Below are 132,102 nucleotides of genomic sequence, written 5' to 3' on the forward strand. Positions count from 1 at the left end.
GTCACAGGGACGTGGAGCATCTTTCCACGGTGCTGGGGAGGCCAAGCCTGGGCATCGCTGGGGCTCCTTCCCCCGAGGGACACACCTGTGCTCTGAGCGCTCTGCTACGCGCCCTGACAGCGCGGCTCACGGGGCACCCAGGCCAGTCCCCAGCCCTGGGCGGAGGGGGCAGACGGAACGGCAGGGCACTAGAGCAACGAGGGCTAAGGAACAGCGGTGCCTGGGTGCTTAGATGCTTACAAGGAAAAGGCCGAGAGTGGGACAGTGCTGCAGAGGTCCCAGCAGGGTGGAGAGGACACACGGACACGCGGACACACACACGCACCAGCAGCACCACAGCGCCCACTCTGATGCACGCCATTGCCTTGTAAAACATGGATCACTTGGCTTGGCACGCAGTGACAAACGCGGCGGGAGGGCAGGGGATTGCCCCCAGCGGTCAGACCTCAGCCCGGTAGGAAAGAAATCGTGTCTTTGGGAGCCACGGGGATTGGGGTGGGGAGGCTGTTCTTGCCACAGAGCGCTGAAACTCCAGGCCGGGCGTCACAGCATCTGTCTCAGCTGACTCTTCACTCTCGTCCTCCACTTTAAAGAACACCACCACCACAAAGATAACCCGTTCAGACGTGTTTTAGGTTTGCCCTTCGTAGATGAGGTCTTCCTTCCGCTCTGCCGGTGGGGGCCGTGGGCAGCTCTGCGCGTGCACGCCCCCTCTGCGTTAGTAAGACAAACCAGTGCCTCTCCTGGAGGGGACGAGTAACCTTTGCAACCCCCTTCCAGAGCCTGGGTGCACGGAAGGGAACGCTGGGGGGACGCGACTCTAGCCTCACTGAATGCTATTTCTGGTCTGTGACCAACACATACGGGCTCGGGCCCCCACCTGGGGGTGGGGGGAACGGCGCAGTCAAAATGTCAAGGCGATAACTTCCACAAGACCTTTCGTGCACCCGCTCTGGGGCCGGCCGGCAGCAGAGTCACGAGGACTCAGCCTCAGAGAGACATCCGGAGCAGCGCGGGGTGCGCATGTGCGCCCTGGCTCCCCCGAGGCCCGGCTGCATCCCCAGATCTGACTCCCTGTTGACTTCCCCTTCCAGCCTGCCACAGTGCCTTGGAGTCTGCCATAACAGCCTTCTGGCCCACACAAGGCCCCCAGGTGGCGCTTTGCCCAGAGGGGTTTGGGAGGGGCGCACAGAGAGAGCACGCAGCCACTGGAGAACCCAGATGGTGGCATTCTGGGATGTGAGCTGGGAAGTCACCTAGGTTCAGGGACAAGGGGACAAGCCGGCTGCCACAGGCCTGGGCAGGGCTGTGTGACCTGCATTTGCCGTTGCTACGGGTGGTCCCCCCTTCCTGCCCCCAGACCCGTGCTGCTCGGACTCCTTCCTGCTGAGTAGTGAGGACGGAAGCCTCCAGGGGACACACAGCAGGGTCGTGGGAGTTGGAGTACTTAGCTTCCTAAGTACTCAGGGTGAAATGTCTGAATGCAAGGTGGGAGCCTTCAGAAAGGGCCTCAGTATTGAGGGTCATCGTATATAAAGAGCTTCTGCACATCAGTAAGGAGAGAGACAGCCTCATGGGTAAAACTTCAATCAGGTGCTCTGCACAGAGAATGTCCAAATGGCCACTGCTCTGCCCAGGGAAACTCAACCTCATCACAGACGGGGAAAAGGCGAATGAAAGCTGTTGCATGCCACGGAAGGGCTCACTCATGTGCTCGGGGTGACCTTCGGATTGTCACCCTGGGAAGGGCAGAGCAGCAGGATGGAAATTCAAGCTGGAGGCTCAGGAGGCTGAGATGTGAAGGCTGCAGTTTGAAGCCAGCCTGGCTGCAAAAGCTCACATGACTCATCTCTAATGAACCACCAAAAATGGTAAAGTGCTAGTGAGCAAAAAAAAAAAAGCTCAGAGACTGTGCCCAGGCCCTGAGTTCAAGCCCCAGGACTGGCACACACAACAAGCTTTGTTTTCACATTGGCATAACTGCGCTCCTCCATGGGGTGCAACACGCTGCTCTGATGTGTGCGTACATTCACGGGTGATGATGCGCACGCACACCACACATAATGATGAAACCCCGGTGCTTAGCGTGTCCGCCATCGTGCGTGGCTACCACTCTCTGTGGCCGCAGTTCCTCATGTCACGTTTTCTATTTCGCAGTTGCTACAAGGGGAGGATTCTGAACGGCCATGAGCCTTTTCAGGCTCCTCTGGAGTGTGAGAAGCACAGGCCTCCCATTGAGGCCCTTTTGTGCTCACCTGTGCCCCCCCTCTTGGGGATCCTGTCTTCCTCCCTTACTGGCCTCAGTTTCCTTACTCTACACTGACAGGCGGACGCCCAGCAGGGCCCCCGAGTCTGGACCCTGCTTGGGAGGTCTAGAGGCTCCCTGGCTCCAGGACGAGGAAGGGCTGGGTGGAGGGAGGCCAGCCCGGCCCCACCCCATCAATCACGGGCCAGGAAGCGCAGGCCCGCGTCCCTCCTCCACGTATAGCCGCATTAGCTGCTTCACTGGTGCTCCACAAGCGGGCTTTGTGCCCCAGGCTCGGGGAGGAGGGTGGGCGGCCACCGAAGGCCACCTCGGGCCAGCCCACACTCGGGGTCTCCAGCTCCAGTCTCCTCACACAGGGGCCTCAAACAGCTTTTGAGGGTTTTTTTCTTTTTTCAAGGTGGGGGGGGGACATTTGGCTGTGAGTTTGCCGGCACACAAAAGGTCCTCCAAAGGGAGGCAGAAGTCCATTACCGGGCCGGCCAGGCGCGGCCCCAGGGGAAGCTGGGCCGCGGCCAGGGGGCGGTAAGACGGCGTCCCGGGGGACCCCAGGGGGCCTCTGCGAGGGGAGTGGGGCCTCTGCCCGGGACATCGCTTGGCAGGGAAGGAAGGTCAGCAGGGGCTTCCAGCAGCGAAGGACCCAGCTGGGGAGGGGGGGAGTCCCAGAGGAGTAGGCGTCCGTCACGGCTGCCTTCCTGGCGTGCATGGGCAGAGGAGGCTCAGGTGAGCTGTGCCCACCGCAGATGGCCCAGGAGCAGCTGAGGGATGGGCGGAGCCGAGCACGGTGGCTGAGGGGTGTCTGGCAGGCACCTGCTCAGTGCCCACGGTACATCGTCCGGGGCTCAGAGCCGTGGAGAGGCCATGGGTGCTGGTGGGCTGAGAAATGGGGTGAACTGGTGGGCAGATGTGCAGGAAGCAAAGGACCATGATGATGGGGGGGAGGGTTGTCCTGAGATGAGGGACACAGGCAGGGAGGGTGCCCAGGAGCCACGGCAGGGAGCCACGGCAGGGCTCTCCTCATGCATGCATGCATGCATGCATTCATTCTCTCCACAGCCATAGAACTCATTCATTCATTCTCTCTCTGTCCACATCCTGCACAGCTCAATTGTCCATCCAGACCCCTCCCTCCCGGCCTGCCCATCCATCCCTGTGCAGTCATCGGTGGTGAAGCAGGTGGCCCCGGTGTGGGGCAGCCTGGTGGCCTGGCAGGCTCTCCATAAGGCTTGCTGGTCCCCCATGCGGCCGGCCCAGCCCCAGAGAGACAGCCTTCACAGCCACACCGCAGAGGTCTTTTCTCTGCTACCGCAAAAGCTTCTGTAATAAACGCTCCATTACATGCATTTAAAGATAATGAAGTGAGGGGCTGGGAAGGTGGCTCAGTGGTAGAGCGCTTGCTTTGCATGCATGAGGCCCTGGGTTCGATTCCTCAGCACCACATAAGCAAAAAGAAAAAAGACGGAAGTGGTGCTGTGGCTCAAGTGGTAGAGTGCTAGCCTTGAGCTGAAGAGCTGAGGGACAGCGCCCAGGCCCAGAGTTCAGGCCCCACAACCAGACCCCCCCCCAAAAAAAAGATAATGAAGTATATATAACTTCACTGCCAGAAACGCAAAGGCAGCTGGGGGAAGTGGCAGCATCTCCAGACACCTCTTGGGGGTCACAGACTTGTGGAGAGTTTAGGGGAGTGGGAAAGGCTGCTGGGCATGGCGCATAGCTGTGCTAGCAGAACAGCACAAAGATCTCCAGGGAGCCCCTAAGGAGAGTGGGAAGATTCTCTGCCCCCCAAAAGCACAAGCAGACATCTTGCCCCTTCACTGGTCTACAGAGGCTGAGCTGGGGAAGGCGCTGGGGCTAGATAGTTGGCTTGGCGAACACGCTCTTGGGAAGTGCACGAGAGTCTGGAGTGAAATCACCACTCATCTGACCTGGACCTTGTGAACCTCCACGTCCTGATCTGAAAGTAGGCAGGCCTGGGAGTTTGTCCCCAACTTCTAGCGCGGCCTCTCGGCTCTCACCGATGGGACAGACGGCTGCCATGCAGTGTGGGGGTACCGGCTACGTGCACCCAAGGGTCCACAAGCGTTAGCTCTGTTACTTGGGCACGCAGTGGTGAGACTAGACTAGCTTAGCAGTAGGGAAGCCTCCACAGAGGCCCAGAGGGCGACACTGAGCTCACCCAACTGGGGTGCCAGAAAGGCACCTGCCTTGGGGTGAACCAGAACAAAGAAGAGTCAACAAAGAAGAGAAGGAAGGAAGCAAACAAGCAAGGAAGCAAGCAAGCAAGCAAGCAAACAAGCAAACAAGGGAGGGAGGGAGGGAGGGAGGATCTCAGACAGGAAATCTGTCCCTGAGGTTGTTTTATGGGGTCAGCTTCCCTTTATGTCTAAAAGTTTCTTTTTCAAAGCTTGCTTTCAGTCCTCTACGGACTCTCCTTCCTTCCTTCCTTCCTTCCTTCCTTCCTTCCTTCCTTCCCTCCTTCCCTCCTTCCCTCCTGCCTGCCTGCCCTCCCCAGCATAGAATGGCGTCTGCCCCTGGAGCGCGCAGGCAGCTGCGGTGCGCGTGCAGGGCCCTGCCAGCAGGGGGAGGAGGTGGCTGCAGGCTGCTGCCCGGGCAGCCAAGCGGGAGGGAAGGTCCCGGCAGGAACCAAGCCGTGGGTGCAGAGGTGGGGGAAAGCTAATGGTTGGGAAAGCGAGAGCAGGCTGGCAGGGACGACTCAGAGTCTGAAAGCAGAGTTGCCAAGGCCAAAGCCCTGCTGCGGCCTCCTGGCAGCGCAGCCCCGCAGCCCCGCAGCCCCGCGGCCCCGCAGCCCCAGGCAGGGAGGAGGAACACACTGGCAGGACAAGTCACCTGTACCGCCTGTCACTTGGCCATCTTGGGCATGTCTCGAGCTAAACTATAAGGTAGAGTCAGGGGTGCAGGGTCCGCCTGAAGGTCCCCAGAGGGCACAGAGGGGGTGAAAGCTGGCTGACCGTGTCTGCACACCAGCTCTGCCCCTTAGGGCTGAATCTCTGGGGTGAGTCACCAAGCCTCAGCACCCAGGGCTCGCCAGCTGCTGCGGTCCACTCCTCCTCATTGGCCAAGGGATCTTCTGATCGCTTTTCTCCCATGAAAACTTTCTTTGCAAATGTCGGGGCACAGAGACAAGAGCTGTTCCCTGCCCCGCCCCCTGCCCCCCAGCAACTTCCAAACTTCGTATACAATCTGAGGAGGAGCAGGAAGGGCTGGGGTGGGGAGAGCCGTAGGGAGCTGCCCCCTTCCACACTACCAGGGCAAGGCTGGGAATAAACTCGGCCCCCACCAACCCCAGCACAGCCTCTGCCTTCTCCCCTCTGGTCTGACCTGGACCATTCCAACGGTTTCCCAAGGAAGTGCACACAGCCAGGCAGTACCATGGGCCAGCCCGAGTTGGGAGACGGCTGGCAGCTTCTTCCCCAGCTCTGAACCCGCCCACCTCCATCCCCCAGTCCATAGTCCCGCAACCCTCCCTCCCTCTCCCCACAGCTAGAATGTCCAGTGCAGCCCACAGCGCAGCGATATCGGCTCGAAGCCAACCCCCCCGCCCCGTGTGGCTCTTGTTTGCACCTTGCTCTCAACCATCTTCTCATAGTCATCTGCTCCTTGTAGACGAGGCCTGGCATTTCAAGTCCTCGTGGATCTCACCCCAACCCCATTTTCATGTGCCTTACACCGCAGGTACAACTCAAATGCTACCTCCTCTTGTCTTATTGACTTCACGTACTCCTTGGCTTTGTTACCAAAGGCACTGCTTTCTATTCAGATTTCATTACAAGTCTCTCTCTGCAAATACCAGGAGTACCATCAGAGTTATCTCAGTATTTCCAACATCTGGTGCATATCAGGTGCTTAGTAAAACCTGATTGGGAAGTTAGCTAAAAATGACAGGATAAGCCAGGAGCTGGTGGCTCACGCCTGTCATCCTAGCTACTTACGAGGCTGAGATCTGAGGATCATAGTTCAAAGGAAGCCTAAGCACCAGAAAACCAGGAGTAGTGCTGTGGCTCCAAGTGGTAGCGTGCTAGCCTTGAGCAAAAAAGCTCAGGGACAGTACTCAGGCCGTGAGTTCCAGCCCCATGATTGACCAAAAAAAAAAGAAAAAGAAAATCTAACTTGCATGCACATAGGAAAGGATGTGTTTGAGAGTGTTGATCTGGGGATTTGTTTGAGCCACAAGTGGTATGACTAATATTTTGGAACCCCAGGATTCCAGAAGAAGACAGACCTGTCACAAGGAGAAAATTCAATATCCCCAACAAACAAGCCAGGTCAGAAGAAAAGCCAATTTGCGCTTTCCCTGGTCTTCAGAGCAATTCCGTTCCTATGAATCTGCAATCCTGGGAGAGACCCACTGTGGAAGCAGTGGTTACAAACTCATTTATTCAAATGGTTTTAAAATGGGATTTTAAATATTCAGAAGGAGGAAGAAAAAAAAATACCAAATCTTAGGCCTGCAGGAGGAGCGCTTGCTAATGGAGTTTTAACAAGGGATTCATTTGGCATTTAATGTGGTGAATAACACCACAGTGAGCCTGAACTTTAAAAGGGGTAAAAAGGGTCACTCTCCTAATACAAAGGAAAAATGCCATGAAAAACTAATGGGAGGAAATTAGGTTATAATTCCAAGTTTTAGAATTTTTCTTGGAGAATGGCATACAATAATTCAGCTTACCTTTAAGCGCACACACACACACACACACACACACACACACACACACACACACAGAGGCAATTTTCCTGTCTCAGACTCCTGAGGTTCTGGGATCGCAGGCATATACTACTACACTCAGCTCAGGTTGTTATACTTCAATGGGGAAGAAATGAAGAAAGAAAGGTTGCTAGCATGGGACGTTCTCAAGTTGAAGTTGGCTGAAGTGGGGAGTTACCTCTGAAAGCTACAGGCTTTCAAAATGGCCAGTTTAGAGTCCCCAGACCGGCAAGCTATTGAGCTAGGGCTCCAGGAAATACAGAAAGTGCTGTCTTTTTCTAACCCTACCCCATCAGAATTTGCCACACCAGAAGCCACTTGAAGCCGGTATTGGTGGCTCACACCTGTAATCCCAGCTTCTCAGGAGGCTGGGATCTGAGGAGTGGAGTTTGAAGCCAGCCTGGGCAGGAAAGTCCATGAGATTCTCGTTTCCAATTAAGCTCCAAAAAGCTGGAAGTGGCTGAAGTGGTAAAGCATCAACTTTGATAGAAAAAAAATAAAAAACCCGCTAAGGGACAATGCTCAGACTCTGAGTTCAAGTCCCAGCATTGAGCTTCACAAAAACAGAAGCTGCATATTGGATTCGTAATTTTCCTTGCTTTATTCTGAATCTGGCAGCAAGAGATTCTAGAGTGGACGAAGGATAGTTGTCTTTCCTTTGATTAGGAGTCAGACTTTCCTTAAAAGAACATCATAGACATGTGTTAGTATCGACATAGCTATGAACACGGAGTCTGTTGCCCCCATTCTGCCCGTATTGTTGCTGACTCTACTGGGCCAGTCCATAACTGAAGGCCGTGCTTTAAAAAGAAGAAAACCGGGACATCATCAAGCTAAGTGAAACAAGCCAAACGCGAAAAGGTAAATACTGCAGATGTGTGGGGTGTGGGTCTGAGAACAAAGGGAGCTGTTGATCAGCGAACACAGAGTTTCAGGTAGAAAGGAAAGAAAGGCTCAAATCCTGTTGCATAGCAGTGATAATAATAAATATGTATTTCAAAAGAACTAAGTATGTCTCAGGCCGCATCCCACACAATGACAGGAAAATGAAGTGATGGGTATGTTTATTAGCTTGCTTAATAATTCCACATTGTGTACTTATCACATCTTCACCCATCAGTGCATACAGCTACGCCTTGTCAATGAAAGGCAATGTTAACTTTAAAAAACACCAACCAATTCCTCATGTCTCATCCAGGAAATAGAGAGGAAACATTTTGTTTTCTTTTATTGTGAGACCAACACCACCTGATCCTAAAACACAACAAGGATTTCACAATCCATGAGCGAGCGCCATCGGCATTGCTTGTGACAATGATGCCAACATCCCCAGCAGATCTTTGGCAGACCAACAAGCTCTCCTGCCTGCCCTAACCCTCTGGTCCTGGATACCATGGTGTGTGTGTGTGGGGGGGGGACTCAACAACTGTGAGATCACTCAATGCTGAAATAAACAATTCAACAGAATAACAGAAAAAATCATATCTTAACTATATTTAGGGGGGAAAAAAGCCTTTGATAAAACCCATACCCAGTCATGACTCTAAAAGTGTCCTGGCATTAGGACTGGAAGGGGCGTGCTTCCTACGCAGACAACTGAGGACATACAGAGCACCACCATGGGTAGTGGTCAAATTCTATACTCTGTGCCCCGGATTTGGGGCAAAGGCAAAGGTAATTACAACCTGGCTTCCAGTCAGAGGAACAAGGCACACAATTAGAATAAAGAAATAAAAGTCAAAGTCACTAGATACACACACACATACACACACACACACACACACACACACACACACACACACACACACACACACACACAGCAGAAAACAAAAGGGCATTCACTTGTTTTGCCTGCGGTCAAAGAAGAAACCACAAAGAAGATGGCAGCTCATTTGGGCTGGGTGAGAATTAATACAATAGAATAAAACGTATCAATTTTCTGGGCAATGGCTAAGCTGGTGACTTAAAAACGTACTAAAAAAGTGGATATTCGAAAGGTAATTTCTATGAGGAGACTTAACTTCAGAACCTAGAATACAAAACAGGAAGTTCAATCTAAAATAAATAGGAAACCAACAAAAAAAAAAGAAGAAAAATCACAAGCCAGTTCTTTACAGATGGCCACTAATACTAATTGACGAGGTTTGCTTTGTTCTCAGCACTCCATATTGCCCCCATGACCACCCTCCCGGGGGGGGGGGTCCCTTCTGGCTCTCAGGAAAATTCCACCTGCCTTATCTGAAAGTGTGGGACTGCCTGTCAGTGGAGTCAGGTGGACTCAGGATACCACACCATAAAACCCCGAACAGGACTGTCTGCACCATAAATTCCCAACAGGACAGCTCAGAAATAAATTCCAACAGGAGAGGACAAAGAAATTCCACAGAAGAGTCTCACCCTAGAATGTATACAAACCTACCCGCCCCCTCCGTTTCTCCCACCCTGCTAGATGTTTCATGGAGTCCCTCTGCACCCATGAGCAAGCCTGTTCTGCTCTGCTGGGGTCTCTGCCTTCTTTCTCTCCTTCCATCCTCTCGATCCTCCCTGACACTCAGGATGCAGTTTCCTAATATTAATAAGCCTCAAGCCACACCTGTCAGGAAAATACCAAGAGAGCAGATATAATACCAGTACAGAGCGGAGGCACAGAATGTCTCAGGATATTACAAGACAAATCAACAAGACAACAAACACCTACCGTCACTCAACAGCGAAGCAAACTATACAGTCTTAGCAACTCACAACCACAACAATTGTAAGATCGTAACCATGTGACTTTTGTTTCAGGAATGCAAGGTTGTTTTAACCCTTGGAAAACTCGCTGTAGTTATAGATTCTATATTGAAAGCCTATGGCTGGCTCAACACAAAAAGAGAAAATGAGGGGCTGGAAATGTGGCTCAGTGGCAGAGTGTTTGCCTTGCATGCATGAGGCCCTGGGTTTGATTCCTCAGCACCACATAAGCAGACAAAGCCGGAAGTGGTGCTATGGCTCAAGTGGTAGAGCGCTAGCCTTGAGCTGAAGAGCTGAGGGACAGCGCCCAGGCCCAGAGTTCAGGCCACACAATTGACAAGAAAAAAAAAGAGAGAGAAAAAAATGAAAGTGGTGCAGGCTGGGTGGGATTCAACAGTCATGTATGATAGACACTGGAGACAAACCAAGAACAGGGAATGTGCTCAATTTAACACAAATGACCTAAGCACTAGAGCTACCATCATGCCCAATGAAAATTAGCAAAAGCCCCCTGTCTCCACCCATATACCCCAAGGTCAGAAGACAGGCAGAATAACCTCTCACTGCTTGCATTCAACATTACATTACAGGCTGCGGCCAGTGCAATAAGACAAGAAAAAGAAAGAAGTGACCAGGCACCACTGATTTGTGTCCATAATCCTAACTACTCAGGAGGCTGAGATCTAAAGATGATGGTTCAAAGCTAGCCAGGACAGACAAATCCACGAAGACTCTTATCATCTCCAATTAATGGGCAACTCTTAGAACTGGAGGGGTGTCTCAGATGGTAGAGCACCAGCCCTGAGCAGAAAGGTGAGGTGAAGCCCTGAATTTAAGTCTCAGCACTGGCACAGAAATAAAAACAATGTTAAGCTATTGCTTTGCCACAGTGAATGAAGTCTAGACATAGTGGGAAAGGGTCTTTGGTTGGGGCAGTGGAGGGGAAGGGGGGTGTCAGGAGATCCTTCACCTCGGGTCCTGGGTGGCCCAGGCGTGAAGTTAGTGAAGCTTGCATGTGTCTCTGGGTTCCGTACAGCGGCAGAAGCCATCTTAGAAAAATGAAGGCCATCAGAAGATGGCTGGCAGAGTTTCTCAAGTTGGCTTTGATATAAAATTTGAGGTCAGGGTGCGGATGGGAGCTCTGATCCCCACTCTTGCTTGGACCTCACCAGGTCTCTGGTGACTCAGTGTGGCCTTCCTTGCTGCCCGGTCCAGCACCAGCCCTCACCATGGTGGCTCAGACACCCTGGATGGCAGCTGGCACTGAGGTTAGGGAGGTGCCACGTGTCCAAGTTCACCGGCTCATAGTTCCCTGCTGCCACTTGGAGCTAGAATCCATGTCTCCTGACCTTCCTGCTGTTTTTGTTTCTAGAAACTCTTTCTGGCTCTTTTGCCCAGTGGGATACTGCAGATTTCTCATCAGTCATTGGTTGACTGACGTTCACCATTCAAGGGGTGGTGTAAGGTGGCGGTGGTGGTGGTGGCGGCGGTGGTGGTAGCAGCAGCAGGAGCCATGGGGATCTTGTTAGAACCAAAGCTCTATCCGAGGCCCAGATTCTGCCAAGGTGGTTCTAATGCACGGAAATTCCAGAAACCCAGACAAAAAATATTGTGACTGTTTGTTCCTCCAAAACCCTGATTTGGGTCACTGCTCTGCCTTAGGCTCTTCTTGTACATGCAAACGATGCAGAATTGAATAACACGTCGCTGCTTCTGCCATGAACAAGGTTCCTTTCTGCTGGGTGCTGCTGACTCATATCTGCTATCCCAAGCTTCTTGGAGGCCGACACCAGAAGGATCACTGTCTGAGGCCAGCTTAGGCAAAAAAGAAAAAAGCGTTTTGAGATTCCTTTTGGATCAATAGCTGGGCTGTGGGGGGTATGAATCTGTTATCCCAAGCACAGGAGGACTGCAGTCCAGGCTGGCTGTGGCAGAAAATCCATGAGACTTCATCTTGAGGGACGAAGCTGGCCTTGGTGGTGCATGCTGATCATCCTAACTATGATGGAAGTGGAAACTAGGTGGATCGTGGTCCAGATGTATGCCCAAGCAGGAAGCAAAAGCCTACTTAAAAAAAAAAATAGCCAGTACAAAAAAAAAAAAGTCTGTGGCTTAGTAATAGAAATCCTTATGTTGAAAACCCAGTACTAAAAAAGTACAAAAGAACCAAAACAAAGACACGTCTCAGAGGACGCGGAAGGGGGGCTGTCTTTTCAAGGTCCTGGTTTGACTTCCTTTGGCTGTGGCCCACAAGCAGGTTTGCTGGGTCACATGGAACGTGAGTATTGTTTTCTGTGTTTAACTCTCCATTCTCCTTTCTCCACATCCGTGACACATATTTATCTTATTATTTCAGACAAAGCTCCCTGAGTAGCTCAGGCTGGTCTTGAACTCATGATTCTCCTGCTTCAACACCCTGTGGGCTGGGATTTATAGGTGGGAAGTACCATCCCAGGCAATACTTACCTTTTGTTTATTGGCAGCAGGGATCTTGACTGGTGTGGACTGCTGTCTCACTGTGGTTCTGATTTGCATTTCCTTAATGAGTAGTGGGGTGAGTGCCTTTGCTCACATACCGTTTGGCCATCTCCATGTCTTTCCAGAAATGTCTGTTCTGTTCTTTTGCTCACATTTAAATTGGGGTTTTATTGTTTGTTTGGGGGGAGGGGTTGGGGTTGGTTTGTCGCGGTTTACTGTGTGTGTTGAACAAGCCCTTTTATTAGATGCCTGGATCACAAGGGCTTTCTCCGTCCTCCATGGGTGTTTTCATCTACCCTACAGTCCCGAGCATTTGACTTGTTTTAGTTTGGGCTACGAGGAGCAGTGTTGCAATGATCATTGTGTCTACATATGTGGGCGAAGACACACTGCTGCTGGGTGTAGGTCCCAGGGAGGAAGCTGGTCCAGGAAGAGGTAGATGCCCAGATGAACAGGCCTGCAGAAGAGTTTTCACTGGCGGTTCCTCCACCAGCCCCACCATCATGATGCACGCAATCCATCTGCTGGCTCTGCATTCCTGCCAACGCTTGGAATTGTCTGCCGTTTCCATTTAGCCATTCCTCCAGGTGTGTGGTAGTATTGCATTTGGTTTGTAACTTACCTTTCTGCCCATCTCTGCTGAGTAAAAAGGTTTAGTGCTTCCTACGGTCTGCTCACCACACAGCCAGCCTCTGCATAAGGGTCATTCAGGTCATTTGCACATTTTCCCACTGGGCTGGGAAATGGAATTCTCATTAGATCCTAGGCACAAGTTCCATCATGCGTGTGTGTGTTATCCAGCCCCTTCTCCCATGGGGAGGCTTTCTTTTTTCAACTTTTCAACTAATTTTAATAGCTCATTTTTCTTTTTCCCTCAAGACTTATGTTTTAGCTTCAGTTTAAGAAATGTTTGCATTCTCAAAAGTGTTTGTGTATGTCTGTCTACCTATCTATTTATCTATCCATCCTACCAGCTATATTGTATGGAGTTTTTGCATTTTAATCTCTAGCATCTGGAATTTTCTCTGATATGATCTATGGGACAGAATGGCAAGATCTATACATTTTTTCCTAGATGAATATCTAATTGATCTAGACATTTGGTGGGGGTAGGAATCACCCTTTCTTTGCTGAACTGTAGAAAATCCTGCTTGGCCACATATGTGTGTCATTTCTTCCCTCCTGTGCTGCTCCATGCTGGGCTCACTTGCCCATTTTTCTGCCCAAACCACACTGTTCTAACTACCATGACTTATTACCAAGTGCTGGCATCTGGCAAACTGAGTCCTCCAACTTCACCTTGCTCTCTAGGCTGCCTTGATGATCCTGAGTCTTTCACATTTCCATATGTTAAAAAAAATTCTCAGTTTTTCCAAGAAGAACCACCAGGGTGTTTGCCAAGGCTCACTGGATCCGAGGACCCCTGGGATTTTCACAGGGGTGAGCCCTGCCCCCCAGTCCCCTTGGGTCCAGATCCTTCTCCCAGTCAGATTCCTGAACTTTCAAACTGATGCTTTCAGTACTCTTACAAATACTATTTCTAAAATGTAAGCTTTCCCTTTCTTAATATGTAAAATATAGTTGAATACAATTGATTTTTACAGCTTTATTGAGGAACACTTAATGTAACTGAATTGCCTGAATGCAAAAACATTTTTCGCAAACTCTGTGCCTCCTTTCCAAACTGTCTTCCTCTCTTTCTCCTTTCCCTCCCTGTCTCCCTCTTTTTCTTTTCATTTTCTTCCTTCCTTTCACATGCCAGGACTGAGACTTGAACTCAGAGCTGACCATTTTCATCTGGCTTTCCTACTCAGGGCTGGTGTTCTACCACCTGAGTGGTAGAACCTCCAGTCTTATGGGTTTGTCTGTCCTGGCTGGCTTTGAACCAGGATCCTCAGATTGTGGAATGAGTCAGGGGTGCCTGCTGTGACCTTGCACCTGAGCAGAGTCACCAAGCTGTAGTCTTCACCATACTTGGGCTGGGGTGTTCAAAGGGGAATGACAGCGAGGTTGTAGTTCTCTCAGAAAGGGCCAAAGTAAAAAGACTAAGGCTTTCCAAGAGCCGCACAACAACTGAGGAGATAGATGGACTTTAAATATTTACTAAATTTACACAACAGGAAATGGACCTGGCCAACGTTCACAAAGAGAAATAGTAACACTTGATATGTGAAGTCTTTCCAGTTCCCCGCTAAGATCACTCGGACCTGTGTGGATACTCAAGCTCATCTGAATAAATGAGGGCACCACAGCTCAGAGAAAGACCGGGGGTGACCCATCAACCCGAGGCCCCCGAACCAGCCGGGGGCAGAGCAAAGCCTGGCCCCTCCCTGCACTGTGCTCGTCTCCAGACCTCACCCAGCCCCAGCCGACCCCACAGAGGCACAGCTAAAGAGGCTGAGCCTCTACAATGTGAAAAGCCGTGCGTGCTGAGACTCCCACAGATGCCGGAGTGATGGGCAGAGACTGCGAGAGGAAACTGCAGGGTGTCTCTCGGGTTCACTGAGCTATTTGTAGCCGCTGGACACAAGGCCTCCCCATGCGAGGATGGCCCATACTGACCTTGCCCAACAGAAAATGAAATGCCAGTAGTTTACACTGATTTAGAAGGCAATCACGGGGATCCAGGAGGTTGGAGCGTGAAGCCATGGCCAGCCGATTGGTTTTCTGCAACAAGGTTTTCAGCAGGGGAGGGGCACTGCCAGCGCCCTCCTCATTCCCTTCTCACAGTAAAGCGGCAGCTGCCAGGTGCTGGCGGGTCAAGCCTGTAATCCTAGCAACGCAGGAAGCTGAGATCTGAGGATCGCCGAGACAAATCCGAGAGTCTGTTATCTCAACCCACCAGCTGATCTGCGGCTCACATGGAGAAGCACCAGCCTTGCGTGAAAAAGCCATGTAAGAGTGGCAGGCCCCGAGTTCAAGGCTCAGTACCAGCACAAAACCAAAAAACAGCACAGCAGCGAGTGTTCACAGAACACCCTTCATCCCAGAACCCACCCCTTGAGATCAGACCCATTCTTAATTGCCTATGCCCCATGAGGAGTGAGGCGCAAAGAAGAAAGCGATCAGAAGGACCAGGCCTGGGTGCACAGGCACCTGTTGTCAGGGGCACCGTGCAGAGCGATGAGCATAAGCCGGCAGCGTCCTTGCTGAAGTAAAGGCGAGAGCACCAGTATTTGAGCTGGATGGACAAAGGGCCAGTCTAATGGCCAGGTTACTGCGAGGTGGATGGGCAGTGTGGACAACCCCAGGCCAACCTGTACTACCAGGACAGAAGGGAGTTACCACAGGAGGGCCTGGCAGTCAGGAGGACCAGGAAGAAACACAGGAACCACAGTGTGGACGCCAGGGGACTTCAAGGCTGCTGGGGTGACACCAGAGTGCGTGCATGTGCAGAAGTCGGAGACGAGGACAGCTCCACTCACTCCCCCAGAAAGGAGGGAGGGGGGACACAGGAGGAGAAGGTGGGGAGGCCAGAGCAGGAGGCCCAGGGGGACAAGGAAGCCCGGGTCCTGTGGCCTCTGTGTCCTGCCTCCACCCCACTCTGGCTCCCTCCTTCCCTTCCCTCTGCCTCTCAGACCACCAGTCCTCTTCCCTGTAACTCACCAGGAGGAGAGCTTAGAAAGGCTTCCCAGCTCGCAGGTTCCGGCCCATGACAAGCGGCCTCCTTGTCTTGGGCCTGGGCAGCACCACACACAAGGCAGCACTGCAGAGCTGGAAAGAGGCTGCTCACTTTAAGGGGACAGGAAGAGGAAAAGGAGGGGCTCAGCTCACTCAGCGCCCCTCAAAGATGGAAGACCTTTCTCTTAAATGTTCCACCACCTCCCATAATGCCACGGGCTGGGCGCTTCACCGGGGAAGAGTTATCGTAAGCAGAGCACTCTACCTTTTTATTTAGCCACGGTATGTGTGTGTGTGTTCACACGCGTGTGCACATGCACACGTGTGTGTGTGTTGTGTGTGTATGTGTGTGTGAGTCGGAGCCTTGTGCATGCCAGGCAATTGCTCACCCCTGACCTTCAACTCCAGCCCTCTACAAATATTGACTGAGCACCTACTATATACCTCGGGCATGGGCTGGGCTCTGTGGCTATTATGACAGGCCAGCGTGTGTCACCCTGACAGTCGAGGGGAACAGACAGATGCACAGGTGTGTGTGCACATACCGTGTGACATCGGTAATAACATTCACATGTGCGTACACACACACACACACACACACACACCAAGTGAGGAAACCACTCCTGAAATTACCTTTTGTGAATGAAGAAAATGAGCCGGGGATGGCTGAGGTGACGATGGGCCAGAGTCTGGGAGTTCAGCGCAGGTGCCTGGCGGAGTCCTGGTCCAGGTGTGGCAGGTGTGAGTCCAGGTGTGAGCCGAGCTGGGGGCAGGGAGGCGGGGCCGGCTGGCCTCACCCGGGCGCTTCTTGGAACGGGCCTCCGGCTCAGGAGACCCACAGGTGCTTGTGGTGCTACAAGTAAGAGAAGCCCGGCCCGCCTCTCGGTAGATGGGAAACTGAGGCCCAAGCGCGCGCGGGAGTGTGTGTGGGGCGCCTAGGCCTGCCGGGCCGGCGCGCGGCGGGCGGGCCGGACGCCCCCCGCCCCTCGGGCCGGGCCGGGCCGGGCCGAGTCTGGACCGGGCCGCCCCGCGCGCCGGGCCGCCGTCCCGGCCCCAGCTCCACCCCCTGCTCCCCCGCCCGCCCGCGCCGCCCGCGCTCCTGAAAAGCCTGCGGGCCGGGGCGGCGGCGCAGACCGGGCGGCGCACGCGGCAGGCAGCGGCCATGACTGCGGAGAAGGCGCTGGCCCCGGGCAAAGGGACGGCGGCCGAGGAGGCGCGGGGGTCCGAGGCGGCGGGTGGCGGGGGCGCGGGGCCCGCGCGCGAGAAGGCGGTGCACGAGCGCGGGCACTGGAACAACAAGGTGGAGTTCGTGCTCAGCGTGGCCGGGGAGATCATCGGGCTGGGCAACGTGTGGCGCTTCCCGTACCTGTGCTACAAGAACGGAGGAGGTGAGCCCGCCGCCGCCGCCGCCGCCGCCGTCAGTCAGCCCGCCCGCCGGCCCGCCGCGGGGCGCCCGACCCGGGCCGCGGGGTGCGCGCGCACGGACCCGGCCGCGCCTGCGGGGCGGGGGGCGGGGGGCGGCCCGTGCGCACGCGCGCACGGCCGGCCGCGCACCTGAGCGAGCCACCTGCCCGGGCGCGCGGCACGCGGCGAGGCCCCGCGGGGCGCACGAGACCTTGACGCCCCGGGCGTGTGGCGGGGACGGCTGAGCCCTGCCGGTGGAGAGCGGCTCCGGAGCGCCGCGAGGGGACCCCTCCGCAGGCAGGTTCCCCCCTGGTCCGCAGACTAAGGCCCGGGGCGGGGGTGCGCGGAGAGGCCCCGTCCCCACCCCGCCGGCAGAAGTTTTGCAGGTCGCCCGCCTGCCCAGTCTGACATCTGTCCCCAGAGCCCGCGTGTGTGCGTGTGTGTGTGCGTGTGTGCGTGTGTAAATAGGGTCTGGGGGAGGAATTCTCACCACTAGGGTCACCCCATAATCGTCCCTGAGCTGCTCGGACTGGGGCCGGGGGAGCACGGGACGGGGACTCGTTTCGGGTCACCTCTTAGAGGCCGGATTGCCAGGGAGGCCGGTTGGAGTCCCGTCACCCCCCCCACCCCGTGCCCCCCCCACAGGTCCCGGTCAGCCAGCAGGGCCGTGGGAGGGGGCCCGGCGGGGCTCCATGGCGCCGTGTCTTCCGGTGGGAGGTGGCCGGGCAGCTGGCTGGCAGCACCGGCCTGGGGCTTGCTGTGCGCGCGGTGGGGGGGCGCGGGGGGCGCAATGAAGCGGCCGCTGGTTTGGCCAGGGGAGCACAGGGGACTGGAAATGTGCCCTGGGCCGGAGGCCGGCCTCTCGGGGAGACAGGGCCTTTATGAGCTTCCAGATGCTCTTGGAAACTTGTGAACACCCTACAGGGTCGTCCTGGGGTGGGGGTAGGGGTGGGGAGGGTGTTTTAACATCTTTGTTTATCCAAGAAGTTGTTAGACCGAAGTCAAAAGCATTCCAAAGAAGCAGAAAGTAATTTGGGTTGGTTACAAATTCGGCCATAGATTGGGGTGTGTGTGGGGGGGAGGGTTGTAGTGTAAAGTTTAAAAGTGAGTCATTGTTGCACTCTGTCTCTGTCTCTCTGTCTCTCCCTCTCTTCTTTCTAGTTTGCCAAGTCTCCCTCAGCAAACACACAGCCTGATTTGGTTAGTTTAGGGATTCAAGGGCAGCCATGCCTGCCCCGGGCAGTCACATTAGAGTCTCCAGGGTTCATGGGTGCACTGCAGAGCCTCGCGGTCATCTGTTGCATTTAGATTCCACAAGCAGACACCTGCTTTCCCTTTCACCCCCTTTGCACCTTCTCATATGGTTTGGTGCTTTAGCCACTGTTGCCTTCACAGAACAGCGTGGCTCCCTGCATCCACCCCAACAAGAAAGAACTTTCCCCAGGTGAAATCTCACATCAGTCTGGATAAAACTAAGATTACCCTTTTGAAACCTCATCTGGAGGGCCTCTCCCCCCACTATCTCGATGGATCATCTTGGCACTACCAATTCTTGTAGGTAGAGGCTTCATTTAGCAAAAAGCCATCTCCGAAGCAGCCTTCATTTGTGCCATCAGCTGGAGGGAGGCAGTGTGCTCCCAGAAGTGGAGTTGTGACTCAAGTGGTAGAGCACCAGCCTTGAGCAGATAGCTAGAAGACAGGTCTTAGGTTTAAGCCCCAAGAAAGGCACAAAATAGAGAAAGAAAAAAGGGGGAAAAAAAACCCAAACCTCATTTACAGACGTTGAGGCTCAGAGATCTAAGGCCGACTTGGTTTTGGTCTTAGACAGGACAGAAAGGATGAGGGGTTGGGAGAAGTCCCCTTGGGGACAAGAGCTATGCTCCTGTTCACCTCGGCTATTTCATTTGATTTGTTTTGTAGAAGGCTCAGGTGGTGGGGATTTTGTTCCCAGTAGGAGCATTCAGACGGATGGATTCTTCTGCACACTTCTTACAGCTCAGCTCTGCATCTGGCCCTGTGTTTAAGCAGCACTCCATTGTCTAATTCCCTGAATGCTTTTCTTTAGGAAAAAGGTCTTTCTGCAGGTCACTCTCAAATAAGCAGAGGGGGCCCCTCTCACCTGGCCATGGCAGTGACTTTAAAATGGCAAGGAAGGGCAAGGAAGGGTATAGCGCTCAGCGCAGGCCTGGGGTGTACCTGTGCTAGAAGGCAGAATGCAACAAACAAAACCCATGTTTACATTATCATCTTACCTCCAGGTCATTCTGGGAGATGAACAGTTCCCAGCACTTAAGAAGGAAAGCCTCATTTACAAGCTGGATTCTGGTGGCTCACGCCTGTAATCCTAGCTACTCAGAAGGCTGAGATCTGAGGATCACAGTTTGAAGCCAGACCAAGTAGACAAATCCAAATGTAAGCTGCAGTTAACCAACAAAAAGCCAGAAATGGAGCCGTGTCTCAAGTGGTAGAGCTCCAGCCTCAGATAGCTACAGGACAGTGCCTAGATCCTGGGTTTAAGCCCCAGGAAAGGCACAAAATAGAAAAAGAAAAAAAAAGGGTGGGGTGGGAGAGGTTGAGGCTGAAGATCTGAAGCTGGCTTGCTTCAGGTGACAGATACCAAAGAACAGGACCTGTCTGACTCTCTCCTGGCTCAACTTGAACTCAAGCTCTGAGAACACATTTGGTCTTGCCTGACTTCCCTCACTGATCCTCGGGAGGTGGAGCATGCTGATCTCCTTCTTTCTGTCCTGGCAGGGGCCTTCCTGATTCCCTATGTGGTGTTTTTTATTTGCTGTGGAATTCCCGTGTTCTTCCTGGAAACGGCCCTGGGGCAGTTCACTAGCGAAGGTGGCATCACATGCTGGAGGAAGGTCTGCCCTTTATTTGAAGGTAAGCGTTGATTCACTGAGCAAATGACATCTGCACATTCTGCCGCAGAGAGGAGTAGTCCAGACTGTGTGGAAACATTCGGGACTCAGGCTCCCCTCCCTGTTGCGTTTTCAGGCATCGGCTATGCCACACAGGTGATCGAGGCCCACCTCAACGTATACTATATCATCATCCTGGCCTGGGCCATCTTCTACCTGAGCAAGTGCTTCACCACCGAGCTCCCCTGGGCCACCTGTGGGCACGAGTGGAACACAGGTATGGCTTCCAGGGAGTGTCTCTCTACTGGGTCTGCTGGGTGGCTTGGGGTTGGGGTGCAGCCTTGGCTTCTGGGCTCTTGTCCTGAGTCCAGTTTCCTAAGAGTGGCCCCCGGAAGCTGAGCAGTCACTTCTGTACCTGGGCTGGGCATATTCTGTGAATTCTAGCTGAAGCTGGGCACTGCCCAGAGACCAAGATCCAGGGAGAGCAATGCTGCCCGTCTGCTGTTTATGGAAAGACGAGGTGAGCCCTGGGGTATGATTAGGATGTGAGGAAGTGAAGAAGGCTGATATGCAGGGCATCATGGTTCCAATTCCAGCCCTGCCTCTCCAAACCCCACTTTTCCTCTGCGAAATGGAAGGCTTAAACTAGTCAGAGGTGAACTAATGAATTGAAGGCTTGTATTTGGTTGCCAGATACATTTAGCAGTCAGAAGACTTCAAGTGAAAAACCCAGATCTGTAGCTTCTCCTTAAACATTGAAGAGATCTGACAGCATCCCGCTTGGCAGTATTGCCTGTGGCTGAGCAGCAGCTGTTGCCTGGGTGACACATCTGTCCCCAAGTTGCCACTGTCCCATCCAACCAGACATTTACATTCAGTGCCTCCCTCCACAAATGGAATCATTTTGTGTTTTTTTAAAAATTTGATATATTTTTGCTTTTCAGTTGGTCATCCCATTGGGATTGAGCTTTTTAATCCGAGAAAGGTGAACATCTGACCAGCCTATTTTTGAGATGGCTGTGCTTATAGCAGACATTACTAATGGATTGTACTATTCCCTGGGGGCAGTTAGCCTCATATAGCAGACATTACTAATGGATTGTAGTATTCCTTGGGGCAGTTAACCTCTTATAGCAGATATTCCTGATGGATTGTAGAATTCCTTGGAGCAGTTAACCTCTTCTCTATCCATATTATGGACCTGTGGCTAGATAGTGTCTGGGGTGGTTGGTCACCCTGAGGGTTGAGATACAGTGAGACTGGGTACAGCACTGGCTATCAGAAGGAGAAGCAACAGACTTAGAACTAGAATGGCTCCAGGCTAGCTTCTAGCCCTGCTTACCTTCGCCCTGCTCTACCACTAGTCACATGTTATATGATCTGGTTCTCTCTTTTAAGGTTCCTGCTTGTTAGCTTTCATTTGGCAAGGGACCTCATAGAGATATTTATCAAACTAAAATTTAGAGTTCCATTTGTGTGTGTGTATGTATGTGTTTGTGTGTGTGTTTGTGGTGTGTGTGTGTGTGTTTGTGGTGTGTGTGTGTGTGTGTGAGTGTGTGTGTGTGTTGACCATGCTTTAGAAATGTGTACATGTTCTGGGCCTTTGGTATGCCACCATCTAACAGAATAGTTAGGAGATTCTGCTTCATGTGTGTTTATAATTTCAGATGGGTTCATGACAGATAGAATGGCAGGGCCCAATGGAGAGAGCAGAGAGATTTAAGTCTTTAATGGTGCCTATGAGTAGCTGAGGGTGTGGCTTAGTGGTAGAGTGCCTGCCTAGTATGCACAAGACCTGGGCTCAATCTCCAGCATTGGAAACAAAAAGGGAAAGAAATGGTGTGTCAGTACCAAGTGCAGTCCAGTTGAGAACATCACTAGCCACAGGGATGAGGGTCGTGAAGTGAGGCCAGCAGAGATGTGGTGGAGTCGAGTCTCGAAATGCACAGGAAGCACTAGCCAGCCAGCTGTGCTCCGCAGACCCGCTGCGCCCCTGCAAGGCCCGAGGTGCCTGTGAGGAAAGCCATGTCATGTCCCTACCCAGCCACGGGAGGCGAGCCCATGGCAGTCTTCTCATTTAGTTGGTGTTTCACTTGTCAGGTTAATTTTGCTTTTCGAGCTGTGGGGCTGCTCTAGTCACGAAGGCTGTGTGGCTACTGTTCATTTGTGAACGATTCAGTGTCACTGTGATAAAGATAACTGGTCAGCTGTGGATGTCTGAGAAATTGTTTTACTAGAAGCAGAGAACTTGAGGAATACTTACAGTTTCAAGTTATTAGATGCCACCTAAGATGAGCTCTTTCAGGGGTGCTCAGTCAGCCTTGGGGAGCGGAGGGGACGTGGACAGCGGGATTGCTGAGGTGGCTCTTGCCCTCTGAGGCCATTAGGTGGAGTCGAGGCTTTGTGCATATGGAGGAAGGAAGTGGCTGTCCCTCCTGTCCCTCCCCCCCTCCCCCCTGCCGGCTGCAGGGCTGGGGGTGTGGGTGAGTGAGTTGGGCAGAGGCCCTGCCTCTGGGCCCTCTGCAGGACCTTTCCCTCGGTGGCTGCCAGGAACAGCGCTGATCACAGCTAAGAAAATGGAGCTCAGCTCTGCTGTTAGCTGCTGCCTTTAGGGAAAGGGTGTGGACGGGCTCCCCTGGCTATTTCTGACCCTTGGAGTAAATTCTCTTTAGAATTGAGGGAGTTGGAGAAGGTGACTCGTTGAAGGGCCTTTGGATTCTAACTTGCTGGGATTCAGAGGCGGGAAATCCAGAGGCTCCCTGGAGGAGGCAGGCTTATGGTTTTGGACAGATGAACATTAAGATGCTTTTACTGGAGCTCGACTTGTGACTGGGCTTCTGAGAGGAGGCGCCAGCCACCTGACACCCAGCTCCTGTGAGGGAACAAGGAGGAGCCAGAGGATTCCCTGGTGCACTGGGCCTGCGCCATCCCCCATCATGCTGGCCCTTCCTATGTGGGGTCTCAAGCATGTCACTTCCCCTGTGGGCCACATTTGGCCGGTGCTGGGCAGAGCAAGCCTCGCTCTGGGGCCGGTTCAGGGGTGTCCAGGCCCGCACAGACCCCCTTGTTCCCCCACTAACCCCATTAGAGAGGCTAATGGCCTTGTGCCTTTGTTTTCTTCTCCCTGCAGAAAACTGTGTGGAGTTTCAGAAGCTGAATGCGAGCAACTTCAGCCAGGTGGCCCTGCAGAATGCCACCTCCCCGGTCATGGAGTTCTGGGAGTAAGTGGAGGAGCCCTGCCCCAGGGTCAACCCCTGTCCCTGGACCGAGCCCTGCCCTTCCTCCAAGCACCCCCCACCCCCCACGGCTTCCTGCTGCCTGCAGGCCTTCCTTCGTTTGTCTGCTCTGGAAAGCAAGTGTGGGATCCTCTGGCAGTCCCCAGAGGAAACACTTTCTGGTTGTTTGAAAACGCATTGGCCTGCCTCATTGGTTGCTTATTACGGCAGGAAGTGCTTGGTAAAAGGCGAGACAGGTTAAAAATTCATTTGGAATAAAAGGGAAGGTATAGTGTGCATGCACTAAGCGAAGTTGCTACTATATTTAGCCTGGAAAGCAGCAGCCCCTGGAGGGGATGAATTCGCTTGCTCTCGGTGGCTGTGGTGGCATGTGGAGGCAGGAGGTAGTTGTTTCTGGGTGCAGGCAGGGAGGCGAAGCCAGTCCCACTGCACGGTTGGCAGAAGGCTGTGAGTCCCTGTACCGCATAGGGTTTGTGTGGGTCAGACCTCTGGTCATCGTCAGATGTCCAGCTGAATCCCTGAAAAGTAGAAACAGCAATTGGGGGGGGGGGCTTTTCCCCAGAAATGGGCATCATTTTATCAGAGTTCTGAAGGATCTCGAGCCTGACAGAGCCGCTCTGTACAGTTGCTGCATAACCAGGGAGTGTCATCGTCATCGAGTGCCTCAGGAGCCCTGGAATCATACAGAACACAGCGCACATGACATCGGGGGCGGCCCTGACTCTGGAATTTCAGTCACTGTCAGACAGCCCCTTGCCGGGAGTAGCAGGGAGGCAGTCTCTTACCCACAGTCTGGAAAGTCCTGGCTCCATGGAAGAAGCAGATGGGTAATAAATTATAATGCCTTTGGGGCAGGCAGTGTTTTAATGGGAGATTTTTATGCTTTTCCTCCCCAGAAGTGGTACTGAGTTTAGATCTACCTTTCCTATGTCTGTCTTCATGTGTCTCTGCTTATATATTCACTCTAGACAGATCAGAAGTCTTCCTTCTCTATTTTTCAATCTTCTCCCAATTGTATCCATTACTTCTAATTTTTAACAGCTTTGTTTCTTTGTTCCATATTGGTTCCACCCAATCATATCCACAGCCAGGAGTCTACCTTGCAGGGAGATGTCAACATTGATACATGTAGCTTTGGTTCTTTCATTTTCCCGCCTCCTGCCTCCTACTATGGCTTCGCTCCTTTGTATCCCTGTTCTCTTGAAAGAGAACACATTGTACCTCTTTTCCTGTGTTAGACTGTTGCTGTTTCTGATTACACTCCATAAGTGCATGCCTCATCCACATTTTTTTTTTTGGTGGGTTGTGGGGCCTGAACTGTGGGCCTGGGCGCTGTCTCTCAGCTCTTCAGCTCAAGGCGAGCGCTCTACCACTTGAGCCACAGCGCCACTTCCAGCTTTTTCTGTTTATGGGCTTCATGCATGCCAGGCAAGCACTCTGCCACTGAGCCACCTTCCCAGCTCCCATTCACACTTTCTTAAGCCTAGGGAAGTTTTCTAGGCTGTGCTCCTATCTTTATGCTTTTTTGTTGTAACAAAGCACCTGAGCCTGGGTAACTTACAAAGAACAAAGGTTTATTTCCTGTTGCTCTACAGGTAGATGCATTGCAGATGGAGGCCCACCTTGGGTGAGGGTCTGCAGCTTCGGCATTCTATGCTGGAGGGCAAGGGGCAAGAGCACACCAAACCCAGCCTGCTGCTGGGGGCAGATCCTCCTGTGGCTCCCACGGAGGCAACATTGATCCGTTCATGGGAGCAGAGCACCCAGACACCCAGACTTCATCCTTCCCGTCAGACATGGGGCTTGAACTTTGGGCTTGGGTGTTGTCCCTCAGCTCTTCAGCTCAAGGTGAGAGCTCTACCACTTGAGCCACAGCACCACTTCCAGTTTTCTGGTGGTTTATTGGAGATAAGAGTCTCATAGGCTTTCCTGCCTGGGCTGGCTTTGAACTGCGATCCTCAGATCTCAGCCTCCTGAGTAGCTAAGATTACAGGTATGAGCTACCAGCACCTGGCTTCATCTCTTTTTATTGTGCTGCGTCTCATTATGCTATTTTCATATACCCAAGTATAAATACATCATCTACTTACGTAATACAAACACACCCCCTTTTGCACACATGTCATCTCACTCGTTTTCAAGTCTAGATCCTACATATAAGTGACAATAAGAGATATTTGTCTTTCCAAGCTTGGCTCCTCTCCCCTCCCCCCTGCCCCCGCCACAATGTGATGATCTCCAGTCCCCTCCATCTTCCTGCAAACAACGTAATTCGATTTTTTTAAAAGATCTGACTAATAACTTTATTGTACAGATGTTGTACATGTATACCTTTTCTTTAATCCTTAGTTGTTGGTTCCATATCTTGGCAACTGCAGGTATCTTCTTCTATGTTGATTTTTCATACGAGAGAGATTGTAGGAAAGATCTAGAAATAATCCTTCTCCTAGATGTCCTGAGAAGGACAAGGCAGAATCACAGGGTAGCTCCACTGTGAGTTTCCCCATGAGCCTCCATCCCGACTTCCATAGCAGTCCAGTAGCTCACATTTCCCCCGGCTGTGGCTCCTTCCCCACATTCTCACCAGCCTTTGTTATTGTTTGTTTACTTGGTGGCTGCCATTCTGAGGTTGACCTCTTAGAGTTGTTTTTATTTGCATTTTCTTTGTGATGACCACTGTTCTACTTTTCTTTATGCATCATTTGTATTTCTCTCGAGAACAGTATCATTTGCCTGGTATTGATTTGTTCTTTTAATATATATATTTTTTAAACCTATAGATTCTGGGGAGTTCATCCTTGGCATGATGAATGGCTTGCAAATATTTTCTTCCATTTTGTAGGTTTCCTTTGGTGTGTAGAGCTTTTGATTTGATGCAATCCCGTTTGTCCATTTTACCCTTATATTCTGGAGCAGTCGGTCTTAGGCTTTCCTGTGCCTGCATCTCCAGGTGTTTCCTGTAGTCATTTCAAATCTAGATCTTTAATCCATTTTAAATGGATCTGTTTAAATTTTGTACAGAGTGAGAGACAGGGCTCTCACCTAAATCTACAACCAGCTTTCCAAATACCATTTGTTAAAGAGGTTGTCTTTTCTCCAACATATGTCTTCAGCTCACTTGTCAAATATCAGATGATTGTAGCCTTTCAGGTTGATTTCTGGATCTTTGATGCTGTCCCCCTGGTCTGTTTCTATGGTTTGTGCTGGTACCATACTATTTTCATTACTCTGGCTCTGTGGAATAATTTGAAGTCAGGTATTGTGATAACCTCAATGTTGATCTTTTTCCTCCATGGAAATTTTGAGGTTGAGTTTCCTATTATTATGAAGAATGTCCTTGGGGTTTTAGTGGGGATTGCATGGAATCTGTAGATTGATTTCATTAGCATAATGGTTTTCACCACAATTTCACCTGGCTGTTGAGAATGGGATTAATTTCCTGATTTCCTTCTCTGCCTGTAGTTATGGGCATGTAGAAAAGCAGCTGATGTTTTCTGAGGCAGGAGTGTATTAGTGGAGTCTTTAGAGTCCTTGAAGATCACATCCTTTGCCAAGCTCAGGAGGCTTGCACCTATAATCCTAGCTGTTCAGGAGGCTGAGATCTGAAGATTGGAATTCAAAGCTAGCCTGGTCAGGAAAGTCTGTAAGACTCTTAATCTCCAATTAGCTACTGGAAAAGCAGAAGTAGAGCTGTGGCTCAAGTGTAGAGCATTAACCTTGAGCAGATAAAGCTCAAGGACAGAACCCAGGTCCTGACTTTGAGCCTCAGCACAAACACATAAACAGCAAAAGATCATATCTGCTGAAATAATTTGACCTTTTTGTTTACCATTTGCATCCCTTTTATTTCTTTCTCTGACTTTACTGCTCTGATAACATCACTTCTTAGAGGTTCCACCTTTCACTGCCATTGCATTGAGAACTCTGGTTTCCAGCCATGAAATGCAGGGGATACACCCAAAGCACAGCATAGCCAGCCCTGGAGCTGCTAGGGTGTAGGGTAGGTACATGTGGTCAGTTTTATCAGAGTGTAACGCGCATGCTCTAATTCTCACTCTAAGGGTGAGAATTTCAGCTACATTGCTTTCTGTGCAGCACCTGGGTGGGTCCATTCTGCCGTGCAGTGGTGGGAAGTGTGATTTCAGCATTTTAAACCTGCCCTTTGCTACTTTTGTGTGAGTTTGGACCCCTGCCCCGTTGGGCCACTATTTAGCATCTGCTTCTGTGATTTCACACTTGTGTCTGTCCTTTCCCATGTGGATCATTTGTCTTTTCTGGTATGAAGGAATTCTTGACACATTCTTAGTACTACCAGCCTGTGAATATCTTTTCCCAGCATGAGGCTTTTCTTTCTCATTTGCTTGTATGCACAGAATTTTCCATTTTACTGAAATAGGATTTTCTAGTCTCTTCTTTTTGGTGTGCACAGTTGGCATCTTAAGATGTGTTTTCCTGTCCTGAAGTTGTCAAAAATTTCCTGTGCTTTCTTTGGAGAGTTTTAAAGTGGTTTTTTTTTTCCTATATTGAATCTAATTTGGCATTTTGCTTTCTATATGATGTGAGGTTATATGAGATTAATTTTTATATAAACAACCAATTTCCCCAGTTTATGACTTTTTGCTCTTTCTCCACTAAAAAGCATAAGTCAGTCTGGGGTTCTCTCTTCTGTTTCCTTGTTGTCTCTCTCTCTCTCTCTCTCTCTCTCTCTCTCTCTCTCTCTCTGTCTCTCTCTCCTCTCTCTGTCTCTGTTTCTCTCTCTCTCTCTCTCTGTCTCTCTCTCCTCTCTCTCTGTCTCTGTTCTCTCTCTCTCTCTCTCTCTCTCTCTCTCTCTCTCTCTCTCACACACACACACACACACACACACATCATGATTATGCCACATAGTTTTATTCTAACACTTGAACTGTTGAGATAATACTCTTATTCTATTCCAAGATGGTCTTAGTATTCACTATGAATACTAAGAATTGAATTCATCATGAATGAATTCAAGAATCAACCTGTTGGGCTAAACAACTACTAGCATAAAGAATCAAACAAGTCCAAGGCAAGCCCAGGCATGTGAGATCTCTTCTTGGCCAATAGCTGGCACCAGGGGTGTGCACCTGTCACCCAGCTATGTAGGAAGTTGAGATCAGGTTGATCATAGTTCTAGGCCAGTCTAGGCAAAAAAGTGCATGAGACCCCATTTCAGTGGGGAAAGGTAGGTGTGGTTGCACAAACCTGTCATTCCAGCTATGACAGGAACCTAAAATAAATGGACTGTGGTTCAGGCATGAGCCCAGGTAAAAAGCAAGACCGTGTCTCACAGTAACCAGTGCATAAAAGGATGCGGGGTGTGGCCCAGTGGTGCAGAACATGGCTGGCAAGTGCAAGGCTCTGAGCTCCAACTTTAGTACTTTGATGAAAGAAAGTCAGGAGAGAAGGGAGGAAGGGAGGGAGGGAATAAGGAAGGAAAGAAGGAGAAAAGGAGAGAAGGAAGGAAGGAGGGAGAGGGGGGAATAAAAATAGAGATTTGGGCTAGAAATCTAGTAAACTTTTAAGTTAGTTTGAAACAAAGTGGCATTGTATGACTGGACGTCTCTGTCCATGGACATGGTATAGCTTGATCTCCACTCTTATTTATTTTTAAATCTCTTTTGCATGGTGGTTTGACCATGTGTTTTACATGGTTGTATGACGTACTGCTATGGAAATGAGGTCTGCAAAGTAGACAATATCACAGCGGCCACACGTGGCCACTTGGTGGTCACCAAGTGGCAGGAAGGGCCACTCTGTCTGCATCCTCATGTGTAAGGACCTCTTTGCCAGCTAACTGCTCATTCCACATGGCTGTGCCCAGGGGAGTGAACACGTGGTTCTGGTTTTCAGCTGGTGTTGCATGTGTCCTGCTTGTGCAGAGAATTCTGATCCTGGAATACTCAAATACTGGTGTGAACCCAAGCCTTCCTCTGATGCTTTAGTCAGCCAGCTCCAGGCCATCTTTCCCCAGAGGCCAGCCCAGAAAAACAGAGAGGGTAGGAGATGTTCAAAGCAGCCTGTGAAAATTTTGGGCCACTGAAGTTTAAGGAGACCCAGGAGCTCAGCACTTCCCTGAGATTACCCTCAGGCCCAAAGCTCCCAACTGACTTTCCCACTGAGTGAACTGGAATCTTCCCCCAGTGCTTCCTCGCTTTCCCAGTAGCACTCTGCTAAGTACTCTGAAATTCAAGCCGGAGCTGATTTCTGGGGCTCTGAGTAGAACTCACCTGGCTCTCGTCCCGTATGGCCGCCGTCCCGGCATTGGTGCATTTCTCGGTCCGTTTGCTGTGTGTGTGTGGTGGTTTGCTGGCTCATCTGTGGGTGTCCCGTTGCCCCATGCAGTCCCCATCTCCAGGGCCATCATACATGGTCACACACCTCCTTAGAGGCCGAAAGTGATGCTCCAATTTCTAGAAGCAGACGTGAGACATCAATAGCCACAAAACAGCAACGAGGTGCTACGCTCCTGCCTGTGACCTGCTGCCACGCCCTGGCTCTGGCGCTGGGCCCCTGATCTGATGCCCTGGCTTAGCCCGTGAGGCAGGCTTGGGCCCCGGTCAGGCTTGGGCTCTCTCTGGCCCCCGGGGCCTGTGGGGGTTCGGGCAGCCAATCTGTCTAATGCCACATTTGAAAATCAGATCATCCTGGTCTCCCTTACCAACTTGTTAGGAATCCGATCCATGTGTTCATCTGTCTACGTCTGCCATCCTACACTTGAGCCTGTGTCCGCTGTGAGATTCACACTGTTTGGGGCTGGATGATTTGGTGATATCTCATGGGGTTTTGACTTGTCTTCTCTTCCTTCCCTATCCCCTATGTCCAAGCAGGTTCAGGGTTCTGTGGACAACCCCGAATTCACTGCATTAGAGGCAAAGGCACACACAGCCTCCCACCCCAAGAACACGTGTGCAGCCAGTGTTGTGTGCCAGCCCGAGTTCAAATCGCGGGGTGTGTAGCTCCGTTACTTACTCAGAAGGATGAGGTCTCTGTCCAAATTATCTTGGTGGAAGGAGGTTTCTTTGTTTGGTTTTGTCTGTGTGTTCTTTAGTCACATGGACATTTTCTCTTTGGAAATGGAATTTGGGATCGGAGGGGCTGGTGGACCCTGGTTCTTTCTGAGGGGCATTGTCCCCCTCTTGAGAGCCTGTGTCCTCCCTGACTCCTAATTGACCTTAGCCAAGCAACCCAACCCTCGGATCCTGTTATCACTGAGGCATAACTCCAATCCCACCTGGGAAGCCCTCCTAGTGTGGGCAGCACCCCAGCACACACCACCTACCACCCACCACCCTGCTGGAATGTCTGCAGAGTTCTGATCTTACCCTACATCCTCTTGTCTGTTAACTTAATACTCCATCTTCCTGAGATGATACACACACACATACACACACACACACACACACACACACACACACACACACACACACACACACACACACACACACACACTGTGTGTCATGGGGCTTGAATTCAGGGCCTGGGCACCATCCCTGAGCATTTTTGGTCTAGGCTCATGCTCTACTACTTCCTATTTTCTGGTGGTTAACTGAAGATAAGAGTCTCGGAGATTTTTCTGCCCAGGCTGGCTTCAAACTTCAATCCTCAAACCTCAGCCTCCCGAGTAGCTAGGATTACAGGCATGAGCCACTGATGCCTGGCTGAGCTAAATTCAATTTGCGCACAGGCAGGAACTGTGGCTCTTCTGTTGAACACACATACTTACTTGTTGAATGACTGAATGGGAGAGTGAATGAATGAAGGGTTCCGGACCCCCATCTACAAACTGAAGACCCGGCTAAGTGAGGTCATCCCCTCAGCGGTGGTGGAAAGGATGGAATGCATGAGTCAGATGTTTGTGATTCCTTCTCCCAGTGTTTGAGACTTGGCTAGTGTTCACTTTCCATGGTGGTGACAACACATCTCAGCTGGAACAACACAAAGGAGGAAGGGTTTATTATGAATCGTGGTTCCACAGGTCTGCATGGCTTTGGTCCTGTGGTAGCACAACGCATCACGGAGGGAACATGGGGTACAGGCTGCCCACCTCACTTCATGGCCCCAGGAAGTGGAGACAAGGAGGAGCTATCCCCCCCCACACACACACATACACACACATACACACACATAGTTTCCCTGTCCTCTGCAAAGGTACGCCCCAGGACCCAACTTCCTCCCGCCAAGCCCCGCCTCCCTGAAGTTCCAATGTCTCCTAGGAATAACACAGGCCAAGCTTTTAGCCGTTGGCTTTTGGGGGATGTGTATGATCCAGATCACAATGGGGTTCACTCTGTTCCCTGCTTTGCCACCCCCTCTGGGTTACTCTGAGGATTAGATGCAATAACCAGCTGAGAAAGTGGGGGTTATGAATGGTGCCTGAGTTCTTCCGCCCAGGCCTGTGCAGAACTGGCCTTTGGAGTTGGATAGATTTTGCCTGCACTGCTGGGGCACCCGAGGGGCAGAAGGGGCTTTGCTGAGGAGGGAGGTGGGGCTGGAGCAGCTGTTCACTGGCAGGACCCCCTCCCTGCCTACTTATGCCCAACTGCACTCAAGTATTAGCTGGAAAATCCCCAAACTAAACAGTCCGTTAATCTCAAGTCACAAACCACTCTTAGCTACCCCGTGGCTCTGTCCATCCATCCTGCTTCAGATGGAAAGCATTCCTTTTTTATTCTTTTGTGGCACCGGAGATTTGAACTCGGAGCCTCATGCATCTCATGCTTGCTAGGCAGGCAAGTCTAGCCCTTTTGAGCTATATTCCCACCCCTTTTTGGATAAGGTCTCCTGGTTTTGCTCAGAGACAGTCTTGGTCTGTGATCTTCCCACCGAGTATCTGGGATGACAGACACAGGTCACCACACCCGGTGCCAAGGCCACACCAGAGGCTTGCATGTGTTGAGGGGTTGGTAATGATTCTGTTTGCCTTTGAAAGCGTCCTGTGGAACAGAGAGTCAGTTCTGGGGACAAGGTGGAGCCCCCAGGGTCCAGGTGGGGGCTCGCTGTGTGGTCCAGGTTTGGGAGGCTGGGGTGGGGTGCCCTGAGCTCTGGGCCGCCGGGGAGGGCAGCGCTGCATTTTCATTTACCTGCTGTGCTGCACTCTGAGGCCAGTAAAGAATCGTTCCCTGAGACGCACAGTTGGCCCCCATCACACCACCGCTGTCAGATGTCTTCCCATACTCTGGAATGTGTTCGTGGGACCCTCCGCCCCGACATTTGCCTGGACCTAGAAGCTGATTCCGAGGCCATCATCAATCCCTGGCCTGCACTTTTCTTTTCCTTTTTTTTTTGGTTGGTCGTGGGGCTTGTACTCTGGGCCTGGGCGCTGTCCCTCAGTTCTTCAGCTCAAGTGTACTACCACTTGAGCTACAGCACCACTTCTGGTTTTCCAGTGGTTTATTGGAGATAGGAGTCTTGGGGGTCTTTCCTGCCTGGGCTGGCTTTGAACCACAATCCTCAGATCTCAGCCTCCTGAGTAGCTAGGATTCCAGGCATGAGCCACCGGCGCCCGGCTGACCTGCACTTTTCTTTGTCTCCAAAATCCCACGGCAGGAAGTTTCTTCTGTGATGTGGCCATGCTAGTTATAGCCAGCCAGGCCTGCCCGAGAAGGCACCATTTGTGATGGTTAAAAAAAATACATCTTCAATATGGTAAATTATGCAAAGCTGTAAAATGAGCGAAGCAGGAAATGTGTTGATATGGGAACTCTTAGTTATCTGGAATTAAAATAAGGGGAAAGGCGAGGCGTAGAGGGCCGCTTGTGTGGGTTTAGTGTTCCTTATCTGAAATGCTGGGCACCAGAAGTATTTTGGATTGTTTTGGATTTGAAGGTATTTGCATGACATGGTGACACGCTTGGGCTTGGCCCTAGGACCCATGCCTAAGCACAGATTTTATGGTCCTCACACCCTTCTATATACAGCCTGGGGTTGTTTTAGTGTTTTCAGGGAGACAGAGTTTTGATTATGACCCATGAGGGTCAAGTATGAAATTATCCAATGTGTTAGGTTGATGCTCAAAAAACCTGGATTTTTGGAGCATTTCAGAGGTGAGATTTTCATATCAGGGATGTTCAGCCCACAGCAACATAGGCATAGAAATACATGTCCTGGCATCCTAAAACATGTCAACCCTAGAGTGCTTTGTTGTTGTTGTTGTTGTTTGTTTGTTTGTCTGTTGCTTTGGTGCTTCTCCTGACACTGAACTCTGGGTCTGCGAGCTGAGCCTTTTTGCTCAAGGCTGGTGCTGTACTACTTGAGCCACAGCTCTACTTCTGTTTTTTTGCTGGTTAACTAGAGATAAGCGTCTCATGGACTTTCCTGCCTGGGCTGGCTTTGAACCATGATTTTCAGATCTCAGTCTCTTTCGAATGCACACGTGAGCCATTGGTGCCACACTGTTTTGTCTCTTATGCGTGTCGGTACCAGAGCTTGGACAAAGGTCTCCTGGCCTTGCTGGGCTTTCTTGCTCACAGCTGGTGCCCTACCACTCAAGCCATCCCTCCAGTCTTACTTTTTGCTGACTAATCAGAGATGGGTGTGTTGGGGACTCTTCTTTCTGGGCTGGCTTTGAGCCATGATTCTCCAGATCTCAGCCTCCTGAGTATCTAGGATTACAAGCAGCCCAGCTAAGAGTGTGAGTTTGTTGTTGGTGTATTTGAATTCTATAACTTTACCCCTGGGAATGTAATCATATAATAATAATAAGAAGAATACATATAGGCCCTGTGGAATTACTGAATAAGCTTGCTCTGTGGTAATGATTGTTCTTATAATTGTGTGACAAATCCCACTTACAGCCTTGGTTTCACTTATCTTGGTTTATTTATCAAATGTTTGTTAGCAATTAGCTTCCCCTTAAGTCAACCCAGTGATCTGAGCAGAAGAAAACTCTCCGTCTTGTCTTCACTAGACATTATTATCCTAGAGATGCCGGAGAATCAGCCTGGCCCATGGACCCAGAGCCCAGAGCCAGACTGCCGGTGCTGCCACCGCCCAGCACTGCCCTGGGTCGCGCCGCTGCTGGCTACTTGTGCTGCCCAGGGCGAGAGCTCATGTCTCTGAGAAAAAAGGTCTTCTGCTCACCATCCACAGCCCTGAGGCCAGGCGGGCCCCACATGCAGATTGGGAGAGTCACCAGAGTAAACCCAGTGGGCATTTTGTTCTTGGAGGACTGTGACCTTTTTACTCTAATTGTTGACTATTTAACAGATTGCAAAAATAGCAAATGTTGTAAGCAATTAAAACTCAATAGGCATGTATTTGCACAACAGATTACATATCACTTATAAATACGTTTTTCTGTCCCCAGGAGGGTCCATAAACAATCCAGTCTCCTCCTGTGTGTTTCCAGGACTTTGGGTCGTGGTTTTCCTTTCCCTCCCATGCTGGCTGTGAGCGCCGACCGTGGCTCAGCTCAGCTCAGCTCCCGCTTCGGCTCTGGCTCCCGGTCACACACTTTGGTTCTTTTATTGCAAAATTAGCTGTGTCCTCTTTTAAATTAATTTGGCATGCATGTAGGAAGTATCTTTAAGTAAAAGAGAGAAGGCAAAAGCAACAAAGAAAAGGATTTCCATCTGAACCTGGAGGCTTCTCTCATCCCAGCCCTCCATGTTGGTGTCTTCCTCAGCCCTGGACCCTCATGGATGGCTGTGGAGAGGCTGATGCAACACAATCTCCTGCTCGCTCACCAGTGAGTGTGTAACACTTCTTCACCACCAGGGACGGTGAAGGGTTGGGGGTCCCAGGGTCTCTCTCCTACCCCATAGGAAGCCATGTACCCCAAGTCACCCCACCCCAGAAAGAACAAAGTAACATATGGCCGATGGGGCCAGAGGCCCACACTGAGAGTCCTGACTGAGCGGGGCGGGGGCTGCTTGTAGGCACGGAAACTCTGTGTAAGTACGTGGTGTGGTGAGGCCCGGGGGCCAGCAGCGAGGTTCCAACCTGCTGCCTCTGCTTGTTCACCCTGGCCCTTTGTCCTTGTCTGCAGCAGCAGCACTGAGTCCCCATGCCCACACTTCCGGTGCCCTCCTGGCCATTGGGTGTTTGTACCTGAGGCCAGCCAGGCGGGCATCCCTTGTCCTCCACTGCGTACGGGGAAGGAGCAACCTGTGAGCGCCTAGCATCCCACCTGTGCCCTGCTGAGCCCAGTGAGCCCAGCAAGCCCGACGGGGTCCCCCGCCCCAGCACGCAGTCCTCTGAGCATGTTCCTTCTTGGAATCCACCCACCTGGGAGACACACGGGGAAGGAATCTCTCCAGATTTGTATCTTAGATCGGCCGCTGGGGTGTTGGGAGTCTGAGGTTCCTGTCCAGGGGCCAGGCCCAGAGAGCCTGGGCCCAAGGCAGCCTTCAGCCTGGCCTCCGGTCCCTCCTGCATCGCTCTGCTATTCCACGCGCTTCCAGGCTGGCCTGAAATGTGGTCAGCGGTCTTAGTGCGGAATCCGGTTGATCTGAAACTGCTGCCCCCTGCCCCTAGTCCTGTGCGCCGAGGCCCTGGGGGCAGTTGCCTTCTAGCCCAGGGGCCTCTGCTTGCTCGTGGAAGGAAGGAGCCAAGGCTGGGGCTGGCTCACAGAGGCCGCAGGGGCCGGCGGGTTTGTCTCCCCTGGGTTTCAAGAGGCCCCTTAGGAAGTGACCCAGGCCTTGATTTGTACCATGCTGAGTAGAGAGTTGAGCAGAAGATGGGTCTCTGCTCTGTGGATGGAGGCAGGAGGCATCCGTGGATGATGGTTACTTCAGCGAGGAGCAGAACCATGGAAACGGCTGTCATCTAAGCAGTGTGTGTTGTCTGTGGTCCAGATGGTTTTAAATAGGACCACAAGAACGCATGTGCAAACCTCCAGATTGCCCCGTGTGTTCCTGCCTGTCGCTGTTCCCCTGGGGTAGCAGGTCCAGAGGTCCAGGATGGGGGGACCCCCAGGGATGGGGGACGTCTCCCATTTCCTTGCAGGGCCTTGAGGGGGTCCTTCTGATCGTGTGTGTGTGTGTGTGTGTGTGTGTGTGTGTGTGTTACTGGATTTAAACTCAGCCTCACACTTTCTAGGCAGATCCTCTACCCCTTGAGCCATACCTCCAGCCCCCCTTTTTACTTTTTCATCATTTTTCAGTAGGGTCTCATGTTTTTTGCCCCAGGCTCAGACCGTGAACCTCCTACCTAGCTGAGATCACAGGTTTGAGTCGCCGTACCTGGCTTGTGTACCTGGCTCCTGATTTCCACCTCTGAGCAGCTGGGATTATAGGCATGAATCACAGTGCCTGGCCTCAACTGACAGTTTTTAACTCTGTGACGGTGTGAATATGAGAAGTGTCCAGTAGCACTGTGCTTTGGGTTTCAAATTTGGATCTGGTGATAGCCCAGGCTAGCGTATGGTCCTTCCTGATGCTGGGCGGGGAGGATGGATGGGGCAGCCTGTGCTGTGGCCATGTTACGAGGGGAGGGTGAGCATGGCCTGTAGAGTAGATGAGGTTGGTGCATCCTTCACCTGGGGCGTTTTCAACTCAGGTGCGTGTATCAGATGCAGTCCCACTGCCAGCTGAGGGGAGTGTCCTTATAACATACTTGAAGGTGCACTGCTGTCTGGAAGGCTGTGATGTGTATGGTCAGCATAGGACCCTCTCGGCCATTCTGTCCCTCCATCCCAGAGCCCCTCCCCGACGCCCAGCTCCCGTAAAGCTCAGGTGGACTGTGCTGGGCACAGGGCACAGGGCATGGGGCATGGGGTCACCCTGCAGACTGTGGAACCTGGGAATACTTGGGTCGGGGACCCCGTGGATCTGCACGGGACTGCCCAGTCCAGCTGAGGAGGAGAGAGTAGGAATCCACGTGCCTGGGACCTGAGCCCACAGGTTGCTGGGACCTTCCATGCTGCGTGGAGTCTGTCCTGTGTGTGTGCTGAGGCTGCGTGGTGAACCTGTGGTCAGCCCCCAGAAGTGGGGTAGCCCCCCCCCTTGCCTTTCCCTGGTGCACTTTGCCCTTTGACCCACATGACCTCTATCCACTTTTCCAGGGAGGCACAATTTGGGGGCCCTTTCCCAGTGTTCCCATCCCCCAGCCTTGCTGCCCTCTGTGCCTGCTGAGATCCAGGCTTTTAAAGCCCCAGAGGAGCAGAGCTGGCAAGGAGCCTAACCGGGAGCCTGGGGTTCAAGGTCAGCTTTGTGAATGTGGACAAAGTAAATATCTATGTGGGTCGTGGTTCTGTTGAGTGCCGGTTGTGAAATAAAAAGTACACCTTGTGCACAGTGCTGGGAAGTTTAGCACCCCCACCCAACCCAGGGGACATTCTAGGACCCCTGGTGGCTGCCCCAAACCACAGATCACCACGCCCCATCTTTACTCTTTGTTCCTGTACATCACATCTGTGTGACCCTTAATTTATATATTCAGCACAGCACGAGTTTCACAGCAATAACTAGCAGTAAACTAGATGCTATGGCAATCGGCTGGAAAGGCTGCTCGGGTCCCTGCTCTCTCCCCACTATTTGGTGAAGTCAGAGCGACTGCACAGACGCGGAGTGTGGATTTGTGATGGGTGGGATGTGAAGAGAAAGGTGGGTGAAGGGGGGTGGGGGTAGGGGGCGGTGCCAGACTCCCTGTGCTACTCGGAATGGTATGCAGTGTAAAACAGTAGTTTTTATTTCTGGAATTTTCTCCTCTCCTCTCCTTTCCTTTCCTCTCCTCTCCCCTCATCTCCCCTCCTCTCCCCTCGTCTCCCCTCCCCTCCCCTCCCCTCTCCTCTCTCCTCTCCTCTCTCCTCCCTTCCCTTCTTCTCTCCTCTTCTCTCTCCTCCCCTCTCTTCCCCTCTCCTCCCCTCCCCTCTCCCCTCCTCTCCCTTCCTCTCCTCTCCTCTTCTTTCCGTTCTTTCTTTGTGCTGGTACTAGGGCTTTAACTCGGGGCCTGGGTGCTGTCCCTTAGCATTTTCACCCAAGGCTGGAGCTCTACGCTTAAGCCACAGCCCCACTTCTAGCTTTTTGCTGGTTAATTGGAGATTCATGGACATTTCTGCCCTAGCTGGCTTCAAACTGGGATCCTCAGATCTCAGCCTCCTAAGTAGCTAGGAATACAGGTATGAACCTCCAGTGCCTGGCATATTTCTGGAATTTTCTATGAGTATTTTTAGGTCATGGATGAATGCTGGTGTTGCTTTGGAGAAGCAGAAGTGTGCTTCTACCCAGACAACTTTAATAGGATTACTGAGGTGTCATTTACATGCCATAGAACGCACCCTTTGAAGTGTACACTTTAGTCTTTTTGAGCAGATTTACCCTGGGAGATGCCATCTCAGCTCAGGCTTAGAACATTTCCATCACCCGAATAAGAGCCTGTGTGCCCATTTGCAGTTCATCGCCGTTCTCCCGGGCAGCTGCTCTTTCTGTCTCTGCAGATCTGCCTCGTCTAGACAGAGTGCAGAAATGGAATCATACAATTTGGGTCTTTCATGGTTGGCTTCTCTCATATAGTCTGGCGGTTTCAAGGTTCACCGGTGAAATGCAAGCCTGAATGAGCACGCGTGACTGTCCTCACCTGTGACTCGAGATGGAAAGTGCTTTGCTTTTTTGTGTGTGGGGTCCCCCCCGTTTTTGAATTTTTGCATATATGTATAAAAAGGGGTGTCTTGAGAACAGAAGTCACTTGTGTTACACGTGAGTTCTTGGAGATAATTTTGTACCACCCTTGAGTGTGTCTGCGTGTTTTTTTTCTGTGACCTGTCACGTTGACTCACAAAGGGTTTCAGGTTTTCGCACCTTTGGGGTTTAAGATCAGGAACGGCCACCCTGAGACACCTTCCTTTGTGTAGCTGTACAAGAGTACATGCCTGGATGCATGGCGATGTTTGCTGTGCATCTGCTGACGGACACTTGGTTTCCATTTGGGGCTGTGAGGAGGAAAAATGCTGTTTGGGACATACATGGACAAGTTTTTGTTTCCTTTGTTTCTACTTTCTTGGGTATATACCCAGGAGGGGAATTTTCTAGGTTTTAGCTGGGTACCAGTTGCTTATGCCTGTAATCTTAGCTACTCAAGAGGTTGAGACTAGAAGGGACAAGGTTCAAAGCAAGCTAGCCCAGACAGAAAAGCCCACAAGAGACTCCATTTCCAATCAACCAGCCAAATACTGAACTGGAGGTGTGGCCCAGGTGGTAGAGCATCAAATATGAGCAATCAAGCCCAATGTGTATGGAGCCCTGAGTTCAATTCCCTGGTAGTATTGCCTTTAAAAAAAAAAAAAAAAAAAAAAAAGGAGCAATTCCTAGGCTCTCTGTCTTAAGTTTTTACAAAAGTGTCAAACGGGTTGCCAAAGTGTCTGAACTAGTTTCCATTTCTCCCAGCAATCTAGGCAGCTTTCATTTGTCCATACCCCTGGCAAAGTGTGTGGCTGTGTGTATCGCCGTCCTTGTGGGTAGGAAGCGGCTCTCGCTGTGGCTTGGCTTTGCCTTCCAGGGCAGGAGCGCTGGCAAATGAAGGTGCCAAGTAAGGGTTACACCAGGCTCCCAGGTGTCTGTTTCAGGGCTCCTCGGCCTTCAGCGTTCTAAGACTGCTTGAGAATTCTCTGGAAGTGTGTGGTGTTTTGTCAGAGGCGGTCCCAGTGTGGTGTCCCGTGGGTTCAGGGAGCCCGGCCATCTCACCTGCTGTGCCCTCATTGGAGGGAAGCCACGCCACTCATTGAGGGACGCTGTCAGGAGAGTGAGAGGAGCGGAGGGGTGTGGGGCCCATGGCATTTTCTCCTGGACCCTCCCCAAAGCTTGCAGAACTCCAAAGTGAGAGGGGCTGAGCAGGCCGGAGAGGCCATGGGGGCTGGGACTTGAGGCTGGCAGAGTGCAAACGGCTTGGGAGAGCTGGGGAGAGCATTTCCTAGGAGGGAACCACAGGGCAGGGAGGGGGTGGGCGGAGAGAGAAGCAATTGCAGACCCCTTGGGCCAATTTAGATCCTGGGGTCCTAACTCTGCTCGCAAGTCCATCAGACCCCAACACAAGGCCGAGGCGCGGGGTCTGAGCTCTGCTTCTGGGTATGAGTGCATGAGCCTTCCACTTCCACCCTGGTCCCGGGGCAGGTCACCTCTCACCCCGGTCACGGTTTCCCTCTCTGTCACAGGAAGTGGAAGCTTCCATGACATTCTGTGCCTGTCCCTGGTGCGCAGGTGGGACACGTAAGCTGTCCTTGTCCTTTTTTGTCCTTTGTCCTCTTTTTTTGTTTTGTTTTATTTTATTGATACTTTTGAGACAGCCTTTCAGTATAGTGGAGGCTGGCCTTCCACTCACCGTCCTCCTGTCTCAACCTCCTGAATGGTGTGACCACCACCGCTGCCTAGTCCTTGGTGTGTGTGTATGTGTGCACAAGTGCGTGCTGGTACTCAGGGCCTGGGCACTGTCCCTTAGCGTTTTCACTCAGGGCTGACAGTCTGTCACAGGAACCACAGCTCCACTTTTGATTTTTCGATGGTTCGTTAGAGATAAGAGTCCTGTAAACTTTCCTGCAGGGCTGGCTTCAAACTGTAGTTCTCAGATCTCCACCTCCTGAGTAGCTAGGATTACAGGCATGAGCCTCCCTGAGGGCTACGGCTGCCATCCTCAGGAGCCAGTGCCCCACGCGGGCACAGCAGGCTGGCTCACACGCCGAGGAGGGAACCCACCCTACATGCCAGCCTGGTTTCAAGGCCTCTGCCTCAGACCCTAGAGTTGGGGGCTGGAGCTCCTGTCTCCCCAGGACAGTGCGAGTGGGCTGTCTGGGCAGCAGGGCAGGGAGCGCACACCCCGTTTGGTGCTAGGCCTTTCTGTTGTTGTTGGATCTGGCTGCTCTGGAGATCAGCATGGCTATTTATAGCTCAGCCCCTCCATGCCAAGCTTTTAGGGCTCTCCGCGCCTCTGGCAGACCTTCTCCTCATGGCAGGTTAAAAGGAGGGATGTGTTTGTAGGTTCCATGTGGGGCATGAGGATGAAGTGGGTCTCCCAGGCCCGGCTGGGGGCTCTGCCCCACGGGGGGCCACGCAAGTTTGCTGTCTCTGGTGGGTGCTGGAAAGCCCTTTCCTTCTGTCCAGGGCCCAGCCTCTTTGTGTGGGGGAGACTGGTGAGGGCTAGGAGGGAGCTGGAGGATCTGATTCAGGGTCCTAACCGCTTGCCTTAGACCCTCAGAGATAGGAGATATCTGGGGTCCAAAGTTCTGGAAAGCTCCTGGGCCTGTGGCTAGGCACAGAGGGGTGTGGACATCACTTGTTTCCAGATTCCATATTAGGCAAGATCCTTGGATTCCCCCCTACCATCCCCCCCTCCCGCCAGGGCCTTGGTGCTGCCCCCTGAGACTCGGGGCATACCGTCCATCCGCCCTCCATGCCCACAGACTGCATCCTGGGAAAATGCTGGTGTACAGCCGTGTGGTTTGCTGGCGGTGCATACCCCATTTGTGTATAGACATTGTAAGTCGTGGGGGGGGTGTTTACCAGCGCTCCCCCTCTTCCTGCCCAGGGGGTCACCTTCTGTCTCCATCTTCTGTCTCTTTCTCTCCTCTCCGGTCCAGCCATCCTTGCTGCTGCCAGTCCCTGTGCTGCTCCTTGCCGGCCCTCACCCATCCATTCACCCTGCTGGGAATGAACAGTGCTTCCCAAGCCGCCTCCCCTGCAGCCTCCCGCCCATCCCCTGGGGATGCAGCCCCCCTTCCCCCAGCTCGGCTGCACAGCCCAGATGTGTCTGGTGTTCCCCAGCCTTCTCCCTGGGGGTGCTTTGTTCCCCACATGCCCCATCATCTTTGTGAACCTTCCTCCTGCATTTCAGGGCTCCCCCAGCTCCGTGCTCTGACCCTGACCAGACTCCCCCCTCACCCCCCCTCCGTGAGGCTCCCCTGCTGTGCCTCACGGGGGGGGCCACTCTCTCCCGTAAGGCCTGGGGTGCTCCAATGGTCATGTGGCCATTGAAGACTGCCGTCGATGCATGACTGACAGGTGGTGCATGATTGACAGGTGGTGCATGATTGACAGGTGCTCTCCATCCCGGCACCTTGTGCTTGCACTGCAGCGTCACTGCCGGAAGGAGGGGGAGGTGGTGGCTGTGCTCCCACCCCAAGCGCTGTGACCTTAGACTTACCCTTGACCCAGCTGCACCTGTTCCCCACCCTTGGCATGGTAATGGTTCCCAGCCCTCCATGCCTCAGTGGACCTCATGGAAGGAAAGAAAGGGGGGGCAGGGACCACCATTCCACTGATGGATGAGAAGCTGAGGCCCAGACAGGTGACTTCGCTTATCAAAGGTGGAGCAACTTTCCAGGAGCTGAGTCTGAATTTGAGCCCAAACCATGTTGGGGTGTGCCAAGGCCTGGAGCTGCCTGACATAGTATCTCCCTGCCGTCAGGTTTCAGCTTTGGGGTGGAAGTTGCCACAGATATGCGACGATGGCTCATGAAGCTTCTGCTTTAGTGCCTGGCACATAGTAGGTGTGCGGTGCACATTGCCCTAGTGTGTGCACCCCTCGCCCCGCCAGGGCACCAGCCAGTGTGCAACGTCCCCCATTCCCTGAGAAGCGTCGGGAGGTCCGGCGCTGGGCTCTGGCTGGCCAGCGTGTTGGCAGCAAGTTCTTCCTTATTCAGACTTTTCTTCTGTCCCGAGCTTCATGGGGGAGGGCCATTAAGAGAGCTTTTTCCCAGGAAGAGCTGTGCCCCCCCAGGTCTGCAGCGGGGATGGGGGGGGGTGACCCAGCCCCCAGGCTCCCAGAGACGCCATGGCCGGTCTGCTGAGCCCTGAGCCCCGGTGCTATTCCTAGACACCGCATGGCTAAACCTGCAAGAAAAGAGGGCGAGGATGTTTTCCAAAAGAGCGATTCACCCGCCCTGGCCGCGGGGAGTCCGCTCTCCCATTCTGGGAACGAGATTGTTCAATTGAGCGGAGCTGGCGCAGGCAGCCCCACTCAGAATGCACAGCATCCAAAATGTGGAGGTGGAGGAGCGGAGCCAGAGCCCTCCTGGCAGGCCCCCGCCCCATCACCTCCCTCCTTCCCTCCCTCCCACAGGCCCTGTGCACTTCCTGGCTTCCCACCCCCACTTCAGCAAGCAGTTCCACCAGCGGGAAGGAATGCTTGTGTTTGTACACACGCCTGTCATCCCTGCAGGCCGAGGGCCTCGTGAGCGCCTTCCAGGACGTGTTCAAGTCTGGCACACCAGGTTATTTCCATCTGCAGAGACCCAGGGTCTTCTCCCTCACCAGCTGATGAACTGTCTTCGTGGATATTATGGGTGGTGGCTAGAAGGCAGCAGGCATCTTCCAGCTCCCTAGGGACAAGAGAAATTTCCCAGAGAATTCTGGGAGCGGTCGTATTTGTGGGCATGAGACTCCTCCCTGTGGTCACTTCTCAGAGAACTCGTGCAGTAGGCCTCTGGGGGTGCTTGTTACCGCAGCAGAACCCAGCCTGTGCTGACTGCTCTGGGCCAGCCAGGAGAGCTGCCTGGAAGCTGTGCTGTATGTATGGGAATGGAGTTAAACCAGGAGACAGGTGGAGATCCCCTTCCCAAATTCCTGCCAACAAAAAGCCAAGGTTCCAAACCCCACACGCGGCTGCTGTACTTCATCCTGGACGACCAGAGCAACCTCTGTGGTGATTCAGCCTCACTGTGCATAAGAAACCCTCGGGGCCACCTGTCAGAATGTAGCGCCCAGACGCCCACCCTGCAAAGCTCAGGGCTCAGTGTGTCTATTCCTGGGAAGCCCTCCAGAGCCCCTGCTCTGCAACAGGCAATGTGTGTGGTGATGATGGTGGATTTTTCGTGAATAAAGCTTGAAGTTTCAAAAGGAACTAAAGCTGGAGAATGCTAAGCACTAGAAGCATTGTCGCCTTGGTTGCCTGCCTTTCTGTCCAGCTTGACCTAGTAGAAGATTTACCTTTTATCTGGCTTCTAACGCACTGGCTAGCACAGAGTAGGCACTTTGTGGCACAGAGTAGGCGCTTTGTGACTGAGTGTTGGCTGCCCCCACGTGTCCTGGCACTGAATCCCAGAGCCGGTTTCCTTTCCAGTGAGACTGTGGCTGCACACAGTCTGGTTTCGTTTCAGGGCCTGCCTGATGTCTGCAGGGGTGGGGACAGGACTGGAGGGAGCCTGCTGACCAGCGCTAATTGGTGTCATGGGCTATGGGTGCAGAAGCCGGCCTCTGCAGATGCCCAGGAGACACACTGAGGGTGCCTTTCATACTTGGTGGGCATTTTCAAGGCAACAAGGCGGCTGGCACTGTCTGATAGCAGTGGGGGGGGGTTGGCAGCCTGAATGGGGTTCGTAGAGAAAGTCTGGAGGAGATTGTCTCGGTGCCACAGTTCGACAAAATATGGATGGAGCATGGCAAGTTTGACTCGGGTAAGGGAATCTGGGAGCCAGGCCTGCACAGTCAAGTCTGAGGAACTGATGGGCCACGAGTGAGGGCCACGGTGGCCACGCCTGGGTGCTGTTCTCTGGGGCCTGTGTCCTCTGGGATGCCTTGGCCCTTGTCAGGCCACCCCAGGCTTCCTGCGCACCTCCTCTGCCCAGCCTTCCTGCCATTCCCGTCACCCAGCTGAGCCCCAGCATGCTGTGCCTCACATGCTCTCTCTGGGGTTGAGCTCTGACTGTTCCTCGATCCAGAGCCATTTCTTCCTTCTCTTAGCTCCTTCATCCTTCAAGCGCTCACCTAGCGCGTCCTCCAGGAAGCTGCCCCGGGGCCTCTGGAGCAGTCAGGTTCAGAAGCCTCACCCCAGGGAGCTCATCACTGACGCTGTGATGTTCAGTTCTTGCTCTGCTCCTGTGGGAGCAGACACTGGCGCCCTTGGGAGCTCTGACTTCGAGAGGCCCACCCTGACACGTGCTGCAGAAAGGGGACCTGGAAGTTTCTGTGTGAAGTGGTCCGTGTTCCACTATTGGTTCAGCAAAGTGAGGGTGTGTGGTCTCCGCCTGAGGACCCATAGTGTGTGTCTCCCAGCACCCCAGGATAAGTGGGGTGCTTCTGTCTTCCCTAAGCCCCTGTGTCTCATGTCTGTGCCTTACCTCCCTCCTTCTCGGTTTGACACGTGGGGAACGGCTGGATGAGGGGGTGAACAGTGGCTGGTCCCCGCTCCTCTGCTGCCCTTGCTATGCTGCAGGTGAGGCTGGTCAGACCCAGGTCCAGCCCAGTGACTGTGCACCCTCCCTCTGCAGGCGCCGGGTGCTGGCCATCTCCGCCGGGATCGAGCACATCGGGAGCCTCCGCTGGGAGCTGGCCCTGTGTCTCCTGGCGGCCTGGACCATCTGCTACTTTTGCATCTGGAAGGGGACCAAGTCCACGGGGAAGGTAAGAGGTCGATCTTTGAGCAAGAGGCTTGGCCTGTCCTTGAGCAAGCTCCCAGGGGTTCCTGTGGTGAAGGAAGCTCTTCAGTTGGCAAGTGGAAGAGCACTGGAAGGGAGCGTCCATACAGAGCCCACAATTACCTCCACCAGACATTGACCATACTTTAAGTCTGTTCCATTTTACCTCTGACCCTCAGTGAAAGAAGAAGGTCTTGCCCTGTCTGTCTTAGTGAGTCAAGAATCACATAAGGTAGCCAGGCACTAGTGGCTCACACCTGTAATCCCAGCTGAGATCTGAGGATCAAGGTTCAAACCCAGCCTGGATAGGTACATCCATGAGACTTATCTCCAATGAACCAGCAAAAAAGCCAGAAGTGGAGGTGTGACTCAAGTGACAGCACACTAGCCTTGAGTGACAAAGCCAAGCGAGAGCAGGAGGCCCTGAGCTCAAGCCCCAGTGTACGCGCACGCACACACACACACACACACACACACACACACACACACACACACACACTAATAATAATAATAAAATCATACCAGGCAAGGTGGCGCTGAAGTGCCTCACAAGCCGGTATGTGCTAAACGACTGTGATGATTCTGCTGTCTCGAAGTCAAGGCTCTGGTGGGGCCAGGTCAAGGGATGCTGGTGTCCCTACGGGGTCCCAGATCTCACAACATCGTTCTCGAGCACTGTGGGCTGCTTAGGGGGAGCAACAGCTCCCATCTTGCAGCCTGAGTGGACCAGGTGGCCTCCACAGTCCTCTGCCGGCTGAGCCCCCCTGGGCACAGGGGAGGCTGAGAAGCAGGGAGACACCCAGACTTTCTGGTCAGCAAGCATTTCGTGTTCACTCATGTTCCAGGGTGGAGCTCAGGGCTAAGTCCAGTGTGATGCCATATTTGACTAAAAATAGATACAAACGGGAAAGAATTAGCTGCAAATGTTGAGCAATCAGATTTGGTGTTGCTGATTCTAGCATCTTTTAGAGAGTAAGGTGTGGCCAGACTGGACTTGTATCCCATCAAATAGCCAGCACATGGCCGAGCCAAGCTGAGCAGCTGGACACCTCCTTCCAGTGGTGTCCTGGTTGGCCATGGTCCTACAGTTCCCCTCGGTCCCCTCAGGATCATCCTCCCCACTTAGTGTTTTTTCCTAAGCAAGGGTCACCCTGGCCCATCGTTCCTTGCCTGCCTGTCGAGGAGAGACAGCTACTGGGGTGGGCACTGGAAATGAAGTCTCCTAGAAAACAGGAACTTAGGGACTCTGGGCCTCCACTCTGGGGTGGGCAGAAGAGGAGACTGTGATATGACATTCCCCTCCTTTGGAGGGAAGAATGGGGACATGGTAGAAACGAGGTCCCTACTCCATCCTTGCTGCCTCTCTCGCTAACGAAGAGTATGATGGGAGAGCTCCAACCCAGATCCGGGCTTGAGGTCAGCCCTGCGTTAGTGTGGCGGGGCCGTGTCACTCGGTACCTCTGGATGTTAATGTCTCCTTCTATAAGTGGGGGTGGATGCTTGGGCTTGCCGTGGGAAGGGGTGGGAATGAGAGGCGGGTGGCCCACGCTCATGTCCCCGCTCCTCAGAGGATGGCGGTCACAGCAGCCATCTGGGTAGAGTTAATACTCATTTGTGAGGGTCAGTTCCTCCTTCGTACTCACACGCCCGCTCACCCAGCCCAGAAACAAGCGCCGAGACCAGAGTTCAGGGCCCCCAATTTACTGATGGGGGCTCAGGCCCGGCAGGATGGAGGATCCTATTCAAGGACCCTCCTCAGGGAGCAGGCGTGGGAGTGAGATGAGGTGCTGGTGGCCACACAGCCCTGGTTCTGGGTGGTGCACGCTCACTGAATCTGCAGCACAGGGGCATGGAGGTGGCTAGCAAGGAAGCAGAGCACGCGCAGGTGCTTTGTGATTGCCCTAGAGACGTCTGCTATTCTGCCAGGCAACCATCTCAAATTAATTTGAGGGGCTTCTATTTCTATTCCATTAAAAACAATCATACCATAGAATGGACAGCAATGCTGTGGTTTTCTGTGTTTTTGTGCTCTAGGCATATTTGTTAAGGCAGAAAAGTCTGTCTTCCTGTCCTTTTCTGTCCTTTTCCTTCCCTTCCTTCCCTCCCTCCTTCCTTCCCTCCTTCCCTCCCTCCTTCCCTCCCTCCTTACCTCCCTCCCTCTCTCCCTCCCTCCCTCCCTGCCTCCCTCCCTCCCTACCTCCCTACCTTCCTACCTTCCTTCCGTACCAGGACCTGAACTCAAGGCCTCACACTCCCTTGGCTGGCTTTCTTAAAGCTGGAAGTTCTACCTGTTGAACCATACCTTCAAGCCTGGATTTATTTTTCTGGTCAGGTTTTCTGAGGACTTTTCTGCCTAGGCTGGCGTTGAGCCGCAATCCTCTAGATCTCCTGAGTAGCTGCGATCCTAGGCTGAGCCATTGATGCCTGGCAGGAAGACCGTTTTTATGAGTGCGTGCCTCCTGTTGAGCTTTGCCAGGCCTCAGTCTATCCCAGAGGTTAGCTTTAGGGCTGGACCTGGCGCACAGCCTGGGTTTGTGGGTAAAGATTTTTTGGAACGCAGCCATGTACATTCGCTCATGTGTTAATCTTTGGTTCCTTTCTTCGTCTTTTGTGGAATCATTGAGTGATTATGGTAGAGACTGCATGGCCTCAAAACCTAATACACAGGTCGAACATCCCTAATCCAAAACTCTGAGACCCCCAAATAATCCAAAATCTAAAGCTTTTTGAGGCTGGCACAATGCCACACATGGAAATTTTTGTGCACAGAATTCTGTTTCAAACACAACATCATTTAAAAATCATTGTATACGATTACCTAGAAGGCCATACATGTAAGATATAGCTGAAATGTAAGTGAAGTTTGTGCTTAGACTTAATTCCTCCCCAAAATCAGAGAGAGAAAAAAAAATACCTGAAACCGGAAACGTTTCTGGTCCAGGCACGCTGGATAGCGTTAGCTACACCACCTGTGTTCACCATCTGGCCATTCACATTCGTTTGTGGACCAGAAACAGATAATCTGATCCGTTCAGATAATTTGAATACTTCCCATTTAACAAGAAGGGAATATGGCGGTGGCTGTCTCCCCCAGCATAGGCCCCTTCCAGCACGGAGAAATGAGCGGCGGCTTACATGGGGTCCTCAGCCCGTCTCCGCGTGTCCCCCCAAAGTAACATCTCCGTCCAGATCCTCAGGATCCAGGACGTCTGCTCATTCTCTGCTCTGTTCATTCACTCATCCAGTAGATTTATTGTGTACCTACTGTATGCAAGGCCCTGGGCTGGAGCCTCTTTTGGGTGGATGACTGAGGGATATCGAGGCTGGAGACCAGACAAGACCTGGCAGTACCTGGGCCTCATGGGCTTTCTGCTGAACGCCTTGAGGCAGGGCAGTGTGGTCTGGTGTCCTGCTTGTTGTGGGCGGGTCGGTGGCCCTGAGAAGCCAGGGCGTCTCTGTGGCAGGGTGGGCAGGAGGAGCCTTCTGGGTGGGGAATGCGCCACGCGGCTGTCCTGCACCCTGGACCCCCGGTGACGGCCAGCCCTGCCCAGCAGATGGGTGTCTCCCCACGCCGCCCCTGCTGGCGCTCGCCCTGCGCTCTCCCTCCTGGCCAGTTCCGTCTTCTGGCCTCTCCTCCGTGGATGATTTATGGATTTTTCCCCTCGTTTCCTGGTCTCCAGGAGCAGGAGCACTGCAAAAACAATTCTGGTTCCTTCTCCGCCTCCCCGCACTGCCCCTGCAAAGGAAGCTGCAGGATTAGCTGGGTTTGGAGAAGAATCGTGCCTTTTCACTCCCTCGGGGCTCTGTGTTTACTCCTTTCAAAGCTGCGGGACACCACGGCCAGGGAAAAGCCCCACACACAGACAGACACACTCCCCCAGAAACAGCTGCAAAGGGCCTTGAATTGACTTTTCTTCTTCCCCTCGCCTCATTCGCCCACAGGGAGAGGCTTGGAGGTGACCAGAGGACTCTTAAACAGAGCTTGTGGGCTGTGGGATGAGGGAGCAGAGCACGAGGGCCGCTGCCTCCCCTCCCCCTCCCCGTCTCCCCCCTCCCCCCTCTCCCCCCTCCCCCCTCTCCCCCCCTCCCCCCTCTTCCCCCTCCATCCTCGCGCATCCCAGGGAGGCACCATGTCTGCCCTGTTGCTCTGAGGATGGAGGGTGGAAGGTGGAGGAAGGAGGATGGAGGATGGAGGGTGGAGGGTAGAGAGGGTGGAGGGTGGAGGGTGGAGGGTGGAGGGTGGAGGGTGGAGGATGGAGGGTGGAGGATGGAGGGTGGAGGGTGGAGGATGGAGGATGGAGGTCCTCGGGGGGCTGAGCCGTCAGTCATGGGATGCTGTCAGCAGGAGCTGGGGTGAGGCTCGCGGACGCAGTGTTTCTCGGGGGCTCAGACCCACAAGCACCACGTACCTCGAGTCCTGCGTGACTGCAGGCGCGTGGCAGTTCCCAGGTCTGCTGGGTTGAGGGTGCGCGCTGTGTGGCAGGCTGAGGTGGGTCACAGGTGAAGCTGGCCCCGAGACACAGCCCACGGTGGCCAAAGCATCCTTCCCGCCACCACGTTCACTACCACCTCTACCACGCTGGCCAAATCTACTCTTCAGGCGCACCCTGTGTCATGGCTTCAAGGAGATAGAGTACGGGGTGGGGGGGGAGTGTGGAAGGGAGAGGAGTGGAAGGGAAGCGGGCAGCCCCAGCCTTGGCAGTGGCAGGGACTGCCCACCTCTCTCAGCACCAGACCTGATGTCTGTATTCTGTCAGGGGCAGAGTCCTGCCCCAGAGCCCCAGAACCTGAGCCCCCCCACACACAAGGGTTTTGTGCAGGGCTGGGAAGAGTGGTAGATGGAGACCTCACAGCCCTCCCCTGGCCTTGAGCGGCAGGTGGAGACCGCACAGCCCTCCCCTGGCCTTGAGCGGCAGGGCCTCACCTTCAGCAGGAACCCTGGCAGCAAAGGGGCTTGGAAGGAAGGGGAGCTTTGCAGCTAAGTCGTGCCGTCTTTATTAGAGCACAAAGGCCCCCCAAAGTCCCAGTGGGCTGCTGGGGGAAGCTGTTCTGCCCGGCCAGAGCCTGGCAGCTCTAGAGAAATCTGGCAGGATCCTGAGTCGGCCTGAGGGCGGTGGAGGCCATTAACCCCTGCCAGACATCCCCTCGGCCGGCACAGGGCACGTCCAGACGAGTCCGGTCGGGTGAGCGTGGGTCTCTTGTGTATGGGCTGCCACCCCTGGCCGTGGCAGGAAGGGACAGAGCAAAGAGGCCTTGCTCTCTGAACGAGGAAGCATTGCCCGAAAAGCTGAGCCACAGACAAGGGGAGCTGGGCTTGCTTCTGCCACCTGAGCCACAGCTCCCGGCCTGGGCTGTAACCCTCCTACGTGTGTTTCCTGTACAGCTAGGATAACAGGCACACGCCACCAAGCTCAGCTGATGATTGAGATGGAGGCGCCTTGCTAACTTTTTGTAGGAGGGGCCTTCGATCACAGTCCTCCCAATCTCGGCCGGGACTACCGGCATGAGCTGCCACACCCAGATTTCCAGTGGCTATTTTAAGAATGCACCCAAGTTAAATGTGAAACAGCAGCGTCCTCATCTCCGGTCCTCTGGTCTCGATGGCATCAGGAGGCCGTAGTGACTGAACCATCAGGGAGGCAGCTTCAGAGTGTGTCTATCGGGAAGTTGCCTAATGGGGAAGCGAGGAGCAGCTGCCGTAGGTACTGGAGGTGTGGGGAGGGCGGCTGTGCCTGGGGAAGGAGGCCCAGCTCTCCCCCACAGCAGCGGCTGTGTGTACACAGCAGCCTCGCTCTGCCCGGCAGCTCTGGACATGGCTGACCTAGGCTTTCTACTGCTGTCTGGAGCCATCTTCTTGCAGTAGCTGATATGCACTTAAGTCAGGTTCTCAAATGTAGCTATTCATCTATATCTGGTCTGCCCACTTAGCAATGGGCCCTGAAAGGCAGAGTGCCTGTACTTGGTACTTAAATGAGAAATTAAGGGTGAATGGATGAGTGCACAATAGATGGGTGGGTGGAGGTGTGGGTAAGTGGATGGGTGGTGGATGGGTGGATGGATGGGGAGGAGGATGGGTAGTAGGTGGAGGTGTGGGTAGGTGGAGGTGTGGGTAGGAAGATGGGTCAATGTTTGGGTAGATGTATGGTCTGCAGATGGCAACTCTACAAGTTTGTCCACAGAATGGAATCAAACACACCACAGATAGTTCCAATCCCTTCCTGGGGTGATGACCACCATTGTCCCAGAAGGCCATGGTGCCCAGGAAAGTGGGGTGTGAACAATTACTGGTATTCAGAAGCATGAGAGAAAGAGGGGGGGGGAGAGAGGGAGAGAGAGAGAGAGAGAGAGAGGGAGAGAGAGAGAGAGAGAGAGAGAGAGAGAGAGAGAGAGAGAGAGAGGATCCAGCAAAAGATAATGTGGACAGTAGTCAGGTAGCACATCCTCCTGTCTGCCTTCCTTTTTTCTTTCTTCCCTCCTTCCCTCCCTTCCTCCCTCCCTCCCTCCTTCCTTCCCTCCCTCCCTCCCTCTCTTCCTACCTTCCTTCCTTCCTTCCTTCTGTCCTCCCTTCCCTGTCATTCCAGCCATACAGGAGGCTGAAATAGGGAGAGTAACAGGTTCAAAAGTAGGATCCTAGCTCAAAAATAACCAGAGTAAAAGGGGTGGAGGTGTGGCTCAATTGGTAGAGCACCTGCCTAGGAAGCATGAACTCCTGAGTTCAAACCTCATGACTACCATGAAAGAAGGAAGGATGGAAGGAGGGAAGGAGGGAGGAAGGAAGGAAGGGGATGATGGAGGGAAGGAGGAGAGGGAGAGGAGGTGGGGTTGGGGTGTGGGGCTGTCCAGCACATGTCCCAGTGCTGGCTGGGTCCCCAGGCTGGTGCTTAGAGGCTGGGCCTCTGCCTCCATGGAACACCAGATTGCATCAAGCCACCAAACCCATATGTGACCATCTCTTCACACAGAGGTGTGCACTGAGGCCCAGAGAGGCCCAGACACCTGGCCGAGTCCCACAGCCAGCCCAGCTGTTTCTGCCCCACTTCAGTGTGTAATATCACCTTAGTTTATGGAGCCACGGGCCTCCCAATGAGTCCAACCTCATTTATTAAACACCTGTGGGGTTCTGGGCATGTCCTGGAGACGCCGTCATTAATAAGGCTTGGTTGCTGGGCAGCCTGTGGGGTAGGGGAGTCATGGAGGCAGGAAGAAGATGGCTGAGGTCAGAAATGAAAGGCGTTGCGTGTACCCAGAGCAGGGTCATGGTCCTGACACTTCCCGCAGACCTGGGGTGACAGTACATACCACCATGCTCGGCTTTTTCTGTGGAGATGAAGTCTCATGAAATCTTGCCTGGAGCTCTGATCCTCCAGATCTCTGCCTCCTGCGTAGCTGGAAAGCCAGCTGCATGCTGCTGTGCCCCGCCTTGTTTTTCATGCTAGGGCTTGAACACAGCGATGTATGCATCCATGTATTTTTAAACCTCATTTTAATGTCAGCTAAAATTCAGAGAAAAGCCACGATCCCGTGAAGCACGGTGGAGCCTCACTGTTTCACTGAGTACTTCATGCGCTGGTGAAAAGCGGGTCGCTAACAGGGCCACCTGTGGAGTCCAGCCAGCTGTGGCCATAAGAGAGCCAGGCTCGGGGGGCCGGTAAGAACTGGGGAGATGGCAGGGCTGAGCGCTGTGCTGCAGTGAGAGCCAGCCCGGCCCTGCAGGCACAGAGGGGAGGAGGGGAAGGGGCCCCGAGGAAGCCGGGCTGCCCCGCCGGGGCACTGGGGATGTGGGGTGATAAGGAAGGAGATGGGGTTTTGTCTTGGGTGGAGGGACGTCACCCATGTCTTCAGGGACTCATCCAGTTTGAAATGCCTGGAAAACTAACAGGGTGGGTGTTTGGGGAGCAGATTGGGTCATCTGAGCTCAGGAGAGGGGCGGGTGGTATGGTCCCTGTGTGCGTGTTATCGGCCCTTTCCTGGGTAGCTGCATCAGGGTGCCATAAGCCCCTTGGTATTGTGTAAAAATCAGGGCACCGTGCAGATAGTTCCAGGGTGGGGGAGGGGTCCGGACATATCATGTGACTTTCACTGTGTCTACCCCCAAGCGAGGAGCTCAATTCATCTGATGCAAATTATGTCATAATTTTATGAACCCGAAGGTGCACAAGCTTTTAGTTAGGAAGAACGTTTGCCAGAAATGGGAGCAGTTCTAAGTAGTCTGCCAAAGAAGCAGCACCATTCATTTGCCTTGGTGCCATTGTTCTTGTGCGACAGAAGCAGTCACATTCGACTCTTCTTCTTCTTATTATTATTACTTTGGTAGTTCCAGGGTTTGAACTTACTTGCAGAACTGGCATGCTACCATGTGAGCCGCACTCCCAGCCCTTCCTTCGCTTCAGTCATGTTTTGAACAGGGTCACAGTTCTTGTATCTGCAGTCTGCTGCATACTTCGGTGTGCACGCTGAGGTGCATACCACCATGTGTGGTTTATTAGTAGAGATGGGCAATCTTTTTTTTTTTTTTTGCCCAAGCTGGTGTGGAACCACATAGTCTTCTCAGTCTCGGCCTCTTGGGTAGCTGTGTTCACAAGCAAGAGCCATTGCACTTGACTCAGAAGGAACTCTGAGTTGCTTTGAAGAAATTCTCTTACTGTCTCAGGTGTGTTGTTCAAGGTGTTACCTGGTCCACTTTCAGGTATTGTAGTAACATAATGTGGTGCAGTGCGGTCTCAAGTTCTTTGTTTCCTTTGAAGGAATCCATAATCTTGTCTCTAATGATTTCAGTTTGCTCCATACTATCAAACCTCATGCCATCTATTTATATGCCTTCCCATAGTGTGATCTTTTCAAAACATCCTGGGTATTGAAAAAAACTACTGATATAAGCTTAATTTACAGTTTTACCAATGAAGCCCCGAGCTGAGCTGTAGAGATGGCAGTGGAGAGCTGTGACCCTTGTCCCTTGCCTTCTGGCACGGTCCCCTGCAGGACTTCCTGATTGCAGAGGTGAGCAGCTGAGCCACCGCTGTGGTTTACACGGAGTCTGGGGTGAGGTGTTTAGACCACTGGGGAAGGGACTGAGTGAGATCAAGCCTCCCCAGCTTCCTGTTTTGTCATGTGACCTCTCACTCTGGCGACAAAGCTATGATGCCATGAGGCTCTCCCCAGAACTGAGCTGGTGCAGGTGTCATGCCCTGCTCTCCCGAACTGCGAGTTAAATAAGCCTCTTCTCTTCATCAAGTAAGCCTGCCTCCAATATGTTGTTATAGTAACAAAAAAGTGTCATAAGTTTATTTTTTGCCAATCCTGGGGCTTGAACTCAGGGCCTGGGCACTGCTCCTGAGCTTCTTTGACTCACTACTTGCGCCTCAGTGCTGCTTCTCACTTTTTCTGTGTATGTGGTGCCGAGGAATTGAACCCATGCATGCGAGGCAAGCACTGTACCACTGAGTCACCTTCCCAGCCCAAGTGTCGTAATTTTTAAATCAGAGAAATGATGGAAGCGACGCTCTGGGAGCAGGTGGAGCACCCAGGCAGAGAATGCAGGAGAGAAGGGTGGAGGGGTGAGGATTAGGCTTGGGGCGTTCCAGCATTTAAGGGGTGCAAAGGAGGAATCTGCCAAGTGGAAGCTGAAGGGTCCTCTGAGAAGCAGAGAGAAAAAGGTGGGAGGGAGGCCTGAGGAAGACAAGGTGGGAGGTGGAGGACGGCGGGACTGGGAGTGGCCATCCTAGCGAGGGCGCCCCATCTTCCGGGCGGAGAACCTGACTGTGCCTTTCTCCCTTCCAAAGCTTCAATTCATGCAAAGAGAAGAGGGGGAAGCCTGAGTCAAAGGGGACAGGTGGGGTTGTAGCTTGGGGATGCTCCCTGAGAAGGAAGTCAGGGTGTAGGGAGAAAGTAATGGCCGTGGGCCTGGGCATGTGGAATTGTTGTTCTCTGGGTGTGGCTTGAAATGCTAGAGCCTGGTGAGGGCATGAGGAACATGGGCATATTGGTGGCTCCTAAGACCCAGGAGGAAGAGGAGATCCCAGGAAAGGGTGAGGAGAGGGGATAAAGTGCCTGAGAGGGGTCACAGATAAGGAATAGAGGTTCACAGGGGCCTCCATTGAAACCTGATTTGCTATCTTTGAGATGCATGCCCAGGAATGGGCTCGCTAGATTGTAGGGTGGTTCCATTTTTAGTTTTAAGGGAATTTCCATTCTGACTTCCGGAATGGTTGCAGGAGTTTGCATCCCCTTCGATAGTGGAACAGGGCGGGTTGCTTCTCCCCGCGCGCCCCCCCCATCCCCACACCTCTGCCAGCATTGGTTGTTTGTATTCTTCATGATGGCCAATCTTACTGCAGTAAGAAGGAATCTCAGTGTTGTTTTGATTTGCAGTTCCTTTATGGCCAGAGATATTGAATATTTCTTCATGTGTTTACTGCCCACTTTTACTTTTTCTGAGATGCATCTGTATAAACTCCCTTGACCATTTATTAATTGGGTTTTTGATTCTTTGAGGGTAGTTATATACATGTATGTGTGTATTTAATATATATATATGTGTGTGTGTATATATATATATATGATATGTGTAATGGAATTTTATCTATCAGGAAGAAAAACGTTACATCATTGGCAGGGAAATGAATGGACCTGGGAAAAAAATCCTAATGAGTGAAGTGAGTCAGGCTCAGAGACACAAAAGGCAGATGTTTCCTCTCATATGTGGAATTTAAATCTAAAATATAAACGCACGAAAGTACAAGGCCATACAGGTAAACTAACAAAAGCATGGTACATGTGGGGAGGGTTTCCATGGTGAATAATGAACAGTTTCACACAATGAATCCCAGGAAGCTGGCTGAGCCTGTGGGCTCAGAGAGGGAGGTGGATGACCGAAGTGGACAGATACAGTCACCAGACTCAGTAAGTGAAAATGAATCAAGGGAACTCGGGGCGATGAGTAGGGATGGGACGGGCATGGAGGGAGGAGGATGGAAGGGCTAACTATGATCAAGATGCTTTGTACACACGAATGGACGTGCGAAGGTGAAGCCCCTTCCTGCAACTATGTGAAGACCATGGCTCATGATTCCGGAGGCCGGGAGGTTTAAGAACGTGGTGCCTGGTCTCTGGTGAGGATCTCCTTGCTGTGTCCTGACATGCTGGAGGGCACAGTGTGCAGAGGCCTGGCGGCCTGCCAGCCTGGCTGTCTTCATCCTACACAGCCATGACTGCATTGCAGGGCCCAACCTCAAGACGCCCACTGGTCCTGGTCACCTCCAAAGCGCCTACCTTGAAGCACTATTCACCTGTGATTCAGGGGATTGCGTTTCCAGATCATGAACTTTCAGGGGACACGTGGAAGCCATAGGATGGTACAAGTTCTGCCTTCTAGGAAACAGTGTGGCAGTCTGTTCACGGCAGCTGCGTCTGGGAGATCTAGAGGGCGGGGCTGGTTCTGGTGTGAACACAATCTGGTGCACGACAAATGGCAGTTCATGTTGGATACGCGATTGATTGATTAATTGATTAAAAAGAATGCATGAAGAAATGAACCCTTGAAAGAGACTAAAAAGAAGAAAATAAGAAAAGCCTAATGAAGGAATGTTTCTATCTGCAGAGAGGTAGGCTACAGGTCGACACGGCGTCCATTAGGCTGGACTGGGAAGGGCCTTGTGTCCTCTGGGATCATGGCTGGGTCGACAGATTGGAGCAGAAGGCAGATTGCAAGAACAGCAGGTGAACATGGCTTCCTCCTGCCACAGACACAGAGGTTCTCAAAGGAATGTACCACCGCTGGGAGAGGTGGCCTGTGCAGAAGCCGTGTGGCTTGGCATCCCCCAGGAAAGTTCCGGAACCACTGATGGATGCCGCCGGTCTCGAGGCAGAGGCACTCAGAGAGGCCCGCCGTGCTTTGCCCCTTCTGGCTGCAGCTGTGGTCTCTGAGCGCTGCCTCTGCCCGCACCCCACGTCCACACGTGTGCCTACAAGAGAGTCAGGGGACCACAATCCCCCCTGCTGATGAATCCACACCAGGGAACGTGTACACTAGTGACACTCTGGCTGCCATGGGGACGCCTGCCTTCTGGCCCAAGGAGATGGATGGACTTAAGTCGTCATTAGCCAGGGTACCCGGTATGTATTCCAGGCAGTACGTAATAGCTCCACTGCAAGCCTGCAGACGCTCAGCATGGGTTATTCGTTTTGCTCAGGCTCATTTCTGGAGTTGTTTTCATTTTTTGAGGCCTTTATATAGATGCTTAGTAAAAAATCAATAGCATTGAATCCCCAGCTAATCTTAATTCACCATGAAATAGGCTTAGACACTAGCCTCCTCTAGCCGTGATTTGTTTTTTAGAGAGTCTGTGGGCAGGGATTTAAACTGACCTCAGCCTTCTTCCTGAGCATGCTTGCTATTTACATATCTTGTCACCCTGGTACCCTGGAGCTCCTCTCTCTGGGTGACTTTCACCAGGCCGAAGTGTGTCCTGAGTCCTGGCTGTAATGAATGTGTTCACAGAACATGCTCTCGGTCAGGACTCCAGACCCGCAGGGGCGTCTGCTTGCTCTTCGAAGTCAGCTCAGGGTGCAGGGCCCCGGCACAGCTCTTCCGCCAGGACTGTGCCTCCCACGTCGCTGCGGGTTCCTGGCCTCTCACCTGCCGCCCAGTCAGCCCAGTCGCCTGCAAGGACAGGATCCCGGCTCATTTATCCACTCCAGCCCACTCCCGGAACCCAGCACAGGGCCTGGCCCCCGTGGGCTCAGTAAGTGGCTGACACACACACACTCTGGGACGGAGAGGCCAGAATGAGAACGTAGCCCGTCCACACCAACGGTCCCTTGCCAGCACATGGGACTGTGTCCTGATTGTTCATTTGTTCTCACTAGACTATCAAGGTCTGGATTTTTTTTAATTGTTCTTTTTTTTTTTTTTGCTGCATGTAGGTCTTTGGAAGAGGTGTTTCAGAGCTTGTAAAGATGAGCATGGCCCTTTGCCTTGAAGGACACAAGGAAAGCAATAGTTAGGCTTGTAACCAGCTGCTACTGTTTGGATTTTCACCATCCCTGAGAGCCCATGTGTTAAAGGCTTGGTTGCCGGCCTGTCACAGCCTGGGAGAGGGTGGAAACTTTGCAAGGTGGAGCCTAGAGGACCTTGGTTTCCTGGCTGCCATGTGGTGATCGAGTCTCTGTCACACACTCTGCTGGGATGTACCCAGCTGCCACAAGCCCATAGCACAGTCCCTCAAACCATGAGCCTGAGGAAACCTTTCTTCCTCCTATCTTGTTCATCTTAGGTATTTTGTCACGCTGTCAGAAAGCCGACTCACATGCAGAGAACTGTATTCCAGTGTATAATATAGCTCACTAAGAGGAGGAAGGGAGCTGCTGTTCGCAAAGGGCTGACGTGCCTGGTGCCTGGTGGACACTGGCTCACCGAGTCCGCATGCTGGCCCCATGGAACTGTGAACCGCATGGCGTAGAATAAGAATGGAAAGTTCCAAGGGACAGCGTCATCAATCTACTGTGTTATCAGTCGCATTTTACAGAAAACAGCATCGAGACCTAGAATGGCAATTATTTGCCAAAAGCAAGTCACATGCATGGAAAGTACCAGAGGCTGGATTTGAACTTGAGTTCCCTGAGGTCTGTGTCTGTGTGCTGTCACTGCTCAGCTTGCCGTAGGATTGCTATAGGAGGAGTGTTCATTTGATCTAGGTGGCTTGTGCTAAGGCCAAAGAGAGGCAAACGGTATCTTAGTCCTAAAGATCCTGAGGATGCATTTGGTAAAGGAGGAGGAAAGGCGTTTGTGGGTAAAGGATGGAACAACAGCCAAGTTCTGCCGGCAGGGAACCCAGGAAGACATGGCATCAAGTGGATGAGAGTGGGACTTGGACTTTCCAGGGTCCACACTGTGGTTGGGGTCAGGCTCTGGAATCAGACAATCCGAGCTTCATCCTGCCTTTGTCTGGCTGCTACAACCGTGGGCCAATAGTTAACTTATGGATATTCTGACCTCTGTGAAGCAGACGTGGTAACAGTGTATATTTATGTGGCTGGTGTCAGGACCCTGGAGAGCTCCGTGGCCTTCCAGATGGCGGATGCCAGTGTTCTGTCCTAGAGAACTCTGAGAGCTGAGCTTGACTCCAGGCAGCCGTGACTCCCCTCCCCCTACAAATGTACTCTTTGCTGCCAACGCTGAAGGAAGATTTCTAGCAGTCCAGAGAATGATTTCAGTGATAGATGGGTAAAGATAAAACTGTTTCAGTGATGGGTGCAGATGAAAGTGTCAGGCCCCATCTGAGGCGGTACCCCCTCCACTCCACGCCTCCTGAAGCGTCAGGTCCCTGCGAGGTGCCAGCTCACCTTTAGTGACTCTTGGGGACTTGTAACTTGCTGCGCTCGAAAACAGAGCCCAACCTAGAGCCAGTGCCGCCGCCGCCAGAACTTTGAACTTTCTCCCACTGTTTTCGCTGTATGAGCGAGCTTCTGTCATCACCTGGCTTCACAGATTTCACTTCACCGTGGCGGTTCAGTTTCTCATCACGTGTTACTTATTGGGAAGCATGCCGCCTCATAGAAGGTATTAAGTAAATAGCACAAAGGCATGTACACGTAGGTGGGGTATGGTTGGAAACTTACGTAGTCTAACAGTGGTTGAAGTCTGGGTTTGTGACTCCTGTCTGCATAAAACACCAGCCCAGAGAGGGTGTGGAGGCTGCCCGCATGGTGGGTCTGCTGGCCCAGGGCTCCTGGGTTCCCTCCAGGCCTCTCTCCTTTCCAAATGCCCTTTGAGCAACACTGCTTTCTAGTGGATCCTGCCATCCCGAACAGTGCAGGGTAGGGGCCGCCTTCCTCCAGCTCTTGTGGCATTTTCAACCACCAGACAACCTCCCCTGCTACGAAATAAATAGCTGTGTCCGGGAAGTAGGAGGAAAACACCCCACAATTCCTGTATTGGGATGCAAATGAGCAATTAGAGTCAATTAAGACAGGATACAGCATAATTACCACCAATTGTGCTAACCTTTGTATTCAGAAAGACTTGACCTGCTGAAAGGGAGTGGGGTGTCTCCTTGCCTGGGCCTGAGAAGTCTGACAGAGGAGGCCCTCCTACCCCCCACGCCCTGTCCCAGGTCAGAGCCGCCCTGGCAGCAGGCCGGGGAGGCCATGTTTGACCTGACCTTGTGAAGGACCTTATGGTGGCCATCCCAAATAGAATGCCTGAGTCGCAGCAGTCTCCTCCCTGTTCCTGACACATCCTGGTCCTCCAAGGGATGCTGGACTTGGCCAGGGAACCTCTTGCACGGGAACTTCCCTGCCCTAGTCTCTGGTCTGACCATGTCCCCTGGGCCACACCTGCTTCAACCAGATTCCATTTCTGGAGTGAGGGGAGCTCACATGGCCCCAGCTTTCCATGAGGACACAGCCCCAAGGCCTTCATTAACTTCTGCATTCTAGCTGGGCTCCACTCGGCCTGCTGCTTGGTGTGGTCTGTCACAGCAGCAAGTATGGTGTGAGCACACCGTAAAGGCCACAGAAAGCCCATGAGCATACAGGTAGAGCTGTGAGTGCAGGGGGAGGTGCGATGCGGGTGGTGGAGGCGGGCTGAGGGGTCACCTCAGACACACGCCTCGAGCCCCCAGGGTGGTTTGTGGGAAGAGGCCCCTGCCGTGGTGGGACAGGAAGTTCACACTGCCCCCTCCGAGCCCTGGGGGCTAGCACAGACAGTGGGCGATGGCTTCCCAGAGCGGGACAGGGCATCTGACCAAGCATCTCAGGGTTTGGGGGAACGCTGTGGGTGGCCGCAGAGCTGGCGATGGACTTGGTGGACAAAGAAAGGCTGGGAAAAGGCAGGGGACTGGATGAGCCTGGCATGTTCCCCAGCCGCGAGGGACCTGGTGGCTGGGGGAAGGATGGAGACCGGCCAAGTCACACAGCGCATGCGTGCGGGCACAGCCAGGGTCTGATCCCCGGGTCATCGACTCCCAGACCAATGCTCCCATGACCTGCGGCCACTTTGAATGTGGGGCCTGGAGGATTAGCCTGGGAGGAGCAAGGAAGAGACAGGCCAGGGTAGAATCTGAAGCTTGGGGTGCAGTGTGGAGAGCATGAGGCTGTCACTGGCCAGGGAGAACGAGGATTGTGGGGGGAATGCAAACTCAGAGTATAATTGGAGGTCCCAGTTACATTCGACATGGTGGCATTGGAGGACAGCTGGGGGAAGAGGCCTGGGGCTGTAGGCGACCACCAGGGGACAATGTTCTGTGCCCCTTGCCGTGATTTTTGCCTGGCGATGTCTGCTCCAGTTTGTCCTTTTTGCCCTTGGGCTGTTTATCCTCCCACCCACTTATACAGACCCTCAGAGACCGAGGAAGCACTTTTCCTGTGCCGGCAGCCTCCTTCTCCCAGGTGACCCTGTGTGGGTGGTGTCATGGCCCCAGAGTCGAATGTATACACGCACACACTCAGCACGACGTCCTTGGGGAAAAAACCTGGGTCTTTTGTTCCTTGACCTGCAGGAAACTTTGAAAACAGATACTTGAAGTGTGGACTAGATGCAGGATAGCATCTAGCCATTATATGGGCTGCCTGGAGTACTAGGTGGAGGGCTCTGAGTTGGTCTCAGGCTCAGCTGCAAGGAATGCTGTGATCAATTAGTGATGTGGGCGGCAGTGTGTGTGATCTCTTGATGATCACGTCTACGTGGTTTTGACCATCTCTAGGTGTTCTCAGGAAAAGTCAAGCACGATGTTCAAATGTCTGGTGTGGCCAAGGAAAGAAGTCTTAAGAGGGCTTTTAGAAGAGCTGGGATAGCCAAGGGAGCTGTACTCAGCATACTTTGATATCACAGCTGTGTGGGTTGCATAATGAGCTCCTAACACACCTTTTGTACCCTGACTCGAGGCTTACAAATGACTTTTTTTTGGAGGCAATGCCTGCCTGCCTGCCAGCCAGCAGTTCCATTTTGGAAGTCACACTCATCTTCACAGCAGGCTTTGGACAGCTCATTTGAATATTATCTTTCTTTTACAGTTATTTCCTTTGTAGTTTTATGAAAGGGGTAGAAAAACACGGCTCTCAGTGGAGGGAGGTTCTTCTCAATGTGATGTGGACACAGGAGGTCTGTTTAGAATTCCACTCAGTGAATTGCTTCAAATCATCGTTAGTCGTTTAGTAAGCCTTTTTCTTAGGTTCTATGTGGTCATGTAATGTGCGTAAACTGCCCTTCCACTGTGTGTGTGTGGAGTGGGGAGGGGACTCCCATGGCCAGGCTGGTGAAAGGTCACACGCCTGGCACTGATCAGCTGCTGGCATCGTGGGCAGTTGGCCTCTGTGACAACAGGAACAAATGTAAATTCCCAAGTGAAAGCTTCAACCTGAGGTTTGTAGACTTGAGCCGGCTGATGGAGGAAAGGGATCAAGAAAGTATTTGGAGATTGGTGGGAGGTGATGTGGAGGAAGCTGTGGGAAAGGCTTCACACCCTCTTGGCTGTCTGGCCCAACCACCAGCCCTGGCTGATGGCTGCCGTGTTATCACTTAGGATTCTGAACCCCCCTGTGTTCTTATGGCTGTGACACACGGCCACCGTGTCTGGGTTGTGATGTAAAGGACATTGCGTGTTAGCGGCAGGGTTGTACTGATTATGGGGTGGACCTGGCGGTGACACCGGCACAGGTGTCAGGGAGTTGGGGGCTGAGCGGGCTGGGGAGGGTGCCGGCATGGCCGAGTGGGCACGGTGCCTGGCTAAGTTAATCTCGCTCTCCAGGTTGTGTCTACAGGACCCCTGCTCAGATTCCTTTCATCTTTTTACAGGCCTCTGCTTTAAAAAACAAATCTCTGCTCTGTCCTGTATAAAGACTCAACTTCTTGAAGAGACTCACTCCTAAAAGGAGAGAAAGAGGTTGCAGCTGTGCGGCTAATACATGTGCAGGATGGCTACATTGCTTTGTGGTTGGATTGGGCAGGTCTCCTGTGCCTTTCCCATGTCTGGCCACGTTCATTAGCTGGGTGATCTGGAGCACGCGCTGACCTTTCCGGTTTGGAAAGAGAGCAGGTATCTGCCGGGGAAGAGCTGATGCATGCCCGTAGCCACCAGGTACACGGCCGGGCCTGGCAGTAGTAGGAATATTTGCTTTTCCCCTTCCTTCCTTCCACTTTGTCCATATCCTGAAGTCACTCATCCTTCACAGGCCAGCGCCTGGGTCACCTTCTAGAGAAGTGCTTCACTGACTGCTCTCATAGTGAGCTGCTCTGTGTCCAGGCCCACAGCCTGTCACCAGCCCTTCCCGGCTACCTGGGTGGGTGTCTTCCACCGTCCCGCAGTCTCTTGGAGCACAGTTTCCCATTCTTAGTTATACATTCAAGGAAGAGCTCTGTGCTTGTTATATGAAACTTGTTTGGGTATTTGAGTTAGTAAGAAGTCAAATGAGTGGAAGGATGGATGAATGGGTGGATGGATGGATGGATGGATGGATGGGTGGGTGGATGAATGGATGAGTGAATAGGTGGATAGATGGATAGATGGTTGGTTTTTAGTAAGAACAAAAATTGTGGGCCTCGGCCCATCGCTGATTTAATTGTGAAATCGACTTAGAAGGTGCTGTCCAGCTGTACATGAACACACAAGACAGAGTAAGCCCAGCCGTGATCACAGGCAGCATGTGTTAGAGGCTTCATGACATCGCTCAACTCCCTGTCCCGTGTGGCCGCGTGGGTCTCTCTGTGGGCCATGGGACAAGCACTGAGCAAGCGCCAGTATGGAGTGTGGCACAGGCTCTCAGCACGGGCCGGCCGGGGGGCAAGAGGCCCTACTGCCACCCTCCTCTTCCTGTTTTTTAATGTCATGTGATTGCAGTAAAGAACCTGACCCTGAGGTCTGTCCTCTTAATAAATGTTTAATTGTACAATATGTTTCTGTTGACTCTAGGAACAGGGTTGGCCAGAAAAAGTCAATAAACTCGGGTGGCCATCTCTGAAGCATATTGATAGCAACTTTATGTCTGTTGATTAACGACTCTAATTCCCGCCCACACCCTGCTTCAGCCTTTTGACTTCTCTGGCCTGTTTTTGATAGCTTGTGTAAGTGAAATCCTCGGGTTGTGGTTGAAAGTGCTTGACAGGGCGCACGCACATGCCCCTCACGGGTGGGAAGTCCACTGCACATCCACGGATAGAATCTATAAACTTTCTTCTTGTCCTACTTCTGTAGTGCAGCGTGCTGCCCACTTACCCTGCATTTACATTGCATTCAGCAGTACGGGCAATCCAGAGAGGATTGAGAGTACGCGGGAGACGTGCAGAGATTCTACACAGACACTGCATCATCTTGTATAAATGACCTAGTTGTGATGTCCACACAAAGGGCAGGAGGGCTGGGAAGGGGGACTAAAACCAGTCCCTAAGGGATGACTGGGTACAAGGAAGAAGAGGTAAAGGCGGTGGGTGTGCATGTACGACGGAATGCCAGGCAGCCTCGTCAAAATGGACCATCTGCCGTGATGTGTGCTGAGTACGAATGAACTTGAGGATACCGGATGAAATGAAGTGAGCCCAGCAGCATCACCGCTCCCAGGTCTTTTGCCCCTCTCCCCAGCACCCTCACTGCATCCTGATCTTTCTTCTCCTCTCCTGGACAGGTGGTCTACGTCACGGCAACCTTCCCGTACATCATGCTCCTGATCCTTCTGATCCGGGGGGTCACGTTGCCTGGGGCCTCGGACGGCATCAAGTTCTATCTGTACCCAGACCTCTCCCGCCTCTCCGACCCGCAGGTAAGGGGCACTAGCCCACTGCCGCTGCACGGTGATACCGCCCTGCAGATCCCTGTCACTGCTGCTGAGCGAGGCCCAACAACGGCCAGCCAAGCGGTGGCCTCAGGCCACCTTACAGGACAGTGTGCATTGAGTGAATGTGTAGGAGAGAAAATACATTAGGACACAGTTAGAGCATTCTGCAGGGCAACTGTGTGACCAGGCAGTGTCATAACCCTGCCCCACTGTGGGTCTGAAAACTCTTACTCAGAATCCTTGGGACCAGAAGTAGTTCAGATACTGAACTATTCACATGTGCATAAAGAACTGTCCTTATGCATAAACACGGAACTCATTTGTTCCACAAACACCTGTTACACAGAGTGTAGAGGCTGTGTGTCTGGCGTAGTGATAGTTTCATGCATGAAGCAGAGTCTCTGGGTGTGGGATTGCCCACCTGTGACAAGGCGCTGAATACATTTCAGATTCTAGATGGGGGCCCTCAGCGTGACTTCAGCACAGCATGGGCACAGATGGTATTTGGTGGTGGCTGTCCCGTAATGAGCAAGTATCTGGTTTCTTCTGCTCATGAGAATGTGGTCTGTTGTGCACTCTTGTATTCCTGGAGGCAAATGCTAAGCTTCAGCTGGGGATTAGTTGAAGCCACAAATGTTTTGCCCTTACTCCACCTCAGAGACCTGTGGTGTGCCTCGGAGAACAGCGGGGTGCTTATGGTTTCCTTTGTAGAAATTAAAAAAAGAAAGCAACAGTTTGAGAGACAGGTTCACCTATTTGTCCTGTGAAGGCCTGGGGTGTTCTGAGCAGGGTGTATTTGTGGGTGCCCAGTGGTGAGCCCAGGACATGAAACAAGAAATGGAAATGGGCTTCTCACCAGGCATACCCAGGGGTGCCGGGAGCCTCTGGGGAGTGTTGGAAAACCCTTGTGCTCTGCCCCACCCCCAGCACAACCAGAGCAGTCTTGGGGTGCCTGCCAGGCGTCAGATGTGTTCTGGGTCCCGGGGTGATTGCTGTGTGAGGAATCAGGAGGAGCATTTGCATAGGTGTGGACATGTGCTGATTTTGGTCTCAGTTCACCATGCTTGTAGATCAGGACACGCCCAGGTGGCCTCCTGAATATAGGCAGAATCCCCAGGAAATTAGCTCCTGACCGGGCTGGCCAGGTGCAGCCTGCAGCACAGGGAAACCCGCCCGGCCTGCAGCGGCAGCCTCTCGGCTGAAGCAGCAGCATCCGGAAACCCGCCCCCTAGCTGCTCCCGCACTGCTGTAGGTCTGTGCTTCCCACCTTGCCCCAGGACGGGCCTCCTCTTCTCCCCTCTGCTCATGCGCCACTTTCTTCCTGTCCTTGATGCAACCACTTCAGACTGTCCGGTGCTGGCCCATCACCAGCTTACCTGGGTGCCTGTGACGGAGTGGACTCCAGACGACCCCCTGGAGGTTTCGTTTCACTGGGCATTTTTGTTCCTCAGAGGTGGTTCTGATGATAAGAGAAGGTAGAGGCAGGCGGCAGGGGTGACACAGTCAGCTCAGCATTCTCAGTTTCCATCCTGATCGTTCTGTTTCTCCCCGGTCTCCGCCATCGCCTTCCTTTGGGGCGGGCGCTTGCCTGCACGCTGTTGTTCCATGGGGCAGCCCTTGGAGCAGTGAGATCACACTGGATCACACGGGATCACACTGGCCTGAGAGGCGGCACGCAGGTCCTCCTAGTGGCACCACTGATCCTGACCTCGGGCCCGTCTTTCTCTTCCCCCTCTGCGCCTCAGTTTCCCTGTGGTGACTTAGAAGGGCTGGATCCCGTGAGTGCTTTTCAAGGTGGACACAGAGCCTCAGGTTATCCACGAGCACAGGTTGGGAAGCCCCAGCCTAGTCCACCGTCAGCGCTCTGCCTGTGCTCCCTGAGACGCGGTGGCTTGGGTGTGTGGCCGTCTGGTGAGGAGGAGAGGTGGGGCGCCATGCTGGGTGCCCTCCAGCCTGTGCTGGGCCCCGGGTGTGAACGCTACCACCCCGGGTATCCCCGAGGCTCCTGTGCCCGCACACACCAAAGCACCTCTCCATCTCAGATTTGCTGCCCAGCCCAGGGCCTGGCACATAGTAGGGTTCCAGGAACACCAGAAGCGCCCCTTGTTTTTGGCCTGCGGCTTACTAGCTCTGAGCAGGACACGCTGGGGCCCCACAGTGCGAATTGGAAGGGGGGGTTGAACTCAGAACCAAGAACCGTTATTGTGGGTCTAGTAAATTAAGTTTCTCGTCAAGAACTTGAAGTGACACCGCGGCTCGCGCTCTTTGTGGCCCCTTAATTTGCATTCCGTGGCCTGTTATAACTTTCTAAACATCTATTTGTCCTCACTGTCAGCCCTGTGTTCTCTCTGAAGTGTGAAGTGCTCCAGTCTACTGCTTTCCCCTCAGTTTTCTCCCCCTTTCTGTCTTTTCAGTCTTTGGGAAGCCAAGGAGATCTTGCAAGAAATCACATTGTCCCTGACCCAGATCCCTGCCACTCTCCCCTCCTTTGTGTTTCAAGTGTGTGTTTTCAGGGCAGGAACAGAAAGGCCTGACACAGATCCAAATCTTAGGGTCCACTTTCCCAGGACACCCGCACACCAGTTCCCCCAGCCACCGCCTCTGCCCAGAGAACCAGGGCCCCAAGATGGAGGTGTCCAGATTCCGGAGCTGGGGTACACACCTCAGAGAGTATCACTGCCCTCGCCCCACCACCACCACCACCAGGGGACAGGTCTGGGGAAGTGGGAAGGCAAGACCAAGTTCAAACCCCCCCCCCCCCCCAGCCTGGCAGACCAGCCTATGAGATTGCTGCCACCTGCTGGCAGTGCTGAGCGGGACCCGGGGAAGCCCCGCGTCCTGGCAGCTGGACTTTCTCACCAGAATCGCCCCCGGGGAAGGTGACTGACAGACACCAGATTCACCTTGGAAACTATTGCACACCCTGGAACCAAACCTCCACCCGAAGGTTTCCTTGGGTTTGTTTGATTTGGGGGCGTTGCTGCTCACCGGAGTTGGGTGCTGGCTCCTGGCTGCCAGGCAGGCTCTGGGCGCCACCTCAGAGAGAATCCTACCCCCTCCTTCCTTCTCACCTCTTCCCTCACCTCTTCCTCTTCCCTTCCTTCCTTTTCCCTCCCCCCCCCCACCCTTTCACCTACTGGGAACTGGACCCAAGTTGAGCTACACCCCCTGCCCTTTTGTGTTTGACACAGCATCATTGTGCTCACTTTGCCCCGACCAGCCTCAAACCACAATCCTACTACCTCCATCTGCAGAATATCTAGGATTACAGGAGTGTGCTGCCATACCCAGCCCTGATAGGGGGTTCTTGACTCCACCGAGGTCCTGTTTTCCTGGGGAGATAGCCTGCCAGGTGGGACTCTGGGGAGCTGACCACCCATCACTCGATCAGCCTCATGCTCAATAAACAAGAGTGACCAGCCCTGCCCGACTCCAGCTGCTCTGCAGCCCCAGCTCCCGGCCAGGCTCCACCTCTCTAAACACACCCACGGCAAGATCCCCAGGAGCCATTATGGCTTGGCCGCCCCGGGTGGGGGGTGCGGTGGCACAGGCTTCTGTATCTAGGATGGGGGGGTCCATTCATACATTTTGTTTTGTGAGCGGTTTGCAAAAAATGATCAGAAAGAGAAGACGCCTCAGGATTCCATCTCCTTTCCCTGTTACTGTTGCAGCCAGAGGGCTAAGATGGAAACCTTGTTACTAAGTGAAGGCCGCAGTGCACTTCAGTTGCGCTGTGGGTTTTGACAGATGCGTAGTGACACGTGTTCCCTTCCAGGTGATAGCTTCTGCCCTTCAGATCCCCTGTGTTTGGTCTCCCCACCCCATCTTCCTCCTGTCTCCATAGTTGAGACTTTTCTAGAATGTCACGAAGATGGAGCCTCTGTAGCCAGGCTCCTGCTTCACTCAGAGCCCTGTGCTCGACTGCTGTCAGGCCAGCAGCGGCGGTGGCGGCGACGGTGGCGGTGCGGTCCCTGGGCGCTCGCCACCTCTGCTGAGTGGAACCCCAGCACCTCCCCCTCCCCAGGAATGCCTGGTACCCATGGAAGTCTGAGGAGCCCAGCAGAACATTCCAGACAAACTAAGACCTATCTGAAAAATAGCCACAAGAGCCCTGTGTGGCCCAGAGACATAGAGGCTGGAGGCTGAGATAATCCATCCACACGGCTTCCCGAGAGAATCGCCCACCCTCCAAAATGACGTCCTCCTTAAGTAGGACACAAGCTGTATCTCCTTGAATTGAAGCTGGCCCCAGGCTCTCCGTGGCCATGGGTGGCGGGCCACCGCCATGTTGCCAGAGAGCATGGATTGAGAATAGGATTATCATGGCAGAAAATTCTGTTAGATAGTAGTGGTTTATGGGGCGAGGGGCCGGGGTGGGAGGAATTCTCAAAGCAGATCCCCTGATGCCAGGGCAAACAAGAGAGACAGAGCCCTGACTCTATATGTCTGCTCCCTCTTCTGCACAAGAAAATGTCCCAGGGCTCAACCCTCCCTTTAGTCCACACGCCCACCATCAACCATGTCTTCAGCTGCTCTTCGAGTCTGCCCTGTTACTTTCTCAGAGCTGATACTTTTTAAAGCGTAGGTCCTGCTGCCACGGTGTCCTGTTGTTCTTATTTCTCTTGTAGAATTAAATTTCCTTTTTAGTGAAGTGTGTCTTTAGTAGTTCCTCCACAAAAAGGCTGGAGAAAACAAACTCCCTGTTCTGTGCATGTCAAAAGACCTCTATTTCAGTATCCCTTGTACTTCACTGTCCCTTGTATGTCACCATCTTAGTGAGTATTAGTTTAGCTGGAATTCCAGGGTGGTAGTTGGTTTGTTCGGTTTTATTAAGTTACATTTTCAACGTGGGTTCTCACGTGGCTGGGGCCGTGCGTCACATCCATACCGCACTTCCACACGCATCCTGAGCTGCAGGACGGGGCTCTCCAACCTCCCAGCTCTCTGCAATAATCCCACTCACATTTAGTAGCCCAGGAGCTGGAATCTTAACTCTAATCATAGGAAGGAACTAAGGCTGTTCCTCCTCCGCCTCAACTTTCAGCTTTGACTGCTGGCATTTCTGACACCTGGAAACGTTGTTGTTGTTGTTTTACATATTCTTTTTAAGCTAGCCTGTGAACTCAAAGTATCAAGTACGTCATCGTTATGTGTTTTCTGCTTCTCCCATAAACATAATTTTAGCCCTCAGCATTTTGTTCTTTACCTGCTGATGATGAATGTGTTGTATTGATTGTCCAAGTAGCTAATTAATACCAAGGAAAGCTGCCCCCGTCACCAGCCCTACCATCAGCGGCTCGGCCTTACTCACCAAGTCATGTCTTTGGCAGTTTTTTAGGCTGACGGGAATTCCTCTTGGGAGTTGCGTGTCTGAGTGACAAAAGGCAGCAGGGCCTGGAACTATTCTTTAAACATTCTTTGAGGAAAATAGGGTTCAGGGAAAAGACATTATTTATTTATCTGTGATCATGTGTGCGTGTATGCGTGTGTATGTGTGTGTCTGTGTCTGTGTGCTGGGTTGTTTTTTTTTTTTTTTGCCAGTGTCAGGATTTGAACTCAGGGCCTTCTTCTTACTTGGCTTATGTGCTTGACCAGCATCTACCCTTCGAGTACTCTACCTCCAGTCTAGCTCTTCACTGGTTATTTTGGAGATGGAGTCTCATAGACCTTTCTTCCCAGCCTCCTGAGTAGCAAGGATTACAGGTGTGAGCCACTGGTGTTTTAATACTGTACATCATCTGAAAGGGAAAGTGAGGGTGTCCGCAAGTTAATATTTCTCAGGGGCTCCATAGGCTGTGGGAGGAACGTGGCTGTGATGAGCCCCCAGGAGTCGGGCCAGACGCCGCTCCATCCCCGCCCACAGTCCCGAGGGGCGGCATCGTCCTCAGCTCTGACTCCCATGGTGGCGGCAGCTCACGTGCCGCAGGGTGGCGGTGGTTAGCAAAGGCAGTCAGCATCTCCCTGCTCCTGCCAGGACCCAGGTACTGTGACCATGGTTGAAACCTCCAAACGGGCAGCAGGGCTGGAGGAGAAGCGGGCAGAAGCACAGCCGAGGAGCTCTAGCACCGGGCTGTGTTAGCCAGGGCGTCCGAGGCAGAATGGAAAGGAGAGCCTTCGCACCGTGCAGGGTGAGGCCAGGGAAGGCAGGGTGAGGCCAGGGAAGGCAGGGTGAGGCCAGGGAAGGCAGGGTGAGGCCAGGGAAGGCAGGGTGAGGCCAGGGAAGGTAGGGTGAGGCCAGCCAAGGCCGGGGGATGCGGGTGTGAACCTGCTGTGCCTCGCTCCCCGTCCTCCCTTCATCCCCGCACCGTGCTCTGCTCCTGCGAAGGGAGCTGGAGATCTGCTCCGGCATTCTGCGCGCCCGGTGGTGGTTGCAGGACTCAGGATGGGCTGCCAGGCTGGGCAGCCACGTCGAGGACAAAGCTAGATCGCCGCTCACGTCTGTAGATGTAGGTACCAAGAAGTAAAGGGCAGGAAAGCAAATCAGAGACAGAAATGGGGATCCGTCTGTGGGGGCCCCCCACCCACACAAGACCCCAAGGCGGCAGCGGGAGCCAAGGCCTGCTGGAGGGGACCCAGCTATGCCAATGGGAGACACCCCCGTGGCTACTTCGTGTTCAACAATCCAAGCTTGTGTCTGTAGTGGTAAACGGAGGAAATCCCTGCCCTGCCCAAGCCAGTGTTCAGACCCCGACCCAAATGAGTGGATTCCCTTTGTCCCTTGATTTCTTTTTGACATGGCCACGCTCTGCTCCCATGCCACAGTGGGAGGGAGAGCTGTGGCCGCCGCCCTGCCACGTCTCCTCAGAGCAATCCCCCCTCCGCCCCCCACCCGTTTTCCTTTACTCCATGCCCGGCTGTGGTCAGGAGCACAGGGGGGAGCTTGAGGGGTGGAGGCCGCCTCTACCTCCACCTCTAGCCCCAGACTCTGCTACTCTGACGGGCTGCTCGGGTGCTGCGGAAGGCTGCCGTCCCGTCCCTTCAGATGAGCTGAGGCAGGCGTGTGTGTGCACAGGTGACGATCCAGCCTTGCACACTGGCGTGACTGACAGGGCCAGGGAACAGGACATGAGCGGAGACAAGCAGGTCACCAACAGCGGAGCAACAAGATGGGTGGAAGTGCTGGGGTGGGGGCCCTGCTCACCGGCTCGGGGAGGTGATGGCAGACCCTCCTCCCCTTCCCCCCCAAAGGTGAAGGGGCGGGCTCCGGGCAGGACTGTGACCTCATTCTATAGGAGACGTTGAGCAGCCAGAAGCCCAGGGCTGACAGGCTCAGGGCGGGCAGCAGGGTCAGGAGACCTGTGGTGGATGGAAATGTGGCATGCGCAGCTGGGCCCCTCCAGACCGCGAGTGCTGCGTGTCAGATCGAGCTGGTGTGGAGAGCAAATATTCAGCAAAAATGGGGTGTGTGTGCTCCAGACAGGGATGGGCTCAACGCCCCCAGGAATCCAGCAGAGCAGCTACCTTTGTGCGTGGCTCCTGTGCAGATGCTACACTGCTTTCCACATAGAACCCGAGGGGCTCTGGATTCGGGTATTGGGGGGACCAGTGGACAGCCAGAGAGCCGATACCCACAAATCACTGGAGTAGATTCAAGAAGGGTTTTAACTGTTTTTACACACACACACACACACACACACACACACACACACACACACACACAGGTGTCAACTTGATTTGGCCTTCCTCTCCAGTACAATTTCTGTTGTACGAGTTCTACTTATCTAGTAGAAGTAAACGTGAAATGATGAAGGACATATTCAGAAAGGAAGCCAGGGCTGGGGGCCGGGCAGCAGCGGGAGGAGTCGCCCCTTGTCACTAGAGCCGCTGCAAAGGCCTCTGGGCTTGGGGCCCAGATAGAAGGGGGTCCCATGGATGCTGCTCTTCCTCTGGCTGCCCTGGTCCCCCATGAAGCTCCTGCCCAGGAATGTGAACACACCTCCATTCGCTGTCAGAATTAGAAGCAGACGAAAAGCATCTTCCTGTAGCCCTGTGGCAGTGGCCATGACTGGAATGTGGAGAAGGTTCTAGTCAAACATGTGGCGATACACAGTGAGCTGTCTGCCTGTGCATTCCGTCGGGCTCCAGTAGGTCTGTCCCACCACTCCCCAGCTCAGCCCCTGATTTGAGAAGCATTCCTACTGGGCCACACCAGACTGGCCACAGGGCCTTTGCCACGCCACTCTTCCCTGGAAACTCCTCTACTCCCAGCCTTCCAGGCCAGTGACAACCAAACGCTCACAGAGAATACACATCTCCAAGACCAAGGCATCATTTCCCTTCTCTTTACGTAAAGGCTCTCTAGTCCATGGGCCCCTCAGAGATGGGGAAAGCATGAATGCTGAGGTACTGTGTAGTCCACATTCAAGGGCTTCTCCAGGAGCATCTGGGATGCCCTGGCCCCAGATCACACCCTTTCCTAAGGATCTGAGCTGGTTGTTGTCTCATATACCAGCTCTGGCTGATGGATGGGGGTCCTCTCTCATCATAGGTGGACTGAGGGCAGAGGAATTCTGTGGTTGATTAGCAATGTCTGCCATGGGCAGGATGGAGGTGGAGGCCACATTTTTCATACCCCCTTGTTAATTCAGTTTCCGTCTTTTACAGACTGGGAAAGTGAGGCTAGGAGATAAGAAAGACCTTCGGAAGAACCCACAGGGATCTCGGAGGGCAAGCTGGAATGGAGTCCAGATGTCCTGTCCTCCTCAGTTCAGCAAGGTCCCCACTGAGCCTGGTGGTTGAGCTCTACGTGAATCTTAATAGCTCTTCCCTAGGTGCTGGAGGCTGGGCAGCAATAACTTCTGGGCTCTTATAGGTGTGCTAGGCAGTGTGCAAAGGATTAGAAGGTAGCAACAGAACCAGTTGAGCTCTCATCTCCCAGGGAGCATCCATCAGAGTTGGGTAGATCACACACGGTGAACGTGGTATGGCAGAAGGTCATTTCTTTATCTCTGGGCAGATACCAAGGAGTTCCCCCCCCCAGCCCCCCGCCCTGCCCAGCTGGTGTGGGCAGGGGTTGGAGTTCTGTCTCCCAGCTCATTTGCTCACCTGGGAGAGTGAGCAGGCATGAGGCCTAGCTTGGGAGCTGGAGCTGGAGCCTGGCCTGGCACTGCCCGACGGTAAGGTTTCTGCAGCCCATTCCTGGTGCCAGCTCAGTACCTCCCTGCCTCAGTGGCTCTCAGCCATGGCTGGGTAAGACTCTGTCCCAGGGTTATTTGGAAGCAGGTAGGGCCACCGTGCTGCTGCTGCTGGGGTCCCTTAGCACTCAAAGAGTGGGTGCCAGAGGGGCCGGGCAGCCGCCAATACGCTTCACCCAGCAGACAGTGCCGTGCAGAATACCAGCACCCTGCACACAGGGTAGCCCGGGGCCCGGGGCCTTGCCCTAAATCACCCCGTCAAGCATTCTGCTAAGTGGGTCTCCGTGGCTCCTGCTGGGTGGGGGTGGGGGGCAGGCATTCTGCCAAGTACGGCCCCAAGGTCATTGCCACCGGCCCAGGGCCAGCAGCCACCCATCCACGGCTTGTTCTCTGCCTGGGACACGGCCATCCAGCCTCCCGGGCAGAGGCCCAGCCACCGTACTCCCCAAACCCTGCTGCGCACAAAGGGGTCGCCGAGGTCAGCCTGCACACCCAAACTCTCCTGCACAGAGCTGCCCGCCCCCGCCGCCCACGGCAGAGGCCTGCCCACCACTGGCATTTTACTGGCAGGGCCGCGCAGGGCCGGCTGCCCGGGGAAGGGCTTGGCACCTCCGAGCGAGGCAGCAGAGCATGTTTCCAGAGGGGCGCCCAGCCCCTTCCCACCACCCGGTCCCCCCGCAGCCCGCCCGCATTAGCATTTAAATATCCCCAAAGTGTCTCCCCCCACCCAAGCCCCCTTCCCCCTCCCAGGCTGCTGGTGGGGGGAGCATCCAAGCCCTCCCCCACCCCCCTGTACTCATAATGGCCGTACTGTATTGAGCAGCTTCTGTATGTGGCATTAGCGGAGGAAGGGAGCAAGGGCGCCTAGCAACCCCGAGAGGGCTGAGAAAGAGGTGGGAAGGAAGTGATTTTCATGTAATTATTCACTTGGACAGAAGCCCTTGTCAGGTACCCACTGGAAGCACAGCTGTTTTATTCTTCTCTTAACCTACTTTTAATCTTGTGAGAATCCTTCCCAATTAAAAAAAAAATAGGTGAAAAGAAAGAGCTTAATTCATGCCATTTTCTACCGGGCCATATAAGTTATGTTTTTGCTTCAATCGACGTCTGTGCTTGCAAAAATATTGTGTGTGTGTGTGTGTGTGTGTGTGTGTGTGTGTGTGTGTGTGTGTGTGTGTGTGTGTGTAAAATGTTAAAGACAAGACATTGGGTCTTGAGTTCAAGCTCTGTCCCGGCTCCTCAACACCAAAAGCCGAGTGTCCCGTGCATTGTTAGGTGTGAACGCAGGCTCTGGCCAGGCATTGGGAATCGAGGCTCCTAGGAGCAGGTAATGGCGTTTCTTCCCATTCACCCAGCACCAAAGCCTGAACCCATGGCCCTGCAAGCAGGGGGGCGGGGGGAGGAAGGGGGTCCCAGAAACCTGTCTGCCTCCCCTGGAGGAGAGGAAGGCTGGAAATAGAGCTTGGATGTCAGAGCTCGTTTTCCTTCGAGTCACTGTGGAGAACCGTCAGCCACTGGAAGTCCAGGATTAAGGAGGTGATACCAGGTACCTCAGTGTTAGCTTTCCATCCTGGGACAAAGAAGGCTCAGAGAGGTGAAGAGACCTGCCTAGCATTGCACAGCAGGTAGGTGGAGGTCCCGTGACCCCAGAGCTTTTGTGCTTTCCACGCAGCTCCCGTGTGGCTCAGAGGGCGGCATCTGAGAAAGCAGCCTTGCTCCGCATGGCCCTCCGCATTGCCCCCAGGAGCGGGCCAGGGCTCCGGGGCGTTCAAAGATTCACTTCTTCCTAAGCTGACGGCACGTGGGTGGATGGGTGCATCGTTCCACAGCTACGGGGACAGGCCTGGGCTGCCCCGCCATGCCAGCCAGGACAGAGGGGGCCCTGCCCACGGTCCCCGCAGCCCCAGGCTGTGCTGAGGCTGGCCTGTGGCTTGGTGACCCTTGTCACCCGCACCTGCCCTTCCCTGCAGACTCGCCTGCCTCTGTCGGAGACCCCAGGACTCGTGCAGCCCACCTCAAGGTGCAGCCGGGGTGCCAGGCTGCCCACGGTGCCGCGTCGGCGCCGGTGCAGCCCTCGGCTCTGATGTCTCATCTCGGGAGATACGTTGCAGACGCGTTGATCTTTGTGGCACCCGGGCCCACACTCCACCGCTTTGAACCATAGCCTAGTCCTTCTTTTCATTGCTTTAGTTATTTGGGTCTCACTTTTTCCCCCCAGAACAGCCTTGGGTTACAGTCCTCCTAATGTCTGCGTCCCAAATAGCTGGGATTACAGGCATACATAACAGGACTTGACCTCCTACCAGTACCTTCTCCCAGAGCTGCTCTGTGCTGCCTCAGTTACTAGAGAAAAGAACACGCCTCCTTCTCCCGCTCACACTCCTCCTCACAACCCGGCCCTCCACAGGGCACGCTTCCACAGCGTCTCTGCCTCTGCTGCTGTCTGTCCCTCCCACTGGAGTGTCGGCCCTGGAAGGGAGGAGCTGAGTGAAGAGCCTTCCTCGATCTCGATGCCCCCTGACTTCCAGAGCCGGGCTGGGGCCTGGCAGCAATCAGTGCGGGAGGGAGGGAGGGAGGGAGGGAGGGAGGGAGGGAGGGAGGGAGGGAGGGAGGGAAGGCAGAGCCTTTTGGGTTTTTTTCTCATGCTTTTTCTTTTTGGGGTGTGTGTGTGTGTGTGTGTGTGTGTGTGTGTGTGTGTGTGTGTGTGTGTGTGTGTGTGTGTGTGTGTGTGTGTGTGTGTGTGTGTGTGTGTGTGTGTGTGTGTGTGACTTGATATCACCTTCAGTGTAGAAGGGAAAATGGGGTGTGAGGCGCTGCTCCCTGAGCTCCCAGAGACAGGATGGCGCAGGAAGTTTCTGTCCTGGACAGGGAAGGGCTGGGACCTCTCCCTGGTGTGCTCAGGGAAGGGGTGAGGGGAGAGGGTGTACATGCCCTGGCGCCACCTGCCTCTGACCCGGGGCGCCCTCTCCCTGCGGGCTGGGACAGGGTCCTGACACTCGCCAAGTGTGGATGAGGAGGAGGTGATCTCGGCCATCCATCCAGGCCGGCCAGTGATGTCCCAATCCATAGCGCTGTGCCCCTACTGTGCGCTGGGGCCCGGTGGAACCCATGGCCCCACATCAGGTATGGTTGCCTGAGCGCTGGAGAGTGGGTCCCCCCTCCCCACAGGGGCCCCATGCCTGTTCCCCCCCAGATCTATCCCGTGGACCTCTGAATGTGGCCCACCCCTGGCACTGCCAGAGCACCCCCATTTGTCCTGCAGGCCTCGGGGGGGCCACTGTGCCCCGACCCAGCACCAGTGGGGTTGGTGTCTAATGGGGCAGGGGACGCGCTGTCTGCTGGGCGTGGCTCCCTTTGTGTCCCACCCTCAGGAATGGGGTAGCTCTGTTTCTCTGAAACACAGAACCAGACGCCGAGGGTTCTGATCTGCCTCCCTGACAAGCTGTGTGACCTGGTGTCACAGGAGCCGCTAACACGCTCTGGGGGAGGACCATGCATGGGTTTGACATGTCACCGTGGACCGGGGGGTGACAGGGGTGAAGCCTTGCGCTGCAGAATTCCTACCAGAAGGAAGAGGTGCCCGGCCGGCCGGCACAACTCGGGCTGCGGCCTTCCCGGACGTGGGTGACCGCGCCGGCCACTCTAGCACGTAGGACACCGCGTGTCCTGGGCTTTCCGTCGGGTTGAGATGGCAGAGCCTGGCTGTAATCAGTGACAGGAGCGGAGCCTAAGGCTTCCTGCACTCACCTCCCCGGAGCTGCTCAGACCTCGCCTGGAGACGGCGATGGACGCTGTGCAGGGGCCACGGTTTCGCCGCCGCAGACCGCAGGCGCGGTGGAAAGGAGTAGCCTCGTGCCAGTCCGGGCTATCCTGTGCCCGCTCATCTTGATGACTCCGTTCATTCCTTTAGTCCAAGTGGCCAGGCTGCCACCAGCCCGTTGCATTTCTGCACCTGCAGGCGTCTGTAAGGATGTCCGCCGTGCCCGGGGGGAACTCCCGCCCGCCGCACAGGCTCCGTGCGCAGCGCCGCGATCTTCTCAGCAGACATATTGATGAAATCAGATCCGGCCTGTTGTTGTCAGGCGGTGCTGCAGCCACCCCGCAGTGTCTCCACAGAACGGCTGCTCCACACACATTTCTAAATATGGAGAGGAGAAGCGAGACACCAGTGGGAAAGTTTTGGATCTGGAGTCAGCAAGACGTTAAGTGACTGCTGAAATCCTGGTGATTTTTTTTTCAAGTCTCTGTCTTTAGCCCAGACTTCCGGAGTCATCTGTGGACTCCCCCGGGGCCTGACCTCCTGGTGCGGCCTCCTATTCTTGCCTCCTCTGGATGAACACTCACCACCCCCCGCCTCCGCAGCGCCCCCTTCATTCACAGCTGGACCGGCTTGCACGGGACCCGTCGCCCTCCCATCGCCCTCCCCGGTCGCTCACGCCCCGAGAGCCCTCCCTTACCCCTGTCAACAGTGATCTTTTTAACTTTGCCTTCCAACTCTGTTCTTTACAGAAACAAGGACAGGATAGATAAAGAAAATAATTTCTTACAACATCCCCACCCACACAGAGCCTTGTGGACAGTAAAACCTAAGACCTACCGACAGCTGCTCAGACACACGCCATGAATGGTGCATGGCCAGGTGTGGCCCCGTGTAGCCAAACAGAGCGCAGGGACACTGGCGGGAGCCCCTGCTGTGGGCGGGTGAAGGGAAGGGGAAGGGGAGGGGTCCGTGCGGGCTACCGGCCCCAAGTAAGCCATGTTCAGGCAGAAGTCAGGTCCTGGGACCTGGGAGATGAGCCAGCTGACGCTCCCCTGCAGGAGGGCTGTGCATTGAAAAGAAATATCTGGAAGCAGAATCCAAACTTGAGTCAGACCGAGGTACTACAGGAACAGAACAGAGCCATTTAGACAGAAGTGGCAGAAGGGAGTCAGTGCATGTGTGCAGCTGTAATGTAAAGGACTTTTTGTTGATCACACGAGGTGGACCCTAGAACAAGGCTGGAACCTCTATCCTAGATGTCTCCATCCCTCCACAAGACAAAAGCCCCTCCCACCGGAGCGGCAGAGGACTGTGGTTGGGTCTCACACTCAGCTACTGTAAGGAAAAGTATCGCTGGGCACCAATGGTTCACGCCTATAATCCTAGCTATTCAGGAGGCTGAGATCTGAGGATCACAGTTCAAAGCCAGCCCAGACAGAAAGTCCGTGAAACTCTTATCTCCAATAAACCACCAGAAAACTGGAAGTGGTGCTGTGGCTCCAGTGGTAAAGCACAAGCCTTGAGTTGAAGAGCTGAGGGACAGCGCCCAGGCCCAGAGTTCAAGCCCCCGACCAAAAAAAAAAAGTATCATAGGGTGGGCATGGTGTCTCACACCTGTAATCCAAGTTACTTGGGATGCAGAGATCAGGGGATTGCAGTTTAAAAGCAGCCCAAGCATAAAAGTTCTGGAGACTCCATCTCAACCATTGGCTAGGTGTAGTGGGGCATGCCCATTGTCCCAGCTACAGAGGAAGAACAAGCAGGAGGATCACAGCCCAGGCTGATGAGCATAAAGGGGGATGCTGCCTTGAAAATAACCAAAAAAGAAAGAAAAACCTGGAGGCTCAAGTGCTAGAGCACTGCCTAGCAAGTGCAAGGCCCTGAGTTCAATCTCCGGTACTGCCAAGATGGATGCATGTGTGGATGGGTGGGTGGGTGGGTGGGTAAGTGGATGGATGGATAGACAGATGTATGTGTGTATGTATGTATGTATGTATGGATGGATGGGTGGGTGGGTGGGTGGGTGGGTGGGTGGATGGATGGATGGGTGGGTGGATGGGTGGGTGGATGGATGGATGGGTGGATGGATGGATGGATGGGTGGGTGGGTGGGTAAGTGGATGGATGGATAGACAGATGTATGTGTGTATGTATGTATGTATGTATGGATGGATGGATGGGTGGGTGGGTGGGTGGATGGATAGATGGGTGGATGGATGGGTGGGTGGATGGATGGGTGGGTGGGTGGGTGGGTGGATGGATGGATGGATGGATGGATGGATGGGTGGATGGATGGATGGATGGGTGGGTGGGTGGGTGGGTAAGTGGATGGATGGATAGACAGATGTATGTGTGTATGGATGGATGGATAGGTGGGTGGGTGGGTGGATGGATGGGTGGATGGATGGGTGGATGGATGCTACAAAACAAAGAACAGACATGATTATTGGACAAAAAGGAGATTTACAAAGAGCACAGGAGGTATGGGAAGGATGGCTTATAAGAGAACAGATTTTTTTAAGGAAATGTAACTAATTAAAAATAATAAAAGTGATTAGTAATCATCATACTATAATATAAACAGCAGATGGAAAAGATGACACTAAAACCAATACAATCGGATACAGATGAACAAGGAGACAATTTAAAGGAAAGTGGACATATATAGACCACAGACACAAAAGTCCCTAGAGAAGAGATGGAGGGGAAGGGGGAAGGGAAGAAGGACTTAATGCTAACACAACAATTCAGGGATGCTTTTCTCCTGAAACAAGAGAAAGCTTGACATTTGCATCTCTTAGATGTCATTTCTTAACAGATACATAAAAATGTAAACGCTGCGCCTCTTGATGAGGCACGTGTCATGTTTCAGTAGTGTTTAAATCAGGTTAACCGTGTCTGTCTCCCTCACAGCCACCATGTTCCTCTCATCTAGCGTTCTGAGCTACACAGCACACATTTACTCTCTGCAGCCATCTCCTGAGCATGCCTCACACTGGAGCGTCTCATTCCTGCCTCAGTGTACCCTCTCCCCTGACCCTCCTCCCTGCTGCCCCCAGCTCTGGTCCCTAGGCTCTAGGAGGTCGCCATTTCTCTCCCACACAGGGCAAGCTCATGGGGCCTGTCTTCCTGTGCCTTAACACTCCAGTTCCATCCATGTTATCGCACGGGACGTGGTTTCGGTTTTTTTCCTGGCTGACTAGTATTCCATTCTGTGTAAACACCACACTTTCCTTACTCTTTCATCAGTGACGGTCACTCGGTTGCTTCCTCCTTGTGAGTGGCATGTGGTAAATATAGGAGTGCCGTGGTCTTTGAACTTGCGTCTTGGACAGGTGAACTTGTTCATCACCCACCCAGGGTGGGTAAGACAAATTCTCATAACACGATTGCTCCGCCGATAGCTTTTTTATCTTCCTTACTGGGCATGCAGACAAAAACAGCAAGTGCTTTATGAGGGGCTCGGGTGAGGCTGCATCGGCCTTATGTCCTGCGGCCCTTGTGCCAGAATGCAATTGAGCAGCCCATCGGGGATGCTCTGGGAAGGAGGAGAGAGCTGAGGGTTTCACTTCCAGCCAGGTGGACTTCCCGATAGGAATGGCAGAGACAGCCAGAGGCCAGGAGGGGTGCTTTGTAACTTTTCATGGTAACTGCTGGAATAGAATGACAGCCTCTTCCCCATCCAGATAGGGGAATGGGAAGGGGGAAATTGAGGATGCATGAACACACACACACACACACACACACACACCACACACACACGCACACACACACCACCTGTGAGCCTCCAGGCCTAATGGCCACATTTCCCTCCTGTGCAATCTTGTGATTGTGTGGCAGCCTCACTGGCCACCCTTGCACACAGGGCTCCTCTGCAGCCCGCCCGCCTCTCCTAGGGACCAGTCACCCTGTGTGTGGATGTCGTGAGCATTTCTCCCGAGGACAGGGGTGGAATGCTGTGCACAGCCCTGCAGGATCCCCTTCCGAGGCTGGCCTGGGGTTCTGTACACAGAAGGTGCTCAATATAAGTGCTGGTCCACGCATCAGGTTTGATTATGAAGGGTTCCTATGCCATCGAAGAGATGGTATCAGTGAAAAACAATTTGCTGTCAGTTAACGTTTTCCCACTTGAAATGACAGCAATCCAAATGATTTAAGGAAAAAAGGGGGCAGGGGGCTGATAGACTAGAGATGGAACATCCTAAGACCAACTCGGTCAGCCGCGCGCTTGACACTGGTGTTCAAAACACCAGTGGACAGTCCTGTGCCCCGGGCGTCGCATGTGGCCCTGTGGGAAGGGGAGGTGGTGGGGAGCAGTGGGGAAACTGAGGCAGAGCCAGAGAAGTTAAAAAAAAAAACAGCCACTGTTGCCCTGCTACTGCTGGCAACCGAGCAGAGGCTGTTGGATCTGCTCTCAGAAGGGAGGCCTGCTGTGGGGGCGAGGCTCAGCACTGGAGGCCGAGGCTGCTCCCCGAAACTCCAGGACCGGATAGGCTGCATCTCTGTAGATTTGTCCTCACCCCTGCCCAGCCATGTGATCTTGGCCGTGGGACTCACCTCTGTCTCCACGGCTATCAAAGGCGGCTGCCTAGGACCGCCGCGAGCACTGAGTTCAGTGCTGTAGGAAGGCTCAAGGTGCCCGGCACGGGAGTCTGTACCTGACACGCCCCCAGCCCTGCTTCTGCCTAAGCACAGCTTCACCTGCTGTCTGCGGCAGACATTCTCCTCAGTACTGTGGGGGCTGGGCTCAGAGCCAGCCCCAGGGACAGTGCTAGAAAGGCCATCCTGAGCCCGTGGAGTGTGTCACGCTGTCCTCCTCCGTCTTTGTCAGACTGAGGGGAGTGGGCGAACTCCCGGTGGAAGCCGGGATGCAGAGGAGCGCCCCCAGGGGTTGAGCAGGACTGGCGCTCAGGGCTGAGCAGGCACCGGCCCGCCCCGCGTCCTGCGGGAAAGTTCCTTCCCTGACCTGCAGGGACAGGCTAAGGAGCTTGTTGCAGGCCACACAGCTGGAGCCCGAGGCCTAAACACCCAAGCACTTACTGTTGTTCTGAAATTCATCGTTTCCACTTGGGGAAACAGTTCCTTCTTCTCCGCGCCCATGTCTCCCCTCCGTCCCGCAGGTGTGGGTGGACGCGGGCACGCAGATCTTCTTCTCCTACGCCATCTGCCTGGGCTGCCTGACCGCTCTGGGGAGTTACAACAACTACAACAACAACTGCTACAGGTGAGCCCCACCTCTGTGCCCCGGCTCCCCCCCCCCCCACGGCCGCTCACTCCACCGCAGCTCAGCTCACGGGCTGCGCATCAACCTCATCCACACCTGCCACAGGGGTCACCACCACCAAGCCGGCCTTCTGCCCCCAACCCCGCCCCATGCCAGATGTGGTCAGAGCCTTCACAGCTGGGGGCCCAGAGCCCGCCTTCCCCACAGCCCCTGCTCCTCCACCCAGCGCAGCCTCCCCTTCCCGCCTCTCACTCTGTGTCTCTGGTCAGGAAGAAAGCAGATGCCCTGGTGACACTGCAAACACAGAGGCTGTTTTCTGTTCTGTTTCCAAATCATTCCAGCCCAGCCAGGCTGAGTGCAGGGGGCGCAAATCCCGCCTGACCTCCCGGCTCCTGCTGACTTCAAAGCACTCCTTACATAAGCCCTCTCCAGTGCCATCCCATAAGGCCTTGGGGAAGGGGGGATGGGCACCCCACTTCACAGATGGGCCCTGTGGGGGCCATGCTCAGGCCCTCGGGGGGCCTTTCTGTGGCTCTGTCCCTGAGGCGTGGGGAAGTCACTCAAGAGACCCACATAGGAGACTGGGTGGAAACTAAAATGTTTGTCTTTGACAACTCTGCTCTTCAGGCTCTGCAAGTCTTCTTACGGGTGGGGGTGGGGGGAAGGGGGAAGGGGGTTGGCTTTGTTTAGCCCCCAGAGGGTATCTGAGTTTACTAGACTTACACCTCCAACTTTGCTAGCAGTTGGCTGAGATCTGGAGTCTGCCCCCCCCCATCTTCAGGCTTTAGGGTAGATCTCAAGAACCATACAGGAGCCAAGCATGGTAGTGCATGCCTGTAATTCCAGCCACTCAGAAGGCACAAGGCCTCCCTGAGCAAAAATGGGGAGACATTATCTCAAGAACATGAAATAAAAACAAAGACTGGTGTCATGGCTAAAGCAGAGTTTTTGCCTTGCACTGCAAGGCTGTAGGTTCAATTCCCTGCACTGGAATAAAAGAAGGAGGAGAAGAAGGAAGAGAAGAAAATTCTAGAACAACCAAAGCATGAAGAAAATGCTTTCCCCCAGCTCCTCCTATCTCTTCAGTTGAATAACTCATGGCCACGTGGCCTGAAACTTGAGGAAGGGCACAGGGGCAGATTCCTCCCCAGCTTGGCCCTTGCCTGGCCTGAGCTGAGTTCCCTTGAAGCAGATTTGCAGATGGCATCCTTGGATCTACCAGTGCATGCTCACAGTGTCGAGGAGCCCATTCAGGGGATCTGTATCAGGCATTTGTGCCACGATAATGCTCTGTCACAGACAGTGCCAGGCTTCGGGGCTGAAAACCAATGCAAGCAATTACTTGTTTTCACTGCTCCCAAGATCGCTGGTCAGCCAGGAAAGCTTTTCCCCGGGCTCGGTGCTGAGCTCAAATCTGCTCCAGTGAGCACATTCTGGGGACAGCGGCTCTCCTGGAGGGCTCTTCCCTCCTGTGGAAAATCAGAGATTATAAAGGACAAATGCAGTTAGGCGGGCTCAACTGAAGGCACTCTGTGTCATATCTGCTAATGTCTCCTTGTCCAAGACCCATCACGTGGCTCAGCCCAAAGTCAGTGGGGTGGGAGATTAACCCCCCTCCCCAAGGAAGATAGACGGGGATGAGGCCGGCTGGATGATCGCATGTCGCTGGAGGCCCAGGGCAGCCTGTTAGCCCGGCTTCCTGTTGACGGTGAGCAGGAGCCCGGGAGCACAGGCCAAAGCACATCCTTCAGGGACAGCCGGGGCCCAGACACAGCTCCCGTAGCTCCAGCTCCCCTCGGGGTCATTGGAGGCCACTGGGTGTCCATCTCCAGCGGCCTCAGTGTGACCTGAATAAAAGCATGGTGTAGGGAGAAGAGAGATGAGAGTCTCTGCATGGCTTTGACCACGGAGGAAAGCGCAGTGCATTGTGGGTCGGAGGCAGGAGGAAGAGGAGCCCCGGGCTGGCTAGAGAAGATGACTTTAGCTCCGGGCAGCAAGAGCAAGTCCATGCCCTTAGTGGGAGCTGCCTCCCTAGGAGGGGTGAGGACGGGGGAGGGGGGCGCTCCCGCAGGATGGGGGTCACGCCCCCTGTCAGGCCAGCTCCGGGCTCTGACCCGCCTCCCTCTCGCCTCCCTCTCGCCGCTCCCCCCAGGGACTGCATCATGCTGTGCTGCCTGAACAGCGGCACCAGCTTCGTGGCCGGCTTCGCCATCTTCTCCGTCCTGGGCTTCATGGCATATGAGCAGGGTGTGCCCATTGCAGAGGTGGCCGAGTCAGGTAGGTACCCGGGCGGGGCGGGGCGACCAGGGTGAGCACAGCGTGGCCGGTGCCCGGGCGGGGCGGGGCGACCAGGGTAAGCACAGCGTGGCAGGTGCCCAGGCAGGGGGGGGAGGGGAGACCAGGATGGGCACAGCGTGGCAGGTGCCCGGGCGGGGCGGGGCAACCAGGGTGAGCACAGCGTGGCAGGTGCCCGGGCGGGGGGGGGAGGGGAGACCAGGGTGAGCACAGCGTGGCAGGTGCCCGGGCGGGGCGGGGCGACCAGGGTGAGCACAGTGTGGCAGGTGCCCAGGCGGGGTGGGGCGACCAGGGTGAGCACAGCATGGCAGGTGCCCGGGTGGGGCGGGGCGACCAGGGTGAGCACAGCGTGGCAGGTGCCCGGGCAGGGCGGGGCGACCAGGGTGAGCACAGCGTGGCAGGTGCCCGGGCGGGGCGGGGCGACCAGGGTGAGCACAGCGTGGCAGGTGCCCGGGCGGGGCGGGGAGACCAGGGTGAGCACAGTGTGGCAGGTGCCCAGGCGGGGCGGGGCGACCAGGGTGAGCACAGCGTGGCAGGTGCCCAGGCGGGGGGGGGCGGGGCGACCAGGGTGAGCACAGTGTGGCAGGTGCCCGGGCGGGGGGGGGGGGGCGGGGCGACCAGGGTGAGCACAGCGTGGCAGGTGCCCGGGCGGGGCGGGGCGACCAGGGTGAGCACAGCGTGGCAGGTGCCCGGGCGGGGCGGGGAGACCAGGGTAAGCACAGTGTGGCAGGTGCCCAGGCGGGGGGGGGGGGGGGGGGCGGGGCGACCAGGGTGAGCACAGCGTGGCAGGTGCCCGGGCGGGGGGGGAGGGGAGACCAGGGTGAGCACAGCGTGGCAGGTGCCCGGGCGGGGGGGGAGGGGAGACCAGGGTGAGCACAGCGTGGCAGGTGCCCGGGTGGGGGGGGGAGGGGAGACCAGGGTGAGCACAGCGTGGCAGGTGCCCGGGCGGGGCGGGGCGACCAGGGTGAGCACAGCGTGGCAGGTGCCCGGGTGGGGGGGGCGGGGCGACCAGGGTGAGCACAGCGTGGCAGGTGCCCGGGCAGGGCGGGGCGACCAGGGTGAGCACAGCGTGGCAGGTGCCCGGGCGGGGGGGGGGGGTGACCAGGGTGAGCACAGCGTGGCAGGTGCCCGGGCGGGGCGGGGAGACCAGGGTAAGCACAGTGTGGCAGGTGCCCGGGCGGGGGGGGAGGGGAGACCAGGGTGAGCACAGCGTGGCAGGTGCCCGGGCGGGGGGGAGGGGAGACCAGGGTGAGCACAGCGTGGCAGGTGCCCGGGCGGGGCGGGGAGACCAGGGTGAGCACAGCGTGGCAGGTGCCCGGGCGGGGCGGGGAGACCAGGGTGAGCACAGCGTGGCAGGTGCCCGGGTGGGGGGGGGAGGGGAGACCAGGGTGAGCACAGCGTGGCAGGTGCCCGGGTGGGGGGGGAAGGGGAGACCAGGGTGAGCACAGCGTGGCAGGTGCCCGGGCGGGGCGGGGAGACCAGGGTGAGCACAGCGTGGCAGGTGCCCGGGCGGGGGGGGGGGAGACCAGGGTGAGCACAGCGTGGCCGGTGCCCGGGCGGGGCGGGGGGGGGTGACCAGGGTGAGCACAGCGTGGCAGGTGCCCGGGCGGGGCGGGGGGGTGACCAGGGTGAGCACAGCGTGGCAGGTGCCCGGGCGGGGCGGGGGGGGTGACCAGGGTGAGCACAGCGTGGCAGGTGCCCGGGCGGGGCGGGGGGGTGACCAGGGTGAGCACAGCGTGGCCGGAATGCCCTGACCCCCCCCCGCCCCGCCGGGGTCCAGCATCCCAGCAGGAAATGGGGACCTGGCCTCACTCCTGAGCCAGCTCCTCAGGCCCCTCCTTTCCCCAGCCCCGCTCACGGGGGGGCTGCAGGGGGTCTCTCACCAGCTCTCTGCCCCCTTCTGCCTTCTCCACCCACCTGTCCTTCTCGGATGACCATTCCTGTCCTTGGTCTCTCCAGAGTCCACGGGACCCACGGTGCTGAGCTCCCAGGGCCTGCCCACCCCCACCCCCCCATCCTCTCTCCATCCCCACCCGCCCCACCTCAAGAGTCTGTCTCAGTTCTACCACAGGGCCTTTGTGCATGCCGCTCTTCTGCTTGGAGAGCCTGCCTCCCTTCATTGCTGTAGGTGCAGAGTCACTGTGGGCATCACAGACTGAAGTGCAGGGTGACTTGTGTGCCAGGGCAGGGCGGGTGTGCAAGGCCCGGCCTGACACGGTGAGGGGGTTGGGGAACATACAACACATGTGAAGAACTACATGCATTTCCATGGTAGGTGGGCTTACACCCTAAGCTCAGGTGAGTGTGTACAGGGCTTTCACTTACAAAAAAGCCCGGTGGTGCCAGCACTGGTGGCTCACACCTGTAATCCTAGCTACTTAGGAGGCCGAGACCTGAGGATCATGGTCCAACCCAGCCAGGAAAGCCCATGAGGCTCTTCTCTCCAATTGACTGCCAAAAGTCAGAAGTGGAGCTGTGGCTCAAGGTGGTGGAGTGCTAGCCTTGAGTGAGAAAGCTCAAGGACAGTACCCAGGCCCTGAGTTCAAGCCCCAGGTCTGGCATAAGAAAAAAAAAGGTCCAGTGGAGCATTGTGTGCATACCTGTAATCCCAGGTGCGGGGAGGGCAAGGCAGGAGGCTCGGCTCACAAGTTCAAGGCCAGCTCAGGTTGTTAGTGAGCCCCAGGATGGCACACAAAACACTACAAAACAGCTGGGAGCTGGGGGCTCACGCCTGATAATCCTAGGTACTTAGGAGGCTGAAATCTGAGGATCACGGTTCAAAGCCAGCCCAGGCAGGAAAGTTTGCAGACTCATTATTATTATTATTATTATATTTTTATTGTAAAGATACGAGACTCTCCAATTAACCACCAGAAAACTGGAAATGGTGCTGTGGCTCAAGTGATAGAGTACTTGCCTTGAGCTGAAGAACTCAGGGACAGCACCCAGGCCCAGAGTTCAAGCCCCATGACCAACAGAAAACAAACCAAAAGATCCCTATAAAACACAAGGCTGGGGCCGGGTGCTGGTGGCTCACGCCTGTAATCCTAGCTACTCAGGAGGCTGAGATCTGAGGATCGCGGTTCAAAGCCAGCCCGGGCAGGAGAGACCGTGAGACTCCTATCTCCAATAAACCACCAGAAAACCGGAAGTGGTGCTGTAGCTCAAGTGGTAGAGTGCTCGCCTTGAGCTGAAGAGCTGAGGAACAGCGCCCAGGCCCAGAGTTCAAGTCCCACGACAAAAAAAACACAAGGCTGGGAACATGGCTCAAGTGGTAGAGTGCCTGCCTAGCATGCTCAAGGCCCTGTGGTACATGGCTACACAGAAGGTGTATGAAGGATAGTCACCATCTGGGTCACCAGGACAAAGAAAACAACATGAGACCTGACGTCACAAAAGACGGAGAGCGTGCTGCGGGGGGTAGAGCGGTTACCTAGCAGGTACTGGGCCCTGAGTTCAAACCCCAGGACTGACATTTTTAAAAAACAAGGTAACTAGAGGTAGAAGATGAACAGGAAGAAATGAGGAGGACTGACTGAACTCAGGGGAACGCATGACCAGGAAAGCACGGAACACGGACTCTGGCACAGGGAGACCGCATGGCAGGGGCCAGCGGAAAGCCTTCCGGGGACCTTGAAGAAAGACAGGAAGGCAGCCACGAGAACAAAACGACGGAAGAAAACACTGAAAATGAACCCCCACACAGAAAGGGATCACAAGCAAAGAAGAAACAATGCTTATGGTGCTAGTATTTAGAACTGTCATGCAAAGATGCTTCAGGGGTAAGGAGCTGGATCTTAATCCAGAGATCTGCTCGGGGACTGGGGAAAGTGAACCCCAGGGATTGACTCAAAGACACCCTGAAGAGCTCCACGAGCTCTGGGCTTCCAGTAGAAAGAAGGATCAAGCATCTGACACAGGAGAGAGGCGGGGGTACCACAGAGAGCAGGCAGCCACAGAGAGAGAGAGAGAGCAGGCAGCCACAGAGAGAGCAGGCAGCCACAGACAGAGAGCAGGCAGCCACAGACAGAGAGCAGGCAGCCACAGACAGAGAGAGCAGGCAGCCACAGACAGAGAGAGCAGGCAGCCACAGACAGAGAGCAGGCAGCCACAGAGAGAGAGAGAGCAGGCAGCCACAGAGAGAGAGAGAGCAGGCAGCCACAGACAGAGAGAGAGCAGGCAGCCACAGACAGAGAGAGAGCAGATAGCCACAGACAGAGAGCAGGCAGCCACAGACAGAGAGCAGGCAGCCACAGAGAGAGAGAGAGCAGGCAGCCACAGAGAGAGAGAGAGAGAGAGAGCAGGCAGCCACAGAGAGAGAGAGAGAGAGAGAGCAGGCAGCCACAGACAGAGAGCAGGCAGCCACAGACAGAGAGCAGGCAGCCACAGACAGAGAGCAGGCAGCCACCTCGCCGTCGTAACGCTCATGAGGAGACAAGAACCTTGCCACGGAGCCTAGGTCGCCTTGCAAATCGCAGCCATGGAAACCCCATTTCAGCATATAAGATGTAGATCTCAAAAGAGCCTCCAGGAAAAAAGTTGACACCCAAGTACAACTAAGAATAAGAGTAATGCGGGGTAGTGGCGGGTTTTGTGTGTTTGGGTTTTTTTCAATGCAGCATATGTGTTCAGCCAGATGTGATGGTGTACCCCTGCAAGTCCAGAACCAAGGAGGCTGAGGAAGAGGCCTGGAGAATTAGAAACTAGCTCGGATTCTACCACAAGACCCTATCTCAGAGGGTGTAGGCAGGGGTCAAAAAAGCAATTCTATTTCTCCTGTGAGGAAGAAGGGGATGTAAGAAAACACTAGTTTGTGCAAAAGAAATTCAGAGAGAATGAACTATGACAATGGTAGGAAGGAGGGAGGAAGGGAGCTGAGAAGTAGTAGGAGCATTTTGTTGTTGTTGTTGATGATGATGATGATGATCGTGGGGCCTGAACTGTGGGCCTGGGCGCTGTCCTTCAGCTCTTCAGCTCAAGGCTAGCGCTCTGCCACTTGAGCCACAGCATCACTTCTGGCTTTTTCTGCTTATGTGGTGCTGAGGAATCGGATCCAGGGCCTCAGGCATGCAAGGCAAGCACTCTACCATGGAACCACCTTCCCAGCCCTTAGGAATACTTTTTTAAGCCTTGATTCTTAAAGATTTCACATAGCACCCATATTAAATAACCATCACTTTTGTGGGTGCAACCCCACAACTAGTATAAAGGAACCTAATTAGTGTTGCTAAAGACAAATGAATCATGTACCCATTCTAAGGGGTCTGGGGAAGAAAAACTTGGTTTACTTTTGATGGAACCAGGACTTGAACTCAAGAGCTTTGCAATCTCCTAGGCAGGTGCTCTACCATTTGAACCACACCTCTAGTCTGGCAGTTAGAAATTGAGTCTCAAGGACTTCACTGCCTAGGCTAGCTTCAAACTGTGGGCCTCTGGAGCTCAACCTCCTGGCTAGCTAGGACCACAGGGGTGAGCCACCGGTGCCCGGCTGACCTAAGAAACATCCAAGAGCCAGATGTTGACTGGGTTCTGAGACTAGAGATTTTTTTTAAAAAGTAGCTGAACTAGAACTGTGCTAAAGCAGGGACATAGATGACCAATTCTACAATATTGTGTTTGCGAGTATCAGTGTTGAATAAGCAGGTAGCTAGGGTAGTTACGGCACTTCTGCTGTGAAAGCAGTTAGAAACAAGTAAGGCAGACTTTCTAAATGTTGAGCTAGAGGTTTCAGTCCCCTGCCAGCGCGTGAGGGGTCTGCATGCAGGCGCTCATGGTTTAATACGTGTACAGATGTTGGCATGCGTGTGGACAAGCACACACGCTCCCTCACCTCGTGTGCAGGGAAGACCCAGCAGCCGGGAAACCCCACCGTGTGGACACACCCAGCTCCCAGCTCTTGTTCTGAACACTATTCTCCAAGCAAGGACACCAGTGCTCCCTGGAGATGCCACTGATTCTGGGGCTCAGGCAACACCACACCACGATGCCAGAACATTCCTAGTGGTGCCAGGAAATATGACGTGCTCAGAATTAAAAAAGAAAAAAAAAAGGCTGGAGGCGTGTCAAGAGGACAAGAAATCAACCCAAAGACAAGACCAGAAGTCAAACCTGGAACCATTTGGGCAGCAAAATAAATAGCAATGGTATTGGAACCCAGAGAATATACCACACCCAGATCACTCCTACAGGTGTAAATGTATCACAGTGGAAATGTACGCGGGGGCGGGGGGGGGGGGAGGGGAGAGGACGGGCAGCAAAGAAGAAACCAGATCCCACTGGGCACGATGCTAGCAGAGTCCTGAGGTCCTGAGCACCATGCCACCTGGCCTCCCCTGGCACAGGGATCGGGGGCTCAAAGCTCACGTGGAACAGGATATTCTCACCATCTCAATGTACTCCCACCACCAAGAAAGACGTTGACAGTTACATGAGAAGCAGTCACTTTATGGTGGAGATGGCTGGTGTGTCCCTGTGATTATTTTGGTAAAAAAAAAAAATACATGATTTCAGTCATACACAAAAAAGATCAGACCCACATTGAGACTTTCCTGTAAAACAATGACCAGTATTCATCCAAACTGAGACATTCATGAAAGATGAGATTGAGGAGGTGCCGTAGCTTAGGGGAGACCAAAGCGATGTGACCAGAAAGAGCAGTGCGGGGTCCTGACCTGGATCTTGGGACAGAGGAGGAAAGCTATCCGGTTCTAAATAAGAGCTGTGGTTTAGTTCATGGCTTTGTACCAATGCTAATTTCAAAGGTTTTCTTCTAAAACTAAAACACAAGGTCTTCAGGCTCTGCTTGTATTCATCACAGTATTAGAAATCCTAGAGAATGCAATAAAACATGAAAAATAAAAGGCTGTAAGATTAGAAAGGAAGGACTAAAAACCATCATATCCATACCACGAAATGGACCATATAAAACCCTGGGGAAAAAATCTACAAAAATAGAAAGAGGTTACAGGCTACAAGATCAACAAGTAAAAGTCCACAGTATTTTTGTATGCTGGCAACAATTGGCTCCATTTAAACTTCTGCTCTCCACAAGACCATAAAAACAGGAAAAGGAAAACTACACAGCCTGAGAGAAACACATGACACCTTCTCTGCTAAAAATAAAAGGTCTTCTATTCCACGTGTATGAAGAACTCTCCCAAGTGGATAAAAAGATGACCCAATAGAGAGCAGGCAGAGGCCTACAGGAAGACATACAAATGGACACTCGGCATGGATTGACACTCACCACCATAAGGAATGCAGAGTGAAACCAAAATGGCGACACCACACACTTGCCATGAGGGCCAGACTCCCAAGGCTGCCAGCAGCCAGTGTTGGCAAGGCTCTGGAGCCTCAGTCTGGCCTTCGTATCCATCGCTATGAGATTAGGAAATGGACTGCCTTTGAAATCAGTTTCCTAGAAAGTGCAATGCATAAGCATGCAGTACCCCAGAACTTCCATCTTGAGCAGAATGGGCAAAACTAATCAAAGGGTGGGGAAGAAAAAAAAAATCCTAAGATTCTTGTGCTGGGAACTGGGGAGTGGGGTGGAGAAGCAGGGAAGAGATGGCACAGTGCCCTGCCTCCTGATGGCAGCGCTGCGAACCTGCAAGGTTCTCTGAACAATGGTGTGCGCCAACTGGTGCTTGCTGTATGCACGTTGTCATTCTGCCTTAATAAAACTGCTTGAGTGTGTGTGTGCGTGAGTGCGTGTATGCGCACCTATACCGGGGCTTGAACTCAAGGCCTGGGCATGATCCCTTAGCTTTTTCTCTCAAGGCTAGTGTCTACCACTTGAGCCATGGCTCTACTTCCACGCTTTTGGAAGGTCAGTTGGAGGTAAGATCCTCCTGGACTTTCCTGCCCAGGCTGGCTTCAAATCTCGAACCTCAGATCTCAAAGCAGCTAGGATTACAGGCATAAGCCACGTGAAGAGCAATAAAGCTGCTCTTAAAGTAAAGACCTGCTGAATTCCCAAAACAACCTTTTGTCACTACTCTTTAGCAAAGGAAACAGAGGTTTGGGCCACTGAGTAGAAGCAGGATTTGAACCGTGAGGCTCCCAAGGCTGTGCTACAGAGACTGGTACCCAGGCCCCTGTTTGGAGCCCCATGTTGGATTGTAGTGAGCATCTCTCTCCTCCCCAGGCCCCGGCCTGGCCTTCATCGCCTACCCCAAGGCTGTCACCATGATGCCTCTGTCTCCACTGTGGGCCACCCTGTTCTTCATGATGCTCATCTTCCTGGGCCTGGACAGTCAGGTAAGGTGATGGGTAAGGGGGTGGAGGAGAGGCAACAGGAGGGGTATGGGGGAGAGGCTGTGAGGGGACAGGAGTGGTGGTGGGGACGTGGAGTGGGGATGGGCAGAGGTGGGGAGGGGAGGGGGGAGGGTTGGGAGGAGGGAGAGGTGGGGGAGACCCTGCCCGTGGTCTGATGCCCCCTCCGGTTCCAGTCAGCAGGTCCTCCCCCTGCCTGCCCCCAGCCTCCAGCCGGTCGCCACACACATCAGCTCAGGGCCCTCCACCCCTTCCCGGAGACCTCCCCGCCTGGGCCGTTTTCAATGTCTGCACACAGGCAGAGGCAGCCCCTTCCTCTCTCGGCCTGTGTGTGGCCGGAGCGGGGGTTCCCATGACGCTCCCTCAGCACCCCACCCCTGCCTGTGTGCCATGGCTTCCTCTGCCACCTGCTGTGCCCGTGTGGCCAGCTCTTGGTGACTTGGGCATCGCCACGCCCTCTGCCCCGTGCCCCCGCCTCCTCCTCTGTGGCCTGGCAGCTGGTGCTGTGCAGTGTGTGGTGTGCGGGGGGGGGGGGGGGGGTGCAGGGGCAGAGACGGCCCAGGCTTGGGAAGCCACCCCGAGCACTCCCAGCTGAGGGCTAAGACTTTCAGGGCCCAGCCGGGCAGGGCTGCTGCCTCGAGCCCCGTGACGGATGTGTCTGTCACGGGCCGCGGGCCGCAGGGGATTTCTTTCCCTGAGCCGTTCGTTCCCCAGAAACTGCTAAGCCGAGTGGCGCACCAGGTGTTTTCGCTGATAATCTTCCCTTGGCTGCCAGGCCGGAGCCCTGCAGGGAGCGGGGTCAGCAGCCATGCCGGACGGGAGACGGCGCGGCTGTCTGGCCCAGGGGCCCCAGGCCGCACGCTGTCCCCATCATCCTCTGGGCTGGGGTCCTTTGTGTTGCCCCCCTCATTTTAAAGGAGAGAGCAAGGACTCGAGGTGCTGTGCGCTGCCGGGACCTCCCTGCAGGCCAGCCGCCCCTCCCCCCACCGCAGGGTCCTCCCAGCGTCCTCCTCACCATTCTCGAGGCTGGCCGGGCCAGCCCTGGCTGGGGACAGTGGGCAGCCGGGCACTGAGTCAGGCAGGGCTGGAGAGGCCCGGTTCCATGCATCTCACCAGCTGCGTGACCCTGAGTGGCCACTGCCCCTCTCCCTTGTGCACCTCGTGTACACATACAGGGCAGATGTCACCCTCCTGGGCAGCCGAAAGCAATTCCTAGGGGTCCAGGAAGGGAACCTCCCAACCAGGCACCAGACAGTGTGGCTGCGCAGCGCCGGCTCACAGTCCAGCCTGTGCAGCGGATGGCCTGAATCACAGCCAGGCTCTGGGCCTCCTTGTCCCGGGGCAACGGAGGTGGACATTGCTGCCCCTCAGTTGCCCTCCACCGGGCAGAGGCTGGGAACACTGACCATCCCCCCCCCTCGCTCTGAGCTCCTGGATGATGATGCCCGGGCCGCGGCTGGGCCTTGGTAACCCCGGAACCTGCAGCAGGCACTCGGGGAGAAGGGGCGGAGCCTGGGGCGCTAGACCAGAGTTCCCACGTGCACGCCACGTGCTGCGTGACCCGGTTCATCCCCTCCCTGAGCGGCCTTGCCCCCGGGGGTCAGCGGCGGTCCCACGCTCACTGCTCACTGCGTGGAGGTGAAGACAGGCCCGCCCTGCCCGCGGGGTGTCTGTATCTGTTCCCTGGGTTCACTCAGCCAAGGCCGCCCACCCGTGTCTCCCCACCAGTTTGTGTGTGTGGAAAGCCTGGTGACCGCCGTGGTAGACATGTACCCCAAGGTGTTCCGGAGGGGCTACCGGCGGGAGCTGCTCATCCTGGCGCTGTCCGTGGTCTCCTACTTCCTGGGCCTGGTGATGCTGACCGAGGTGAGTGACAGGGCCAGCGCCACGCCAGGCTCCCACGTCAACCCCCGGCCCGGGAACTGCCTGGCTGAGTGACCCCAGGCGGGTCTAGAACCTTCTCTGCTGCTCAGCTCGCTCCTCCAGCAAGGGTCACGTGCACACCATCTGTGGCCTTGAGCACAGGATCCAACCTCTGCCCGTGCTGGGCCACAGGAAGCTGCTGGGGGCGCCCAGGGGACCAGGACACGGGCACCATGGTCCCAAGGGAACTGACAGGTGTCGAGGGCCCTGAACTGCGTCCCTGTGTGGCATCGAGGATCTGTTCAACCCCAGCCCTCCGTGTGCACCCCTCCCCTTGTCCCTGCAGGCTAGGAATGGTTCTCCACACACACACACCACCTTAAAACCTTGCTTCTCTCCCCTGCAGCTACCCCACCTCATCCTCCCTCACCTAGGTGTCTTGTGAAGGTGACATTTGTCACCTCTCCTCGTGTACACAGAGATAATCGGTGTGCTTTGTGTGTGTCAGTACTGAGAGGCCTGAACTCAAGGGCCTCATTCTCTAGCTGGGCTTTTCCACTCAAGGCTGGCGTTCTAGCACTTGAGTCACAGCTCCCTTGACTGCTTTTGTAGTGGTTAATTGGAGATAGGAGTCTCTCAAACTTCCCCATCCAAGCTGGCTTGGAACCAAGATCCCCAGAGATCTCAGCCCCCTGAATAGCTAGGATTACAGACGTGAGCCACCAGCGCCCCACAGCTTTGAGCTTTAACTCAGAAAGCCAAATGTGTCACTTGTCACAGAGGTGTGCCAGCCAAGCCCCCAGGGATCAGGACCCAGGCATGGGCCGCACACCACACACGTCAGCCTCGGCCTTGCTGGTAATTGCTGGCTGGATCGCCCAGTGCCTGCCTTTAATCACTCCAGGCAGGATCAGAGGGGATTAGGACGGAGGAAGCGGTTAAAGCAATACCCGGACAGGCTTCATCCCTTAACGGCAGAGATGCGTTCTGAGGCTCACATTAGGCAGTTTTGTTGTTGTGCAAACATCACAAGTACTGACCACTACAAGGTCGCTGGGTGCACAGTCCTGGGAGACTTCCATCCCATCCCGGGCCCCGTGTTGACCAAACACTACAAGCCAGTGAAGCGCTGCATAAAGGTTTCTTTGTTCTATCTCTAATGCACAACGTTCGTGGGATGAACATTGGTGTGTATTTTATAGCCCTGAGATTTAACTCAGAGCCTTGTGCTTCCTGGACAGGTGCCTTACCCTTTGAGGCACATCCTCAGCCCTTTCTGAGTGGATTTTCAGCTAGGATCTTCCGGGGTCCACCTGGACCACATGCTTTCCAAACAGCATGGCAGGTGTGTACACCACACACACACCCCGGTTTATGTTCTCTGAGATGGGATCTCACTGTCTGCCTGTGCTGGCCTTGAGCTCTGATCCTCTTGATTGCCAACCAGGATCATGGAGTCTGTGCCTACTTTGAGTTCGTTCGTTTTTGTGCCAGTCTTACGGCTTGAACTCAGGGCCTAAGCACTATCCATGAGTTTTTGTGCTCAAAGTTAGTGCTCTACCGCTTGAACCACAGCACCACTTCTGGCTGTTTGGGTGGTTACTTAGGAAGGAGGGTCTCTCTGACTTTCCTGCCCAGGCTGGCAGGAAATGCGATCCTCAGATCTCAGCCTCCTGAGCAGTTAGGATGATGGGTCTCAGCCCCTGGTGCCCAGCAGTGATGAGTTTTAACTCAGCCAAACCAGGGGTATGCCAGCTGAGCCCCGGTGCTCAAGACTCTGTGCCCACGGCAGTCCCCACAGGCAAAGTCCCGCACGGCCCAGGGCCCGCTGCGTGTCACCCACTGTGCTTTTTTTTTTTTTTTTTGTCGGTCGTGGGGCTTGAACTCTGGGCCTGGGAACTGTCCCTCAGCTCTTCAGCTCAAGGCCAGCGCTCTACCACTTGAGCTACAGCGCCACTTCCACCCACTGTGCTTTTTAAGAAGGTGAAAAAGTTGCCAACACTTAGAGAAAAAGTTCCCATGAAAGTGTGGATTTTAGGCAGGCGCCGGTGGCTCACGCCTTTCATCCTAGCTACTCAGGAGGCTGAGATCTGAGGATCGCGGTTCAAAGGCAGCCCGGGCAGAAAAGTCCGTGAGACTCTTATCTCCAATAAACCACCGGAAAACCAAAAGTGGCACTGTGGCTCAAGTGGTAGAGCGCTCCCCTTGAGCTGGAGAACTGAGGGACAGCGTCCAGGCCCAGAGTTCAAGCCCCACGACCGACAAAAAAAAAGGAAAAGAAAAAAAGAAAATGTGGGTTTTTAGTGTCTTCCAGAAAGTCTGTAGACCGGGCCTCAGAGTTGTGTCCCCAACAGCCGTGGATCAGGTCTGTGGGACCCCAAGGGGCCTGCGCCCTCTGGTCAGCAGCCAAAGTCACGCCACGCCCCCTTTTCTCACCTGTGTTCTCTGTGGCCGTTATTCCACGATCCCAGGCCATGCTGCCCATGCAGAATAGAAGATGGGGCAGGGGGTGTTCCAAGTAAGCCCCCCTGGCAGGCTCACGAGGGGCCAGGCAGCCTAGCCCACCATCAGATCCTTCCTGCTGCTTTCATTTCATTCCTCCCATTGGTGTGTGATGGAGATTTCCAGTACAGATCCTGGCTCTTCTTGTGTCTGCAGCTCAGCTCCCCCCTCCTCCCCCACCCCCAATGCCTAGACACCATCCTCCTAGACACCCTTCCTGGCTCAGCCCATCGGCCAAGCTCACAGCTGCCAGATCCCTCACAGAGCCCAGACACCTGTATACACACCTCCACATACAGTCAGTCAAGACATCCTGCACACCAAGGCTGCAGACGCTCCCGCCTTCACACGGCATAGTGCAGCATTTACATACAACCAAGGTCCTCCCATGAACTCACACCATCTCTGGATGGCTCACCATGGAACACAGCGGAAATGCAATAGCACCAGTCCCTGTACCATGCTGTGTGGGAAGTTCTTGGACAAAGACACAAGGCTATATAGCACAGGTGCTGGTATAGATGCTGTGCAAATGTGTTCAAGCTGAGGTTAGTACAGAGGGCCATCTTCACCTCCCAAAGATTAATTGTGCACCTACTCTATGCCTGCCCTGCCCAGAGGGAGCGTGGAGCTAGCAGGCCAGCTGCCAGGGCCACTTGGGGTTTTTGTTTTTTTTTAAGAGGCTAGACATTGCACTCTAAAGACACAAAGAAAGAGCAAGTCTTCTGGGGAGGGCCTCTTGGAGACGGTAGCATTCCTGTGGGCTCGGAAGGAACTCTCCGTGCGAGGTTCACCCGCCCCGCATCTGCTGCAGGTGGCTGGTGAGCAGGGGTGAACAGGAAGGGAGGAAGACGATGACCTGACTGCCAGGCTGAGGGGAGCAGTGGTGATTGCACACTAGAGAGTGGTGTGGCAGGAAGGGCTCTCAGGAGGCTGGTATGCTGAAGGACTGGGGAGGGGAGGCCGGAGGCTGGAGGCCCACAGCCATCTGTCCAGGAGAGAGGTTCCCACATAGCCTCTCGACCTTGGGCAGCTGGCCGGGGACAGGCGTGTGATGGGAGACCACTGCCACTGTCCCCAGGCCACCCCAGAGGCCCGGGACCAGGGCACCCGGGTGTGGCTCTGCAGAGCTCGGCCCCCGGCCGACGGTAACCACAGAGCAGAGCAGGGGCCCTCCCCGAGGCTGTCCCATGTGTCCATCTGCCTGTCCACCCCGCAGGGCGGCATGTACATCTTTCAGCTCTTCGACTCATACGCGGCCAGCGGGATGTGCCTCCTCTTCGTGGCCATCTTCGAGTGCGTGTGCATCGGCTGGGTGTACGGTGAGCGGGGGTCAGGCGGCCGGGCTCCTGGGACCTGGGGGGGGGGCTGGGGGGACCTCTAGCCCGTAGCCCCTCCCTCCTCTCCTCAGGGACTTCTGGGCCCCTTTCCACGGCCCCCCGTGCTGTCATGGCCTGCTAATGCCCCTCACCCCATAGCTCCGCCCAGGCGAGCAAGCCTTTCCAGGCCGACCTACCAGAACCCTCCGACCCAAACCACAGCCCTGGGCTCAGCTGCGGCAAGTTGGGGTGTTGAAGAAGATCCTGGGGTCGGGAAGGGGCCCGGGAGCTTGGCCACCTCCGCTCAGTCTCCTGCCTGTGTTTTCCTCCACGGCACAGGAAGCAACCGGTTCTATGATAACATCGAGGACATGATTGGCTACCGGCCGCTGTCACTCATCAAGTGGTGCTGGAAGGTGGTGACCCCCGGAATCTGTGCGGTGAGTCCTTCAGGACCACCTCTAGCCCCTGCCCCCTCCTCTGAGCCACAGCCCCCCCCCCGGGTGGAGACAGGCCCTTCCGGGACCCCTGTTCCCCAGGCCCCCGACGCCCAACAAGGGTCACTCGGGTCCCAGCTCTGCTGCCATTTTTAAGGGTGATCGTGAACGAATCTTCTCAGGGTCTCAGCTTCTGTGCATGTGGGCGCTCACATGCGCGCACGCGCACACGCACACACACACACACACACACACATGAGCTGCATTCCTCCGTCCGTGGGGACCAAGGTTCTAGGAGTGAGAAAAAGTATCACTGAGAAGACGACAGAGCTGGGGCCAAGTCACAGAGAGGTCTTGGTGAAACTATGGTTAATTCAAAAGACAGAAAAGAAAGGAAGCCAGATGGGGCAGCTCTTTCCTATGAGCCTGATTGTGTGGGTTGCAGTATGAGGTCAGCCTGGGCAAAAAGTTCAAGAGACTCCATCTTAACAACTGGCTGAGTGCCATGGTGCATGCCTGTTGCCCCAGCTACAGAGGTGCATGGTGGCTAGGCTCAGGGGTGCGTACTAATCCATAGTGAGGCAGGGTCGCACAATAGAAAGATGGAAGCCTCGGCATAAAGGAAGACCCATCCTCAAAACTGACCAATGCAAAAGGGGGCTGGAGGTATAGCTCAGGTGGTGCAGCACCTGCCTTGTAAGCTTCGGGTGCTGAGTTCAGTCTGGTACCAAAGGGAGGGAGAGAGAAAGGAAGGGAGGGGGAAAACACCCTCAGTGCTTGGTGCACTTGTTGGCACGGAGACTGACTGAGTCCGTTAAAGGTCATTGATCAAAGCCAGCTGCCAGAAGTAGCTAGGGAAATACTACATTCTCAGGGCAGGGGCTGGGGTGAGGCTGGTCTCCGTGAGGCTGAGGCTCGGGTCCCAGTCGCGTAGGGCAGCCTGGTGGGGAAGCCTGGGCCTGTCCGGCCAGGGCTGAGGCCAGCCCTGAGACTCCGCCCGGCTCTCCTCTCTCGGCACAGGGCATCTTCATCTTCTTCCTGGTCAAGTACAGGCCCCTGAAGTACAACAACCTGTACACCTACCCCGCCTGGGGCTACGGCATCGGCTGGCTCATGGCCCTGTCCTCCATGCTGTGCATCCCGCTCTGGGTCTGCGTCAAGCTGTGGAAGACAGAGGGCACGCTGCCCGAGGTGAGGCCAGCGGCTGAGGGGGCCCCACGGGGCCCTGTGCCCCACGCTGCCCAAGGTGAGGGCCAGTGGTTGAGGGGGGCCCTGCAGGGCCCTGCGCCCCACGCTGCCCGAGGTGAGGGCCAGTGGTTGAGGGGGGCCCCACGGGGCCCTGCGCCCCACGCTGCCTGAGGTGAGGGCCAGCGGCACAGCTTGGCAGGGAGACCCAGACTGTGCCCCAGGCTGCATGGTCCCCCTCCCATCCCCAGCCAGCCCAGCCCACTCACTCATTCTCCTCTCCACCCTCAGAAACTCCGGAAGCTGACAATCCCCAGTGCAGATCTGAAGATGCGGGGCAAGCTGGGGGCGGGCCCGAGGACGGTGCTGGTTAATGACTGTGAGGCCAAGGTCAAGGGCGACGGCACCATCTCCACCATCACAGAGAAGGAGACGCACTTCTGAGCTGCTGCCCGCCTCCTGGATGCCCCTGCCCCCTCCCCCTCCCTTCCCCTCCGTCCCCCTCCCCATCCCCCCCACGTGTGTAAATGAAGAACTGAAATCTCACCTAATGGTAGGGGCTTCTCCTTTGCACAGGATGTTATTAACATGTTAATTTCCAGCCAGCCACTGTACACTCTGGTTTGAAGCCACACCCTCACCTCGCCCCCCCCCCCCCAGTGACCGTGGACAGCTTTCACAGCGAGGAGATTCCGTGCGATGACCAGCCAGCGGGTCCCTGTCCCGGCGTGGTCCTAACCCACATTTTCTAGGGCTCCTGTGTCATATTGTCCAGCATCTGGCCTTGGGCTGTGGCGGGTGGGCTGGGAGCCGCGCCTTCCTCTTCCGTCTCCAGCCACCCGCAGCTGCCCTTCCCCGTGCCCTGCGCCCAGGGGCAGCTTTTCTGCTGAACCCCCTCCTTTTCCCTACAGCCAGGTCCCAGGCAGCAAAGGAAAATGCCCACCCACCTCTGGCCTCTGAGATCACTCAGTGAGCCCAGCCCTGCCCTGCCCCTCCCTTGACTCAGTTTCCCTGCCTCCCGACTTGGAGGAGGGACTGGAATGGGTGATCTCCCTGAGGCTCTAGCCTTCGACCTTGGGAACTCCCATGACCTTGGCTGCTTCTTAAAGGCACCAGAGCATCCTCTCAGCCTCCCTCCCCCGCTGGCCCCACCCCCACCTGCTTCTTTTCAAGCCAGTCTGTCACAGAATGACCTGCCTGTGGCCATGTGTGCTTTCCCCGAAACCAGTTTGACCTCGCTTCTGTTGCCCGGTCGGCCAGCCCCAGCTCTTGAGGCAGGGTCTCCTTGCATCTGGCCCTCCTGGCTGACCTCCCTGGATGCTGGCCCCTCCTTCCTGGGCAGAGGTTGGGGTGGCCTGGGGGACTGAGAGATGGCCAGCTTCCCTCCTTGCAGCTGCCCTGGCTCAGGAAATGCAGGGACAAGGCCCCGGCCTGGTTTCAGTCTAAGGTCCCTTCGCTCCGTCCCCTAGCCACCTCTTATTCTTCTTGGAGCCCCCTGCCTGCCTCCTCTCTCCCATCCTGCCTGCCCCTGCATGGAGCCGGCCATGTCTCTGTCATCAGGGCCCAGGAAGCCTCGACTTCCACCAGAGTGGGGAAAGCTGGGTCCCCCCTCCCAGCTCTTCCCCGGGGGGACTTGGGGTTCACGGGCAGCTGAATGGCACCTCCAGCCTGGCCTCAGACCTCTCTGGCCAAGCTCTCTTCCCTCCTCATTGGCTTTTCCATTCAGCCTGTATTTGGCTCCTTCGTGCTAGGCTGGGGCGGGCCTGCTCGTGCTCCTCCTCTTTCTGGTTCTCATTTCGTGTGATAGAACTGTGAGCCTTCTCCAAGCCAAGGCTGCATTGTCCTGTCACGGTCGTGTGTGTCCCATCCATCCCGTGTCCTCCCCGTCCTCAGTCCACGGGAAGCCTGTGCTTGCTGCACAGGGTGCCCCAGCCTGGGTCTGCCCAGTTGATTTCAGGTAGGGAAGGCCAGCGTCTCCCTGAGATGTCCTTCCTGGTGGTTGGTCCCCGCCAGCTATCCTCCCACCCCAGGGGCCTGCCCACTGCTGCTATGGGTCCTCACCACCGACTCCCTCCTGGACAGAGGGACGGACGGGCTCCTGAGGTCTTCAAAGGACGCTGTGTCGTACATGTGGCCCTTAACCCTTGACACTTTAACACTACTCACGGGGGAGGAGGAGGGAAGCTGTGGTTCTGGGTTTTGTTTTTGGTCTTTTTTGTTGTTGTTTTTTTAATTTCCTACTAGGATTTGGGTAACTTTAGGGGGGAGCTGGGGTGGGCTGCGTGGGGCAGGGAAATGTGTCATTGTGATGAATTTTTTGATATTCATTAGAAACAATACATCCTTTCTGAGATATTTACAGTATTATTAAAAAATGAAAAAAGGCTGTACTGTTTTGCACTATGAACACCTTTATTGGGGATCCAAAGGGTACAAGATTGTCTGCTTACTCATTTTTAAATGAGCAAACTCCAGCCTGGTTATGCCTAGCAGGGTAGCATTCATTGGGGTTGTTTTGTTTTGTTTTGTTTTTTCTTTCCAGTTATAGGGCTTGAACTCTGGGCCTGGGCTCTGTCCCTCAGCTCTTCAGCTCAAGGCTAGCACTCTACCACTTGAGATACAGTGCTACTCCCAGTTTTCTGGTGGTTAATTGGAGATGAGTCTCATGGCCTTTCCTTCCCAGGCTTGCTTTGAACTGCCACCTTAGATCTCAGCCTCCTGAGTAGCTAGAATTACAGGCATGAGCCATCACTGCCCAGCTTGGGGTTTTTTTTGGGGGGAGGGGGATCTAATACTCCCATGGCATGCCTGCCAAGCCACTGTGGTTCATATTTAGAGGCTGTCATCTCCAATGAACACTATCAGTTAGAAACCCATTGGAAGCTACTGTATTTTGGAGATGCACTCTGCTTCCTTTCCTTCATGTGTTTGCTGTTCATATGGCATTTGCAAGCCACTTCATGAAAGCCAGTGTCTTCTTTGATGCTTCATGAACTATTCTCTTCACGCCTCACAGCAGGTCTTTACAATATATGGCCCCACCTTATTTATGACTATATTTGTTTATACTTCTCCCATCTTACAGATCAGTTCTATTAAGCCACTGAGAAGCCAATTTTCCCAGTCACACATCTAGTCAACAGTGGGACCAGAAAGAATCAAGACCCACCTGGCCTGTATTCCTTAATCATTAAGCCTTTCTTTCTCCTGTGTTCCAAGGAACTGCCACCTTATAGAGGCAGAGATGGCTTCTGTGAAGTTCAGGTACCTGTTCTGGTAGGTGGACCCCAGGAACAGTAGAAGAGATGAGTGGGAAGGCTGTCAGCCCAGGTGAGGGATTCAGGGTCTGCCCTGCCAGCCTCAGCTTTCACAGCTCCCGTTACCTGATGCAGGGTAATTCTGAAGGTCTTTTGAGCTCTGAGTGGCAATGGTGAAGATGTGGATTCTCCCTGAATATCCTCATCCTGAATGAATAGTGCCTGAGGTTCCAGAGTATCTGTGGCATTGTTTAGGATGAACACACACACACACACACACACACACACACACACACACACACACACACACACACACACCATCTCTAAATTTGTATGTGAGGTTTCTGAATGTCTGTTCAAGACCACAAGTGTGTTTGGTCCTGTACAGTAAAATTATCTCACACCATCTGCTCTTGTCTGTCTGGTCAGCTCCTTTCTTGAAATCCCCTATCTCAGTCTGTGTGAACCTTTCGTGGCCTTACAAATTCCTTGTGTATTAAGTAGGTGCCTGCAACAAAAGAAGAGGCTAACACAGAAATATCGGTCTCCGTGTTTCCCAGAAAGTATAATTTGCAGATTTCAGAGCCGACATGAGGAATGAATTTGCCTACTAGACCACTAGACCACTGGACTGTAGTGTGTGCTGGCGGCCCCTGCTGGCAAAACCCAGGCTCTGCAACCTAGCTCTATTAGACAATGCATTTAAGCAGAGAAAGGAGGGAACCTTGGACAACGTCTACCTGTCCCAAGTAGTTTTCCTATGCAGTGGTGGAGGAGACTAGACACTAGAGATGAAATATTCTGCTGAGAACTGCAGCCTTGGGAACATGAGTCCTTCCATGCATTCAGCTGGCTTTTACTAAATACCAAGCATCACTGGACTTGGAATAGGACAGGGAAACAAGATACCATCCCTTCCTTTGAGTGCTCCTGCTTTTCTTAGTAAGGAGGAGAGGTTTCCAAAGCCATCGGGATGCAGGTAAGTGCATGAGATAGACCCATCCTGCCTTCCTGCTCCTAGCCTTCCCCAGCTCTGTGATGGCTCTGAACTAGTCTGCCTGCCTCCCTGCACCAAAATGAGACCCAGAGGAAGGTAGCTGGGTGAAGACTCCCTAGAACTCCAGTGTACTCTCTCCTTGTAACCAGATCTTTGCCCCATCTCACCCCATTACCAAGCAATGGGCCATCATTACTCAGCCAGGAAAAGGCTTTGTGGCAGATGCAATTTCTCTGCCTTTTCCTTTTGAGCAAGGTCTAAGGCCTGCTCTGTAGGATACTAAGAGGACCATGCATGCAAACACACACACACACACACACACACACACCACTCTCAGAGCATTCACTCAAGCTCAGGAGCCAAAACCACACTGGAGACACCACAAGGCAGAGTGTAGGAAGGACCAGGTACTTGGGGAATTGAGTGCCCAGGGTTGAGCCCAGTAACTGTTTATTGGGCAGTTACTGTGTTCTGGATTTGTGCCTGACTGACCTCCTCAGACCCACAGCAAATCTAAGGGGTGCTTGTAACCCCATGGTCCATCTGAGGAGACTAAACTTACAAACTAAACAAGTTGACCAGTGAAACTCTAGTCAGACCTATGGGGGCTCCTGCGGGGTGATGGAGGAGGGCTTGGAACAAGGTTTGCTGGATGGGAAGCATCAGCTGCACCTCCAGGTGGGAGGTTTTGTGGGGCAGAGGAAAAGCCTGAGCGGTGGTAGAACAAGGGAGGTGCTCTTGGAGGCAGGCAAAACGGGAGTCCAGCAAACATGAGTGTCCAACTGGCAGCATGGGAAGGCCCAGCCATCAGCTCTACCACTGACTGGTGAGTGTGTTGGCCTGGGCCAAGGACTCTGTGAACTTGGCTTTCCTAGGCAGGTAAGGGTCCTCAGTTTCCTGGACATTCTTTCCCAGGTCCAGACAGCACAGCGTTTCCTATCCTGGAAATGTGCTCCACCTACCTATTGAACGTCTTCCCAAGGAGATGGAGTGGCTGTACCAGAGCAGGAGTTGGAGCCTCCAGGGGTAGGAGGTTCAGTGGGGGGGAAGCCAGCGGGCACTGGGCCTGTGGATGTACAGGCCTCCATTCAACTGCTGAGACTGTGGCCCGGCCCCCAGCTCCAGATGTACCACACACAGGCTCCCGGAAGCAAAGAGAAGCTGGCCGGCCCCGTGCGGACCAATGTTCGGTTCAAAGCTGACTTATCCAACCTAGAGTCCCCAGTGTCGCCCCTCACACCCAGCTTCGCCCAAGCTTCCAGTGCCCATCTCACTGCTCTCGCACCCAGGGTTCTGGGCTAACACTTGCCTAGGTGGCAGCTAATAGGCCACCAGGTGGCACTGCTGCTAAACCCAGGCCCGTGAGGCCTTCCCTGGAGCAGAGACCCTCTGGGAGATTAAGGGTCTAGAATGTCCTCCTGGGAGGGGCAAAACATGATGCCGAGACACCACCCTATCCTGGCAGACACCCCTGTAATTAGCAGGCAAACATGTAGCAAGAACTATCTCAACAAATAAGTCAGGCCTGGTGCCAGGTGCCTAAATCCCAGCTATTTGGGAGGCAGAGGTAGGTGGCTAACCATCTGAGGCCGGCCTCAACAAAAGTTGAAAGATCCTTCCTGGAAAATAGATAATGCAAAAAAAAGGCTAAGGGGAGGTGGTTCAAGTGGTAGAGCACCTGCTTAGCAAGTACAAGGTCCTGTGAGAAGAAAGAAGAGGAGGAAGGAGGAAGAAGAAGAAGAAGAAGAAGAGGAGGAGGAGGAGGAGGAGGAGGAGGAGGAGGAGGAGGAGGAGGAGGAGGAGGAGGAGGAGGAGGAGGAGGAGGAGGAGGAAGAGGAGGAGGAGGAGGAGGAGGAGGAGGAGGAGGAGGAGGAGGAGGACTAGCATTCATCCTGTTTAGCTATGGTTATTCCCATGGCATTTATTTTATGAAATGAACAGGAAAGAGAGCATTGGAAATAGTCTTACCACAGTTCTGAGCTTGGTGTGTGGTAACAGATGCTGATGGAGCATGCAGAGCACAGGGCAGCCCGTTGGCACTGGACCGTGCTCCCCGGAATAGCACAGCCCCTCCTCGGTACCGCTGGCCGTGCCCCGGCCTCTGCCTCACTCTCGGGCTGAGTCTACCTCTCACCCGCGGGTGCAGCCACGTCCGCAAGTGTGGGCAGACACAGCTCAGCGGCCACCACTGCCGCCACCCGGGGCTGCTTTTTGTTTTCTCCTTTTTTTGTTTTTGTTTCCCGCACCATCTAATTGTTCATGAAGCACATCTATTGCTTTCATACATGATAGCACAAAATCAATGGAGTTTGGGGTTTATTTTTGTTTAATCCTCTCTTGGCCACCAAAAGGTTGGTGACAAGCACAGGTTGTGGAGAATGAAATAGGACCGCCGTGGTTGATAGAAATGGCAAGAGGGAGCGTGAGGGGTGGGAGGTCTGGTCAGGGACCCCATGGGAATGTTCTAGAAGCCTGGAAGCCAGCCTCCCTGGGAATGCTGGAAAGGAGCTGAGGCAGGGTGGCTTTGTGGGCCATTCTGTGGCTTTCTGTCTGAGGCTCCTTGGGCATGATGGAAGAGAGAAAGAAACAGCGAGGAGGCTCCTTGCTCATGGCTCTCAGTGGGCCAAGTCCTGGTGTCCTTGCACCCATGGAAGGGGGCCGGGGGGGGGGCGGGGAACCTGGTCCAATGGGTAGGTGAGGAGACTGAGGCACATGTTCACATCTCCACCTGCCTTCTGCATACAGTAGGTGCTCGGCCAAGGTGCCGTAGCGCCCCCTGGAGACAGCTGGACGCACTGCTCCAGCGCCCCCTCCAGCGCCCCCTCCAGGCCTGGGCAGCTGTAGCTTCGCCCTGGGGACGATGCTGGGCTCCCAGGCGCACTGGGCAGAGTCCCTGGGCTGGGACAAAGAGCCGTTGTTCCCGCAGATCTAAAATTGCCTCCCTCTGATTGCTGCTATACAAACCCAGGCGGCTGCTCGCTCCCCCATCCAGTTGGGTCTATTTCAAGAACACGCTGATTAGCGCTGATTGCGCCTTGATTATGGCAGAGACCGCATCGCCCAGCCCCCTCTCCAGGCTGTGTTGGGGGGGGGGGCTCCTGTTCCCCCCAATCACCACCCGTCTGCTGCCACTCAGGAGCCACTAGACCAAGAAGGGGTGCACACAGTGGGCAGGGCTGCCCTCCCCCTCCCACCCCCAGGACTTTGGCAGGCCTCCCCTCCTCTGAATGAAATACGATCACCTAGGGTGGGGATGGACAGTGGCTTTAGAGCCTGTGCGAGGCGCATGGTCCCAAGGAGAAGCTCCTCAAAATGGCCCCTGCACATAAGCCCGGCTCACACATGTGTTCCCCATGGGCACACGTGTGCACGCAGACAGCACGCACCTCTGGTGGGCGCCCTAGGCAGGATGGAGCTCTGCCCTGGACCTCTGGGGCAGCCACAGTCAGCTTTGAACCCACTTCTGCAGAAGGACACGGGGCCTGCTACGGAGATGGCGGCCTTACCCCAGGCCACTGCCTGCCGGGAGGCTGATAATGGGATTAACCTGGAAGCGCATTTCCAAATGCCAATTCTAGGCTGGGCTGGGCTGGGAGTCGGCATTTCCCAACGCCATACAGGAGAGAGACGGCGCCAGGGCACCGAGGCAGATGTCCCAACAGCTGTCAGGGCTGCCCTGACCCACCGTGCCACGCAAGGCTCTGTCTGCTGCTGCCCGTGGGCCTCCCCTGCACCTCCCCTGCCTCCCTCCCAACTCCCCTCTCATCCCGCACCTAGATCAGGGCCCAGGCCCGCCCCCCAGGAGCCCAGCTGCCACTTTGGGTCTCTCTGGCCCATTTTTTATCCAGCAGGTGAAAATACAAGTCAGAATATCACCCCCTGGTCCCCAACCACAAAGGCTCCCCATTGCTCCCGAGAGAAAGGTGGCACAATGGATTACCGGGCGCTGGAAGACTAGCCTCTATCTAGGCTTCTTTTGCTCAAGGCTAGCGCTCTACCACTGGAGCCACAGCGCCACTTCTGGCTTTTTCTGTGTATATGGTGCTGAGGAATCGAACCCAGGGCTTCATGCATGCCAGGCAAGCACTCTACCACTGAGCCACCTTCCCAGCCATCCCCGGAGCTCACCTTATACTCTCACCTTCCCCCTGTAACCCTGGCTCTTTTCTTAGATCCTGTTCCATTCTGCACCCACCCACCACAGTACCTTTGCACAGCTGGTCCTTCCTCCTGGGTGGAGCTCCCTCCCTCCTCTCTTCAACAAACAGAACACAAAAGCCTACCGGGTCTCTGGGGAGGAGGCAGTCGGCCCTCTCCTCCCCTAACCACCAACCCCCTCCCACACCCTCGTCAGCATTTCTCATCCTCTCCCTTTTAATCCTCCTCTTGGTCCCCCTTGCTCTACACAACTCATTCTAATCTCCGCATCCTCGCGGCCGTGCACCCCACCCCATCTGGCCACCCTCCCCCCCCCCCCCCCCCCCGCGGTTCACATCCTCTCCCCTCTGCTCCCTTCTAATCCTTCTCTCCGTCTGCCTTGCCCTCCTCCACGCCCTCCTGTCTCTGCACCCTCCCTCCCCACACCCCAAGTCATCTGAGCACCCCCCTCCGTATCTCATGGCCTGTTTAGCAGACCCAAGAAGACTAAACACACGGGATCCACCAGCAGCCAGAGAGCCCAGGCCTCTGCCCGCCGGCCGGCTCCGTCCTGCGCTGCCGCCTGCAAAGCCTCCAACTTCTCTGTTCGGGGAAGGAGGGGCTCTAGTGGCAGGCCTCCAGGGACAGAGGGAAATGCAGCCCTCAGAATGTTTTCCCTGATGTTCTAGAGCGGATCTGAGGGGCTGGGGACAAGGCAACGAGCAGGTCCTGAGACCGGAGGCTACACGTCCCCAGAGGCCAAGAACACATGCCTGGGTTCAAATCCTGACTCTGCCACATCCTGGCTGTGTTGACCCTTTGCAAGTCACTTAACCTTTCCGGGCCTCCGTGGTTGTCGTAAGGAATTGAAAGAACAAATGCAGACTCAATGCTTAGCCCGGCTAAGCACGCAGGGGTGAGATTGTCAGGGACTAGCCTTGCCCCTGGCCACCCATCTGGGGAGCCGGGTGAACATCTGGGCCATTCTCTGCCCGTCGAGGTGGACAGAGCAGACTACAGGCCAGTCCCCCGTGCATCTCAGTCTTCCTGTCTTCATAACCTTCCTCAGGATGGGCCTGGGATGATTTATGAAGCTGATGCTCAAGCAGCAAGCCCAGACCTCAGGGGATGTCCATCAAGGTCTGGCCGCGAAGCCTTTGCTTAACCAGGTGTTGAGCTCCAGCCCCATAGACCTTCACTGACCGGCGCGGCAGCTCTGCCTCCGGAACCCATGCTGTGGAGGTGGGACCTGGATAGAAGTTCACCCAGATCCCAGGATTCAGCACATCCTCCCCCGTCCCCCAACCCCATCCCGTTGCTAGGCAACAGTGGCTCACTGCGAGAGGACCCGCAGAGGACCAGCAGCAGGAGGCTGCCGCAGCTGGCTCCACCCTTCCCAAAGAGGCCCCGCGGAAGCTGCCCCCAAGTCAGGCACGGTGAGGCCCGCGGAACACAGCGGGAGCAGGCCGTGAACGCAGCGTAGCTCCACATCGCCAGGAACCAGCGGGTTCCTGAGAGGCCGGCTAGCACAGAACTCTTGTGCCTGAACTCGGAATTCCCCAGCCTAGGGCACACATGGCCAGGTCCCGGCCTCAGTAATGCACACCTGCCCAGCCCAGCCAGGAGTCTCAGACACAGCGGCCACACAGCTGGCTGACACTGTGATTTCGTTTCTGCTCTGAGTCTCTCACTTTAAGATGGAGACACTGGGGCCCTGGGAAGCAGATGTGTATGAGAAGCCTCGGGTCTCAGCTCTGCACCAGCCTGGTGCGTGACTGTAGGCAAGCCCTGTGCCACTGAGCCTGAACACAGGGCTGAACAGGGCTCGTGACAGGAAGCCTTTTCCGTGAGAACGGCACAGCAGCCGCTGCGAGGGCTCCGAGGGGTCCTGCCTTGTCTCTTCCAGGGCTCACAGCAGCCAGGCTGAAGCTGGGGCACCGCCATCCCCAAGATCCACCTTCCTCCCCTCTTGCCCGGCAGGCTGCTCGGGGTCCGGGCAGACGCTGGCCAGCAAATGGTGAGGGAGGTGGGGGGGGGCTCACGGGGCCCTTGCTGTGGTGGGAAGAAGGAGGGAAGGCAGTGGAGGGCAGATGGGATGAGGAGAGGCAGGAGGCGGGCAGCGCAGCGGCCTGGCGGGTCTGCCGCTCTGCAGCAGGGCTGCGAGTCTGCGTCTCTCCCCCTTCTCTTCCCCTTCCCTCTGCTCAGACCCCTCCCCAGCTCCGCCACTGCTCCCAGGGGAGAACCAGTAAGAGTGCCCATAAGTGAGCCCGCCACCCCACAGGCCACAGGAGGGGCGGCGGCCCAGAGCCGGGCACGGCCCACGGTGTCCCGTCTGGGCCCCTTTGGCGAGGTCTGCGTGGTGGCGTCTGAGACACGCGGATGTGGGGCAACCCCTGGCTGGCCGTACAACTCAGGCCTCAGTTTCCTCCAAGTCCACACGGGAGCATCTGAACAGCCTTGACATCCCCGGACCTGCCCCTCTGCCCCGATGCAGCTGCCGACAGGGCGAGGGCGAGGGCAGAGCCCAGTCTTCTCCGCAGCTGGCCATACCAGGCCCACACCTCGCTGGGGCCACACTGTGTGTCACACAGGGAGATGAGCTCGGAGGGCGTGGAGAGGGGGCGGGGGCTTCCTCCAGACACTCGCTAATGAGCCAGGCAGGCTTGGAAATGGGAAGGCGTGTGCACACACAGGTGTACACATACACATGCGTGACACATGCAGGTGTCATGCAACACCCGTGCACACAATGTACTTCACACATACACGCACCACCTATGTGCCGTGGTAGCACACGTTGCAGTGCACATAACATATACAACATACACCTGTACGTGCAGCACACGCAACACCACGCATGTCTGTGCCATGCGTGTGATGGATGAGCGCATGCAGGGACTAAGCACTTGCAACCCCCACACGTGTGCCCGCGTGTAAACAGGCTGACTTTGCTCGTGCAGCCGTTGGGTGTTGTCCGTGCCTGAAATCTTTCCTTTGTCTTGAGGGATCGGATCACGTGAGACTGTTTCCAACCCAGCCGAGGAACGCGGGCTGAGTGCCAGTGGCCAAGGACACCCGAGCCACCACGGGAACGGTGGATGTCCACAGCCGAGAGGAGAGGCGGGTGCCGAGCCCTCCCGTGGTCAGCTGTGCGGGGCCAGGACTGACGTCTTGTGGGTGACCGGGGATCCCGCGGGCTGCTCTGCCCGGCCGCTGGCCAGCCACCCTAGCTCCCAGTGTGGAGGAGGGGCTTCGTCAGAGCCCGTGGAAGGTTTGCTTGCAGGTTCCCACCGGGCCCAGCCTGGTGTTCTGGCCTCCCGGAGCCAGAGTGAGTGTGCAGATGAGGAAGAGAGGACTTGCATGGCTTAGGAGGAGTTCTCTAGGAGTCTGGGACTGGAACCGGGACATGAGCAGCCCAGCCCCAGGGCGGAGCGCTCAAGCTGCAGCTGCAGACGACCCCACCATGCTCCCGTGGAGGCCCAGGCCCAGGCGGGCTGTGGCTTAAGCTGCACCCTCACTCCGGGATGAAGCAGGGGTGCTTTCCAGAGGCCTAGAGCCCTCGGAGCTCATCCCCAAGGGCTCGGCCCCCCAGTCCTGGCTCCTCACACCCCCTCCCCAAGTGCTTCCTCTCGTATTCAGGTCGGGCTCCCCCTTAAACAGAGCTCCCAGTTCCCCCAGAGATTTCTAAAGACTTGAGGCTCACAAGACCCCATCCCTGATCTGCCAACCCGGAGTCTCCCAGCAATCTGGGTTTCTTATCAAGCTTCCTGTGGGACTGGAAAGGAGCAGGCCCTGGAGGAGACCAGAGTGGGGAACAGGAGCCCAGGGAAATCCTACAAGGCTCACTGTGCAGCTCCCGGGAAGTCGCCTAACCTCTCTGAGCCTTCTCTTTAATGGAAAATAAATCCCAGTTCCCCCAAAACATGGCAAGGAATCTATTTACTAGTTGTACCAAGATCTCCAGCGAGCACTGGGAGGTACATCCGTCCTCTAGATATTTACATACAAATAAACAAATTGGAAGCCCCAGCTTCCGAACACTTCCCAGGGCGGACTGGCAGAGCGGCTCCTGGTTCTTGCACAGACGGGCATGTGGGAATCTCTCCGGCAGGTCTCCTTGGCCTGGCCCAAGGAACTGGGCACTTGCTCTCTCCAGCAGCGGCCAAGAGACAGAGAGAGAGAGGAGCGCCCCTGTCCCCAGCTCCCCTGAGGGAGGGAGGGAAGGAGAGGGGGAGGGAGGGAGGGGGGCAGCCCCTGGCCCAGTCCTGGCAGGAAGGCAGCAGGCTCGGGGCAAGGCTCAGAGAGAAAACAACCGCAAACTGGGTCAGCACCACCCTGGACGCCAACCCACTTCCAGTGCCGCCTGCCCGCGGGCCCGCAGCCATGGGGCTGTCATGCCCTGCCCCCCCCGCCCCTGCTTGGGCCTTCCACCCCATTTTCTGCCTCACCTCTCACCAGCACGGACAGAGGGAGGTTTGTGCTGCAGGCGCGCGGCCCTCGGCCGCAGGGAGGCTCACCACGCACGCCACGCCAGGGCAAAGCCGCCTGCCCCCCCTTCCTGACTTTGTTCAGAGCAGGGATTACCGGGCGTGGGGATGCACTTTGCTGGCCAAAATGGTGTAGGCTGGAATGACCCCCCTCGAGCGCCCCACTTCCAAGCTGTGTGGCCTCCTGAAGACACCTTGGTTTCTTCCCAGCCTTTGCTTCCTCATTCATGAGGTTCAGGGAGACAGTGCTCACTGAGCCCCTCCTTGGCGCTTGCTGGGCGGGGGGGGCGGGGGGCTGCAGGGCAGCAGGGAGCAGAGGCAGGCCAGCAGGCTTGGGACCTGGCCATAGAGCGCTGGCTCTGCCCTCAACCCAGCCACTTTCCTTCTGAGGAAGGAGCTGCTCCCCCCGGGGACTGCTAATCTCCAGATCCCAGGCAGGTTCGTAACAAAGCCTGCTCTAAGGAGCAGTGACACCGTGGGAACTGCGTCGTGGTTTTCTGTCAGCGGGCATTGGGAAGAAGAGGCACAGGGCTCCGGCCCCAGAAAGCTGTGACAGGGGCCCAGGTTGGCAGGAATGCTGTGTCCCAGGACCCTGTGTGACGTCTGTGAGGAAAATGGAGGAGAATGGAAAAAGAATAGGCTGGACTTGATCTTCAGCAGGCTAGGAGAATGTATTGCGGGCAAGGGGCACCCTCCCAAGGGGCTGGATTGAGGAAGAAAATTAAAAACAGGTTATGGTCTCTGGAGAGCCAAGGACAGTGTCCTAGGCCAGGCCCAGAATGGAATGCTCCGCCCAGGGTCAGGGGCTTTCAGGTAAGCCAAGGTTGGAGTGACTGGCCCTCACACAAGCGGGAGAGCACGCACCGGTGTTTTGCTGGACCTGCGAGAATAAGGTGGAGTCAGTCCTCCCATTCCATCTTTAGATACATAAAAATGTTGGGCCAGCGGCTGCCAGTGGCTCAAGCCTGTCATCCTAGCTACTTAGGAGGCTGAGATGTGAGGATTATGGTTCAAAACCAGCCTGGGTAGGAAAGTCCATGAAACTTTTAACTCTTTTTTTTTAAATAAGTTTTTTATTGTGAGAATACTGTACAGAGGAGAGGTTACAGTTACATGAGAAAGTTAATGAGTACATTTCTTATCAAGCATTGTTGTCTCCTCCTTTGTTTTTCCCCTACTAACTCTTAACTCTTATCTCTAATAAACCAATAGAAAACTGAAAGTAGCGCTGTGGCTCAAGTGATAGAGCGCTGAGGGATGGAGCTCAGGCCCAGAGTTCAAGCCCCATGACCAACCAAAAAAAAAATTATATATATATGGCCAGGTGCTTGTGGCTCACGCCTGTAATCATATCTAGTCAGGAGGCTGAGATCTGAGGATGGCAGTTCAAAGCCTGGCAGGAAAGTCCGTGAGACTCCTATCTCCAATGATCCACCAGAAAACTGGAAGTGGCGCTGTGGCTCAAGTGGTAGAGTGATAGCCTTGAGCTGAAGAGCTGAGGGACAGCACCCAGGCCCAGAGTTCAGGCCCCACAACTAACAGACACACACACACACACACACACACACACACACACACACACACACACACATCGGGCTGAGAGGTATGTCCTTCAACAGCCAGGCCCTCTGCTCGCCCCCACCCACAGAGGTCTAAAAGAGGGTACTGGACCCTAGATCCCTAGCTGGGGAGGGAGACCAGATCCCCAGTGCACCCACAGCTCCGTCAGCCTCAGTGATGGAGGCCCCGACTTCCAGGCAAGGAGCCTTCCGAAGCAATCAACCACCCTTCGTGGTTGGTTTCCGGCTATTTACGACCCAGCCACTCTCCTGCTGCAGCTGCTGGAAATCAAGCCACGGAGGCCGCTGGATCGGGGCGGCCGCGTCTCACGTGCGCCTGCGCCATCATTGTGGCACCACAAGGCTGCGAGGTGCTTTACCCAGCACCAGCCCTGGGAGGTGAGGCTCCACAGAGACTCCGGGCAGGCCGAGGGCCTCGTGCTGCCTCTTGACCTTAGTGCAAATCCTCCTGCCTCCTCCTCACCTCTCACCCCACCTCCCCCGGCAGCGAGCAGCGGTCCCACAGGACCTGGGACCTCACCTGGGTGTTCCAGCCCTCAGCCCTCCTGAGGGGATGTGGGCCTGGATATGAGGCCTGGGGAGTGGCTGCCCGCGAGCACCTCTTACTTACTCACCCTCCGGATAGTTCCTGATGGTGCTGGCCAGGACCCGGAGCTCTTGTAGGCCACTGCTAGGAGTAGCAGAAAGCAGTCTGGACCTCAGGACAGCCCATCCCCTCATCCCAGCACAGCTGCTCAGCAGGCTGACGTGCTCCTTCCTCTCTTTGTAGACCCAGTGGCCAAATGTGGCTGTGGAGGAGTTTGCAGACTCTCAAGCTTAGATCCCAGCTCAGCCACACATGTGCTTTAGGACAGGCCTTGATGTCTTGAAGTCTTGGAATCCTCATCTGCAAAGCAGGACAGTGAGCAGTGATTTCCCCCCTCCCCCATTTAAGGGTTCTTTTTTTGTCCATTTTGCTGAGCTGGGGTTTGAACTCAGGGTCTCGTGCTTTTCTAGACCAGGGCAATACCTCTAAGCCAAAGCTCTGGCCCTGGTTTTCACTGTTTCAGGTTAGGGTCTCACTGCATGTCTCAGCCTCAGTCCACCTGTTGATCAGCTTCCCAACATCACTGGGCTCACAAGCGAGCGTTACTGCACCCAGCTTCCCTCGGACTTTTCTGCCCAGGCTGCCCTTGAACTGCAGTCCTCTTGTTCTCCGCCTCCCAAGTGGCTGGCATTATAGGCACGAGCCACTGTGTTGGCTCTTCCCCTTGGATTTCTAAGTGGCAGTGGGGGTGAGACTACAGCTTTTATGCCAGCCCCTGGCCTAGAGAAAGAGGTTCTGAACGAGGGCTGTGATTGTAGCTGAGATGAGGAGAGAGGGAGGCTGAGACTCTGGGCCCAGACTCCACCTTCCCCTCACCCCTGTCTGGTGGCACTGGTCAGCCCCTGGCTCCCTGCGGTGGAGCAGCGCTGGGCCGCCTCCACGCTCTCCCCCAGTGCACCCGCCACTCAGCAGCAGCAAACGGATCACAGCAGCCACATCCGGCACCCGAGCCCCTCCCAGCCTCTCTCAGACAAAAATAGAGTGTGTACCTGTCAGAGGCAGGCTGGAACCGTCAAAGGTTTACGAGCTCTTTCCCGAATTATTAACGTCACGGCCCGACGGGTACGTGACAGTAGGAGAAAAAAAAGACCCCAAAAATGCTAATCAAAAGATAAAATGTCTTTACAACCAACAAGACAAAGAAATGCCCTCGAGCTGCGGGAATAATGGGTTGTGAGTGTCTAGAATCTCAGAGCCCAGGGAGGCCGGCACAGGGCACTTCAGGACCATGGAAAGCAGCCAGGCCGGCTCTGTGGCCAGGCTTCCCTCGCGGGGAGCACCGTGCCCCGCCCCCAACGCGCCTCCTGCCACCAGGACGCCTCTGGTTTGGGAACATAGTCCGCAGCTGTCTGGCGTCAGTCCGTTGGCATCTGGCTCCAGCCACAGTTGCTTTTGTGCACACAGGACCAGAACCCCAGAGCTGCCAGCAAGGGCCTCAGCTCCCGCTCTCCAGCTCACGGAGGAAAGCTCAGGGTGCACGCCCTCCGCACCCCCTCTCCCTCCACTGCAGAGGGCACACACTATAGCAATTGTCTTTCCACAGTTCAGGTAACTAATCAGGTAACAATGCAGGCAGCTGTGACTGCTAATGACAGTAGAAACTGTCAAACTGGAGGTAATAATTGACACTTTTAAGAAAAAAAAAAACCTACTTAATTAGCATAATCAGGGACTAAATGAACCAGGATTCCTAACCAACCTGGGAGGTTGGATGTAAGGTTTGCCTCACCTGCCCCGTCAGTGTGGAGAAAACAACACAGCCAGGTTAGGGGTCGGCCGGCAGCTCGAAGGAAGAGGAGAAGAGGACAGGAAATGTGTGAGTACCCCAGGAAGTGTGATATTTTATGGGAAACGCACCCCTGCTTTCAAAGTAGCAATGTTCATCTTGGCATTTTTCCAACCCATCCTTTGATGTGTATTTACTGCGCACCTGCTGGGAAGGCAGCCAGGATTCATGCTTGGGGAGAAAAAGAAAAGCTTGCATTGAAGTTTAGAGAGCCAACTCCTCGTCCCCCGCCTCCCCACACCCATCTTCCCCACTCCTGAAGGCAAGGATGGATTCTCACACGGGTCCTGGGGGGGGGGGGGCTCTGGGAACTGAGTGCCAGTAATGGCCTCAGGGAGATGTCCCTCTGGGAGAAAACACCCAGAAAAATAGCCGTAGTAAAGCCGCCTGTGTGTAAACTCGCTGTGCACCGGGAATGGGATAAAGGACGCATCCATTCATTTAACCCTCCCATAATGCTGTGGGGCAGGTGCCATTATTATACCCATGGTGCAGAGGGAAATGCTGAGGCAGGAAATGGTTCAACCTCTTGCCCAATGTCACCCTGCTAGTGACTTCTAGAAGCGGGGCTGGAATATGAGAAGCTTAGATGAGAGTTGATGATCTTCACCTCAATTCAACGCAGGAGTGTGAGGTTTGCAAAGCCAAGCACCAATCGTAAGGGCAAGACGCAGAGGGAGCTTGATAAACACAGAGCATCTGTGGACAGGTCCGGAGCTGGGTGCTGAGTGGGAGCAAGACCCCGCCTTCTAGCCAACCCCGGCAGGCCGGAGCCCGGAGGGCCTGCCACACTACCACGCTAGCTCTTAAGCAGGCCCTTTTTGTGCTCTGGGTTCAAACCCAGGTTTCCCAGACAAAGGGTCCATTTGAGTTTTTCTAGACACTGTCTGTGAAATGAGGATTCTAGTTTGAACAGTTTGCCTGGAAAGTGACCCCAGGAAACATTGACCGCCATGTGAGAAACTGAGCTAGTTACCCCTGAATGCAGCCACTTTATCTAATTGTTTCTGGGGTTGGGAATCAGATGGTTCAGCTGGGCGGTGGTGGTTCAGGACCCCCACCGCACCCCCCACCCCGCCGAAGCTTCAGGCTTGGCTGAGGCTGGAGAAGCCTCTACTCTGTGGCTTGTGTGGTGCTTTGAGATTTGTTCCTCACCACAGGGACTTCATGCATATGGAAGCCAGCTCTCCCTAGATCGAGTGGAGACCACATGCACACAGAGGAAGACAGACAGACAGACACAGAGAGACTGACAGACAGAGATGTGGGAGAAGAGAGGTGAGAGGAGGGAGTTAGTGTCTTCTAACGCAGTCGTGAGCGTGGCATGCTGCCACCTCTGTCACTTCCCGTGGGCCTCAGCCTGTGTGGCACAGGCCGTGGGCTGTCAGAGCTGCAGACCCTGGTCACCCCAAACTCCAGCTTTAACAGAAAGTGTCCGGGGTGGGGCGGGGGCCAAGCCAGACAGCAGAGGTTGTGTATTCCGGCCGGGTCCCACTGTGGACACCAGAGTCCTCCTGCAGAGGAGTGCTGAGCAACCATGTGGATGATTCCCCCAGAGCCTCCCCAGTCCACAGGTGAAGAAGCTTCTGGAACTTTCCATCCAAATCCCACCCAGTGTGGGTTTCAGGCTGCTCCCCAGGGACGTAAAATCCAGTGATTTCAGCCATGACGTCAGGGCTCTTCTCTCACGCAGCCTGCCAGTGAGGCTGCTGCCCTACGTGGCAGGGAGACGCCACGGTCGTTCCCGGTGCAGTGAGCACAGGGTAGGGGCCCGCTGCCCCGGTGCCTGCGGGCCGGATGGAGGGCGTCCACGCCACCCTACGACTGTCTCACACGAGGCTCTCCTACCCGCTCTCCAGCTCAGCACAGCACTTCTGAATCCCCACACCCTGATCCTCACCAGGTCCACAGGGGCAGGAGGCAAAGGGCAAGCTATTTCAACAGTCTCCCTCCACTCCGGCATCCCTGAGACCCGGGGCCCAGGGATGACGCAGTCAGCACCGCGGACAGCGCCTTCGGGGGTGGCAATGGGCGGGAGCTGACCTGCCGCTCTATTCCTCTCATAACTCCCCCCCTCCTTTTTTTTTTGAGTGCTAGGGATTGACCTCAAATCTAGCATGTGCTCACCATGCCTCTTGAACCAAGTCTCAACCCCTTTTGTTTTTGTCTTTGTTTTGAGATAGGGTTTCCCTAATTCTACCCAGGTTGGCCTAGAACTGGTAATCCTGCCACATAGCTGGGATTACAGGCAGGCACCGCCCTGTGCAGCCTCACCCCTTTGTTGTCACCTCTGCTTCTACCATGGGTTTGATGTCCTGAATCCCTTCTGCATATCAGAGAAGTAGAGGTGCAGCTCAAGTGGTAGAGCATCAGCCTTGAGTAAAAAAGCCAAACCAGAGTGTGAATCCTGAAACGTGCGCGCGCGCACACACCCACACCCCCCCCACCCACACACACACGCACGCACGCACGCACACACGAAAGTTCTAGGTTGTCCTTCTGTATGTCTGCATGGTGATTTCTCTGAGGTTCCACCTTGACCAAGGGGCAGAACCTCAAAGCCCAGGCATTAGTGCTAGGGTTTCTTCATCGGTCTCCTGGCAACAAGGTTGGCATCATGGACACGTGATCCGCTCTTCTACCAGTCCTGACATGCTTCTGAGCAGTGGCCTGGCCATTATTTTGCTGGGTCTTCAAATCACATAGCCAGGCTGTATGACAGTAATTACGATGGACCCTCCATCTACTTACTGAGTGTCTGCCTCCCTCTCTGGTGGAGCCGTCTACTCTCCTTCACCAGCCCTGGGCCCGTGTGAAGCTATCTACTCTCCTTCGCCAGCCCTGGGCCCGTGTGAAGCTATCTACTCTCCTTCGCCAGCCCTGGGCCCGTGTGAAGCTATCTACTCTCCTTCACCAGCCCTGGGCCCGTGTGAAGCTATCTACTCTCCTTTGCCAGCCCTGGGCCCGTGTGAAGCCCAGCAAGTCAGCCTCCACCCGGACCCAGGCCTCCACCCGTCCCACGGTGGCTGCTTTCTCCAGTTCCCTTTCTGCTGGGTCCCTGTGGGTCAGCCACATTCCTTGTCAAAGCCCCGCCACTGTCCTCTGTGGGGTCCATGCTGTGTCTCTGCAGTCCCAGAGCTACCCTAGCCCTGCTCTGAGTCTAGCTCCTCCCGTGGCCTGCTTAGATCCACAGTTGCCGGTCTTAGGTACCTCTCTCATTTAAATCTTGTCTGTTTCCCCATCTGTCCTGCTAGCAACCTGCCCTACTCTCTCTCATGGAAGTCCTGGAAAGATTAAGTAGCAGCGCACTAGGCCTACACTCCGCAGTGCACACTGAGTGAAGGATTGACCCCCGCCCTTTACCCTCAGGTCAAGCAAGACACCAGTTGCACGCTCACGTGCTTGTCTGCAGGCAGATGGCTCCCACCTGCGCTTAGCTGAAAGCCATCTCACCTGGGGGAGGGGGCGGGGGTGGAGGGGAGCATTACAAGGATGAGGCCCTTGGCTCTGGAGAGATGACAGCCTAGCGCCCACCCTTGGCCCCCAACCCAGATACAGCATTCCATTCTGTGCCTGCCAAGGGCTCTGAGACCAAGGCCCATTTTTTATTTTCTGCTTCCTTGTTAAGACCCATAGAAGCCTGACCCCAAATCCAGTCCCTCACACAACCTCCCACCCCCCCGTGGGAAGGTCTGTGCCCCTCGCCAGCAACAAAACAGTCCTAGCCTGTCTCCTTCCTTTCTCCTCCATTTTCCTAACATGGAGTAAAAAGTTCACCATCCATTGCTACTGGTTATCCAGCCCCTGAAGTCAAGCGCCCAAAGTTCCTGCTCCTCCCAGCCCTCACACAAGACTCTCTCAAAAGTGCTCCACTCTGTGGAGTGTCTACCACCAACCAGTGAAGCTTGGGACCTAGACTGTCCTGAAGACCTCCTGTCCAAGCCCATGGACTCCGAGCCTTGTACCCTGGGAGTTTCTGTCTGCTCTGGCTCTCTAACTCCCTCCCTCTCTCCCTCTCAAGAGATCAGCCAAATAGCTGGCCATGGAGGCCTCCTTTTCTCTAGAGCTCAGACCTCTCTTCTTCTGGGTAGACAGGACAAGAACTGCCCCCCCCCCCACTCCTGCTAGGATGAGTAGATTACTTCCCTATTCTGCCACCCTTTCCCCTACAGCAATCAGAAGTGAGCAGGCAAGCCCCTGGTTGGTGGCTCACACCTGTAATCCTAGCTACTCGGGAGGCTGAGGTCTGAGGATCATGGTCCTGCCCAGGTTTCCAGCCTGGGCAGGAAAGTGAGACACTTATCTCCACTTAACCAGCAGAAAACTGGAAGTGGTGCTGTGGCTCAAAGTGGTGCAGAGCTAGCCTTGAGGGACAGCACTCAGGCCCCAAGTTCAAGCCCCATGACACACACACACACACACACACACACACACACACATACACACACACGCACACACACGCATGCACGCATGCACACACACACACACAAAGTGAGCAGACAAGGGTAATTCATGTGACCATGGGGGGAGGGTGGACTGTGGGTACACAGTTCCAGGCACAAAAAACAGCACTGAAGCAAGAAGCTGCCCAGAGTTGGAGACCAGGACAAACAGGGCCCAGAGTGGCTGAGATAGTGGCTGAGCCTCACAGAACATGGGGTGGAGTAGCTTGCGGGCAGACCTGGCAGGGTCCCGAAGGACATGGTAGAGGCAGGCACTGGCCCCTGCAGGGCTGCAGCTCTGAGCACACGGGGAGCTGCTCTAACTCATGGTTAACAGAGCTGCTAGGTGACGGAGTAGGAAGAGAACCACATTGGGTTGAATGAATGAATGAGCAAGTGAGTCGAAGGAGTGTGCTCTTCACAGATGAGTCGTAACACTTGTGGGGTGGCGGCAGGGGAGAGGGGCTGGAGTGCAGGCGCGAGGAGAAGGCTCGTGAACTTGGCGCTGAGTGTGGGCCTCTGGCTCAACCCACAGGCATCTGGGCCCTGCGGGAAGCCCCTGGCCTCACCGCTGCTGCCCCCCACTCCGCTCCCACCGTGTTCCTGAGCAGAACAAGCACACCCCAGGAGAGCTGGTGTGAGTGCGGACATGAAAGGCTGGCCGCACGGAGAGTCAGACATCTGCAGCCCGTGTTTTCACCAGGGGGCGACTTTGAAGAGGCAGGGGAGGCCAGCAGCCCTCTGATCTCCCTCCAGCCCCCAGGGGCAGCTGTTGGGACCAGGCGTCATGAGCCAAAGCAGCAGGGGGACCAGCACCAGGTCCTGAAATGACAATACACGTGCAGGACCCCATCTCGGAAGGAGAGGAGACCAGAGACGGCAGGGGCCGGGCGAGGTGCTGGCAACAATGTGGCGGACAGATGCTAGAAAGCCCCCCTGGGGGTTTTGTTCTTCAGGCCAGCATTGCGTGTTCTCTCTGTCTGTCTGTCTTGGCCTGCCTCTGCAGCCCAGAGCTGGGTCCTGTTCTGACAGCCCTGTGGGAGCTGCCAGTTCAGGAGACACCCCAAGATGCAGGGTAAGGTTTGCAGCTACTGCCAAGGCGCTCCCCCTCCCCCCTCCTCCTCGGAGGCGTGGTGTCATCCGTGCCATGGTCCTGTGCCTGACCCCGGGCCAGGATGAGGCCGTCCACAAGCCCTCGTTGCTCCCAGCTTGTTGGCCATTCTTCCCAGCGTCCCTTCCCGGGCTCAGAGCCGTCCCTGCTCCCAGAAATGGACAGGCTGGGGAATGTCATAGGGCCATGGAGGGCCAGCCCCAAGTTTCCTGACTCTGGACTCCCTAGGACGTGCCCCCCAGTAAGGCTGAGGTCTGCCTCCTGGCTGACAAGCCCATCCCATGTCTGTTGGCCCAGCCTCCCTGGTGTTTATGGGAGGCTGGAGACTCACCTGTGCCACTGGCCTGTGACTGAGTGGGGCGCAGGTGGGGGTGGAGTGTGCGCCGCGGTTCTGTCAGCTGGGACTGAGTTTCGCTGCAGTCACAAGCATCTCCCTCAGAATGTGAGTCTGAAGGTCACGTACGGCTTTGTTCCCAGCTGAGTGCAGCCCAGGACTCAGCATGGACGCACAGGTGCTGCTGGTCACCGGGACAGAGGCAAAGAGCACAGGGAGTGGCCGGGAGCCACTCTTTTTTTTTGTTTGTCAGTTGTGGGGCTTGAACTCTGGGCCTGGGCGCTGTCCCTCAGCTCTTCAGCTCAAGGTGAGCGCTCTACCACTTGAGCCACAGCGCCACTTCTGGCTTTCTGATGGTTCATTGGAGATAAGAGTCTCACCTACTTTCCTGCCTGGGCTGGTGTTGAGTTGCAATCCCCAGATCTCAGCCTCCTGAGTATCTAGGATGACAGGCATGAGCCACCGGCGCCCGGCAGGAGCCGCTCTCAAAGCTCTTGCTTTAAGGAGTAGCACACAGCTCTACCAAGGCCAGCACTGACCCATGGTTGAGCTTGATCCAGCAAAAGGAAAGGTGGGGGGCCCTCCTGGGGAGGCCCGGGGATGCTTGCACAGAGGTCAGAGTCTGCACTGCTGGGTTCCAGGCAGGTGAAGTAGCAATTCCAGTGTGGGCATTTCCATAGGAGAAAGCACATGTGGCTTCCTCACATGGGTCTGTGAGAGCAAATGCTGGGGTGCAAAGCTTCCTGCTGGGGTGCCTGTCCTCTGGGTGTGCACACTGTGAGCTGGCCTTCATGAGAGAATGCCTAAGAGCAGTGTGCAAGAGCGGGGGGGGGGGGGGACAGCTGTGAGTGTGTTTCTGATGGGAGGTGTGTGTGGTCAGCGGCACAGGTGTGCCTCTGTGCGTGTGCGCACCCCCTTAGGCACGTACTCATGTGTGCACACGGGCCTGTCTGTGCACACGGACGGCCCCACACTCCCGCCTGAGCACATGCTTCCTTCCACAGGGAACGGCTCCTGCAGATGGGAAGCGAGATGCTCAATTTCCCGGCTTATCATTTAGCAGGTTCATTCACCCCTCATTTGTGGCCATCTGTTACCTTCTGAGTGCTGCTGTCTCCACCTGCCTGCGCTGCGGCTTCAGCCTCAATTCAATCCCAACTTAGAGATGCCCCTGCCCCCATCAGGTATCAGTACTGACACTGGGAGCCACCCACTGGGGAGGAGGTGACATAGTTATAGAGGACTGGGGAGCTCCTGAGTGCCCCACACTCCCCGAAACCCCAACAACCTCCCTTTCCTCCCTCCTCTTCCCTCCTTCCCTAAAGGGCCATGCCCCCAGAACAAGCCCCAATAGTGCTGCAGAAGCTCCGGGTTATGGTGATGGCCCTGGGCCAGGCTCTGTGGCCAGCACTTGACAATGTGTCTCCTTGAACTACCCTAAAACCAGGAGACAGCTCACCTCACCAGCCCAGAGGACCATGGGAGTCGCACGTCGGTGGGAGGGAGGAGCAGAGGCTGTGCTGTGTGCCCCTTCTCACTGGGCCGCGCAGTGCTCCAGGAGGCTGCAAGGGTTTCACGTTTATTTCAACGTTGCTCCCGTCTGCTTCTGCCGCAGGGCCTCCTTTTCAGACTGCCTGTGCCTCACCCAGGCCCCATCCCCCTCTGGCCCCTCTTTGTGGCATCTTCAAACCCCTGCCCTGTCTCTTTCAGAAGCTGGAGAAAGCATTTCACAGCTGGGCCTTCCTCCAGGTCCAGATTCCACGGCCTGCGGGTGTCTGTGGGGTTTGGACAGAGTCCCAAATAGGACACTTGACTCCATATCAGCTCTGGCTGCAGCTCCAGTGAGCACAGCCCTGGGGGACTGGAGTTGGACAGGCCAGAGTGTGAAGCCTGATGATGATTTCAGGCTCCTGGCTTCTGCATCCATTCCCCCAGGAGCATCGCAGGGAGGCTGGGGGAGGAGGCGGAGCAGAGTGAGCTAACTGCCACATACACCAAACCCCACAGGGACATTTCAGGATAGGCCGTGTCTGAGGACAAGGAGAGCCAGGAGCTGGAAAGGGAGGTTCAAGTCCTGCCTTGGCCACCTTTAGGGGAGCCCTTCTCTGGCTCTACATCCCATCATAAGAAGCTGTGAGATGAATGCAGATCAGGACCTAAAACCCTTTGTATCACAGCCTAAGAATTTAGTGTGTGAGGGCTGTGTGAGCTTGCTTTGTATCTCTAGGAAATACCTGAGAACAGCTACTTGAAGGAGCACACGGAGCACTGGTGCCTTGCACCTGTAATCCTCGCTATGCTGGAGGCTGAAATATGAGGATCACGGTTCCAGCCCAATGACACTTTTGTATCAGCACACAAACACCAAAAACAGCATCACCGCTTTCCAGATGTGCATAAACGTGCAAATGGAAAGAACATTCCAAAAGAGTGGGCAGTGAACTGGAAAGGGGGGATATCTCTGGGCAGGGAGAGGGCTGGCAGAGGGTGAAGTGCACTAGGCAACTTGTGTTAAACATTGAGGTGGTGCTCATGCCTGCAGTGCTTGCACAGATGATATTTTTAAAGAAGAAAATTGAAGGAGAACAAAATAAGAGAGGGAGTAGGAGGAGGGGAGACTTCCAAGGGGTTTCTCTGCCATTACGATTTTGTGTGTGAGTACAAGTGCTTGGCGCTTGAACTCAGGGCCTGAGTACTCTACCACTTGAATCACAGCTCCACTCTGGCTTTTTGGTGGTTAACTGGAGATAAGCATTTCATGGTTTTTTTTCCCCCGACTTGTCCACTTTTATTCCCCTCCCTTCCCCACAGTTGACATCAAACCATGATCCTCAGATCTCAGCCTCCTAAGAAGTTAGGATTATAGGCGTGAGCCACCAGCTCCTGACTCCCATGAAGGTTTGAATTTGTCTCCTGGCGCCCTCCTCCCCAGTTCCAGCCTCCAGTTGAAGGCTTTGTTCCTCTTATTCAAGAGACCCAGAAAAGACCACATCTCTGGCCCCAAGCCGGCCCACTGATTGCAAATTGTTTCTAATGGAACTGTGGAGGGTGGGCTTCCCTTGCTGGTGGCTATTCTAGGAATGTCAATAGCTTCCGTTAGGAATAAAAATGCTGAGTCTGTTATTCGTATAAATGATGATATTGTGATTAATGCCATTCTGGTGGTGGATAATGAGAGTGGGGCGCGCTTCCTGGTCCCGATTTCCTAAGATAGAGACGTGTGCTCACTTCTGCCCTGACAGGTGTCCGTGCCACACCAGGTCTTCAGAGCCACCCAAAGCTTCCACCTGCCAGCATCTGGCCCGGGCCGTCATGGCTGCGCCCAGGCCCAGCAAGCGCTCCCGGCTAGGAAGCCCAGGCTCCCAGCTGTCCTGGTTCAGGTAGTAGACTGCACTGTGGTCAGGCTGGTCAGGACCAAATGCCAACCCTTTCCTAGCTGACTGTAGCACTCACGCTCAAGCTGTTCTCCATAAACAGGAGGGAAGCCGTCGCCGCGTCCCTGTGACAATGTTGACATGTGCAGGCACTTTCCTCATTCTAGCAAAATGGTCGGAGCCCATGCAAAGCTGCCTGGTTCCACATCTCGGGTTGGTACCCCTGGGTGTGCTCCTGGGCATGGGCCTCTGTTCAGAAGGAGAAGAGGCTCATCCTGCCCCGAGGGCTTGCAGGAGATCATTCCAAGTATGGCTCCCTGTGGCGTGGCATGAGCTCTGGGTGTGAGCCTGTGCTGATCCTGTATGGCCAGATCCCACACTCACAGAGGCTCCGCAGCTCACCCACAGTATGTGGCCAGAGCCTCAGTGTCCCCTGGGAAGCGGGGGAGCGCCACTGGTTTGCTGGAGTCCCTGGGAGGGCAGTCATGCAGATTCCTGGGGAAGGGCTCCGGCACTAAGCAGATGCGCTGCGCATCTTCCCAAGCTGGCCTTCCTCTGTAAAGCATAAGGTTGGGGGGTTCTACCCGCAAACAGCTCTTCCCACAGTACCAGCAGCCTCTCTGTCCCTCCCAGGTAGGCCTTGTTTTCCTCCAGCGTAGCCCCTCGCCCCCCTCAGTGCAATTCACACCGGGTCTGGGTGGTCACTGGGTGTCCACGGGTGACAGGTGACACTCGGCTCCGTCCTGAGCAGTAGGCAGTGACCTCACCCAAGATAGAACTCTTATTCTCCAGGACCTGGCAGTGCACAGGGTTGGCAAAGTCCAGGATTTTCACATCTCCCAACTGCCCTGCTCCACACACCCTGCTAACTGATGGACACAGAGGCCGTCCGAGTCCTGGCCTCCCAGAGCTTAAGGTCAAGCAGAAGAGAGAGAGGAGGAAAATCCAGGTAAGCCAATGTGAGCCTCAATGTGCTAGGAAAAATATGAAGAGGAACAGCCAGGGAACTGGGACAAGCCCCGAGGGTTGGGGACATCCTGGTGGCAGCCAAGCTGATGCTACAGATTCAGGAAGAGGAAGCAGGAATGGTATCCTGGCAGAGGGAACAGGGTCGGTGAGGGCTTGGGGGGGGGGGGCAGATCTTACAGGGTGCTGACAGCATGTGAGGGCTGGACGTAGGCAGTGTATCCCGGAGGACAGAAATGCAAAGACCATCAAGAATGGAGCCCACTGTTTGCCGGGCTCTGAGGCTCAGCGGTCCAATTAGTCACCAAAGCGGGAGTAGCAGAGTGAGTGTGTACCACATTCCTGAGCACAAGCAGCCTTTCCCGAAGCCATCTGGGGGCAAATTCACAACCATCATTCCCATTTTACAGATGAGGAAACTGAGGCCCAGAAAGGTAGCCTCACGTGCTCAAGATCTGACCAGCTCCAAACGGGGCATGCTCCCCACCCAGTACTGCTTGCCTTGGGGAACTGTCAAGCTGCCACTGGGGAGGAGGGTGAAGGAACCAGAGGCTCAGGGCGCCCCATCTTCTGTGGCAGTGTTTAGTGATTGATCCCTGCAGGTCCTACATGCACGAACATTTGAGCATTCCACCACGAGGCCTCTGCCCACAGTGCTGTCCCGGTGTGACTCAGGGATGGGGATAATGAGAAGAGCTCCTGGCCCATTATCTTCCTGGAGGTTTATTGTGGTTTTTCAAGTGCTTACCCACATTACTTCAGAGTCTTTCCCTACTGTGGGAATTCCGGGCCTGGGCGAGCTGTGGCTAAGGTCAAAGCTGCCTTTCTGTTGGGAGGGGTTTCTCCTGGTTATTATTTCTGGAGAGCCTGGAAGATGGAATCATGGGTTGTCATGGAGACCAAGTCTGCCTGGACAGTGGATGGGGGTCCTGCACTGGGGGCCTTGACCAGGGTTGAAGGGAAGATCCTGGGTAGGCCTACCCTGAGCTCTGTGTCCAGCAGTCTGGTGACTGGGGCGCATTAACAAGCTACTGCCCCACCCCCCAGCCTGCATTTGGAAGTGGCCAGGCCTAAGCTGGAATCCCAACTCTGCTCCTCTCTTTCTGTGGGTCTCTAATAAGTCAGTGACTTCACCTCTCTGTGCCTCAGTCTTCCCATGTGTTCGTGATTGGCATCCTAAGCACTCATCATCTTTCTGACTTTGCCACTGAAGAGCTGGAAACCCTCAGGTACGTTAGGCCCCTCCAAGGGGCCTATAATCAAGTGTCAAAGGATTCAGCAAAGTATTATATAAAACTCACTTTACTTTGATAGCCTCCACTACTGCTGCTACTACTCATTACATTTTCTCCAAGTCTACTCCTAATTTCCTCAATTTCCAGAGAGGATTGTGGTTAATATTTATCAAGCCAGGGCACCAGTGGCTCACACCTGTAATTCTAGTTACTCAGGAGACTAAGATCTGAGGATCATGGTTCAAAGCCAATCCAAGCAGGAAAGTCCATGAGACTCTCATTGTCAATTAACCAGAAAATTAACCAGAAATGGAAGTGTGGTTCAAGTCATAGAGCATCAGCCTTGAGAAGAAAGAACAGTGCCTAGGCTGTATTGGAACAAAATAAATAATCAATAAAACCAGAACACATATTGTGTGTTGGGAGCTCAGCTAGGAGCCAGGCCTTCCTTCCTCACCTCACAGTATAAAACGGCCTTCGCCAGCCAGGCCATCATCGACTTTCAGTCTTTCCTTCTTCTCTTCATCTTGCACACTTGGCCAGTCCCGCCTTTCTTACCTCCTACCGTCCTCTCCTCTGGTGCCTGAGAATTCAGCAGATCCTGAGAATTCAGTGGATCCCAGTGCCCTTCAAGGTCAAATCTCAATTCTTTAATGTGATATCCAAGCCCCATTAAAGCTCCAACCACAGACTATGGTGTCTCTTTGTTGGTTTCGCCCTCTCCCGTGTCTGGTACATAGCATGTGCTCAATAAATATTTGTTGAGTCAATGAACACATGGGTGAAATATCTCTCTAAATTAAGCTACTTAAACTTCAGTCATTTGCAAACCAGCCACAAGGGTTGGCAAAAAAAAAATCTGCATACCCTGTCTATTTTTATTTACTTAAATATTTTCCTTTTTTAGATTAAATAAATGTATTTCAAAAGGAAATTTTTTGACCAATATTGCCTGCCAGAAATAGGTCTCCATGAAAATAAACACAAGGACGAATGAGCAATGCATTCGATGTGCTCCAGAAACTGTTTTCTGCCGAGGCTGGGGGCCTGGGGCTTAGCTAACATGGCATCAGACTCTGCTTGGGAGAGGGATTACGTGCCAGCAGGCAGTGGGGCATGGGAGAGGAGCTTTTCCATCCAAATTTTCCCACTCTGAGGAAGATAGCAGTCTACAGCTGGGGGCTGCTGTGCTGCAGGACCCCCACCCCAGGGCATGAGGAGGCCTGGGAGTCCTTGGAAAGACTAGGACCCAGGAGTTTTGGAAGGACATGGAGGCCCTGTCTGTAGCTGTCTCAATTCCACAGAATCGTATCCCTTAGCTGAAGCTCCACTGCCCTAAAGACTGTGCTAGAAATTGCCAGGCTGAGTTTCTCATTTGCACCCTTGCTGATGGAATAGTTGGGGATAAGAGACTCCCTGTCACAGAGATGCAACGAGGGGTTGGAGTACAGGGGGCAGGTGGAGAGCAGGCAGCGTTGTGGAGAAAATCCAGACAGCAGATGGTCAGCTGGGAAATTGAATTGACAGCTAGCGATGGCTTCTTGTAGGCAGGTAAAACAAGTCTGGAGAGCTATGGAGAGGGAGGGAGGGGAAGAAAACAGGAAGGAGGGAAGAGAGAAAGAAGAGGAGGGAGAGGAAGAGAGAACTGAAGGAAGAGCGCGACGGGAACTGTTCTATATTATTATTCTTTTGTATAAGTGATGCTTCCGAATTCTCAAGCCAACACTGGTTTCATGAGGACTATTTTGGTTTTGAGCAACACAACTGAATCCAAACATGCAAAAAAAAAAAAAAAAAAAAGAAGAAGAAGAAGAAAAAGGAAGCTGGTGATTTGGATGCCTGAGCCTGTCTGTCTTCAGGCATGGCTGGATGTAGGGACTTATTATTCATCAGGACTCAGTCTGTCTTTTTCCCTCTGGGTTCTGCTCTCTTCTGGAAGTGTGGCAAAGGTGGCTGCCACAGGTGCAGCACTTGTACCTGCCCTGGAACCCTGGGGGTGGGGTGCGGGGACGACAGTCTGCTTGTCCAGCACTGTTCCCTGGAGGAGGAGCGCAGTGAAGATGGATTTCAGCTACTGCTGGTGGTCACAGTGCACAGAACCTGGTGACCAGCAGGGCATGGGTGGCAAGGAGGACATTAAAAAAAAAAAATCCATGCTTAGGGCTGGGAATGTGGCTTAGTGGTAGGGTGCTTGCCTAGCATTCATGAAGCCCTAGGTTTGATTCCTCAATATCACATAAACAGAAAAGGCCAGGAGTGGTGCTCAAGTGGTAGAGTGCTAGCCTTGAGCACAGAGAGGCTCAGGGACAGCGTCCCGGCCCTGAGTTCAAACCCAGGACTGGCCAAAACCAACCAAACCAACCCATGCTTACTGGTGAGTGTGTGCAAAGAGAAGCCAAGGTGACCTTGGGAGCTCTGAGCTAAGGACC

General features: G+C 54.7%; 1 protein-coding gene across 1 annotated transcript; it reads left to right on the plus strand.

Moving 5' to 3' along the window:
* Positions 1–16,952: 16,952 nt before the first annotated feature.
* LOC138824811 (sodium- and chloride-dependent GABA transporter 3) lies at positions 16,953–101,927 on the plus strand. The gene is made up of 14 exons (XM_070019126.1): positions 16,953–17,206; positions 19,977–20,111; positions 20,226–20,366; positions 23,220–23,310; positions 45,479–45,611; positions 65,240–65,374; positions 83,403–83,506; positions 85,659–85,783; positions 93,948–94,060; positions 95,804–95,941; positions 99,660–99,762; positions 100,099–100,199; positions 101,217–101,387; positions 101,673–101,927. The coding sequence occupies exons 1-14, from the start codon at positions 16,981–16,983 to the stop codon at positions 101,823–101,825; spliced, it is 1,869 nt and encodes a 622-aa protein (XP_069875227.1). The 5' UTR covers positions 16,953–16,980; the 3' UTR covers positions 101,826–101,927.
* Positions 101,928–132,102: the final 30,175 nt, after the last annotated feature.

This window comes from Dipodomys merriami, unplaced genomic scaffold (assembly GCF_024711535.1).
Source record: "Dipodomys merriami isolate MVZ:Mamm:240054 unplaced genomic scaffold, mDipMer1.0.p SCAF_13, whole genome shotgun sequence".
Classification (NCBI taxonomy): Eukaryota; Metazoa; Chordata; class Mammalia; order Rodentia; family Heteromyidae; genus Dipodomys; species Dipodomys merriami.

Bases quoted from the DNA above. Each gene is read 5' to 3' on its own strand.
- LOC138824811 (XM_070019126.1), top strand. From the start codon at position 16,981: ATGACTGCGGAGAAGGCGCTGGCCCCGGGCAAAGGGACGGCGGCCGAG. The intron at 45,612-65,239 runs GTAAGAGGTCGA...TCTCCTGGACAG, and splicing joins GGACCAAGTCCACGGGGAAG to GTGGTCTACGTCACGGCAAC. The intron at 83,507-85,658 runs GTGAGCCCCACC...CGCTCCCCCCAG, and splicing joins TACAACAACAACTGCTACAG to GGACTGCATCATGCTGTGCT.